The 144,179-nt window shown below is 41.4% G+C and overlaps 2 protein-coding genes across 3 annotated transcripts; both read right to left on the reverse strand.

Moving 5' to 3' along the window:
- Positions 1–29,916: 29,916 nt before the first annotated feature.
- On the reverse strand, positions 29,917–105,118 carry syngr3a (synaptogyrin 3a). Of its 2 annotated transcripts, none has more exons than XM_072268631.1 (4): positions 104,986–105,118; positions 63,104–63,338; positions 39,011–39,156; positions 29,917–37,235 (listed from the first exon to the last, which is right to left on the reverse strand). In XM_072268631.1, the coding sequence occupies exons 1-4, from the start codon at positions 105,082–105,084 to the stop codon at positions 37,044–37,046; spliced, it is 672 nt and encodes a 223-aa protein (XP_072124732.1). In that variant the 5' UTR covers positions 105,085–105,118; the 3' UTR covers positions 29,917–37,043. The 2 variants fall into 2 exon arrangements, with proteins under 2 accessions (XP_072124732.1, XP_072124733.1); XM_072268632.1 differs by having other exon boundaries at positions 37,142–38,623.
- Positions 105,119–130,253: 25,135 nt separating this feature from the next.
- gfer (growth factor, augmenter of liver regeneration (ERV1 homolog, S. cerevisiae)) lies at positions 130,254–138,288 on the reverse strand. The gene is made up of 3 exons (XM_072268633.1): positions 138,070–138,288; positions 132,879–133,090; positions 130,254–131,014 (listed from the first exon to the last, which is right to left on the reverse strand). Exons 1-3 carry the CDS (start codon positions 138,274–138,276, stop codon positions 130,852–130,854), a joined length of 582 nt encoding a protein of 193 aa, XP_072124734.1. The 5' UTR covers positions 138,277–138,288; the 3' UTR covers positions 130,254–130,851.
- Positions 138,289–144,179: the final 5,891 nt, after the last annotated feature.

Genomic DNA, 144,179 nt, shown 5'->3' on the forward strand with positions numbered 1-144,179 from the left:
ACCTGCTGAACCGTGTCTACGCCCACCTGGACAAGCCAGCGAGCACTGTGAGGGTCATGTTTTTTGACTTCTCCAGTGCGTTCAACACCATCCGCCCTGCTCTGCTGGGGGAGAAGCTGACAGCGATGCAGGTGGATGCTTTCCTGGTGTCATGGATTCTTGATTACCTGACTGGCAGACTACAGTACGTGTGCTTGCAACACTGTGTGTCTGACAGAGTGATCAGCAGCACTGGGGCTTCACAGGGGACTGTCTTGTCTCCCTTTCTCTTCACCATTTACACCTTGGACTTCAACTACTGCACAGAGTCTTGTCATCTTCAGAAGTTTTCTGATGACTCTGCCATAGTTGGATGCATCAGCAAGGGAGATGAAGCTGAGCACAGGGCTACGGTAGGAAACTTTGTCACATGGTGTGAGCAGAATTATCTGCAGCCTAATTTGAAAAAGACTAAGGAGCTGGTGTTAGACCTGAGGAGGGCTAAGGCACCGGTGACCCCTGTTTCCATCCAGGGGGTCAGTGTGGACATGGTGGAGGATTACAAATACCTGGGGATACGAATTGACAATAAACTGGACTGGTCAAAGAACACTGAGGCTGTCTACAAGAAGGGTCAGAGCCGTCTCTATTTCCTGAGGAGACTGAGGTTCTTTAACATCTGCCGGATGATGCTGAGGATGTTCTATGAATCTGTGGTGGCCAGCGTGATCATGTTTGCTGTTGTGTGCTGGGGCAGCAGGCTGAGGGTAGCAGACACCAACAGAATCAACAAACTCATTCGTAAGGCCAGTGATGTTGTGGGGATGGAACTGGACTCTCTCACGGTGGTGTCTGAAAAGAGGATGCTGTCCAAGTTGCATGCCATCTTGGACAATGTCTCCCATCCACTACATAGTGTACTGGGTGGGCACAGGAGTACATTCAGCCACAGACTCATTCCACCGAGATACAACACAGAGTGTCATAGGAGGTCATTCCTGCCTGTGGCCATCAAACTTTACAACTCCTCCCTTGGAGGGTCAGGCACCCTGAGCCAATAGGCTGGTCCTGGACTTATTTCCTGGCGTAATTTACATATTACTATTTAACTATTTATGGTGCAACTGTAACGAAAACCAATTTCTCCCGGGATCAATAAAGTATGACTATGACTATTTCTTCCCCATTCTGATGTTTGGTCTAACAACAACTGAAACTTTTGAACATGTCTGCATGCTTTAATGCTTTGAGGTGCTGCCATATGATTGGCTGTTGGGATATTTGCATTAATGAGCAGGTGTACAGGTATATCTAATAGAGTGGCCTCTGAGTGTTCTTCACAGAAGTAGGTCATTCTACCCTGCATTTTTATGCTAGTGTTTATGCACCATTTGAATCTTCTTCCATCCTTCCCCTCAGACCCAGTGGCAAATAACACCTTTGCAGAGGGGACCAGACTGACAATCCAAAACTAGGACATTCATATGATACATTTTATTTTAATCATACTGATATTTTAATTATGTTTATGAAAACAGAAATACAATCATTATTAATGGATTGGTTTTTGTTCCACTTATAATGAAACAACAAGAAAGGGATAATGTTTATCTTCTTTTAAAATGCGGGCTGTTATGACTACATGCAAAAATTATTTTGGATTATTTTTACAGGGTCTATCAGTCATGATGACTCAATAGTATAACATGTTTTTGATTCCAAAAGTAACTCATGATTTTGAAATGAACACTGCTTTATACATTTTCTTAAATGTTAATTATTAAAGCAATATAAACTTACCCATAGATGTTATGTCAAGATTAATATGAAGTGTTGCTTTAGTTCAATGTGCTATTTATGGAATGTCTGGCTTAATTTTCATCATGTAAAGCAGCGAGTGTTCAGCAGGGTACTATAGAAATGCACCAGAGAAAAGGGTGCTCATAAATGAAGGCATTGCCAAATCAACAAGCAATGCAATGTTACAAGTGGAATGGTTGACTCGTGTTTTCTAAATTAGGGATTTTCGAATTAAGTAAATTAAGTTCCAGATAAACCGTAACTGTTTTTGACTGCTGAGACAATTTTCACAAAATTGGCATGAATTGCCTGAGACTGCTGACTCAAAGTGAACCAGACACTTCTGTAATTGGATACTGGACTGTACCAGGTCAGTGTGCGTGGGCAGCTACATCTCTCATCCTGTTATGCTGAGCACTGACGCTGCCCAGGGCTGTGTGCTCAGCCCACTGCTGACGCATGACTGTGTCGCAGCATCCAGCTCAAACTGTGTCATCAAGTTTGCAGATGACACAACAGTGGCTGGCCTTATGAAGAACGACGATGAGATGGAGTATAGAGAGGAAGTGGAGCGGCTGGTGGATTGGTGTGAGAAGAACAACCTAAGCCTGAACATGGAGAAGACAATGGAAATCATTGTGGACTTCAGAAAGGTGCAGACATGCCATCCCCCTCTGCGAATATATGGCTCCTCCGTAGAGAGAGTTAAGTGCACCAAGTTCCTGGGAGTTCACATCACGGATGACCTCAACTGGTTCCTTAATATCACTTCTCCGAACAAGAAGGCACAGCAGTGGCTCCACTTCCTAAGAAGACTGAGGCAAGAAAGGCTCTCACCAACCCCCCCCCCACCCCCCAATCTTAACTGTGTTTTACAGGAGCACCATTGAGAACATCTTGACAATCTGGTTTGGGAGCAGTCAAATATCGGACCTGAAGTCCCTACAAAGGACTGTGAAAACAGCTGATAGGATCATAGAGGTCTCCCTACCATCCATCAGGGACACTTATCAGGAGCGCTGCATAGGCAGGGTTCTTAGTATTACTAAGGATCCTACCCATTCATCCACCATCCTCTTTCACTTTCTACCAACAGGCAGGAGACTACGATGTATAAAAACAAGAACCACCAGGATGAGAAACAGTTTCTTCCACCAGGCCATTGGGCTTCTGAATCCCAGCCGCATCAGATTCGAAGTGTCACTGGTTAATCTGTTCCGCACCTTACAATATTTAATATTAATGCACTTCAGTTTGTTATTTATGTATGATTCATCTGTGGATTTTATCCTTAACTTCATAAGTTATCATGTGTCATGTGTACTTCTGTGCTTTAGACCCTGGTTAAAAGAAATGTTGTCTCATTTCCATATACATTATATGGTTATATACGTTATATACATGTATGTAGTTAAATGACAATAAACTTCACTTGACATTTGATACTTGACCTTGTAACCATAGCATCTTGTTCAACCGTGATGTTTCAGACACTTCATAACAAAGATTGCCCTGTTGTCGGATGGACACAATCACCATAGAGACGCAGCTGTAGATATGAAGTCGTCTCTTTATTCGACAAAATGAGACATGGTCAGCATAATATAGAGACCTTTTCAGAGAAAGAGGCCTGCTCGACCCAACATTACATGACATTTTATATGCTAAAGATCATGGACAATGCTATATTTACAATGTATCTATAATGCTTCCTTTGAACTACATAGTGTTGATAAAAAGTATTTACCCCCCTCCCCCACCCATTGGAAGTTTTCATGTTTTATTGTTTTACAAAATTGAATCACATGGATTTAATTTGGCTTTTTTTGACACTGATCACCAGAAAAAGACTCTTTTGTGTCAAGGTGAAAACAGATCTCTACAAAGTGATGTAAATTAATTACAAATATAAAACACAAAATAACCAATTGCAAAAGTATTCACTCCCTTCAAGTCAGCATTTAGTAGATGCACCTTTGGCAGCAATTACAGCTTTTGAGTCTGTGTGGATAGGTCTCTATCACCTTTGCACACTGCAATTTTCCCCCATCCTTCTTTACAAAACTGCTCAAACGCTGTCAGATTGCATGGGGATCATGAGCGAACAGCCTTTTTCAAGTCCAGACACAAATTCTCAACTGAATTGAGGTCTGGACTCTGACTTGGCCACTCCAGGACATTGACTTTGTTGTTTTAAGCCATTCCTGTGTAGCTTTGGCTTTATGCTTGGTTTCATTTTCTCGCTGGAAAACAAATCTTCTCTGAAGTTGCAGTTCTCTTGCAGATTGCATCAGGTTTTCCTCCAAGGTTTCCCTGTATTTTGCTGCATTCATTTTACCCTCTACCTTCACAACCTTCCAGAGCCTACTGCAGGGAAGCATCCCAAAGCATGATGCAGCCACCACCTTGTGTTTTTGATGATGTGTGGCGTTTGGCTTATGCCAGATATAGCATTTAGTCTAATAGCCAAAAAGCTCAATTTTGGTTTCTTCAGACCATAGAACCTTCTTCCAGCTGACTTCAGAGTCTCCTACATGCCTTCAGCAAACTCTTGCCAAGATTTCATGAGAAGTTTTTTTCAACAGTGACTTTCTCTTTGCCACTCTCCCATAAAGCTGCAACTGGTGATGCGCCCAGGCAACAGATGCTGTATGTCCATCTCAGCCACTGAAGCTTGTAACTCCTCCAGAGTTGTCATAGGTCTCTTGGTGGCCTCCTTCATTAGTCTCCTTCTTGTATGGTCACTCAGCTTTTGAGGACTGTGTGCTTTAGGCAGATTTACAGCTATGCCATATTCTTTCCACTTCTTGATGATTGAATTAACTGTACTCCAAAGGATATTCACTGACTAGTATCCATCTCCTGACTTGTGCTTTTCAATAACCTTTTCGCAGAGTTGGTTGGAGTGTTCTTTTGTCTTCTTGGTGTAGTTTTTGCCAGGATACTACCTCATCTGAAGTTGGACCTTCCAGATACAGGTGTATTTTTACTGCAATCAATTAAAACAACTTGACTGTGCACAGGTCTCCAAAATCAGATCTCCATTTAACTAATGGTGTCATATTAAAGGGCAAGGGGGTGAATATTTATGCAATTAATTATTTTGTGTTTTACATTTGTAATTAATTCAGATCACTTTGAAGAGATCTGTTTTCACTTCTGATACGAAAGAGTCTTTTTCTGTTGAACAGTGTCAAAAAAGCCAAATTAAGTCCACTGTGGTTCAATGGAGGTGAATACTTTTTATAGGCACTATTTACAAGTCTATCATCAGACTGGCTCTTGACTAAAAACCCACCCACTGTCAGCGGCCCCAAATTAATCTAATTTCCTAAGATTAACAATCACAGGGAAAAATAAGAAGCAGTAAATTTCACTGTGGCTCACATATGTAAGTCAATCACTTGTGGTTGATTTAGTATTCCTTCTGAACCCCATTCTCCTGCCTTCACCCCATAACCTTTGACATCCTTACTAATCAAGAACCTGTCACTTTCTGCTTTAAATTTACCCAATAACTTGGCTTCCACGGCCTTCTGCTGCAATGAATTCCACAGATTCACCACCCACTGGCTAAAGAAATTCATCATCATTTCTGTTTGAAAAGGATGTCCATTTATTCTGAGGCTGTGCCCTCTGGTCCCAGGCTGTCCCACTACTGCAAACATCTTCTCCACTTTCACTCTATCCTGGCCGTTCAATATTTGGTAGATTTTAATGAAATTCCACCACCCCACCCCATGCTTCTAAATATCAGCAAGTACAGGCCAAGAGCCATCAAACTCTCCTCATTAACTCTTTTATTCTTGGGATCATTTTCATAAACCTCCTTTGCATCCCCTCCAATGCTCTTTCTTTAGATATAAGGACCCAAACTGCTTACAATATTCCAAAGTTAGTCTGATCAATGCATTATAAAGCTTCAGCATCATATCCTTGCTTTTACATAAGAACATAAGAAACAGGAGCAGGAGTAGGCCATCGGGCCTGTCGAGCCTGCTCCACCATCCAATAAGGTCATGGCTGATCTGGCCATGGACTCAGCTCCACCTACCTGCCTTTTTTCCATAACCCTTAATTCCCCTACTATGTAAAAATCTATCCAACCTTGTCTTAAATATATTTACTGAGGTAGCCTCCACTGCTTCATTGGGCAGAAAATTCCAGATTCACCACTCTCTGGGAAAAGCAGTTCCTCCTCATCTCCATCCTAAATCTACTCCCCCGAATCTTGGGGCTATGTCCCTTAGCTCTAGTCTTACCTACCAGTGGAAACAACTTCCTTGCCTCTATCTTATCTATCCTTTTCATAATTTTATACGTTTCTATAAGACTTCTTCTCATTCTTCTGAATTCCAGTGAGTATAGTCCCTGGCAACTCACTCTCTCCTCATAGTCTAACCCCCTCATCTCTGGAATCAACCTGGTGAACCTCCTCTGCACCACCTCCAAAGCCAGTATATCCTTCCTCAAGTAAGGAGACCAGAACTGCATGCAGTGCTTTTCATCTGTATCAGTATCTTTTATCAATATCTTTCATCTGTAGAGAATAGAAAGTATACTTCTGATATTCTTCTTAGTGATCTTATTGAGGTATTTTCATAATAATTTGAATTCTGAAGCTAAAGAACAACATGGGCTACAATTCTCTTGCAGACTCTGTTATGTACCATAGATGTAATCTAACGAAATTCCATCAGGAACAACAGCACATCTCTTCTGATGAGCAGAATGCATTCTACGGACGTTTTGAACAGAAGGAAGTTGGTATGTCACAACCAATGTGATAGCCTCCAGCACACCTGAAACCACAGTCACTATTGCAAACCTAAGATCAGTTTTCCGGTGAGTGAACCCACAGAAAACATCTGGCCTGGGTGGTGATCCTGGCTGTTCCTTAGATTCTGTGTAGATCAGATTGTGGAGATATTTGTAGACATCTTTAACCTCTCTGCTTCAATCTGTGGTTCCCAACTGCTTTAAGGGCCACTATCATCCAGATCCCTAGGAAAACATGATAGTGTACCTTAATAACTACCGCCCAGTGGCTCTGACATCTACCATCATGAAGTATTTTGGCATACTCCAGCTTTCCAGACAACCTCAACCACTGCAATTCTCCTTCTGCCAAAACAGATGTATGATGGACAACACCTCCCTGCCTCCTTGGCTCTATACTCATCTCTGGAGCATCTGGGGAGTAAAGACCCTACATCAGGATTTTTATAACACACACAAAATGCTGGAGGTCAGGCAGCAATAATGGAGGGGACTAAACGGTCACTGTTTCAGGCCGAGAGTCTTCGTCAGGACTCATCAGACTTTCATTTATTGTCTAAGATGGACCGTTGATCTCACAATCTACCTCATTATGAGCTTGAATGTTATTGTCTACCTGCACTTCTGTAGCTGTTGCAATTTATTAAGCATTATTATTGTTGTACTTTGTTCTCCTTCTATGCTCCTTCTATGATTTGTCTGTGTGAATATTATGCAGCACAAACTTTTCACTGTACTCCAGTGCATGTGACAATAATTATGACTGAATTGAAACCAATTCTGATTCATCAATTTACCCTGGGGTTTTTCCCCCTAGGACATTCATTTATCTTTCCCTCATGTACATATACTCGAACTAATTCATGCTGTAATGAATACTGAATTCTAATATTTCAGCTGAATTCCATACAGGGCCCTTTAGTGACTTACATTGCTTAGGTTTCCCGTGCAATTGAAAATATCTTAATGTCTTATAAAATCTTTTCACTATCTTAAGACCTTTAACAGGGTCACTAATTCCTTTTCTGGGAAATTACCCCCAGAAGGTTATATTTTCCAAATAAGAGTATAACTATTCCGTTCTGGAATAATGTTTGAAGCTTCTGCAATTTATCCTTTTATCTAAAGAAGGAAGAAATATTCAGGGTACTCAGATATGGTCTAAGTAATATTCCATGCACATTCTGACCTAACTTCTGTATTTTCAGTTCCGTGCCTTTGATTCTTTTGTATAAATGTATTACCTTAACCCCTACAGCGACTTACATGCCTGTTTTCCATTATCTTGCTGGCATATTTAAATCCTTAATTTGCAATAAGTATTTGCAACCTGTGTAGCCACAGGTTTATGGGGTGGTAAAGAAGGCATTTAGCATATTTTATTAGTCAAGGAATTGAGATCAAAAGTTAGGAAGTTATGTTCCAGCTTTATAAAACTCTAGTTAGACCCCACCAGAAGTATTGTATTCAATTCTGCAAGGAAGCAGATTATCAAAGAAGAACTGAATTGACTTTATTTCTTAAATCCTTCACATACATGAGGAGTAAAAATCTTTACGTTACATCACCGTCTTAAGGTGCAATGTGCAAATTATAGTAGTTTGTAATAAATAGTATGTACAGTAAGATGTATAACAGAACAGTCAATATAGCTTAGAAATACGATTGTGTCAGCATGAATTAATCAGTCTGATGGCCTGGTGGAAGAAGCTGTCCTGAAGCCTGTTGGTCCTGGCTTTTATGCTGCAATACCACTTCCCAGATGGTAGCAGCTGGAACAGTTTGTTGTTGAGGTGACCCGGGTCCCCAATGATCCTCTGGGCCCTTTTTATGGACCTGGGTTCCTAAGGTTGTCATAGTCAGGAGTGGTAGTGGGGATAAGCTCCCACTACCTATAAAGTGCTCCAAATGGTGTGCATCACTAACAGCCTCTGACTCAAGTCCAACTCTTGGCCTTCACGTGTGGCTTAGCTATTAGGCCTGTGGAGCTGTTTTTACTGTCAAGAGGGGGCAAAGGCAGACCACTGGCACCTCAAAACCAGAGGCTTCGGGCAGGTCAGCCTTGGACAGCAGCCCACCTAGGAGAAGGAAAACTCTGATTTTAAACCTCCGCTGACTTGCAGCCATACCCACCCATGGGAAATGCTTCAGGAGTAAGCTCCAAGGAAGAAATCCGGAGCTGGGTCCCTAAGGCAGTTTGATGTTGTTTACGACTTCACTTTGACAACCTCTGCGACGACACTGGTGCCAAGCTGCATTCGCGCTTGCCCTTCACCTGGACTACATCAGTGACGTGGAGAGGGGGAACCTGCTGCATGGACAACAGCCGGTTCTTCAAATCTTTCCGCACAGGCTTGCGTCCTGGAGAGGACACAGTCCACCAGAGGCACAAACCTATGATCACCTGAGATTGACAGCTGCCTAACTACCCCTGTAAGTGTCCTGAATAGTGGGAAATTCACATCCACAGATGAGCTGGGCTGTCCGCACCACTCTCTGCAGAGTCCTGTGATTGAGTGAAGTACAGTTCCCATACCAGGCAGTGATGCAGTCAGTCAGGATGCTCTCAATTGTGCCCCTGTAGAAAGTCCTTAGGATTTGGGGACTCATGCTGAACTTCTTCACCTGTCTGAGGTGAAAGAGGCACTGTTGTGTTTTTTTCACCACACAGCACGTACAGACCAAGTGAGATCCTCAGTGACGTGTATTCCAAGGAACTTTAAAGCTTAATGTAAGAAACAAGGTGAAAGCTGATTTAGAATGGACTGGATTATAGAAAAAGTGATACATTATATGGAATGGAATGGATTGATAAGTAAATTATTAAACTAGAGAGTGATCAATAAATACTTAGAGAAAAATAATGATAGAAGAATTGTTAGTTCATTGTTATTGCAACCAGCCAGGTGGATGCAGATTCTTTAGAGAACACATGAAAGAGAGGGAAAAATGGTAACTAAGCATTAATTACAAACAAAATCTTGAATGTCAATGCCTTTTTGCTAAAATAATGGTTTGTAATTGCCTTGGAATAAAGCGGCAGTTAACCAGAAAAAGTCATGACTCTGTGACAATGGCCATTCATTAACTTCTTATGAATTGAAGCCAGTTTGTTAATGTAGGTAAAGCCATTGTTCCAAGAGCTGAAGTGGTCTCCCTGATACAATCAAAATGACTTCAGATTGCACAGGCCACATTATCTTACTATTTAGTTGGTAAAGCAGGTAAATGATTTGTCCTCACTGAACAGTGACTTGTTTTATAAATCTGTGTATTAACAGTGGAGTTATATTGCATGTCATTAATATATCCTTCCACCACTGTTCTGCAGTGATACAGTATATGTGCTAAATTTAAATCTTCACACTCTGCCCTGCTCTTGCATTGCCAGGCTGCTTCACCTGGAGGTGCAAAGTAGAGTTGAGCCAGGTGAGGAAGGGAGTTCTGAAGCTGGCTTTGGTAGCAGACAGTTTTTTCATGTCAACACCATCAAAAATTACATCCTAAAATATGGATCCCAAAGATTAGATCCATTCCTGCTGGAGCGTGTACCTGTAATTTGAGTGTGAACCTGTAATTTCCACATACACCTAATGACCTCCGGCCACACTGACAAAGTCAAGTCGTTCAACAGAGCTTTACACATCAAGGTGCTTCAAAGGAGTGTTATCAAATTCTGTTTGTTTCAGGAATCCACTAACGGAACATAGGATGCAGCTTAGATTTAGATTAGATTATGAGAACACTCAGTCCTCTTTTATTGTCATTTAGAAATGCATACATGCATTAAGAAATGATACAATGTTTCTCCGGAGCGATATCACAGAAAACAAGACAGACCAAAGACTAACACTGACAGAACCACATAATTATAACATATAGTTACAGCAGTGCAAAGCAATACCATAATTTGATAAAGAACAGACCATGGGCACAGTAAAAAAAATCTCAAAGTCCCAAGTCGATCGACTCCTGAGTCCGCAATAGCAGGCGGCAAAAGGGAGAAACTCCCTGCCATAAAACTTCAGGCACCGTCAACTTGCCGATACCTTGGAAACAGCCGACCCCAACCGACTCCGAGTCCATCTGTCCGAAAACTCCAAGCTTCTGACCAGCCTCTCCGATACAGCCTCCCGAGCGCCATCCTCTGCCGAGCACCTTCGACCTCTCCCCGGCCGCTGAAACACGCAAAGCCGAGGATTTCTGGGCCTCCAGCTCCGGAGATTCCGGTTACCACACAGTAGCAGTGGCAGCGAAGCGGGCATTTCAGAAGTTTTCCAGATGTTCCGCTGTGCTCTCACATCTGTCTCCATCAAATCAGAATTGTGCACAGTCCCCTACTTGACAGATAACAGATATTTATCACCGAAGTGGCTGCATGCGCTGTCATCGCGCCGCCATCTTCTCCCCCTTCCTGGCAGCTTGATCAAAGAGATACGTGGCACGGAACATTCCAAGGGACGAGAGACAAAAAGGAACTGTGAAGGTTTGGCTTTATTTAACCAAGATCCTCGGCAGATCAGTGAGCAAGGAAGTGGTGCATGGTCTGGATAGGGTGAGAATTCGGACATAGACTAATTTTGGAAGACCTTAAGTTTATGGAGGGTGGAATATGGGGAAATGGCTCAGGATTTCTTGGAATAATTGTAGCAAAGGCATGAATGAGGGTCTCAGCAGCAGATGAGCTGAATCAAGGGCACAGAAAACAAGTTGTGGAAATAAGTGGTCTTTATAGTAATGCAGTTATGACATATGGAGCTTACCTAAAGGTCAGACGTGGCAGCAAAGTTACATCAGCAACTTGCAGAGGAGGATGAAATTCTTAACTTGGAAGTAGACTTGTTCACAGGATTTGAAGGCAATAGCTTTTTGTAATTTCCATTCATTTCTGCAGGGCACCTCTGTTCATCTTGTAGTGTTCAGTAGATAAGCGATTTGACAATTTAGGTATCTAGAATTCCTAATGTACCTTGATGTTTATGCTCGATGGTCAAAACAGCAGCATGCCAGTGAACCTTTTGGTAGCTAGCTCTTGACTGTTAATGTCAGAATTGAAAATACGTCACGAGGTACTCCATTGGAGGATGAGTTCAGGATGGGCAGTGAATTTAGGACTGGTAGTCATTACAGATCTGATCCACTGTGTGCTATACTTGGTGGGGGGGAGGAAATCAAGAACTGGAAGCTAACAGTTTAGACAGGAGACTGAGGATAGTGTGGAGAAATAGGTACTCTAGTAACTTGGGCAAAAATAGTTGGGCTCCAGCTGAATATGTCAAGGAGATTAAACTCCGCACTGAAAAAGTGTTATTTTCCTCTTACCAGGAAATGGTTATCACAGGAGGGCCCAACTTTAAATGCATGGTTGGAAATTACAATGGAAGTTTACAAAATGGAGAAGATAACAGTATCTGTCAATCATAAATTGGAACAATTTGATTCATACTGGGAAAAATGGTTTAACTACATAACGGCCCACAGGCCTGATTTTATTCTCACAAATCAATGATTATGTTTTTAAAAAAAAGATCACTCCCTACTTGCACATAGTTTTCCTTTGGTTTGTTTTTTCTTTTCTTTCTTTTCTATTAGTGATAACCTCAGATAAATATTATGTGGAGATTTGTGACAAACATGAATATATGATATATAATACAGTATCTGAAATATATCTTATGTAAATGTATGATGCTGAATTTCAATAAAAAATAAATTACAAAAAATAAGTGTTATTTTCTGAAAATTCTATTATTTCTGGCAACTAGTAGTCGGTGGCTGTACATGGCTTTTCTCTCGTCTGCCATATTTACTTTATTGTCTTCATCTAATCAAGGCTTTCTGTCAAAATTTATAGTATTTATGAAGTACACGTGATGTATGTGTTTGAAATTATATTTGACAGTAACAGCAGGTTGTCAAATACAATGTAATAGCAAACAAAATATATTCTGAACTACTCAAGTGGCTTCTATAGTTAAGTCACAGACAATAACCAGTGAACGGTGCACAATTATTCCCTAGGAGCAAGCCCATGAGAAGTAGGCAGTAATCTTTAACAATAAGCTTCCATCTTCTTACTTAATAACTTTCTGAGCTTTCTTAGAGAGGTGGAACTATTGACAGCCAGATTGCTCTGAACTGGTCTGCTGCTCTGACTCACTACCCAGGGTCACACAATATTATGGGATGCAGAATCCATCCAAGCTGGCCCCATGCCTGAGACAAGCAGGCTCTTGGCAGCAGGTATTCTGTGGCAACTCTTCAGCTGTCAAATGAATGCATTCATCTTCTATATCAGTCTTCCCTGCACAAATCTGTGGGCAGGATATGGAATTCATCAGGGAGTCTCTCTGCCTCCAGCTCCTTTTAGGTATCTGTTTATGAACAGGCATGTGCAGAGTTCAAAGGTGGGCTGAAGTCCAAACTGTTTTTTTAAAAAAATTCATTTATGGGATGTGGGCATTGCCAGCTAAGCCAGCATTTATTACCCATCCCTAGTTGCCCTTGAGAAGGTGGTGATGAGCTGCCTTCTTGAACCGCTGCAGTCCCTGAGGTGTAGGTACACCCACAGTGCTGTTAGGGAAGGAATTCCATGATTTTGACACAGCAACAATGAAGGAATGGCGATATGTTTCCAAGTCAGGATGGTGAGTGACTTGGAGGGGGATTTCCAAGTGGTGGTATTCCCAGGTATCTGTTGTTCTTGTCCTTCTAGATGGTAGTGGTTGTGGGTCTGGAAGGTGCAGCCTTAGGAACTTTGGTGTGTTGTTGCAGTGCATCTTGTAGATAGTACACACTGTCGCTACTGTTCATCGTTGGTGGAGGGATTGGATGCTTGTGGAAGGGGTACCAATCAAGTAGGGCTACCTTGGACTGAATGGTGTCAAGCTCCTTGAGTGTTATGGAGCTGCACTCATCCAGGTGAGTGACGTGTATTCCATTACACTCCTGACCTGAGCCTTGTAGATGGTGGACAGGCTTCGGGGAGTCAGGAGGTCAGTTACATGCCACAGGATTCCTAGCCTTTGACCAGCTGTGGTTGTGACGGTGTTTATATGGCTAGACCAGTTCAGTTTCCTGTCAATGGTAACCCCCAGGATGTTGATGGTAGGGGATTCAGTGATAGTGATGCCACTGAATGTCAAGGGATAATGGTTAGAGCCTCTCTTGTTGGAGATGGTCATTGCCTGGCACTTGCGTGGTTCATAGAAACATAGAAACATAGAAAATAGGTGCAGGAGTAGGCCATTCGGCCCTTCGAGCCTGCACCGCCATTTATTATGATCCTGGCTGATCATCCAACTCAGAACCCCGACCCAGCCTTCCCTCCATACCCCCGATCCCCGTAGCCACAAGGGCCATATCTAACTCCCTCTTAAATATAGCCAATGAACTGGCCTCAACTGTTTCCTGTGGCAGAGAATTCCACAGATTCACCACTCTCTGTGTGAAGTTTTTCCTCATCTCGGTCCTAAAAGGCTTCCCCTTTATCCTCAAACTGTGACCCCTTGTTCTGGACTTCCCCAACATCGGGAACAATCTTCCTGCATCTAGCCTGTACAATCCCTTTAGGATTTTATATGTTTCAATCAGATCCCCCCTCAATCTTCTAAATTCCAATGAGTACAAGCCCAGTTCATCCAGTCTTTCTTCATATGAAAGTCCTGCCATTGCCAGGAATCTGGTGAACCTTCTTTGTACTCCCTCTATGGCAAGGATGTCTTTCCTCAGATTAGGGGACCAAAACTGCACACAATACTCCAGGTGTGGTCTCATCAAGGCCTTGTACAACTGCAGTAGTACCTCCCTGCTCCTGTACTCGAATCCTCTTGCTATGAATGCCAGCATACCATTCGCCTTTTTCACCGCCTGCTGTACCTGCATGCCCACTTTCAATGACTGGTGTATAATGACACCCAGGTCTCGTTGCACTTCCCCTTTTCCTAATCGGCCACCATTCAGATAATAATCTGTTTTCCTATTTTTGCCACCAAAGTGGATAACTTAACATTTATCCACATTAAATTGCATCTGCCATGAATTTGCCCAACCTATCCAAGTCACTCTGCATCCTCTTAGCATCCTCCTCACAGCTAACACTGCCACCCAGCTTTGTGTCATCCGCAAACTTGGAGATGCTGCAGTTAATTCCCTCATCCAAGTCATTGATATATATTGTAAACAACTGGGGTCCCAGCACTGAGCCTTGCGGTACCCCACTAATCACCGCCTGCCATTCTGAAAAGGTCCCGTTTATTCCCACTCTTTGCTTCCTGTCTGCTAACCAATTCTCCATCCACATCAATACCTTACCCCCAATACCGTGTGCTTTAAGTTTGCACACTAATCTCCTGTGTGGGACCTTGTCAAAAGCCTTTTGAAAATCCAAATATACCACATCCACTGGTTCTCCCCTATCTACTCTACTAGTTACATCCTCAAAGAATTCTATGAGATTCGTCAGACATGATTTTCCTTTCACAAATCCATGCTGACTTTGTCCGATCATTTCACCGCTTTCCAAATGTGCTGTTATCACATCTTTGAGAACTGACTCCAGCAGTTTCCCCACCACCGACATTAGGCTAACTGGTCTATAATTCCCCGGTTTCTCTCTCCCTCCTTTTTTAAAAAGTGGGGTTACATTAGCCACCCTCCAATCCTCAGGAACTAGTCCAGAATCTAACGAGTTTTGAAAAATTATCACTAGTGCATCCACTATTTCTTGGGCTACTTCCTTAAGCACTCTAGGATGCAGACCATCTGGCTCTGGGGATTTATCTGCCTTCAATCCCTTCAATTTACCTAACACCACTTCCCTACTAACATGTATTTCGCTCAGTCCCTCCATCTCACTGGACCCTCTGTCCCCTACTATTTCTGGAAGATTATTTATGTCCTCCTTAGTGAAGACAGAACCAAAGTAATTATTCAATTGGTCTGCCATGTCCTTGCTCCCCATAATCAATTCACCTGTTTCTGTCTGCAGGGGACCTACATTTGTCTTTACCAGTCTTTTCCTTTTTACATATTTATAAAAGCTTTTATAGTCCGTTTTTATGTTCCCTGCCAGTTTTCTCTCATAATCTTTTTTCCCCTTCCTAATTAAGCCCTTTGTCCTCCTCTGCTGAACTCTGAATTTCTCCCAGTCCTCAGGTGAGCCACTTTCTCTGGCTAATTTGTGGTTCGAATGTTACTTGCCACTTCTCAGCCCAAGTCTGGATATTGTCCAGGTCCTGATGCATTTGGGCATGAACTGCTTCACTATCTGAGGAGTCACGAATGGTGCAGAACATTGTGCAGTCATCTGTGAACATCCCCACTTCTGATCTTATGACGGAAGGAGGATCATTGATGAAGCAGCTGAAAATGGTTGGTCCTAGGACACTTCCCTGAGGATCTCCTACAGTGATGTCCTGAGGATGAGATGATTGACCTCCAACCACTACAAGCATCTTCCTTTGTGTCAGGTACGATTCCAACCAATGAAGGGTTTCCTCCCTAATTCCCATTGACTCCATTTTAGCTAGGGCACCTTGATGCCATACTCGGTCAAATTCTGCCTTGATGTCGAGGGCTATCATTCTCACCTCACCTTTGGTACTTAGCTCTTTGGTCCATATTTGGACCAAGGAGGTGATGAGGTCAGGAGCTGGCCTTGACGGAACCCAAACTGGGATCCGTAAGCAGATTATTGCCGAGTAGGTGTTGCATGATCACACTGTTGTTGACCCCTTCCATTACTTTGCTGATAAAAGATTGAGAGTAGGCTGACAGGGCGGTGATTGGCTGGGTTGGACTTGTCCTGTTTCTTGTGTACAAGACATACATGGACAATTTTCCACGTCGCTGAGTAGATGCCAGTGTGGTAGCTATATTGGAACAGCTTGTCTAGAGGCACGGCAAGTTCTGGAGCACAAGTCTCAGGACTATTGTTGATCACCAGGTTATTCCTTTAGACACCACCTGCCATGATTCAGACCAATGCCTAACACAGGTGCAAATAAAGATAGGGGTAGTGACAGGGATATTACACTGTATTTAAAAATATTTTTGTAGCAGCTCATTCCCCTTCATGTCAGGGCAAAGCTTAACTAGCTGTCAAAATATTTTGTGGACTGGATTTGTTGCGAGAAGACCTTGCACTTTTTGTTTTATCAGGAAGGATTTCTCCTCATGAACTGCAGAAGTCCCCATTGGTATGGTTGTTGAAGATAAAGAGCCAATTGGATATTGCAGCAGTTGTGTAGTGTGACTTCATTCAGTTTAAATACGCCTGCATGAAAGATTAGGTGCGAGAGGCTTTTTGAGAATCAAAGCACCTTATGCTTCATACATTTTGGATACAATGAAAAGCTGTAGTAATTTCTAATTGTTCATCAGATATGACTGAGTATGTTTGATGATGCTGGAAATTTCCCAAGGTTTTGAGCACAGGTTTGAGAATTTTGGTGTATCTATGTTTACTAAAGGGCCAGATACCCTAATTCTAAAGCATATTGTCTGCTAAAGCCTGATCCATTCAGACTGCATTCTTTAATAGCTGTTCTAATTTCATATCTGTTTACAGTAATCCATCCATTATTCCCTGATCCTCACAGTATTTCCTGCCTTAGAATTCTGAAGTATCTTTCCAGATGTAGATGTGGATTACTGTAATAAGTAATAAAGATCTGCGCTGATCATCTGGCTGGAGCATTCACTGAGATCTTTAACCTCTCGCATCAGCATTCTGCGGTACCCACCTGTTTCAAGTGGCTTCACTTATACCAGTGTTTAAGAAGAACATGGTAAACTACCTCAATGACTATTGTCCAGTAGCACTTACATCCACAGTGATGAAGTGTTTTGAGAGGTTGGTGATGAAACATACCAACTCCTACCCGAGAAGCAACTTGGATCTGCTCCAATTTGCCTACCACAACAGGTCCACAGCAGCTGCCATCTCATTGACTCTTCACTCAATCCTGCAACCTCTGGACAGCAAAGATGCATATATCAGGATGCTCTTTATCGACTACAGCTCAGCATTCAATACCATCATCCCCTCAGAACTAATCAATAGGCTCCAAGACCTGGGCCTCAATACTACCTTGTGCAATTTGATCCTCATTTCCTCCATCAGTTCAGATTAGTAGCAACATCTTCTCCACAATCTTCATCAGCACAGGTGCACCACAAGGCTGTGTGCTTAGTCCTTGCTCTACTCACTTTGCACTTATGACTCTGTGGCTAAGCACAGTTCAAATGCCATATTCAAGTTTGTTGACAACACCACTGTTGTGGGCCAAATCAAAGTTGGTAACAAATGAACATATAGAAAGGAGATTGAAAATCTGGCTGAGTGGTGCCATAACAACAACCTCTTATTTAAGACCAAGTATTATTGACTTCAGGCGGAGGAAATCAGAAGTCAATGTTGAAGGATCAGAGGTGGAGAGGGATAGCAACTTTAAATTCCTTGGTGTTATTATTTCAGAGGACCTGTCCTGGACTCAGCACGCAAATGCAATTGTGAAGGAAGCACGGCAGTGCCTCTACTTCCTTAGGAGTCTGCAAAGATTCGGCATGACAACTAAAACTCTGACAAGCTTCTAGAGATGTGTTGTTCTTTTTCCTCTCCGTACTTCGTAGTGCATCGGGCAGCAACCTTGCCTTTTCTTTGGCATTTTGTCTGTTTTTTACGAGGCCGAGTTGCTAGATCAATGCTCAGCCCTGCATGGATGGAAAGAGTGCAAGGAGCCGGCAGGATTCAAACCCGGGACCATTTGCCTCAAAACCTGATGCAGATGCCACTACACCACTGGCTGGCTTCTGTAGATGTGTGGTCGAGAGTACATCACAGCCTGGTATGGAAACGCCAATGCCCTTGAATGGAAAATCCTACAAACAGTACATGGAGCATCGTCATAGGAAAGCTGTATCCATCACCAGGGACCCCCACCACCCAGGTCATGCTCTCTTCTCACTGCTGCCATCAAGAAGTTACAAGAACCTCAAGACTCACACAGCTGAGTTCAGGAACAGTTATTACCCCTCAACTATCAGGTTCTTGAGCCAAAGGGGTAACTTCACACACCCGTCACTGAAATGTTCTGCAACCCATGGACTAATTTTCAAGAACTCTTCATCTCATGTTCTCGATATTTATCGTTTGTTTATTTATTTATTTATTATTTCTTCCTTTCTTTTTATATTTGTAGTTTGTTGTCTTTTGCACACTGGTTGAATGCTTGAGTTAGTGTGTTCCTACATTGATTCTGTTATGGATTTGTTGAGTATGCCTGCAAGAAAATGAATCTCAGGGCTGTACTGGTATACGATGACAAATATGTACTTGGATAATAAATTTGCTTTGAACTTTTGAACCATTAACTCTGTCTCATCAGCCTCAAAGTAACCTTCTATATTTGGTAGTATCTGGCCATATATCCCAGAATGCCTTGTGGTACACGTCACTTTCACTGTCTGCTCCTGTATTGCTCTATATATATATATATATATAGATATACACACACACACACACACACATATATACATACATACACACACACATATATACATACATACACACACACACACACACACATATATACATATACACACACACATATACATACATACACACACACACATACATACATACACACACACACACACACACACACACACACACACACACACACACTGAAGATCAGAATTTCTTTCTCTGTGATTTCAGTCATGGTCTATAAAAATACTGTGGTTAGTTTCAAAAAATAATTACATCAAGCTATGAAAGCAAAGTTGTAAAAACATCATACAGCCCATTGTATCCAGGGCAACCATCTAGTACCAATATATACTGTACTTAAGCAACACACATCAAAGTTGCTGGTGAACGCAGCAGGTCAGGCAGCATCTCTAGGAAGAGGTACAGTATTCCACATCCCATTCCCATTCTGTCATATCTATCCTCCTCTACTGTAAAGATGAAGCCACACTCAGGTTGGAGGAACAACACCTTATATTCCGTCTGGGTAGCCTCCAACCTGATGGCATGAACATTGACTTCTCTAACTTCCACTAATGCCCCATCTCCCCCTTGTACCCCATCCATTATTTATTTAGATACACACATTCTTTCTCTCTCTCTCCTTTTTCTCCCTCTGTCCCTCTGACTATACCCCTTGCCCATCCTCTGGGTTTCCCCCCCTCCCCCTTTTCCTTCCCCCTGGGCCTCCTGTCCCATGATCCTTTCATATCCCTTTTGCCTATCACCTGTCCAGCTCTTGGCTCTATCCCTCCTCCTCCTGTCTTCTATCATTTTGGATCTCCCCCTCCCCCTCCCACTTTCAAATCTCTTACTAGCTCTTCCTTCAGTTAGTCTTGATGAAGGGTCTCGGCCCGAAACGTCGACTGTACCTCTTCCTAGAGATGCTGCCTGGCCTGCTGCGTTCACCAGCAACTTTGATGTGTGTTGCTTGAATTTCCAGCATCTGCAGAATTCCTCGTACTTATCCCATTTACCCAACGACGCAGGCACACATTGCTCCTATTCCTATCCTTATTGGTATATGGCACTAAAAGCAGTTTGAGGATTACTGCCATTGAGTTCTTGCTTTTTCTCAATTCAAACTCCAGCTGCAGGTCCTCAGTGCATTTTCTAGCTATGACTCCTGTCTGCTCACCTTACTGCATATTGTCTGCAACCAGTCACTGATATCAGTGACCCTTACGGGGGGCATTATATAATCCTGCAATTAGATCAGCTCCCCTAATTATTGCTCACTTGATCTTTCACAATCATCACTGCACAGCTGATGATTTTAATTGATGATCCTCTTGCCATAACAGTAATTCTAAAAGACCCAGTTTTTTTCATAATTCTGTTCTGGTGGATAGTTTTTGTGGAGATTTTCTCTTTCCCATTGATATCCATCATACCAGTACTCTCCCGGGCAGGTTTACTAAAGCTGTCGGGAGTGGTTTAAATTAATATGGCAGGGGGATGGGAGCCAGTGTGACAGAGCTGAGGATAAACCAACAGGCTTACAAGCAGATGATAGATGTAGCATGAATGTAAGGAAGGACAAGCCAACAACTGGGTACAAATGCAGACATTGTAAAAAGTTACATTGCACCACAGAGGCAAAATTCAAAAGGGCGAAGAATACAGGACTGAAGGTGCTGTATTTTCATGCATGTAGCAATCGGAATAAGGTGAACGAACTCGTGGCACAATTACTTTACTTTAGATATTGATCGGTATGATGTTGTGGGCATCACTGAGTTGTGGCTGAAAGAAGGCCATAGTTGGGAGCTTGACATCAAAGGATATACTTTGTATCAAAACGACAGGCAAGAAGGCATAGGCGATGGTGTGGCTCTGTTGGTAAGAGATGGAATTACATCTTTAGAAAGAGGTGACATACGGTCAGAGAATGTTGAATTTAGTGAGTGGAGTTAAAAAACAGCAAGGGCAAAAAAAGCCATAATGGTAATCATAAATAGGCCTCCAAATAGTTGCCAAGATGTGGGTTTGAGTTCGCAAAGGGAGCGGGAAAGGCATGTAATAAGATAATGACACAATTGTAATGGGGGGACTTCAATAAGCAAGGGGATTGGGAAAATCAGGTTGGTGTTGCAAGAGGGGGAATTTGTTGAATGTCTATGAGATGGATTTTTAGAGCAGCTTGTGGTTGAGCCTACTCAGGGAAAGACTATCTTAGATTGAGTGTTGTGTAATAACCCAGATCTTGTTAGGGAGCTTAATGTAAAGGAACCCTTTGGAGGCAGTGATCACAATATTATTGAATTCATACTGCAATTTGAATAAAGGGAATTACAGAGGCATGAGGGGCTTGAAATAGCTAACACGAGGGGGCATAGTTTTAAGGTGCATGGAAATAGGTACTGAAAGGATGTCAGGGGTAGGTTTTCCCCACACAGAGTGATGGATGTGTGGAATGCACTGCTAGTGGTGCTGGTGGAAGCAGATACAATAGGGTCTTTTCAGAGCCTCTTAGATAAGTACATGGAGCTTAGAAAAATGGAGGGCTAAGCTGTAGGGAAATTCTAGGCAGAGTCTAGGTTACATGGTCGGCACAACATTGTGGGCCGAAGGGCCTGTAATGTTCTGTAAATTTCTATTTTCTATGAGAGAGGAGTTTGCACAGGTGGATTGGAGGTGGATACTGGCAGGGATAATGGCAGAGCAGAGATGGCTGAAATTTTTGGGAATAGTTCACAAGGTTGGATATGTCCCACAGAAGTAATTCTCATATGGTAGGTGTAGGCAACCGTGGCTGACAAGGGAAGTTAAGGACTGCATAAAAGCCAAGGAAAGGACATACAAGATAGTAAAAGTGAGTGGGAAGTTGGATGATTGGGAAGCTTTTAAAATTCAACAAAAGGCAACTAAAAAGCTATGAGAAGGGAAAAGATGAAATACAAGGGCAAACTCGCTAATAATATAAAGCAGGATCCCAAAAACTTTTTCATTACCTAAATAATAAAAGGGAGGCAAGAGATAATATCGGACCAATGGAAAATGATGCTGGTGAGGTAGTAATGGGTGAACAAAGAAATAGCAGATGAACTTAATGGGTACTTTGCACCAGTCTTCACTGTGGAAGACACTAGCGGTGTGCCAGAGGTTCATGAATGTCAGGGAGCAGAAGTGTGTGCCATTAATATTACAAAGGAGAAAAACACCAGGCAAACTGAAAGGTATTAAGGTGAATAAGTCACTTGGACTATATCCCAGAGTCATGAGAGGGGTTGCTGAAGAGATAACGGATGCATTGGTCATGATCTTTCAAGAATCACTTGATTCTGGCATGGTCCTGGAAGACTGGAAGATTGAAAGTGTCACTCCACTCTTTAGAAAGGGAGGAAGGGAAAAGAAAGGAAATTATAGGCCAACACGAGGAAATCTGTAGATGCTGGAATTTCAAGCAACACACATAAGAGTTGCTGGTGAACGCAGCAGGCCAGGCAGCATCCCTAGGAAGAAGTACAGTCAACGTTTCAGGCCGAGACCCTTCGTCAGGACTAACTGAAAGAAGAGCTAGTAAGAGATTTGAAAGTGGGGCAGGGGGAGATCCGAAATGATAGGAGAAAACAGGAGGGGAGGGATGGAGCCAAGAACTGGACAGGTGATTGGCAAAAGAGGTATAAGAGGATCATGGGACAGGAAGCCTAGGGAAAAAGAAAGGGGGAGGGGGGGAAATCAGAGGATGGGCACGGGGTATAGTGAGGGGGACAGAGGGAGAAAAAGGAGAGAGCAGAACCTTCCCCCTCATACCCCATCTGTTATTTATTCTCCAACCTGATGGTGCGGTAAACCATATATATATGTTGTAACTGGGTTACCTGTCTGGACATGCCCCTCTGCTAACTGCTCCTGTGGCTCCTCCCACAGTGCCCTGAATAAAGGCGATTGGGCCATTGCTCCTCCTCTCAGTCCAGCGGAAGACACTCAGCGTGCTGGAGGTCACATTTTGCTGCTAATAAAAGCCTTTCAGTATTTACTCTACTTCTAGTCTTTTGGAGTTATTGATAGTGCATCAGATGGCATGAACATTGACTTCTCAAACTTCCGCTAATGCCCCACCTCCCCCTTGTACCCCATCTGTTATTTATTTATATTCACACATTCTTTTTCTCTCCCTCCTTTTTCTCCCTCTGTCCCCCTGTCCAGCTTTTGGCTCCATCCCTCCCCCTCCTGTTTTCTCCTATCATTTCAGATCTCCCCCTCCCCCTCCCACTTTCAAATCTCTTACTAACTCTTCTTTTAGTTAGTCCTGACGAAGGGTCTCGGCCCAAAACGTCGACTGTACCTCTTCCTAGAGATGCTGCCTGGCCCGCTGCATTCAACAGCAACTTTTACATGTGAAATTATAGGCCAGTTAGCCTAATCTCAGTGGTTGGGAAAGTGTCAGTCTATTATTAAGGATGAGGTTACGGGGTACTTGGAGACTAATGATAAAATTACTCAAAGTTAGCATGGTTTCTGTAAAGGGAAAGCTTGCCAGACTAGTCTGTTGTTAAAAGCAGACTGAACAAAGGAGAGGCAGTGGATGTCATTTTACTTGGATTTTCAGAAGGCATTTAATAAGGTAGCACACATGAGGCTGCTTAACAAGAGAATATCCTACGGTGTTACAGGAGAGATACTGGCATGGATAGAGGAATGGCTGACAGGCAGGAGGCAGCGTGTGGGAATAAAAGGGGCCTTTTCTGGTAGGCTGGCGGTGACTAGTGGTGTTCCTCAGGGGTCAGTATTGGGACTGCTACTTTTCACATCGTCAATGATTTGGATAATGGAATGATGGCTTTGTGGCAAAATTTGTGGATGATACAAAGATAGGTGGAGGGGTAAGTAGTGCTGAGGAATTAATGTGATTGCAGCAGGACTTGGACAAATTGGAAGAATAGGCAAAACAGTGGCAGATGGAATAGAGTGTCGGAAAATATACGATAATGCATTTTGATAAAAGGAACAATAGTGCAGACTATTTTCTAAATGGGAAGAAAATTCAAACATTGGAGGTGCAGAGGGACTTGAAGGTTAATTTACGGTTTTAGTGTGGTAACAGCAACAAATGCAATGTTGGCATTTATTTCAAGGGGAATATAACATAAAAGCAAGGAGATAACGCTCAGCCTTTATAAGACACCTGTCAGGCCGCACTTGGAGTATTGTCAACAGTTTTCGGCCTGTAATCTCAGAAAGGATGTGTTGTCATGAGAGAGAGTCCAGAGGAGGTTCACGAGGATGATTCCAGGAATGATGTGGTTAACATACGAGAAGCATTTGGCAGCTTTGGGCCTGTACTCAGTGGAATTAAAAAGAATGCTGGGGTGATCTCTTTGAAACCTACCGAATGTTGAAAGGACGAGATAGGGTGGATGTGGAGAGGATGTTTCCTATGGTAGGGGTATCCAGGACTAGAGGGCCCAACCTCAAAATTGAGGGGTGAACTTTTAGAACAGATGGAAGGAGGAATTTCTTTAGCCAGAGGGTAATGAATCTGTGGAATGCTCTGGTGGAGACCAAGTCCATGCGTATATTTAAGGCAGAAGTTGGTAGTTTCCTGATCGGTCAGAGCATCAAAGGATATGGCGAGAAGGCAGGTGTATGAAGTTGAGTGGGATCCAGGATGAGCCATGATGGAATGGCGGAGCAGATTCGATGGGCTGAGTGGCCTAATTCTGCTCCTATGTCTTATGGTCTTTTACAGATTTCCTACTCAGTCCTTACAGTTGTACCCATGTTCTGCCCCCCCCACCTTCCAGACACAATGCTTTAAATACTGGGGATTGGGTGGGGTGTTATTAAATACAGGAATATCTTGTAAATGGTCCCGATTCAGTGCGTTTTGTACATTGAGGTGATGATATCCACACTGCAGTCTGGTTATACCATGGCGACCATCCAGCAAAGGGTTGAGTCACAGGGAAGATGACCTCCCGTAATGTTCCCTGTTGCACAAGTTGACACTGTAGATTATTAAACCGATTGTGAGTACTTGCTAAGTAAGTATTTAATTGCCCACCCCTAGTTATCCTCAAGAAGGTGGTTGCCATCTTGAACAGCAGTAATCTAAGGTGTGAATAAAGCCTGGTTAGAGCCTGATAAAACTCTGGTTAGGCCACACTTGGAGTACTGTGTCCAGTTCTGGTCGCCTTACTATAGGAAGGATGTGGAAGCATTGGAAAGGGTACAGAGGAGATTTACCAGGATGCTGCCTGGTTTAGAAAGTATGCATTATGATCAGAGATTAAGGGAGCTAGGGCTTTACTCTTTGGAGAGAAGGAGGATGAGAGGAGACATGAAAGATGTGTACAAGATATTAAGAGGAATAGATAGAGTGGATAGCCAGTGCCTCTTCCCCAGGGCACCACTGCTCAATACAAGAGGACATGGCTTTAAGGTAAGGGTGGGAAGTTCAAGGGGGATATTAGAGGAAGGTTTTTTACCCAGAGCGTGGTTGGTGCGTGGAATGCACTGCCTGGGTCAGTGGTGGAGACAGATACACTAGTGAAGCTTAAGAGACTGCAAGAGAGGTATATGGAGGAATTTAAGGTGGGGGGGTTATATGGGAGGCAGGGTTTGAGGGTCGGCACAACATTGTGGGCCGAAGGGCCTGTACTGTTCTATGTTCTAAGGTGTGGATAGAGCCACAATGCTGTTTGGGAGAGAGCTGTAAATTTCTACTGCCTCAGTCAAATAATAAAATTATTTCAAACATGAAAGTTATTACATAGAGAAAGAAGTCCTTTCCATCTGTGCTCTGTGGATATTTTGTACAAAATCTTATTACATCATTTTGAGAACCTGAATACAGCTGTGTTTTTCTAAAACCTGTAATCTTTCAAAATGGACTCAGAGCTATTGGCTTTCCATTAAATCCTGCTAGTTCACAGATATACAGAAGGGAAACAATAACTGTCAGCTTCTATGGCCTGTCAGAAAGACAGATAAAACACACTACGTTAGAATGAGATTGAAGTGAGGCCTGGATTATTTGCATGATTCGGTTATTTCTCAGAAATGCACAGCATTCACAATTGACAGCAGTTTGCCTGGAGGTGGACAATGCACTGTAACCAATCAGAAGAAATTAATTCACCAGCATCTTCATTGTTGGTCTGTTTCTGACCATGAATATAATATCAATAAAGCAATTTTATTGTCTTCCAAATATTGCGTGCCTCTGAAATGATTCATAATAGTTGTATTGCGTTATTCACCAGTGCTATTTTTAGATGTTGGATCACACTTAATGAAAACAGCAGCAGAGTGTAATATTTTTGACAAGGTTGTCATGTCAGCTAGAAACTGGATCTGTATTTTGTAGGCATGTTGTGTGAAAATCTCATTGGTCTGGCATGCAACCTTACCTAAAAAAAAGCTCTAATATTAAAAATATAGATATTAAATAATGCTGGCACTGAAGTACAGTATATCTCACAATTTATTATTTTGTTCATCTTTGCTGTATTGTTTAGAAAACATTCCAACAGCATCATACTAATTTTAAAATTACTCATTCCCAATGAGTACACAGGACAATGTTGAATGATCCAGCATTAATGCAGATTAAATCATAGTACTATATAAATCTATATTCATTGTACCTCCATTGTTTTACTAGAGAAAATTAGAAATGACTGTGGTTCTTTTAATTTAAACAAAAGGATGATTATTTAAAGCATATTTTTACATCCCAAAGGCAATATGTTGTTAAGACATAATTAATTTTTACTTTGCCCAGATGTTTGGAGTAAAACAGTGCGGTCATCTTCAAACCTTTGTTCTTTGAGCCTCCTGTTTTGAGATTAGAGCAGAAGACCGAAGGGTCAAGATTGTTGCTGGTACTTGTGTCCTCAGTATTCCAGTGCATGGAAGCTGCAAAGTCTAATGTTAGATGTCTAAAGATGTTAAATGATGTATTCAGTATCATAAGTGCAATATTCTATGCATATACAACACCAATGACAACTTAGAAACAAGTCTTAACGTAGTGAAAATCCACTTCTGTGTTATTTAAAGGCTCTATTCCTACTCAGGCCACAGCTGAGAGGTCCAAAGCATCCATTATCCTCTAAGGCAGGGATCCCCTACCTTTTTATACGCCAAGGGCTCCTGCCATTAACTGAGGGGTCCGTAGACCCCAGGTTGGGAACCCTTGCTCTAAGGAAGTGTCTCCTTTAACTTTCCTTTGTTACTGATTGGTCATCACCTCCAGTCCCATCCTTTACTATAAATATCCTTAGAAACCCATTTCATCATCTTCCAGCTCCTTAAACCTCATCCCTACTTAACATGTGCCTGATCCCACCTAGTTCTACACCCCACCATCTGCATGATGCCACCTGTACTGATCTCTCAAAATATTCCTTTGCTCCCTACCCCCATTTGTCAAGATTCTTTCCCCAATTCACATTTTCCATAATCTGTAGAAGATTGCCAAGAAAAGGCCTAAAAGCACATGAAGCTTTGGACTGGCAAGTGGCAAGAACTGCTGCTCGAGCTGTAGTTTAGGAATCTCTGATGTAGCTTGTACAAACACATTTGAAATGCATTAGCTGTAATCCCACCCAAATTCTATGAACAGCATAATAATCCTATCGGACAGTGATCTGGACCAACATTTCCCAAACTGTGGCATATAATGATGAGGTGTGTTTGACATATATTTAGTAAGTATTTGAGAGAACTGCTATATTAATCAAATTGATTTGCATTCTGCTATTAGCTCCAACAGCTAAAATGTTAGGTTTGCTACTTAATCTATAAAATAAGTTCACCTTTTAACATCCATCGTTAAAGAAACTGAGAATAATAAACTATGCTTTGATTTGGAACATACAGAATAAAACTTGTACCAGAGAACAAGCTACAAGCCTTTAATCTTCTCACTCATTTCTTCTTCGTATGGACACAAAGGTTTTTTTTTTAAAAAAGTGTGTAATTAGCGAAGCAAAGTCCAGATTATATTGTGAAAGAATATAACTATTGTACTGTTCTGGTCAGCCAACAGGTTGATCAAACAAAATTGTGGATTAAAACTTAAGATAAATTATATGTATATATATTCTATTTGTTTAGGAGTACAAAACGGTAGCCGCCCTTCTGGCCCAATGAGTCCGTGCTGCCCAATTACACCCATGTGACCAATTAACCCACTAACCTGTAGTCTTTGGAATGTGGGAGGAAACCCACATGGTCTAAGGGATAACATACAAACTTCTTAAGACAGTGGCAGAATTGAACCTGGCTTGCTAGCGCTGTAATAGCATTGTGCTACCATGCCACCTGTTATTTATTGATAACTATTTTTGATGCTTTTATGATTTCACAACTCTTAACTTTATTAAAATGTTAATTATGAAATTAGTAACAGAATCTTATTATGGCATGTTCTCCAAAACACAATAAATGTGATTGGGTGACTGCTGTAGAGTTTGCCTGGCTTAACTTGCTGTTACGTTTCTCTCTTACCACCACTCACTTTCTCCAAATCAAAGGTGTAGCAATGGGCACATGCTTGGGCCCCACCAATGTCCATCTTTTTGTGGGGTATGCAGAACAGCCCTCATTTCAATGGACCATTTCATTAATTCTTCTTCTGGTACATCAATGACTACGTTGGTGCTCCTCCTGTATTTATGCAGACCACAACGACTTCACTGGTCTTGCTACCAGTTTCCAGCCCTGCCCTTGCTTTCACATAGTTAATCTCTGACTCTTCGTTTTCTCAATCTCTGCCTCCATCTCAGGAGATAGGTTTGTAATGGATGTTAGTAGCTAGCCTACTGACTTTCACAGCTATCTCAACTACTCTTCATCCTACCTGTTGTACTTGCTCCAAAGATGAGACTTCCTGTACAAGTGTCTTTGAAATGTCTGCCTTCTTCCTGAACTATAGCCTCACCTCTTCCATTGTTAGCAAAACCCTTGAACACTTCCCAGGCCTCTGTTCTCTCTCCTTCCTCCAGGATAGAGTTCTTTGGTCCTCAACATTCACTCCACCAGACCATTCTTTTTATAATTTGTCACCCTCAGAGACGTCACACCACGAAACTTATCTTCTCTTATCTTCCTCTTTCAGTATTTCCCAAAAACCGTTCCCTTCACGACTTCCTGGACCATTCTTACAGATGACTTGTGGACGCCAAATGCAGTGCGTGAGATTGGAAGCAGCACAACTGAGTCAATACTTCACCTAGAAAGTCTAAGTCCCTACATGGTGGGAAGGAAGGAGGACAAGTTTTACATCGGCCGCTTCTTACAACAGTTTCCCACACACACTTGGCGTCCACAAGGTTGTCTTCTCTGCTTCAGAGGTTGTGTAAGTGCTTTATGGACACCTGTTTTTCAGTCACCAGTGCTTTCCCATTCCACACCAAATTTGAACTGTTGGTCTATAGTGATCATCTCAAAAGGAAGTGTTATTCATTGAAGAGATAATAGGCAAAAGAGAATGAGCAGATTTAAGGAATACTTAAAATTTAAACAAAATAGTCACCATTTAAAGAACTAAAAAGCAAATGATATGCTGTAGATATTAGATAGATAGCAAATGTGGAAGATGGTACATACTAAAGAAGAGTTTATGGATTTTAATCTTAAGTTCTAAATTTTATAGCATCAATGCCCTGTGAAGAATCCCATTATGGTATAAATAGTTAAAACCACAGAAATCAGGTTATTTCGAACTAACCTGAAGAAATCTGCTTATTTTGAACTACCCTGATGAAATGCAACATAATTATAACTGTATTTCAAACCAGAGATTACACGAGAAAAATCAGAAAATAGTTATTTGTACAATAAATGACGTGCTCCATCTACAGGTTATGTGCATTGACACATCTTTATTGAGAATTTATTGTACACAGGCACAAGATTACTGATTACAACAACAGAGCATTGTTCTTTAAGAACAAATAAACCAAGATGTAAATACAGTAGTTCACTTATTTATATTTTCCATACATCACTGATTGTGGACACTATTTTAACACAACATAAGCACCACAGTAACTGTACTGTACTTTATAACCATGAACCTTGGTGAAGAGGGAGCATTACAACGTGCACCATTTTGCCACACTGGAACCTTTTGGTTTATCTTTCTTGAATATGCTTTTCTCTTGAATGAAATGACTATTTTATTGTGTTTGTAAATGAAAAGATCCCAATTCGATAGCTTTTAAAATTAACATTCTATGTTAGAAGACAGGTTGTAATCTTTCAAAGATTGTGCTACTAGATCTTTGCTAGGTTATAACTTCAGTTTAATTCATTAAACATAACTCACTAAATTTAGGCAAAGCATAAAATTTGAGATTTATCTAATGTAAATAAAGATTCACAGTGCAAAGTTATTTTATGATTAAAGGACCGTTATAAACACGAAAAAGTCTGCAGATGCTGGAAATCCAAAGCAAACACGCATAAAGTGCTGGGGAAACTCCACAAGTCAGGCAGCATCTGTGGAAATGAACAGTGGACATTTCAGGCCAAGGCCTGAAGAAGGGTCTCAGCCTGAAACATTTACTGTTTATTCATTTCCATAGGTGTTGCCTGTCCTGCAGAGTTCCTCCAGTGTTTTGTACATTTGTTCGTAAAGGAATTGTATGGGATATAACAAAAGTTAATGCAGTGTCCACTTATCCACATATGGACAGTAATGTATTGATATGTTTGCTAACGTTTAGTTAATGGCCTGTAATACCTGAGAAATAATAAAAGATAATTCTGACATCATCACACAAACACATTTCAAGTCTCCAAGAAAAACAATTATAATATACAATTGAGAATATATGAAGGAAAACAAATTGCTGTGTTATGATAAAGCAGTGGGTTATCACATATCTTAATGACTTTTTACTTGGTATGTTTAACTCAGTACCTTAAAGAATTTGTTTGAATTCATTTACAATCATTTCCATGAACTGTTCATTTAGAAATGCCTATGGCGCATTGGCATTTTTCTTTGGCACTTCAGTAAACCACAGAAAGAAATTTTAAAACAGGGTACAGAACCTTCATCAGTTACAGCCCTTTCAAGACAGGGAACATCCCAAGGAGTTCTGTGGAGCAGATCATTGTGATGCATTCAGAATCATGCGGGAGAAAGTTGCAGAAATAGAGTGATGCTATTGGTGGGATTTAAAAACAAGGACCTGAAATTTAATAAATGAGAGGATGGAGATTTATTTGAGATAGAGCAGCCAAATCAAACTTTGTGATTCACTTTAAGTGTGAGCCACTAGTTGTCCTCTATCACATCCAGATCCAAGAAAACAACTTCTTGTTGCTTTTTAATGCAATATCTGGAGCAAAGCAAGTTACACCATACCAAATGATCAGAATTTTGCAAAGAGTTTATTTTAAAATGCAAAAGTTCCAGGCAATTACAGCTTGAGAGCTACACTTTTATTTACATGTGCCATCACGTCCTTCAGCTTCTGTGCTGAGCTATCAGTAGCTTTGCCAAGACTATGCAGAGATGATTGTAATTCTACCCAGTTAACTTAATGCCATTTGCAAATTTTCTGTCACTGTAATCACTTGCACTAAAACATTATCATGCAGCAGGAGTGATAATACATGTCTCATGCAAGAAAGGAGCATATCTGGTCTGGCATTGGATTCAGTTTCTTGGCATCAACTTAGCCAATATGGCAACATAGATATTTTAGGTACCTTTGATGTAGGGAGCATAAACCACTAAATTGGGCCATATGCACACTTATTTCATATCACACTTGTTTAATCTGAGACCTTTTTTTCAGGGTAGTTTGAAATCACTAGTCTAATCTTCAGATTGAATGTTTTTTTAAAATTTGTAATTTACCGTTATCTCAAAAAGTTCATGTTTCAGTTGGAGTGTGTCCATAGCAGCTTACTGCAAGAGATCAAGTTTAATCCAGGAAAATAATGTTATCACTCGGTCAGGCTAATCTGTTTGATCTGTATTTTTGATAAAAGGTTGGGTAGTCGTTGTCTGGCTACTTCTAATTTCTCTGAACTCTCATTAAAGTTGTCAGGTACTGTAAATCTGTGTTATGTTTTTAAGTTCACAAGATGATTAGAAAACCAAATGCCACAGTTTCAGCACGTCCATGGACATTGACAGTGCCAATCTGCTACTTCTAAATAAAACAGTACCTATAGCAGATATTTACCTGAGGTGATAAAATTAAGCAATGTAAACTAGCACAATTATGACCATTAATCTTCTCAATAAGAATAAAACCTTACTAAAATTGGTAGTTCTCTGCTTTGCTTAAAACAAAACCTAGCAAATTATTACTAACACTTTTAAAACAGTTAATATCGTAGTTGATCTGTTAACTATCAGTTCCCCCCCTCTTACTTCACCTCAATTATCACAGTTTGAGTAATCTCTTCTAATATCATTGGAGACTACTTTCTCGAGGTTTTGAACACAAAATTCAAATGCACTTTAGTGAATGCTCATTTCACATAAAGCTTGATTATCCCAATTAATTTCATACAAGTTGTTCATCAATAAATGGTATAAATGCTGGAGTGTTACATGTTTTTTAAAATTTGGCAGTATTAGCAATGAAAACTGCTATTGTTTACATGTGGAAACAGCTCATGAAAATACATTGTGGCTTGGTAATTTCCTCAAATTCAATTTGTAACATCAAAATCTGTAACGGTTTTCCTCCCTGCAGGAAAACACGTCATAAGGAGGCACGATTTCAATGTTAAAATTGAATATTACGATGTTCCAAAGCACTTTAGAGCCAATAAGTAGCTTTTAAATATAGTCACTATTACGATGTAGATAGTGGCATCCACATAGCATGCTCCCACAATAGGTTTAAGGCATATGTTCCTCAAAGCAAGCCAAAGGAAGCTTGTAAATTCACAGGAGAGCAGATTAAGTCTTAGTTTAAGATCTCACAGAATATACAATGCCACCAACAGTGGAGCACTCCCTCAATCTGCACTGGAAGACTCATCTACATTGTGAGCTGGGACTTGAATCCACAACCTCATGACTTGGACATATAATACTGGATTTGAGAAAGTACACAGTTAAGGGGATAAACAACACTAAAACATAGCTGCGTGGAGAACAATAAACGTGTGAAATTGCATAACTAGACTGAGGTTTGAAGCAAAGGTATCATTAAGTAAAAGCGTATAGCATAAGAAACTATTACTGAAGATCAAGTGGAGGCAAGTCTCCTGTTTCCTTTAGGAAGATTGCTAATCTATCTTGATTGGCTCTTATCCTCAAGTTCAGGAATAAATTGGGTAACATGGGAAAGGCTTCTACTTATTTAAAACTGTTACCAATGTGTTTGTAAACACAGTTATTCAAGCTCACTTAATGCCTGATAGAAATTGCATCAATGGTACAAAGTACTAGATGTTTTCCTGACCAAGCATCTTGAAATTAAAATTCCTATCAAAATGCTTTAATTCCTGACTATGCCACATATATCGTGACAGAAATGAGAAATACATTGACAAGCCTCAACATTTAATCCCACGCTCTAAAGAAAAATCTCCATCTTTGCTCCACATCACCAGTCTTGGGGCCTGATTAAATGATATTGCCAGCTTAAGGCCAAATAAAAAGCCATACCTGGTACTGGTAAAGGATTTGTTTGAACTTCTCTAAGTATAACTACTTTTTACATTGGATTAAAGATCCTCAGTCAATGAGGGGGCCCTAACTGTTCAGGATAGCTCAAAATGGAAGGACCAGCATCAAAAAATACATTTGACAAATTACATGACATGTCAACAAAATCAAAGCCCATGTGATTGAGGGGGTAAATTAAAAAAATTGGCCAAGTGGCAGAAAGAATACAGCTTTTCAAGAAAGGAATTAATGATATACATTTTGGATATTTTTCCTCAATATATTTCAGTGACCTGGACATAAATATAGGGAAGATAATTTCAAAGTTTTCAAAAAAAAACTATGAAATTGAGTAAATAGTGAGTAGTATCCCATTCCAGGAATACAGAATGGGTTAAGTGAGCAAATACTTGGAAATTGAACTGTACCATATAGAATATGAGTGATTTTCATTAGAAGAATAAGAGTCAATATGAATTAAATGCTGCAATTTTAAAGGAGCTGCAGAAACATTGATGAGATTGGATGGGATGATTATCGAGTGGGAATAAGTGTATACAAGTTTTATTTAAAAAAGTTGCAGGACATGGGTTGAGTGAGATCTTGGCTAAATTAAGTCCTACAGTAAAAAATGTGCAAGCCTCCCAAAAGGTTGTGTGAATCCTACTAGAAATATTGTTTTGAGTTGCAGCCATCGCACTGTAGAACGATTATGAATGTTTTTGATAGAGTGTAGAGGATATTCACCAGAATAGCACCAACAATGAGTAACTTTATATAAGTGAAGAGAGACACGCAAGATTTTTCCCTTTCAGAGAGGCCAGAGACGATATTTGAAAGACGTGTTTAAAATTGTGTAATTAAATGTGGAAAAATTGTTTTAAGTGGCGTACGAATTGTTAAGAGAGGAGGCAGAGGTAAATCAGTATGCAAAGAGAGAGAAGTGACACAAGGTGAAAAAGCATATGCAACTAGTAATGTTAATTTCGATTGCAGTCGTTCAAATTCAATACTAGCTCCTAAAAAGGGAAGAGGATAAATATTTGTAGGTTGTTGGGGAAAGATAAGTAGATGGACTAATTGGATAGTTCTTGAGAAACCTGACACAAATACTTTGGGCTGAATAACATTCTTCTGGGTGGCTATGAATTTAATTGGCACCTTTTTATATTTCTGCATTTTATTGCCTTTAAGGTCATTGAAGAGGATGTTGCTTAGGTCGTCTCCCTTACAAACAAGGGTTTTTAAACTGCTATTTACAAGCATTAACAGTTACTACGGCAAACTTATGCAAGCCACATTTGCAATACTCTATCGTTAATATGATTTATCTTAACCTACAGATTCAGCACCCCTTACTCCCCCTACTCCCCATATATCATTCACATAGTCAAAAGGATTATTGTGATGTTTGGTTTCGTTAAACTTTAAAAAAAAGGCACTGTTTGTTTCTCTACAAAACAAAATACCAGCAGTATGTGTCAGTATGGAGTTAATATCAGCTAATTTAGCCCTGTTAAATTAATTTTACGAGGAAGAAAATAATTGTAAGCACTTGCAGGGAGGTCATTTAATTTTCCTCTTATTTAGAATCTGTATTAAATCTTGTAATGTTAACATTACGTTGTGTTCAAATGGAGGAATTACTTAAATATAAAGCAGGAAATCGCAGAACTGGTTTACTAACAAGACACTTTCTCTGGATATGTGGTCAGTTTAAATAAACACACTGTCAGATACAATCCTAAGAAATGGTGAATTCAAATGCAAGTGAATTATTAGTTATGTCTGATTAGTAGATCCCATTTCCCTTTCCAGGCCATTTCCCTTCAACATAAATTCCCAAATGATCAAACTGGAAAATATTTCCACTTCACCAGCCCACATATTTATTTAGTCTTTATAAAATGCTTGGCACATCTGTGATTAGAAAATTAAATTCAAAACTTGCACCATTGCTGATATTTTAAGTAACTTTGTTTGAATCTTGCATTTGTGACATTTAATTGATTCCCTACAAAATAAAAATACAAAATTGCACTTTGTTGTCCTGGCATCATTTCGTTAAATTGTTACAAAGGTTGTATGCTGGTGAAAAAGGTTGAAGTTCAAATATTAAGGATACACTTACCCAACTGGCAGTATGTACATACATCACAAAAGGATATAGGATGTTTCAGACTGTTTTAACATATTTAATTACATTCTCTTATCCATAGTCAAAAGAGTTCCAGCATACTTTGATGGCATGGACCTGAAGGCTCAAAGAACAGATTAGGTGTTCCTGGTTTACAGAGGTTTAAAAGACTCCCTTCTGTTATGTGTGGTGACTTTCCCCTTTGGGTTACTTATGATCTATTTCATGTACAATTCCATTCACAGACCTGCTATAAGAATGAGATTACCATAGAAAAAAAAACACACACACACAAAACCTTAGGTTATATAGAAACAGTCAGGCTGTACTAAAGTCACAATCAATACTATTTGAGTAATATTCTATTCAATCATATACATCTGCAATCACATGTATAAAACAGTATTTTAAAATATTTGCATGGTACCTATTCAAAAGTTCAGCTGACTTATTTCTAAGTTGCTCTATGATTTTTTATATTTTGCAACTATACAGTTAATTCAGACAGCAGGAATACAGACAAAATTCACATCCCCACTTAGCTCTGAGCATTGACAAGTTAAAGCTTTATACACTAACTAGAAAACCTAGCACATCATGTGGAATAGTGAATGATGAGTTCACAGATAGCCTAAACAAGGAGAGAGTTCCTAAAACACTAAATAGGTGCTTTATTGTTGGAAGAGGCTGTTTCCAAAGTATATTCTACAGATTAATACAAGAATGACAATACCTCTAATATAGTGAGTACACTGCACTATTAGCCAAAGAAAGGTTACCCAACATCAGTTTAGCACATGAAAAGCCTAGTGATCTTAGACAGCACTTTAGTACTCTTGCAGCTAACCAACCAGTGAACCACATTGCACCACAGCTAAGATCTGTATTACAATATCCCTTTTCCATTGGCCCACATAGGTTTCAGTTTAACTAGTTAAATATCAAGTCCCCAATGCAGCTTTAAAAAATCCTTCAACAATTTGGCTTGATCGTTTGTGAAAAATGGTTGCAAACTGCAAACTGTTCGCAAGTTCATGCAGTAGGTCAGGACTCTTGGTGGGAATTGACAAGTCATAGTTCAAACAGTGTAGGGGGTTAAGAGGATAGACAAAAGACAATAAATAGATCTGATCTTTGATAGGCTGGATTAGAAATCTATCTAGGCCAACAAAAGGGAAACTGTATTTCTAAGTGACAAGTAGGACCTTTGGTCTCTAATATGATGGTATTTGGTATCCCTTGGAGGCTGTACCCAGGTTTTCAGCAAACGGTGGGCTCTGGAAGGTTTCTGCATTCTCAATTCCAGTACTGTATGGTGGATGGCCAGCGTCCAAGTGATCGTGGGAGAAGAGTGATGAGTCAGCTCCCAAATGGTACCTCTGCCATGCCTTAAAGGCTAGACCAGCCTTTAATGAGATTCATTAAAGGAAAAATATTATTATGCTTGTTAGTATATGATAATTCGGCACAAACAGGAAAAATATAACAGAAATGCAGTTAATTTAGTGGAGATTAGTCAAGTGTCTTTACAATACAGTATTCCATGTTCTCAGATTAAGCACACAGGTGTTCAGAAAACTCCAGTAAGACTTGTTTACGTTAGGTATTCAACCATATGTTGGGCAATGATTTCTGAAACTGATGTTCAAATGCATCTCTCTCACTGTAATCCAAATGAGATTTGTATAATTTCATAGCAAATATTATAACCTGTCTATTTACTTTCACCATCCACTTCCCAAGATTTAATATTAATTAAATTCACTTTAAAATTATGTTACCAATGTTTTACACATTTGTGAGAACAACTACTTCAAAGTTCTTCATTTATTATTCTGTCAGCGCACTAGATTCCACATTGATTTCACATAATGGAACTAAAGATGTGTTGAGTATACAGCTTGGAATTTGTTGCATGTAAAGAGTCAGGATTTTTGTATGGCAGAAAAATGTGTTCTATATTAAGGACAGGTTATTACATACAGTGACTAAATTCATAAAAAGGTATATACTGCTAATAAAATACAGGTGAATTTTTTTTTTGTCACATGAGGAAGTTTTTGCATCTCATTCCTTACTAAACTACACTATACTTTCAAATACAGGGGTACATATAGTGAAAACAATAGTGCTAATATTGTTTAATACTGAGTCCCAAAGAAAGGTCTCAGCCCGAAACATTGAATATACATTCATTTCCATAGATGCTGCCTCACCTGCTGAGTTCTCCTCCAGAATTTTGTGCATTGTGGCAATATTTCGTGTTTTAGTACTTAGCATTGGAATCTGGATTTTGTATGATTTATTTGTATTCAAGATTGTTGGCAATTATTCCTGCTATGATTTCAGTTTTGTGAGAATTATATTAATTATGAAATTGAGCTAAAAAGAATCTATTAGCTATGATCATCTCAGAAATAATGCCCAAATTCCAAACTATTTTGTGAAAGACTAACATGGTTAACTTTGTGCTTGTGAACACAAGAGGTTATTGCAAAACAGCTTTCAATAACGTGCTTCATCTCAGTCTATCTTGGTTAGGTAAACTACTATGCAATGAGATGTTAATTATTTAGTCTCAGAGCACAGAATGAAATAAAATCTTATCAATAATTAAATGTATTCTGTTAATGATATTAAAAAGATATTGTGATAGGGATACAGTCAGTTTGTTAACAGGCACAAGGGCGGTTTATATTGGTGAAGATGGTGAAGACTGAAGGACCAGTCTTTGGACATCTTCAACAAATCCTATACTTTTAAATTTGTTGAAGGCCAAGAGAGTCAAGAACCCCTGAAAAAAAAAATGACAGAATTTATCACAATTTATTAGAGTACAGGGAACGTTTGTACTCTACTACAGAACTTTAGATCTGATACAGATTTTTAATTAGATTATATCCTTCAAATGGCTCTTTCACTAACAGTGTCAGCCAGGCCACAGTTCGATCTTGCATCATTCTCACTTCTACATCAGAAGCACAAAGCTTAGGCCAAAATCATATTCTCACAACTTTCTAGTTGGAGAGCTTGAATGACAGCTGAAAGAAATGGGACAATAAGAAATTTGATTTTTCACTGGGGTGGCATTTATCCTCTTTCACACTGACTGGATTATTGGACGCAAGGGCCTCAATAACAGCTTGTGATCAAGTTCGCTCATAGTGTCCGAAATACTCACCCACGACAGAATGGAAAAGAAAGAAAAGGCAATGGCAGCCCGCGCGGCATCAGCACCTTGGTTGAGAGGAAGGTTTTCTGATGGGGTGTGTTGCCACTGATTTGCCAAAAAGCAGAAGCTTACGAACCACAAGAATGTCCACAGCCCTGAAACAAATTCAAAATGCGTCAAGTTAGTCGGTGAAAAGCAGAAACTGTGAATGTAGGAAATCTAAACAAGAACAGAAATTCCTAGAGATATTCAACGGGTTACGACACCATCTGTGGTGACAGGAAAAACGTTAATATTTCAGGTTAATATGACCGGAACTAGAAAAGTGGAAGTGTTTTAAATTGCCTAGAGGGGAAGGAATGCCTTTGATAGAATGGAGTATGTGCACATTATTATTGTCAACAATGGATTACCGTTGAATAATTACGAATGAAGCTGGGAACATAAAAATTGATAAAAATGTAAAGCAAAAGCCCCTAGAACAAAGTTAATCCTATCTGCAGCAAATTATAGAATGATACAAAGTTACAGCACAGAAATAAAAACACCACTGATCATACGCAACACATGCAAAATGCTGGAGGAACTCAGCAGGCCAGGCAGCACCTAGGAAAACAGTACAGTTGCTGTTTCTGGCTGAAACCCTTCAGCAGGAACATGCTGCACTCATTTCCTAGATGCTGCCTGGCCTGCTGAGTTCCTCCAGCATTTCGTGTGTGTGTTGCTTGAATGTCCAGCATCTGCAGATTGCCTCGCTTACCACTGATCAAATTACATTCACAAAGGGTACTCTGTCTATAAAGCACACATTTCTTAGCTCCTGGCACTTTGCCTTGCAAGTTACAGAATATCATCCAAAAAACCTTTTAAGAGTGCTGAGGATTTGTGCCCCAACTCCCTTTAGATTAGATTCAACTTTATTGTCATTGTGCCAAGTACAGATACAAAGCCAATGAAATGCAATTAGCATCTGACCAGAAGTGCAAAAGAATAGTGTTATTTACAAAATAACTGCGAATAAAAAGTGCTACAGCACACAAATATAAAAGTACTGAGACAGTACAATATGGGTGCAATACTGCTTAGCGCTGTGATGTGAGTTTCAGCAGGGTCACAGCCTCAGGGAAGAAGCTCTTCCTGTGCCTGCTGGTGTGGGAGCAGCGCCTACCGGATGGGAGGAGAGTAAAAAGTCCATGATTAGGGTGAGATGCATCCTTGATAATGCTTTACGCCCTGCCCAGTCAGTGTTTATGGTAGATGTTCTCAATGGTGGGCAATTGGGCGCTGATAATCCGCTGGGCAGTTTTCACCACCCGCTGGAGTGCTTTGTGGTCCGATACGGGACAATTGCCATACCACACTGAGATGCAGTTGGTGAGGATGCTCCTAATGGTACAGTGGTAAAAGTCCGTCAGTATCCTGGGACGGGGGTAAGTTGTCTTGATGCTGCGCAGGAAATAAAGGCGCTGTTGCATCTTTTTGATCAGGATGGAGGAGTTCAGGGACCAGGTGAGCTCATCGGAAATGTGGACATCAAGGAATTTGAAGCTTGATACACACTCCATTACAGCTCTATTGATGTAGATGGGGATATGAGTATGGCTCTTAGCATGCCTGAGGTCCACAATGACCTCCTTGGTCATCTGGGTGTTAAGGGCCAGGTTGTTGTCGGCACACCACGTGGCCAGGTGCTGGACCTTGTCCCTGTAGGGTAGGCTGTCTTGTCATCCCCTCTGCTCAGGCCAACCACCGTGGTGTCGTCTGCGAACTTGAGGTAACCATTTCCAAACCCATACAATATGGCTGTTTGGATAGATTATTTCCTTTTTCCCTCAGCTCCACTGTAATCTTTCAAACTATTATTTTTAATTATATGCGTCTAGATACTGACTTCTTCTACTACAGGAAGATGTTCCACTCGCCACCCAGACCTCTTAAATATGTGCACGATGATTGACTCTTCTTTCTGCTCTGAACTACCCCACTGATCGAATCTTTGAAATTTTTGAAATCTCTGTAGTGCTATCACATCCTCCCCTTAATGCAGTAACCAGAACTACACTTGTACCTAACTTAGGGTTTCATACAGTTCTAATATAATTTCCCAGATTTAATTTACGATGTCTCATCCAATAAAGACAATGATCCCATATACCACTTTGGCTGCTATCCACCTTTCCTGCTCTTTGCTATCACACAACCAGTATCTCATCATTTATCACACAACCCTATTTCCCCTTCACCTCGTACTGCTCCAGATTGAATTGGATGTTATTTTCCCGCCCTCCTGGCCAGTCCACAGACCTCACTCTGCAGTCCACAGCTTTCTTCCTCACTATTAGCTATTCAGTGAGTCCAACCCCTTTTCAGCAATCCAGCCACACAGAACAGAGGCCTATATAAGGCTCATGTAAAACTTTAAACTTTCCACGATATTGGTGCTGTTTTGTCTTAATGAGCAATTCTAGAAGGAATAAAATCTTAGTTACTGACTGTTTGGTAGTGAGAACCTTTTAGCATTGACTCTTCCCTACCAAATGCCATTGGTGTAAACAGATTCATAACAAAACAAAAAGCAAAGAGAGTAGCTTGGGAGAGCTTATCAAGCATCCTTCTACTGTTAATAACAATGAACATCTATCCATTACTTGCTTTGAATTGTTTTATAACATCAACATTGTCATGTTTGTCATTAACCATAATTAGCAATGTTCACTCCATCTAAATCAGCTTGTTCCCCAATTTAAACTGTTGATTAGATTAGATTATGAAGATACGCAGTCCTCTTTTATTGTCATTTAGTAATGCATGCATTAAGAAATGATACAATATTTCCTCCGGCGTGATATCACAAAACACAGGACAGACCAAGACTGAGAAAACTAACAAAACCACATAATTATAACATACAGTTACAACAGTGCATCAATACCATAACTCAGCGGTCCCCAACCACCGGGCCGCAAGGCATGTGCTACCAGGCCGCGAGGAAACGATATGATTTGGCCATATGAGTCAGCTGCACCTTTCCTCATTCCCTGTCACGCCCACTGTTGAGCTTGAACGCACGCGAGGTCATTACCCGCGCGTCATCCATGTCAGCACGGGAAGGAGATCAACTCCTCGAGCTTGCAAATGACGGCGGGCTGAAAAGTATGTTTCACATAACATCTCTGCCAGCATTCTGGATCAAGTCAAGGCTAAATATCCTGAGATAGTCACGAAAACACTGAAAACGTTGCTTCCATTTCCAACATATCTCTGCAATGAATGCAACGAAAACCAAATTGCGGAATAGACTGGACATAAGGAACCCCCTTCGAGTATCGCTGTCTCCCATCACGCCTTGATAGGACCGTCTTGTTGCAGGAAAACAAGTATCATTTTAGGCTCCCACTGATTCAGCGATATTGGTGCATTGCAATGATTTTGTATGTTCATATGAGGAAAATATGCGCTGCGTGTTTGATATCCAACTTTACTTAAAATGTTATGACGCTATTATAAGTGACTTATATAACCATGTAACAATTACGGCATGGAAACAGGCGATCTCGCCCCTTCTAGTCCGTGCCGAACGCTACTCTCACCTCATGCCACCGACCTGCACTCAGCCCATAACTCTCCATTCCTTTCCTGTCTGTATACCTATCCACTTTAAATGATAATATCGAACCTGCCTCTACCACTTCTACTGGAAGTTCGTTCAACACTAACTTCAAGCTCCACTGTCCTCCCCTGATAATTGTCTTATCGCTATATTCATGCGAGGAAAATATGCGCTGTGTGTTTAATATTAAATTCGTTAGATAAACCCTTTTAGAAACGAAATTGAGTGTATTAGCCACTTATCACCTATATTACAGTCGTGATTAACACACCCCCGCTCCCTCGTCATCGTCCCCGCCGCCAATAGAATCAGCAAAAACGATTTTTAAGAAATCGGCACGTACACACAGCATGCGCACTGGTGCCCGCGCAAGGCTTCATGGTCATTGTAGTCTTTCTCGGGGTAAACACAACGTATTTGACTGCTACTCTTGTACGTTGGCAACCTTACCCACCCACCCCCCCCACCCCGGTCAGCTGGTTCGCAAGAATATTATCAATATGAAACCGATCCACAGTGCGATAAAGGTTGGGGACCCCTGCCATAACTTGATGAAGAACAGTCCATGGCACAGTAAAAAGTTCAAAGTTTCTCAAATGTCCCACATCTCACGCAGACGGGAGAAGGAAGAAAACTCTCCCTGCCATGCCCGACCACAGTCTGACTGATTTCTTCATCAGTACTTCTTTCAATTAATCAACATTATCAATGTCTAGTTATATTCTGTCTATAATAAGGTGGGAAATACTCAGCGGATCAGGCACCATCTGTGCAGAGCATCATGGTTAACATTTCAAAATTAGAAAAAGATAAGAAAAAGGATGGAAAACATACTGTGTGTTTTAAGTGGACAAAAGAGTATGCGAGCAAATAGAGTCAGACTAACTAAAATGATAAGTAAAATTAAAGGCTTTTTCATCAAAATGTGAGCAGCATTCAGAACAAGATCGATCAATTGATTGCAACACAAAATGCTGGAGGAACTCAACAAGTCAGGCAGCATCTAAGGAAATGAATGAACAGTCGACGTTTTGGGCCAAGACTCTTCTTCAGGACTGACAGATTAAGTGATTGCACAACTAAAAGTAAATAGGTCTGTCAACGATAGCAATTCAGAGGTGCGGTTGCAATGTGGGCAATGCTGGGAAGTGAATATTTCGGAGTATTTCATACTCGAGAAGAAAAAAAAAGGAAAAGTTAGGAGTTCTAATAAATGATACTAGTTCAGTGATCAGGATGTAGAATTAATTTGGCTGGAGGTAAGAAATAATAAAAGTATATCACTGGCTCTGTCCTTTAGTACACCTAATATTGTAGAGTATAAAGGATTTTAGGTAACTGCATTAATTATGGGAGACATTCAGGATGATTTCTCAGAAGCCACTGGGAACCAATCAGGGAGCAGGCTCTTTGACATCTGATATAGTGCAATAAGGTAGAATTAATGAATGAAGCCATTGTGAAGGATTACCCAAGAGGTAGAATTTCAAATCTACTTTGATGGCAAGAAATTTGGTTCTGAAACTAGTAGCCTAATTTTGAATAAAGTCTATTACAATGGTATGAGGACAGATTTATCTCAAGTGGACTGGGAGAATAGATTCCAGGGCACGGCAGCACATTAGCAAAGACAGATATTTACCTCAGTGCCATTTTCATGCACTATCCCCTTAACTCCATATCCCATTTACTACCTGATATCTATCAGTCCCTGTCTGAATGAATCCAATGACTAGTTCTCCAAAATATTAAATATTCACCGGCTGAAGGAAATATCCTAAATGCAAAGAAGGTTCAAGTTTATTCCTACGATGAAGGCTATTATTCACTGTAGAATAGTGCATGAACTTATTGAAACAAAGATTTTAAGAGGGGTTAACAGAATGGATGCTGAGAGGATGTTTAACCCAGAGGGAGTATCTTCATCTGGGAGGAGGTGGGGGTACAAGCTCAAATAAGGGATCACCCATTTAGGATGGAGCTAAAGAGAAAGCTTTACTTTCAGAGGATTGTGATTTTTTAGAATTAGCTAACCAAAGATCTGTGAAAGCAAAGTGATTAAACATATTCAAGGCAGAGACTGAAGACATTTAAACTGTACAAGAGTCCAGTGATGTAGGGAGAGAGTGTGAAATTGGTGTTGGGGTTGGATCAGCCAGTTGATCAGACGACAGAACCTGCTTCTACATGTGAGCAAAGGGAATGCCTGTGTTAATGGTAAAAGCCAGGAGAAACCGATTGTCACAGATGGCATTGGTGACAGCTAAGAGCATGTGTCCACCTTGTTAATTGCAACTGATGTATCTTGAGGTGGTGTAAACAGAGGGACATGAATGAGAACAGAAGGAAAAACAGTAATGATGGAACTGCAGGATGCAATACACAGCCACTGCTGGAAATACAGAGCATGGGACATAGAACAATACAGTACAGATGATGTGCCAGCCTTTTAACCTACTTCAAGATCAATCTAACTCTTCCCCTCCCACATAGCCCTCCATATTTCTTTCATTGTGTGCCTATCCAATCTCTTAAACATCCCTAATGTATCTACCTCTACCAGTGCCCCTGGCAGAGCATTACCCCATCCCAGCAGGCAGCACCTGCAGAAAGGGAAAATCTAAGTTTAGACCCTTTAGGAAAACTGCCAGCTCTGACACAAATTGGAAAGACTGATAACCCGACTGGGCCTAGTCATTCACTGGGCCATCCTGGCCTGAAGAGGGGAAAATTATCCTGAGGTGACTTCTTAGTGAAGGTGGTGAAAGGCATGGAGACAGTACTTGGAAGGTCAAAACATAGTATATCCTATTAATATTCTGGTGGGAGAAAATGGGCTGAGAGCAGAAGAGAGGAAGTGGAGTCTCTTCTAGTCTCAGATGTTTCACTCAGTAACCTACAGTCAGTAGCTTTTGATCATTATGATTTTTCCATCAGGAAATAACGTCTAGATTCCTCTTGCTCTTTATCAGCACTCAGGATCCATGTACAATATATTCATATGAATTTCCATTATAATCAAATTCAATAATATTAGGATTCTTTACACAATTATGTTCTATACTCATATCCATGAATTTACATTTTATTAAAAGAATCGTTAGAGGTATACAAGCACAGAAACAGGACATTTGGCCCAATTTGTCCATACTGATCAAGGTACCTATTTGAAATTTGTACTTATACCTATTTGTGTGTGTTTCTAGGGTATCTATTTCAGCTAGTCCCATTCACCTGCATTTGGGCATTTTCCTCTAAGCGTTTTCTCTCCTTGTACCTGCCCAAATGTTTTTTTTAAAACATATCCACTTCCACCATTTCCTCTGAGACTTCCTCGCACCACATGCCCCGACTGTCTGAAAAACTTGCATCTCGGTTCCGCTTTATATCTTTTCTCTCTCATTTTAAAGAATGAAAAGTATCTTTGTGCAAGTTCTTTTGAAGTCAACACAGTGGAATATCAGAAATACATGCGCAACCTATATTATATAGTGTGTAGCAAAAAAGGCAAAGGGCTGGATGAGAGGGAATCTGACTGGAGAGGAAGTGGACCATGGGAGAAAGGGAAGGAGGAGGGGCACCAAAGTTCAAAATTCTAAGTAAATTTATTATCAAAGTACAACATATACAGCTCTGAGATTCATTTCCTTGTGGAAGTGCTCAATAAATCCATAAGAAAATAATAACCATACTAGAATAAATGAAAGGCCTCACCAACTTGGGTGTTCAAACAGTGTGCAAAAACAACAAACTGTGCAAATATAAAAATAAATAATAATTAATAAATATCGACAACATGAGATGAATTGTCCTTGAAAGTAAGTCCATAGGGTGTGGGATCATTTCAATGATGGGGCAAGTGAAGTTATCACCTTCGGTTCAAGAGCTTGAAAGTTGTGGAGAGGTGATAGGCAGGTGAGGGGCCAGACTGGGGACTTGAAGAGGAAGGAAGGGGAAAGAGGACGATGGAAAATTACCAGAAGTTGGAGAAATTGATGTTCCTGCCATCAGGTTGGATGGCAATGAGACCATAAGACATAGGAGCAGAATTAGGCCATTTGGCCCATTGAGTCTACTCTACCATTTCATCATGGCTAATCCAGTTCCTTCTCAACACCATTCTCCTGCCTTCTCCCCATGTCCTTTCACACACTAACTAACCAAAAACCTATCAACCTCTGGCTTAAATACACCCAGTGGCCTGGCCTCCACAGACAGTTGTGGCAATGAATTCCACCAATTCTCCACCCTCTGTCTAAAGAAATTAATCCTCATCTCCACTCTAAGTTGATGTCACTCTGTTCTGAGGTTGTACCCTTTGGTCTTAGACTCGCCCACTTGAGGAAACTTCCTCTCCACATCCACTCTATCTAGGCCTTTTAATATTCAATAGGTTTCAATGAGATTCCCCCTCATTCTTCTAAATTCCAGCAAGTACAGGCCCAGAGCCATCAACCACTCCTCACACGATAAGTCTTTCATTCTTGAATCATTTTCATGAGACAGCTTTGAATCTTCTCCACTTTCAACACATCCTTTCCTAGATAAGGGACCCAAAACTGCTCATAATACTTCAAGTGAGGCCTCACCAGTGCCCTATAAAGCCTCAGCACAATATCCTTATTTTTTATGTTCTAGTCCTCTCAAAATTAATGCTAACATCGCATTTGCCTTCCTCAACACTGACTCAACCTGCAAGTTAACCTTTGGGGAACTCTGCACAAGGAAGGACCTCCAAGTCCCTTTGCACCTCAGATTTTTAAATTTTCTGCCATTTAGAAAATAGTTCATCTTTTTATTCCTTCTACCAAAGTGCATGATCGTATACATCCCGACACAGTATTCCATCTGGCATTTCTTTGCCCATTCTCCTAATCTGCCTAAATCCTTCTGCAACCTTCCTGCTTCCTCAACGCTTCCTGCCCCTCCAACCATCTTCGTATCATCCAGAAACTTGGCCACAAAGCTGCCTATTCTATCATCCAAATCATTGACATACAACGTAAAAATGGTCCCAACACCCACCCCTGCAGAACACCACTAGTCCAGCAGCCAAACAGAAAAGGCTCCCTTTTTTCCCCACTCTCTGCCTCCTACCGATCAGCCAGTGCTCCATCCATGGTAGTATTTTTCCTGTAATGCTACAGGCTCTTGCTGAGTAGCCTCATGTGTGGCACCTTGTCAAAGGCATTCTGAAAATCCAAGTACACAACATCCACCAATTCTCCTTTGTAATATCCTGCTTGTTGATTCCTCAAAGAATTCCAACGGATTTGTCAGGCAAGATTTTTCCTTAAGGACACCATGCTGAATTTGGCCTGTTTTATCATGTGCCTCCAAGTACCCCAAAACCTCATCCTTAACAATTGATTCCAACACCTTCCCAACCACTGAAGTCAGGGCAACTGGCCTATAATTTCCTTTCTTTTGACTCGCACCCTTTTTGAAGAGTGGAGTTACATTTGCAATTGTCCAGTCCTCCAGAATCACGCTACAATTTACTGATTCTTGAAAGATCATTATTAATGTCTCTACAATCTTTGCAGCTACATCTTTCAAAACCCTGGGGTATTATCCATCTGGACGAGGCGACATCTACATTCACACCCTTCAGCTTCCCAAGCACCTTCACCCCCAGAAATAGCAACTGCATTCACTTCTGCCCCCAACATTTCTGAATTTCCAGCACACTGTTAGTTTCTTTTACAGTGAAATACTTGTTCAGTTCATTTGCCATTTCCCTGTCACCCATTACTACCTCTCCAGTACCATTTTTCAGTTTTCCTATATCTACTGACACCTCTTTTACTCCTTATATATCTGAAAAATACTTTTGGTATCCTCTTTGATATTACCTTACCTTCACACTTCATCTTTTCCCTCCTCATGGCTTTTTCCAGTTGCCTCCTGTGGTTTTTAAAAGCTTTCCAATCCTCTAACTTCCCACTAATTTCTGCTGTATTATATGCCCTCTTTTGCTTTTATGCTGTCTTTGAGTTTATTTGTCAGTCAAGGTTGCGTCATCTTGCCTTTAGAATACTTCTTCATCTCTGGGGTGCATCTATCCTGTGCCTTCCGAATTGTCCACGGAAACTACAGCCATTGCTTTTGTGCTGTCATCCATGCTAGTGCCCTCCTCCAATCATCTTTGGCTAGCTGCTCTTTCAAGAGCAATTCCCTTTCCTCTAGTGATACATTTGACTTTAGCTTCTCCCTTTCAAAATGCAGGTTGAATTCGATCATACGATGATCACTGGCTCCTAAGGACTCCTTTATCTCAAGCTCCCTAATCAAATCCAGTTCATTACACAACACCCAATCCAGAATAGCTGATCTCCTAATGGACTCAACAACAAGCTGCTCTAAAAAGCCATCTTATAGGCTTTCTATAAATTCTCTTGGGATCTAAAATCAATACCAACCTGATTTTCCCCATCTAGCTGCATATTGAAATCCTCCTTGACTATCACAACATTGCCCTTTTGGCATGCATTTTCCATCTCCCTTTGTAATTTGTAGCCCACATCCTGGCTGCTGTTTAGAGGCCTGTATACAACTCCCATCAGGGTTCGACCCCCCCCCATCCCCTTGCAGTAACTTAACTCTACCAACAATTATTCTATATCTTCAGATCTAATGGCATCTCTTTCTAAGGATTTTTTATTTGATTTGATTTTTTAACCAGCAGAGCCACAACACTCCCGTCTACCTGCTTGTTCTTTCAATGTGTATCCATGGATGTTAAGTTCCAATCTATAATTTTCTTTCAGCCACAACTCACTAATGCCAATATCCTCATACCTGCCCATCTCCAACTGTGCTACAAGATCATCTGTCTTACGCTGCATTCATTCAAATACAACATCTTCAGCCCTGTATTCACCACCCTTTTCGATTTTGTCCCCGTTATAATGCAACTCACCCATGACTCCAATTTTTTCCTGTCATCTGCCTGTACTTGCCGACAGTCTCACTACACACCACCTCTGCTTGTATACTAACTGCCTCTTCCTCAGCCCTATTACTCAGTTTCTTATCCCATTACTGAATTAGTTTAAACCCTCCCCAACAGTTCCAGCAAACCTGCCTGCAAGAATCTTGAACCCCTCGCATTCAGGTGTACCCTGTCTATCCCTTCTGTACAGGTCATACCTTTCCCAGAAGAAATCCCAATGATCCAGACATCTGAAATCCTGTCCCCGTATACCAGTTCCTCAGCCATGTATTCACCTGCCAAATCATCCTATTCTTACCCTCAGAGTGTATGGCATAGACAGCAATCCAGAGATTACTACCCTGGAGGTCCTGCTTTTCAGCTTTCTACCTAGCTCCCTAAGTTCTCTCTTCAGGACCACCTCCCTTTTCCTATCCATGTTGTTGGTGCCAATGTGTACCAAGACTTCTGGCTGCTCACCCTCTCCCTTTAGAGTGCTGTGGACCTGATCCAAGATATCTCTGACCCTGACACCTGGGAGGCGACACACCATCCGGGTGCCTCTATCACACCCACAGCATCTCATGTCTACTTCTCTAAGTAAGGAATCCTCTATCACTAGTGCAGTCCTCTTCTCCCCTCTTCCCATCTAAGCTACAAGTGCCAGACTCCATACCAGAGCTTCCCCTCCCCGGTAGATCATTCCCCCCACCCCACTCAACAGTATCTAAAACAGTATACTTACTATTGAGGGGAACAGCCACAGGTGCACTCTGTACTAGCTGACCATTTCCTTTTCCTCTCCTGACAGTCCTTTCCTCCTCCCGCCCCCAGTAGATCATTCCCCCCCCACCCCACCCAACAGTATCTAAAACAGTATACTTATTATTGAGGGGAACAGCCACAGGTGCACTCTGTACTAGCTGACCATTTCCTTTTCCTCTCCTGACCGTCACCTAGATACCTGCCTTCTGCATCTTAGGGGTGACGACCTCTATCATTTCCTCTGTTTCCCGTGGGAGCCAAAGGTCATCGAGCTGCAGCTCCAGTTCCTTAACGTGTTCTCAGAGAAGCTGCAGCTCGGTTATCCGGGAGACCGGATTACCAGAATTCCCACATCTCACACAAAGAACACAACACAGCCCCTGAAGCCATTCTCACTGCTCTACGTACAAACAGATCAAGAATGAAGAATAACCTTAGTAGATACATCTGTTCTCGCCAAAGCCTCTCCAGTCTAACACTGGTCTACTCCAACAATGGCTGCTCCACTTGCCCCTGCCTTATTTTTTTATTTGCCCTTGCTAATGAATCATTATTTGATTGGTCCACTGGAAAGGCTGAGAATGCTCCCTTTTAAATCTCATTCAAGGACCTGTGAGTAACCTCCTCTCTCGCTCCAGAGGTGTTGTTCCTTCAGCTTGAGAGTGACCTCATGGTGGCAGAGGAGGAGGCCACAGACCAACATGCCAGATTGGAATCAGGGATAGGGATTAAAATGGCTGGTCACCAGGAAATCCTGCTTTTTGCAGACAGAACAGAGGTGCCTGACAAAGTGGGCCCCAATCCACATTGGGTCTCACTAATGTAACGGCAGCTGCATCAGGAGCACCGGATACAGTAGAAGACCCCAGCAGATACACATGTGAAGTATTGCCTCACCTCTAAGGAATGTTTGGGGCCCTGAGTGGAGGTGAGTGGGGCAAGTATAGCAGTTTGCCTACTTGCAGGGATAACTGCCTCTTTCAGCAATGTAGCTCTTTCAGTAATCCATTGATGACTAAATTGGTGAAACTTCATGCACCCATGGAGAGCTCGTCAATTTCACCAACTTTGAATCAACTTCCACCCTGCCCTGAAATTCACTTGTTCCATTTCTGACAACTCTCTCCACTTTCCCAATATCTCTCTCTCCCCCCCACCACCTCTCTGGACAGAAAATGTCCATGAGATCTTTTATAAACCTACCAATTTGCATGGTTACCTTGACTGTACCTCTTCACACCCTCTCTCCTGTAAAAAAGCCATTCCCTTTTCCCCATTCCTTTGGCTCCACCGCACCTGTTCTGGAATGAAGTTCTCCTTTCCAGGACATCAGATGTCCTCCTCCTTCAAAGAGCTGGTTTTCCTTTCCTCCATCTTTGATGGTGTCCTCACCCACAACTCCTCCATTTCCTGGACATCCTCACTCAACCCATCTTCCCACTGCCTTAACAGGGATGGAGTTCCACTTGTCCTCCCGTGAGCCTCCACATCCAACACATCAGTCTCTGCAATTTCTGTTCTCTTCAACAGGACTCCACCACCAAACGCATCCTTACACCCCCCCCCAACCCCACTTTCTACAGAGATCACTCCCTCCGTGATTCCTTTGTCTATTTCTTCCTCCCCACTAATCTCCCTCCTGACACTTAACCCTGCAAGGGGCAGAAATGCCACACCTGCCCATTCACCTCCTTTCAAGGCCCTAAATAGTCCTTCAAGGTGAGGAAACACTTCATCTGTGAATCTGTTGGGGATCACCTCCCAGATCCAGTGCTCCCAATGTGGCCTCCTCTACAATGGTGAGACCCAACGTAGGTTAAGGTCCACTTTGTCGAGCACCTCCGTTCCAAACACAAAAAGTGGCCAACCATTTTAGTTCCTATTCCCTTTCCCGTCCTGACATGTCGGCCTATGGCTTCCTCTTCTGACATGATGAAGTCACTCTCAGTGTGGAGGAACAACACCTCATACTCCATCTAGGTAGTCTCCAAACTGATGGCATGAACATAGATATCACCAAAAAAAAAAAAAAAAAATCCCCTCCTCTTCTCTTCAATTCCCCACTCCAGCCTCTTACCTCTTCTCTTCACCTGCCCGTCACCATCCATTGCCCCTGTCCCTTCCACCCAAAGTCTACTGTCCTTTCCTATCAGATTCCTTCTTTTCCATACTTTTGTCTTTTCCACCCATCACCTCCAAGCTTCTTACTTCATCTCCCTTCCCCCATACACCTTGCTTCACCAATCACCTTCTAGCTTGTCCTCCTTCCCCTCCCCCCCACCTTATTCCAGCATCTTCCCCCTTCCTTTCCTGTCCTGAAGAAGGGTCTTGGCCCGAAACGTCGACTGTTTATTCACTTCCATAGATGCTGTCTGACCTGAAGAGTTCCTATGGGGGGTGTGGGGGGTCTCAGCGGGTCTCTGCATTTTCAGCACCTCCAGAATCTCGTGTTTATGAAACTAATTTATTGTCTTCTCTATCTCCTTCCTACTGCTAATAGCCAAATAAACCTCTCTTTTTGATGCCAAGGGACACATTTTTGCAGCACTTACCAAATATAATCAACCTTACTGACATTGTGAATAAAGCTGCTGTTAATTGTACTGGCTCTTCTGATACCTAGTTAAACCAGTTTTGATTTTTAAATGATAGTGATCATTATACAGAGATACTAGAATGGGAACTTTTCACTTCATGCTTGTTTGGTTCCAAATTAAGGAAGCACATTAAATGACAGTTTGCATAGAAGGAAGTGAAAATCTTAGAACTACAAGGTAGAACAGTTAACATGAACAAATCATAGCTATGTGCAAGGTACAGGTCTTTGTTATAGTCCCACTATAGAACGTTTGGCCTCCACTCTTTTCAAACCCTACTTTAGAGTTCGTGGTATTCTTCTTGGCTCATTCGGTGGCACAGCACTCAGCCGTTAGCATAACATTTTACAACACCAGTGATACAAATTCCCGCCGCTGCCTGTAAGGAGTTTGTCTGTTCTCCCTGTGACTGCGTGCATTTCCTCTAGGGTGCTCCAATTCCCTCCCACATCACAGATCTACAGATTAAGTTTAGCGAGTTGGGGGCATGCCATGCTGGTGCCGGAGACGAGGCAATGCTTGCGGGCTGCCTCAGCACATCCTCTGCACAGGTTATTCATGAAAACAATGCATTTCATTGTAAATTCTGACTTTTATATATCTGACCAATAAAGCTCATCATGTCTTTTATCATTTGTGTATTTGCCAACTGCATTCAGCTCCTTCCTGCTCTGCTCACTGCGTCCACTCTACCCCATAGTACATGCTTGAGCAACCATTTGTAGCAAGATCTACACAAATGAACATTAAATACTAATTATAGAAATCCCCGTTTATTAGTTCAAAAATACACCTGCCAAATCTGTAGTCTTAAGCACAGCAACTTGGTTTTATTTTCAGGTTACAGAAGCATATTGTAGAATGTGACAGGATTTGTATTCTATAATATGGAAACAGTAAGAATTGATTTCCTTTGTTGGAACATATTTTCTTTCAAAGTACTCCATTTATATTGAAGATACATCATTACAAATTGTGCACAGCACAGAAAAAAGCCTCTCGGCATTAGTCCACATTGACATTAATGTTGTACATTGTCCTCATCCAACTCTGCTCCATCAAACCTCAAAAACATTTCCTTATTTTCTCACTTCAGTTTCACACCCTAGCAACACATGGGAACATTGGAAAAAATGGCCAAGAAGCAAATTCTTGCTCCCTGCAATAAATGTGTGGTATCCACATCAAACAAGAACCTGACAGGACAGACTATTACTTCACAAAATAGCTTTCTAAAAATATAGCTGTTGATTCTGTAAATCCTGTGCAAATGAAGACTGAATCATTTGCAAGTTTATTTTCAGTACACGTTGAGTATGATTGTATAATATTTGAAATTCAAATCCAGACAGAATTTTTTAAAAATCACATTTTAAAGCATAACGCAATGCTAATAATTCGAGTTCATTTTTAATAGCTTAGAAGTTTTAAACAAATAATGTTTTAATGTTTAACTGATTTAAATAATTGTTATATTTCTGAAAAATGAGGAGACAAAAAATGATTTCAGACAGTTTACTGCCTAATTCAAGGGGCATTTCTTAGTTGCCAGTATTACGTGGAAGGAACTTTTTCCTGTATGGCCCTGCTACGTGTTAGCAGTGACAGCAGCAGAGTTCTGCTGAAGAGGCTTCAGGAAGGAAATTCTTAAGTAGAGGGACGCACAGAAGCCACGTGCAGACAATATAAAGGTCAGTGGCAAGTACAGATGGTATACTAGTAATTGGGAAATTCCACACCAAATTTTTTTTTTAAAACATACATGATCATCATTTTAAGATTAATTTGCATTTCCATTAAAAGACATTATTTGTAATTAATTTATAGCACTATTCCTTATAAAACAACTAAACATTACAAAAGCTATTTTGAAGTATTATCAACACACAGAAAAATGCTGGACGGGATTTTGTTTTTGTTGTTCAAGATTTCCAGCATCAGCAGAATCTCCTGTTTTTTGAAATATTATTCAGTTAACACTTAATAAAAATCATACACTATTTCACATTTCTCCTCTAATATTCAAATGATTTATGAACTGCTTTTGGTTTAGTTTATCGATGTTCTAAATAACATCCTTCAAATACATGCATTTGTCATGGTTTATAGTAAATGTCCATTCCACATCTCAAAATGAATTTGTTATTTCTGTGTCAAAGCTAATTAACACGAAATTTCCCTTTAAATAAATGGAAGAGATTCTGCAGATGCTAGAAATCCAGAATAACACTCGCAAAACACTGGAGGAACTCAATAGGTCAGGCAGAATCTATGGAAAGGAATAGAGAGTCAACATTTTGGGCCAAAACCATTCAAATATTAGCCATAATTATTAAACAACCTAACTTAAAAGACAACGAAATAAAATAAGACTGCGTGACCCTGAATAGTTGGTGGTTGTAAATATATGCCAAAGCCTTTAGGACATTAAAATTACTGACAGATAAATTGGATTTGAGCATGCAAGAAATGACTATAGACCACAGCCCATCCAGCCTCTTTCAGAATTGCATCTCTTCCAGAAATTTCTTTCACTTCCTTTGTGCATTGATACCTGCCTTGTATATATTTCTGTGCATTATGACAATCGTTCAGTACCTTTCACACAAGCCCTTTCTCAGCATATCAGCACTCAGTCTGGTCTTGGGGGCCACTCCTAATTGCAAGTACAGCCATACTTCCAACTGTACATGGAATTCTGGCTGAAATGCAGAAGGTTGAGCCACTTGTACTGACAAATAGTTGTAATGAGCTAGTGCACTCGCAATTAAAATCAAATGTACATCCTTTCTGAACCACATGGTCAGACTCTGACCCTACGGCAGACATCTGATCACCTATACCTTCAATCTTGAGCTGTAAGAAAGAATACTGTACCCCAACTAATCCAAGTAGCAACTTCTGTAATATCACCAGCATTGCCTCCTTATCTGGAGAAATTAAATGAATGCATAATGTTTTGCTAATAATTTAATTGCAAATACAATATGGAAAAGGGTATCCTACTGAATTATTATTCCCATTAAGTGGGAAATTAAAAACTATGACTGTAATATCAATTCCAGCTCGAACCAAAGCTAGAATTAAAGGAATCTGGACCCACAATTTCTTTATGATGCTTAACACTAACTTACCATAGAATGTGGAATTCTCTAGAAAATAGCAAATGAGACCAGAAAAAGCTAAAAAAAGATGCTGGGTGTATTGCTAAGTACAGTCTAGACTGTCCAAGGTTGGATAAAAGGGACTACAGGCAGCAGCAGGTCAAAGTAAATGGTCTGAGCTTGAACATGCCTGACTGGCAGCATGATATTTTTGCATGTTAGTGTAGTTTTTTTAAATTTGGAATTTATGCAAGAAAGCTTTTCATCTTTTAAGCTTGATCACGCTCTCTAAATTTGAGATTGTGCAAGCAATATTTTTTTTAAATATATGTGTAAAAGCAAATGTGTATGATATCATACTTAATCATGATTCTATTGGCGTCAGAGTTATTCCACCCCCCCCTCACCACACCATGTAGCCATTGACTCACTGTGATACAGATCCGGCCCACATCTATAATCAGTTGGAAACCTTGTGCCAACTCACCAAGACTTGGAGCAGAACTTTTGAGACAATAAAAATATTCCTTTTTATTTACTGCAATAAATTCTGTAGAATCTGTAGTTCCTTGGGTACCTTGATTGTTATTTAGTAGTGTTGTGGATCATAAAAATTAAACTGCAAGATAATTATACATTCATTGGTCTCATATTAAAATGAAAGAAAATGAGAATTAGTAACACTTAAACAGTTAGATATTTCTGTCCTGAATACTTCTACCTGCTCAGTTATGAAATTATACGATACTTTCAAAATGTATGTTCATATAGAAAGAACAGTATTGAAAAATGCTGATGTTTACAGAAGCCTAGTTGTGTAAACTTTTGGCTGAAGTGGATAGACAACAATGATACAGGAGGAAGTGTGAGATATTAAAATCATGAATGTAAGAATGACAAGCAGGAGATCATTTCATCTCATGGGCCTGCTCTTGCATTCAGTAAGATCATTGCTCATCTCTCTTGCCATTGCGACACTTGGCTACAGTAATCCCCTCACCAAGGGAAGGGAATCCGCTGTGATCTCATTGAATGAGGGTTTGACCCAAAGAGTCTAAAGGCTTACTTATGTGGTCGTGATAAGAATGCTGTAAACTTCCTTTGTAACAATTTACCTATTAGATACAGCACAGAATAGGCCCTTCGAGCCACACCGACCAGTAATCCTCCCAATTTGATCCATGCTTAATCACAAAACAATGACCAGTTAACCTACCAAACAGTACATTTTTGGACTGTGGGAAGAAACTGGAGCACCAGGAGGAAACCCAGGCCGTTTTCTCAGGGAGAACGTACAAACTCCTTACAGGCAGTGGTGGGAACTGAACCTGGGTCGCCTGTAGTGTAAAACGTGTTGCTAACCACTACGCTACCATGACTGCTTGCTACAACAGAAAGCTTCTATTCATTGTTAATTCTCAGCACCCTACATAGTGGACACCCCAACATTCAGGCTGCCATCATGCCCTGGACACAAGTATTAGTCAGGTTTTAAGATGACTTTTCGATATATATAGTCTACTTCCAAATTTCCCTCATTGTCCAGATGGTTAATTTAAATTTGATTGTTGAAATGCCTACCCTCCACTACCAGAGGCCTTCAACTAACAAAACGAATATTGGGAGGGTGCACTTTAACATTAAATTTGTAGAATAATAGCTGCAATATATTATACAACTACTAAAGTGGAAGTGAAGGGTTTAAGCAGCAATCAGAAGAATCGAAGAGGTCAGGTGCCTATCAGATTGATTGTGGCTCAATCAGCTTAGTCATAGCTCAAGTCAAATACAAAATCTTTTATTTTTAATTTCAGCACAACGCGTTACTTGGCCACAGCCCAGGTCAAAGATTGCGAGTCCACTGGAGAAGTCGGGGCCCAGTGTCAGGGAATCCATCAGCCCACTGGAGCAAAACAGGACTGCCTGCCCTGGGGTTAGAGGACTGTATGTGCGTGTGGGGGGGGGGGGGGGGAGGGAGGGAAGAAGGAAGGGATGGGGCTCACTGTGCTGTTGGTGTTTGGTATGTTCTATCCTGTTGAGCATTGCGGGCATGCTTTGTTGGTGCCAGAATGTGCAGCACACTTGCAGGCTGCTCCAGCAGATGTTGGTTATTAATGCAAATGACACATTTCACTGTATGTTTCAGTGTACATCTGATAAATCTAAATCTGAAATCCAAAATATGTAGTACTACTAAATTTTACTGTCAATATCTTCGGCTTAGATTTACCATTCAATGTGTTCTGCTTGCATCTTGCTAAATGTTTGGTTTAGTCTGATTGTGGCCTGGTTGAGAGGGGAACAGGAATGGGTGCTTAATATTCCAGGATTTCAATGTTTTAGAGGAGGTAAAAGAGGTGGTGGGTGGAAGGGGGAAGTTCAACTATTAATCAGGATCATACTTGTACTCAGAGGGCCAAAATGGAGGACACATCCACCAAGTCTATATGGGTAGAACTCAAAATTACAAAAGATACAATCATTCAATAGGATTATATTATAGAACCTCCAATAGCCACTGGGACAGTGAGCAACAAAAATTCAGGCAAGTTAGGGAAAGGTCTAAAATCAAGGCTTTTGTTGGGGGTGACTTCAACTTCCCTAATATAAACTGGGATCTCCTTAGTGCAAGAGGTATAGATGTGGCAGAGTTTGTTAGGTGCATCCAAGAGGGTTTCTTAAATCAATATGTATATGCCCAGCAAGAGCAGGGCTAAACTAGAGCTGGCGTTGGGTAATGAGCCTAGCCAGGTGACTGACTTTTCATGGGAGAACAGTAAGGGAACATTGATCAGAAATCTGTTTTAAAATAGCCATAGAAAAGGATAAGTACAATTTGGGGCAAGTCCACATCTGTCATGTTGAGGGTGGTTAAATATCAACTGTACAGAGTACAATTTGTGTTCCAGTAAGAGAGGACAAGGATGGCAAGGTAAGAGAACTTTGGATGTCAAGAGGTGGTGAATTTAGTCAAGTAGTAAAGGAAGGTTTAGGAAGCCAAGATCAAACAGAGCTCTTCAGAATTATAAAACAGCAAAAAAAAATTCAAGAAAGGAATTAGGTGAGCCAGGAGGAGCCATGAGAAGTCCTTACCAAGGTGGATTTTAAAAATTCCAAGGTATGCTCTAGTATATCAAGACCAGGAGAATAACTAGGTCCAGGTAGGACAAGGATAAAGCAGGGAACATATGCTTGGAAGCAAAAAAAAATATGGGTGAGGTTATAAATGAGTACTTTGCATCAGTATTTACCAAGAAGAAAGATGAAAAGGATAGGGTGATTAGTGTGAAGCATTTTAATTTGCTAGGGCATTTCAAGATAAAGTAGTGGTGTTGTGTGTATCAAAATAGTAAGTCCCCCAGGTTTGACGTGATATATTCCAGCTCACTGAGAGAGACAAGAGAAAGATTGCTGGCATTTGACCAACATCTTTATGTCATATCTAGCATGGAGCACTGGCAAGCAGCTAATTCTGTTCCAATATCCAAGAAAAATAAGGATAATGCGAGAAACTATAGACCAATGTCACATCTGAGGTAGGAATGTTACTACAAAAGATTCTTAGGGATATGATTTACAAATATTTGGAAAACCATGGCCTCTTGGGGACAAGCAGCATGGCTGTGCATGGAGCAAGTCTTATCTTAATAATGATGGAGTGTTTTTGGGAGATGATGAAGATGATTGATGGAAGTAGAGCTGTGGATGTTGTCTACATGGATTTTAGTAAGGTACTTACTAAGCTCACTTATGGGAGATACATCCAGAAGATTAAGATGCATGGGGTGCACAGTGAATTGGCAATTTGGATTTAGAATTGGCTTGTTCATTGAAGGCGAAGGATAGTAGTTGATGGCATTTATTCTGGCTGGAAGTCTGTGACTGGTGCTGTTGTGCAGGGATTTGTACCAAGACCTCTGCTGGTTGTAACTTAAGTAGGTTAGTAGATTTGCACACAATACAAATATTGGCATCGTGGTTAGCATAGAAGACCGACAAAAGAGGCAGCGAGATATAGATCAGCTGGAGATACGGGCAGAGAAACGACATAACAAGTTTAACCCGGCCAAATGTGAAGTATTGCATTTTGAAAGATCGAATGTAAAGGGACAGTACACTGATAATGACAAGACTCAATAATGTTGATGTGCTCACAGATCTTGGGGCCCCAAGTCCATCAAGTGGCTACGAAGGCTGATGGGGTGGTAAGGAAGGCATGTGGCATGTTTGCCTTGATTAGTCAAGGAAATGAGCTCGAGAGTACAGGAGTTACGTAGCACTCTAGTAAAACTCTAGTTATACTACATCTGGATAACTGCTTTAATCTCTGGTTGCCCCGTTATACGAAGGACGTCGAGGCTTTGGAGAAGGTGCAAAAGAGGTTTCCCAAGATGCTGCCTGGATTAGAGGGCTTGTGCTACAAGGAGAGATGGGCCAAACCTGGGTTGTTTTCTCTGCAGCAGAAGTTGAGGGAAGATCTGATGAAGGTTCATAAGATTGAGAGGCATTGATAGAGTAGGCAGCCGGGATCTTTCTCCCAGGCTTGAAATGTCTAATACCAGAGGAGACGCGTTTAATCTGAGAAGAGGCAAGTTCAAAGGAGAAGTGTGGGCAAGATTTTTTCCTGCACTGCGTGTGGTAGGTACCTGGAATGTGTTGCATGGAGTGGTGGAGGCAAATACAATAGAGGGGTTCAAGAGGCTCTTAGAATGGCACACAGAGACGCAAGAGAATGGAAGGAAGTAAACATTGTGAAAGCTGAAGGGATTGATTAAGTTGGGCACTTAATTACTGATTTGGACCAACACTGTGGGCTAACAGGCCTGTTCCTGTGCTGTACTCTATGTTCATGTTAAGAATGTCTACATCAGTCTCCACCACCATTACCATGGCAGCCCATCCTAGATAACAAGAACTCTTCAGAATCCTCCTCTAGTTTGTAGGTGGCTATCTTACATTGACAGTTTCTTTAACTTTGCTCTTTCAAACAGGAAAGATTCTGTGTCTGCTCCGTTGAAACCTATAGACCTTTATTAGGTTCTACATTAACCTTTAAACCTCCATTTTATCTTCAAATTCACGTAAAAGATACCTTGGTTGTATTTTGAAACAAACTAGGGAAATATCCCAGGTACCTTGGCCAATGTTTGTCTCTGAATTAACATCAAGGGAGATCTAGTAATATCCATTAATGTATCTGTATTATTAATATACACAAGCTGGCTGCTGTGTTTCCCTATGAATAGTAATCTCAATTCAAAATTACTTCGTTGGTTCAACATTGATTGGAATAAATGAGAATAACTGAAACATAAATTTTATAGCCACTTCTAAAACGCGCTGGACTTTGAAGAGAACATTCATGACTTTTGAACTGATACAGAGAGCAGATCTAAAAAGAAATGCGGTGGACGTTGGTATACTTGAAAAAACATTTTTTTTTAAAAATGAAAATATGAGGCTGGTGGCACAATGACATTGGCGCCGAACCCAGGAACGGAGGTTCCCAGGTTCGAAACTAGTCGGGTCCGCTCCCGAGTACGCTTTCCATCTGTGCCAAGTTGAGTGTCGCAATCGCAACTTGACCTTGTAAAAATAAAGGAAAAATACTGCAAAAATGTCTGTGTGAGGAGTGGCGTGCCACACAGTCTCTCTCTCGCTCCGCGCCTTGTCTTTTTCATGGCTTTTACATCATCACGGACACGCAAACGCACAAGCACAGACTCACATGCACACGTCAAAAAAGAAAATGAGGATCAACAGAAGTGGTAGAGCGAAAAGGAGCAATCACACGAGTGATTTTGCAACAACGACCCACACAAAAATTCAGAAGGTGGCAGAAGTGTAAATATACAATATGCAAATCTGTCCAAATGCAAAAGCCAAAATCCAGTAGATTTTGGATACCCTATTATTCATGAATAGAAGTACTGTGAAAAGTATAGACAAAATTCTTAAAATATCTCCAGGAATTCTTTCATTTTAAAAAAATCATAATAGTGAATTCAGTAACACGGAATATGTGGATTCTGAAATTCAGCATGGGGTACCAGTCCAGAGTAATTTTATAATGGTGATCATAGTTCCATTAGATTTAGTATAATTCATGGAAAGGATTAAAACAAATCGAGGTGAACTTTGTAGGGTCCTAGTGAGAATACATCTGAACTACTGTGAACACATGTGGCCTCCTCACCCAAGGAAAAACAGAGGGACTGCAGTGGGGATTCATCAAACTTAGTCCAAATGGGAAATATCTCACTTAAAGAGAAATCGATTAGAATGGGACTCAAGTTCTTTTGCATTTAGGAAAATGATAGGGAGTCTTACCGGCACAAATTCTTCCAGGGTTTGACAAGGTAAAGATAAGGGAATGGTGTTTCCACTGGCAAGTGTGCCCAGGATTTGGTCTGAAGTAAGACCATTCATGACAAAAATGAGAAGATATTTCTTCAAGTGGATGGTGAATCTTTGCAATTCTCCACCCAAAGGGGCTGCAGAAACTATCCCTGAGTATATTCATCACAGTTACTAGGTCACTTTAGTACATATTAAATGTCATTCATTGCTACCAGATTTGTGCTAAATATATTCCATACCAAATGACAATGATGTACATCTTTTGCCCAAGAATCCCAGTGAATGAGTAGGATTGTTGTGACAATTTGGAAATGAGTTTTGATGACAACCTACAAGATATTAAATTTATTGAATTCCATTTCACAACTTGACATGATGAGATTCGAACTCAAAGCTGTTGAAATTAACCATTCCCTGTGTTACATGTCATAAAAACAAAAACTGGTCAGCTTCTTTTTGCTCAGAACATCCACGTGGCACAAGGGGAAACTCTACATCTCCAAACCCGAAATCCAGTACATCTTTATCAGATGAGATTTTTATGAACAAGTTCAAGGTTTGTAATCAATTGTGAATATTTTAAATCTTAGTTATTTTGGTGAAAGTTTTCCACTTTGTGGACAATCAATAACAGCAAAATAACAAAACTTTGTTTAAGAAATGTAGGAATTGCTTATAACTTTACATTTAGAAGTAGAAGTCCGTCTCCTTTGCGACACTAAGTATATCTACCTGAAATTCCCAGATCTCCCATTACAATGTGTTTCCTGTCCTTTACACTGCTGAACTGCGGGAAGTAGAAATCCAGGGTGAGGTACAGGATGCATATGAAGAAGGCCATGATCCCAATTGCAATGCCATAGTTGCAGGCGCTGTCATTTTTATTGTAGACACAGTGAAGTTGATTGTCACCTTTATTGACGTAGCCTTCATTCACAATAGAAGCAAATACAACAATGGAGAAAACCTGCAGGGAAAAAAAATGAAGACGTGAGAATGTGAAGAGTTAAAGCTTTGCACATCAACAACACTAACAGTTCTAATCAAAAAAGGTCACCAGGAAGGAAGTCCTAGAAACCCAGATACTTCATGGTACAAATTTTGAGAATAAGGATCAATAAAATGCACTTATGCCACTTCAATTTATCTGTAGCCAAGCTGAATATTCAATGAAGTGTGTTTAGAGGAGCAAGGAACTCGGAAGGACCTTCTCCCAGGCTACAGTGAATATCATTTTATGACCCCCCCCCCTGCCTTTATTGAGTCTGACACAGGCAATGTTGGTTCTGAGCAGAAATCAGCAGAGTATGCTGCGAGTTGCTTCCAAAGCACTGAGCTTTCTCATCTTATCCTCTTCAAATCTCTTCAGCTCTCTAGCTTTGCGTTGTTCCCCCAAAACAGATTTCAAAGTAGAGTTAAAGGAAGTGATGTAATAAAATTGGCACATATCCTGTGGTCAGATGAGACGCATCTAGAATACCTCATGACCAAACTTCCAGGAATTCTTCCTAATGACCCTAACAAGCCTAGACCCTTGTAGATCCACATTGACTGAACCCTGGGAAATTTACAAACTACAATGTCTTTGTTCACCATCTAAATCCTAGGTGACAGCCCGCAGATTCTGAAGTGAGTTACTGATTAAAGGCATCTGATCCAGGCCTCATTATTGTCGCAGAAGTTCAAAATAAACACCAAAACTGCATCAAAGCACTCTTTGAAACCTTGAGATTAAGCAGGGCTTGGGTTGCTTATTTTAGACCTGAGTATACTGGGTTAGCCAGTGTCACATTTTCTAATAAACGCTAGATCAATTTTTCAATCTATAACCATAAAACCATTACAGCACAGGAACAGGCCATCTCGGCCCTTCTAGTCCGTGCTTAACTTTTACTGTCACACAACATGATGCAGTTAGTGGAGAGAGAAAAAGATGTTTGATTTTATTTGGAGACCAATTCCCAACTAGAACACAAATATTTCATGTTGAAGCACTAGTGCCCAAGTTGCTTTAGAACAATGCCTGCTTATTCCAAACGTTGAGGAGTTAACAGTGTAAACCACTACCTCTCACAAGGTTTTAAAGGACAGATCACATTAGTAGGATGGGGGGTGGTGGGGGGAAAATAAGTTTTATTTTGAAACTCAACTATAAATTAGGTTTGAGAATCACAAGGTTGCAGAATCAGGCATGACTCATGCCAATAATGAAACACGAAGCCTTGCCTATGGTCCTCCACACGCTGATTTAGTTATTTTTCTGCTGTCTGAGCGCTTCAGACAGAGGAAGCACAAAACAGATATTAAGCAATTTGTTTTCCTTCCATGATTCCTCAGAAAGCAGTGCCCTCTTGTAAATTAGAATATGCTCTGTTTTCCAAATAAACCTATTCTGTAGTTCACTGTTCAGGAACATTTTCAAAAATCACTCGTGAACTGCATCAAATCTAACTCAAAAATATGAAAATATCTGAAATTTATCATCTCAATAGTTAATACAACTTTGTTTTATATGGTAAACAGGAGAATTAAAAGAAAATTTCTCAAAGACTAGATCTATGTTGATTTACCTGTACATCTGACAAAACACCCTTTGTTCATAAGCAGAAAACGTCATAAAGAGTCAAGGGGCACAGTGAAATGGGTCCTGTTTCTATGCTGATTCATTCAAATTTACAGGATATTCCCAACACATGACAGATTTTTCACCTTTTACTGTAATGTGTCACATACAAGTTCAGTCCTTGGTCAAAGCTTCTGCTAAAGGCAAGTTTCATGTGACTGATGACAGATAAATGTGGTAACAGGGTTTGGGGATGAAATTACTAAAATGCCTGCTGTCTGGAATGCATTCAAACAACAAAGTACATGTGTTGACAGATTAAATTACCAACCATTTCCTATATTTTAGAGCAACAGCTCCCAGCCTTTATGCCATAGACCAATACCATTAAGGAATCTGTGAACCTCTGGTTGGGAACCCCTTTTTCAGAGGTTAGAGGGGCAACTATGTTCTGCGACTGTATTAACTCTGAAAACAAAAAAGTGTATAAATTTATGTTAAAAAATAAACTGATCTCCCTCCCGGCACTTATCCTTGTAAGTGGAACAAGTGCTACACATGCCCTTACGCTTCCTCCCTCACCACTATTCAGGGCCCCAGACAGTCCTTCCAGGTGAGGCAACACTTCATCTGTGAGTCGGCTGGTGTGATATACTGTGTCCGGTGCTCCCGGTGTGGCCTTCTATGCACTGGTGAGACCCGACGCAGACTGGGAGACCATTTCACTGAACACCCACGCTCTGCCCGCCAGAGAAAGCAGGATCTCCCAGTAGCCACACATTTTAATTCCACGTCCCATTCCCATTCTGATATGTCTATCCATGGCCTCCTCTACTGTAAAGATGAAGCCACACTCAGGTTGGAGGAACAACACCTTATATTCCGTCTGGGTAGCCTCCAACCTGATGGCATGAATATTTATTTTTCTAACTTCCATTAATGCTCCTCCTCCCATTCTCACCCCATCCCTTATTTATTAAATTTATTCCCCCCCCCCCCCCACCCGTCCCTCTCAATTACTCCTTGCCTGCTCTCCATCTTCCTCTGGTGCTCCCCTCTCCCTTTCTTTCTCCCTAGGCCTCCTGTCCCATGATCCTCTCCCTTCTCCAGCCTCATATCCCTTTTGCCAATCAACTTTCCAGCTCTTAGCTCTATCCCTCCCACTCCTGTCATTTCGGATCTCCCCCTCCCCTTCTCAAATCTCTGACTATCTCTTCTTTCAGTTAGTCCTGGCAAAGGGTCTTGGCCTGAAACATCGACTGTGCTTCTTCCTATGGATGCTGCCTGGCCTGCTGCGTTCCACCATCATTTTGTGTGTGTTGCTTAAATGTATGCATTACTGACTAGAAAATCTGTATGGACTTCAAATAGATGCATGTCTAGTGAACTGCAAGAGAGTGGTCACAAAGCACTGACAAGATGGAAGATTATTGCAGATGTGTTGGACAGCAAGACAAATGGCTGTAAATAAAACACCACATTTATAGAAAAATAAGTGTGTGACTTGGACTGTGGTATGTGATGAAGTGCGGTATGTGACAAAGTGCAAGTCAATGGATGAATGGCACGAACTGGCCAGGGCCAGATTCACATAGACAGTTGAGAACATTCTACCTGTTGTCCAAAAAAAGAGCAACTACTAAATATTCCTACACCAAGATATTGGTTTAAAAGCAACCAGAGATATTTCAACTTGACTCTGGAGAAAAATGTAATGTCCTTACAAAGCAAACCATTTATTTCAACACAGTGGAGGCAAAACCAAAAAGTACTGCATTATCAATATATATCATGGCTACACTGAAGCATACCAACAGATGCTCTTGGAAGATAATGAATATCGGGTAACCAGACAGGCATATGTTTCAATGTGACAAAATAATCTACTCTTGGAATTGGCAAAGCAGTGTGGCTGACTGCTTCAACACAGTGGATCCCTTCAACTGCACAACTTCTAGTTGAACATGCAGATGTTTGTTTTATTTATAAAAGGAATTAGAATCCAAATAGCATTTAGCCCTTGATGAAAGGAAGCAAGCAGATGTACACTCTCCAAGGTTATGTTCCAGCAACTCTCAATATTTTTAAAATTGAGTTGGAGGGACAGACACAGTAAAAGTGATACTAGGGATCACGGAGAATCCCAAATGTCAATTAGGTTAGGTATGAGTTGAGAAATCTATTGACAACCACAAGTAAACCTACTTGTCTAGATTTGAGAAGTTTTAACGAAGCTATCAAGAGCAGTCTCTATAACCTGTAAATGACCACGTTCAGCCAAATCTCAGTACAGTGAAAAAAAACTGTGTCCAGAATGAGCTTTGTTATGAAAACAAAAATGTGTTGCCTACTATCTGTTCCTAGTAGGCATATGGTCATACCCATTCAGAAATATTCCTTTTGTTCAACCCATTCTTCCCTCACTTTCTCCTCTTCTGAAAACTAGCCTGATTTTCTCTTTTCCTGTACTGATGAATGGTCCCAGATCTGTAATAGTAATCATTTCACTTTCCACAGATACTGCATGCCCAATGCTCAGTAGTTCTAGCATTTTCTGTTTTTGTGTGTATCTTGGCATATAGTACTTCATAAGCAGAGCTTCATTCTGAAATTAATTCAACCTGCCATACAATTCAAGGCTTCTTTAATCAGAACATCATGTTCTTGTTTGGTTGAAACCCAAATCATACTGACACTAGACGTATATTGTTTATGAAAGGTGGCTGACTTACCACTGAGTCACACAACTCTTAGCAGGGTTAGCCAACCAGCCAAGTCTGTATACCAGCCCCAGTGAGAAGGTCACATTTGTGGGGGTCTTCGTCCGGGATTTTGGATGCTGTGTGTGAATGCTGCTTTAGGATTGATTAAGCAGTTTGTGTGTTTAAGCCAGTGGTTAAACTAGTATTGAGGAAAGGCACTTTATTACGGATGCCTCAGGGATTAAAGTTTGGTGTTATTCGAAAAGGATATCCATTAGTAATGCTCGTGTTCTGAGCGGGGTGGATATCCGAATTGTAAACAAACTGCAACCGAGAGTGCCGAGATCTGTAAAAATATTGTGGAAAGTTACACTGATGGAATGGTGTTTTGACCAATCAGCTGGGAAGGATGTCGGCCCAGTCCAGGCTACCATTGATGTAACAGTAGGCTATGGGCACTATTGGAGAGAATGCCTGTAAGGATGTAGGCAGATAATGTAAGGATTTGGACTGTCCCAACAAAAACATGCAGAGAGCTGATATTAGGATACAATTAATGCCATGGTGATAAAGCCAACTTGACAAGGGATATTCCAGGTACTGCTCTACTCGTTTTACGCTACCACTGTGTGGCCAAGTACAGCTCCAACACCATATACAATTTTGCTGACGACACCACTGTTGTGGGCTGTATCCAAAAGGAGTGATGAATTAGCATACAGAGAGATTGAAAACTTGGCTGAGTGGTGTACTAACAACCACCTCTCACTCAATATGGTGGATCATTTTGGTAGGTCAAATATGATGGCAGAATATAGTATTAATGGTAAGACTCTTGGCAATGTGGAGGATCAGAGGGATCTTGGGGTCCGAGTCCATAGGACGCTCAAAGCTGCTGCGCAAGTTGACTCTGGTTAAGAAAGCATACGGTGCATTGGACTTCATCAATTGTGGGATTGAGGTTAAGAGCCAAGAGGTAATGTTGCAGCTATATGGGACCCTGGTCAGACCCCACTTGGAGAACTGTGCTCAGTTTTGGTCACCTCACTACAGGAAGGATGTGGAAACCATAGAAAGGGTGCAGAGGAGATTTACAAGGATGTTGCATGGATTGGGAAGCATGCCTTATGAAAATAGGTTGAGTGAACTCGGCCTTTTCTCCTTAGAGTGACGGAGGATGAGAGGTGAGCTGATAGAGGTGTATAAGATGATGAGAGGCATTGATCGTGTGGATAGGCAGAGGCTTTTTCCCAGGGCTGAAATGGCTGCCATAAGAGGGCACAGTTTTAAGGTGCTTGGAAGTAGGTACAGAGGAGATGTCAGGGGTAAGCTTTTTTTTTTTAAATGCAGAGAGTGGTGAGTGTGTGGAATGGGCTGCCAGCGACGGTGGTGGAGGCGGATACAATAGGGTCTTTTAAGAGACTCTTGGACAGATATATGTAGCTCAGAAAAATAAAGGGCTCTGGGTAACCCTAGGTAATTTCTAAGGTAAGGACATGTTTGGCACAGCTTTGTGGGCTGAAGGGCCTGTATTGTGCTGTAGGTTTTCTATGTTTCAATGTCATTAAGACCAAGGAACTGATTGTAGACTTCAAGACAGGGAAACCAGAGGTGCATGAGCCAGTAATCATCGGGGGATCAGAGGTGGAGAGGGTCAGTAACTTTAAATTCCTGGGTGTCACTATCTCAGAGGACCTGTCATGACCTATCATATAAATATAATTGTGAAGAAAGCATGACAGCGCCTCTACTTCCTGAGGAATCTGCGGAGATTCAACATCTGATCAAAAACCTTGGCAAACTTCTGTACACGTGTGGTGGAAAGTGTGCTGTCTGGCTGCATTACAGCCTGGTATAGGAACGCCGTGGCTTTTGAGCAGAAAATCCTACAAAAGGTAGTGGATTCGGCCCAGTACATCACAGGTAAATCCCCCCCAACACCCCCACCCATTGCCATAGAAAAGTAGCATCCAAAGATCTCCCACCACCCAGGCCACGCCCTTTTCTCACTGCTGCCACCAAGTAGAAGGTACAAATGCCTCAGGACTCGCACCAGAACAGTTACTACCCCTCAACCATCAGGCTCTTGAACAAAAGGGGATAACTTCACTCATTTAGAGGCTCATTTACGGATATTGTTATTTCATGTTTGTTATTTATATCTGTATTTGCACAGTTTGTTTACAGTTTCTAGTTCCTGATGTTCATAGTTACTGTTCTATAGATTTGCTAAGTATCCCCACTGAGAAAAGAATCTCAGGGTTGTATGTGGTGATATGTATGCGCTCTGATAAAGGATTTTACTTTGTACTTTGAAGTAGGAGTTTGAGGCAGCCAAATAGAATTATGCACTTCCTGAAGTAACTGATTCTGGCAGAGTGGAAAGTAGCACAGCAGAAGGTTGAACCTGTTCTGGAACATCATCTCACATGAGAGAGGAACCAGACACTTGCGGTAACCTGTGAATTACCATCTTTAGAGTCAAAGGATAATTTTTAAACCAAGCTACAAAAGAAAAAACTCCGCTCTTCTGGGAGTTTTGCGTTTGCAGCATGAGACACAACATCCACCAGCCAGGGATAAGCAAGATCAGAATCTATACACAAAAAACACAAGAGCTACTGATCTCTCAAAAGGTACCAAAGAAAAAAATGCATCCTCTCAGACTGCCCTGGGAAAGATCTGTTAGACCTGGATGAGAAATTGTATTTGGTGATAGACTGACCAACCTTCTGGGAGACAGACTTTTGGGGGTGGGGGAGGGGGAAAATCAGCCATAGCTTTGAGTAACAAACGACTCAGTTTGTCAGATGAGGCATCCCTGAGATATTGATCACCAATGAAGTGTCATTATTCACAATAAACAGCTTAATGACCTTCTCAAACTTGATCATCCATATAATGTCACTTTCCACAGTGTTGGAAGGGAAGAGAACATTGTTGAAATGGTCAAGGAACTGCTGAGGGTAACTAAATCATCACATTTGAGTCCTGCCGAAGGGTTTCAGCGCAAAATGTCGACTGTACTTTTCCCCCCCCCGTAGATGCTGCCTGGCCTGCTGAGTTCCTTCAGCATTTTGTGTGTGTTGCTCAGATTTACAGCATCTGCAGAGTTTCTCGTTTGTGATTTGATTACTACTCTGGGGATGCCTACCCTGAAGAAGTTTAAATCAGTCCTGCCGAAGGGTTTCGGCCCGAAACGGCAACTGTACAGATGCTGCCTGGCCTGCTGAGTTCCTCCAGCATTTTGTCGGTGTTCCTCATCACTTTCAAACTCTTGTTACAGCATCTTAAGCCTTTCACAGTGCCCCAACTCAACAGCAATCTATTGTTTGCAGAGGTTTGCGTGAGGAACAGAAGCTACTACTAACAATAAGACTGCTGGATCAGAAACGTAGAGAAAGATAAATGGACAACTGGAAGTAGCTAAAAGTAGAAATGCAAATTCCATGGCTGAGGTGTCATGGTTAAGAAATGAGGCAAAATACAGATCAAGTTCACATTGGCCAACTCCAAACATGATGGTAGACAATGATAACTTGACGCTCACCACATGCTGGACTATACAGGGCACAATGGATGAGGGCATCTCATATCAGAGGAACAAGTACCATTTCAGAATGACCACTGACGAGTTTGTTTATCCAATGTGCAAATGTATTTACCAGTTACCTGCAGAGCACAAATACTACTATTCAGCAGTCCCCTGGAAGATCATAACCAGTTAGGGCCAAATTAGGAATGACATTAGTCAATTTAAGCTTCTCAAATATTCTGAGCCAAATGGGGAATGTACCATTTATTCCATGTTAATTTCAATTTGTGGACAATGAATTGTCTAGTTAACAATTTAAGGATTGCTTTATGTGAATATTTGCTGTCACAGGACTTGGAATCAAACTTCTACACAGTCTTTGAAGAGGAAGCAACTGCAAGGATGCCCTCTCACTTTGGAAGTGCTTTTTTTTAGATTATGAGAACATTCAGTCCTCTTTTATTGTCATTCAGAAATGCATACATGCATTAAGAAATGATACAATGTTTCTCCGGAGTGATATCACAGAAAACAGGACAAACCAAAGACTAACACTGACAGAACCACATAATTATAACATATAGTTACAGCAGTGCAAAGCAATACCATAATTTGATGAAGAACAGACCATGGGCACAGTCAAAAAAAGTCTCAAAGTTCCAAGTCGATCGACTCCAGAGTCCCCGATAGCAGGCGGCAAAAGGGAGAAACTCCCTGCCATAAACCTCCAGGCACCATCAACTTGGAAGCAGCCGACCACAGCCGACACTGAGTCCATCCTTCCGAAACCTTCGAGCTTCCGACCAGCCTCTCCGATACAGCCTCCCGAGCGCCTTTGACCTCTCCCCGGCTGCTGAAACACGCAAAGCCGAGGATTTTGGGGCCCTCAGCTCCGAAGATTCCGGTTACCACACAGTTGCAGTGGCAGCAAACAGGCATTTCAGAAGTTTTCCAGATGTTCTTCCATGCTCTCACGTCTGTCTCCATCAAATCAGAATTGTGCACGGTCCCCTACTTGACAGATAACAGATATCATCACCGAAGTGGCCACGTGCGCTGCCGTCATGCCGCCATCTTCTCCCCCCCTCCCGGGAGGAAGTTGCTTGTCTTGTCTATGCTGCACCAACTGCCGCCGCTGGGCTATAAGCGTACAGGAGCAATGTGTGGTTAAGTGCCTTGCTCAAGGACACAACACACTGCCTCAGCTGAGGCTCGAACTCACGACCTTCAGATCACTAGACCGATGCCTTAACCACTTGGCCACATGCCAACACTTCATGAATAAAATACATTTAAGGGAGTGTCTGAGACCTATTGCCATGCACAAACAATACAAGGGTGATGCTGACAAACTTTCAACATGGTTTTCCAAACCCCCAACACCAAAATGGGGACTTGGAGTTTCACACACTAAATGTAGGAGGGGCTCAGCAGGTCACCTATGGAGAGAAATAAACAGCTGATATTTCAGGCCAAGATCCAGCCTGACACAACTTTTCATTTCCCTCCATAGATGCTGCCTGATTTGCTGAGTTCCTCCAGCATTTTGTGTGTTGCTCAAGATTTCCAGCATCTGCAGAATTTGTGTCTCTGACTCGGAGTTTCAAGTCTCTGCCTTGTGAGTTTCTTGTAGACTGCTAAATAACAAAGCAGTAGATCATAGGCACCAAAATCCTCAAATAAATGAGGAAGATTTGGTTGAATACAAGTGCACAGGAAATGTTTGTACTTTGTTTTTCCTACCATAAATCCACAGTCCTTCCTTCTAGCCCCACCATCATTTATACACTGCTAAAAGGCCATGAAAAGACAAGGCACATAACAAATGAACAAACAGGCCATATATAGCCTTCTCTTGTGACTGAATTCTTACCATTTGGGTATCTGTACAATACTATGTGCAACATTACTGTAACATGGGCACAGCTAGAAGTAATGATTGAGAGTAATTACAGCCCTAAGTGTCAGCTCCAGTGTCATTATTCCCCTTCACAAGAGAACTCCCTCTAATCAACACTATTATAACGTTGGAAACACCACTGATCAGTTAATTCTAAGATCTACAGACCTACTTCCAGCACAAAACAATAATTACTTTTTATCTTCCCAAAGTTACTGCATTACTTGCACCTCGAATTCTGCAAAGATGCACTGTTCAGTAAATGGTTGTTATGCATGATGAGAAAAGTGTTTGTGCATTGTATTAACAAAAAAAAATTACGACACTAACAATGACACTAATTTACGACACTAATATACAACTGTACAAATAAGCAGGCAGTTTTAACATTATGTGGCAGCATTTCCCAAATGTCACTAATCGATGGCTTAGAAGTCCTATTGATTTGGTATCCAGGATATTGAGACACTGTCCCATGCTCCTTTGGGCCCCAGTGAGTATAAAAGGATCATGGGAATTGGGGCCCAAGTGAGTTAATGTTTCCATTTAAAGTCACCTGATTCAATAAAAATATTTCTTACCGAGGTGCCACATCTTTTTAAAAAAAAAAGGAATTATAAAGGTAGGCTAGGGTCAGAGAGTTACGCACTGCAGAAAGAGGCCCTGTGGTCTATCGTATCTATACTACGCTTTCTGCCACAATAATCCCATTTGTCCAGTGTCCTTCAATGTCCGTTTAAACAAAAATAATAATCCTGATTTGGAAAAAAAATCAGAATCTTATTATGTTGCTGGGGGTTTTGAAACATCGGCTCTGAAATTAGGTTAACAGCACAAGATTGTTGAGGGGTTGGCCAAGGCTTTGAACTCAAAAGGTAGAGAAGTGATCGTGAAACTACTTAGAATATTAGCTCAGCTACTGAATTCTGGTTATTGGGAAGATGTGAAAGCATCATTAGACTGTGTGGAGAAAATCTGAGGACATTCCTGAGGCGGAGAGCTTGGTATAACTAGGATTGGATGGAGACGTGGCGGATGAGGGAGAGGATGGAGATGCAAAAAATTATGAGGGGCTGAGACAGGAAGAACCCATGTCCATAAATGCAGGGGTTCCCAACTTTTTTTCTTTTTGAATGCCATGGACCCCTACCATTGACAAAGGGGTCCATGAACCCCAGACTGGGAGCACCACCTTAAGTGGAGGGACTACTAACTAATGGATATAGATTTTGCGAAAAGGACTACTTTCCCTTGCCCGAAGAGTGGAACCGGCTGAGTGAGAAGGTTGTGCAGGCAGAAACCTTCGCCACAATTTCAGTCAAATACTGGTCCCCTGCTTAGAGCTGCCCCACAGAGCCCTGATTCATTATTCTGTTCTTCGTCCTCCAGCTCGAACACTCACAGGAAACTACCCACTGATACTTAAGAGAAAAAGATATTCAGTCAGGCAGCACACTGGGAGCCCTCGTCTCCCTGCAGCAATCTCAGAGCAACACATCACTCACAGCTCGGAGTGGAGCGGCTGCCCGTGGCCTTCACTGACGGGTGCAGAGATAGTCAGAGCCACACAGCATGGGAACTCATTAACACCCATTCAGGCCAGCACTATCCCCATGTTTGGCAGGATGTGGGGCTCAGGGGTGCACCTTGGCCATTGCTGTGGACTGGCAGCACTTAGTACTCCAAGCGTGGAGAGATGGTAGATCCTGCAACCTCCCTCCACCATCTTTTGAGTGTGATGGAAGATGGCAGATAGCGCCTCTTTATTTAGCTGCACAAGGGCAATGACCAGTGACCACTGTTGAACTGGTTACCCAGGAGAAGTCTCTGGGCTGGGGAAGAGAAGCACCCATTAGCTTTGTGCCAGGCGATGACAGAGTGCATGGAGCAGGAGCTGCCAGTCTGCAGCAGCAAGCTACTAGTCTCACTGTGGGGCGAGGGTGCCACTCTGAACCCCACATCTTAGCGCCGAATGGCAGCCACCGCCCGCCCAGCCCTCACCGGCAACTCTCCACACCGAGCCATGGCCAATTCATTGCTGGATTTGTAGCTACAGTAGTCGCCAGCACAGCTGCACTGCGGCAGTGAGTTCATACCAGCAGGTTCCCCTTGGTGTAACAGGGAACTCACACCAGGGGGTTCCCATCACAAAATCACTGTCAAATACGCAAGAATCACCCCTTTTGGCACTGGTTCTGAGAATGCTCTCAATCCTGAGAACACATCCCTTGCAGAATGTGTACTCAGAACAGCATCTTATGGACCACAAGTAGAATTGCAATGTGAATTTAACCTAAATAACCTAATTTTTCCAGCAGTCCGTGATGGTCTCCTTCTGCATCCAAGCTTACTATTTTAGATGTTACTATTCAGTAAACAGAACTGGGAGATAGCATGATATTATTTAGAATCTAGACTTTTGAAACTGTAAAGAAACTCTCCTGTGGCTCTTCTAAAAAGTGATTCTGCATGATGTGGTACTGAACACTCCTCCATCCTTAACACATCCTACAATTATTTATTGGAACTTTGTCAATTTTAGCCCAGTCACTTAAGACACGGTCAAAAATGAAGAGTTCCAGCACACAAATCCCAGCCTCAGACATCCCAAAGCTCTTTCACACCAACACTTGCGTGGACGCTTCCTAATGCACCGAGCGACAATGGTTAATTTATGCATAACTAAGTCAGAATTTTTTTTTTTTAAAAATGGAGAAAGAACACCTAAAGTGGTTTATAAATGGGAGATAAATACTGGCCAGGACTATTCTTCAAGGACAGCTATGGGAAATTCAAGTATCTATACCATGGATGCCACAGTAGTATAATGCTATTACAGCTCAAGGGGTCAGAGTTCAAATCTGGAATTCGGACTTCAAGTCTGGTGTCCTCTGTAAGAAGTCTGTACATTCTTATTTGTACGTGGTTTTCCTCCAGATGCTTCAGTTTCCTCCCACAGTTCAAAGACATACCAGTGAGTAAGCTAATTGGTGATTGTAAATTGTCCTGTGATTGGGTTGGGGTTAAATAGGTAGGCTGCTGGCCGGTGTGGCTCATTGGGCCAGAAGGGCCTGTTCTGTATCTGTAAATAAATTATAGATATATCAAAATGGGGAGAAAGGGCCTCCAGCCCAAATGTCATGATAACAACACTGCCAATACATTACGTGCTTCTTTATCAAGATCTAAAACTATTTCTCATATCCTTACTTGCACCCATTCCTCTTGTTTCTCTGCTACGGGCACAATACAGTACCACGTGGATGTTCGATTCAATTTCTCCTGCTCACTGATCACATTACCTCGTGCTCCAGGTTAAAGTCATCTCCTTGTTTCCAAACCCCTCACTCCTCCTCACCCTCCTGCCCTATATCTGCAGTGCTTCACTTCCAGCTTCTACATCACCCTATGATTTAATCGCTTAAAACTTGAATGCTGTCCCTTCTGATGCCGATACCACCTCCCCACCGGTCCCAAACTGTACCAACTATTCTATATTTTTGGTCACCTGCCTAAATAATACTCTTTCAGTTTGGTGTCTAAAGTTGTGTTTGAAAAGACTGACATGTATTATTTTAATATACACTTCGTACACTCAATTGGCTGTGTCTGTGAGACACCCACAGCCATCTCAGTGAGTGGCAAGAATGCTATAGTCTGAGCTTCTCCTGGCATGTCTCAAGCATGGAGACATATCACAGAACCAGGCCCTTGGTCCACTGAATCCATGCCAACTATCAGCCCCTACACTATGTTATTCCTACATTGAACCCACTTGGCTTCACAAAACCAGAAGAGTTATTATGGGATGGACTGAACCCACCTCAAAATGACCCTTTCACCAAAAAAAAAAAAAAAAACACGATTCCACTGCCCACTACAAAAGGCAAATAAATTCTACGGTAGAAATTTGTCCATGATACAGGTGCTGGATACATGACATAGTACTAAAAGATGCTGCTTGGATTAGCGAGCACATCTTATGAGGATAGGTTGAGCAAGCTAGGGCTTCTCTTTGGGGTGAAGGAGAAAGGGTTGACTTGATAGAAGTGTACAAGATGATAAGAGCCACAGATTGAGTGGATAGCCAGAGTTTTTCCCCAAAGCAGAAACGACTAGTACCAAGGAGCAAACTTTTAAGGTGATTGAAGGAAAGTATAGGAAAGTGGAATGACAAAGTTACTTCCTCGCGCCCCCCCCCCCCCCACACACACACACACAGTGGTGGGTGCATGAAACATCCTACTGGGGTGGTGGAAAAGGCAGATACATTTGGGACATTTAAGAAACTCTGAGATAGGCACATGGACGACAGAAAAATGGAGGGCGATGCAAGAGGTAAGCACAACACCATGAGCCAAAGAGACTATACTGCGCTGAAGGTTCTACGTATAATATATTCTGTTCCTGAAACTTGGTTCCTACAGTCATTTCATGGAATGTGTTGAACTACTGTATTGAACATTTAGTGTCTTAAAATTGTATGAAACTTTTGTTATTGCTAAAATGAATTAAGTATGGCAAGATTTACAAAGTTAAATCACTGGAGACTATAGGAACTGTTGAATCATAAACTTGTGTGCATAAAAGAAATGGCATTTGAAATTGTAACTGTTGTGAGTCACAGTATCAGTGGCGTTTAAAATAACTTGTTTAAAGATGGCCAAAAGAGAACTAGCATGTTCTCAAGTGTGTTAAATACCACTCAGTTAATCAATCGACTCCTATTTAGAATTGTATTAGTCACAAGACACTTCTAGCAAATTTCTTCACTTCCTAATGTAGCTAAATTGATGAGCACAAGAGAAGTTCACATGCATTAGATTTATTGAGAGAGAAGTTAACTCATGGGGCCTCATTTCTTTTTAAGATACCACAAAAGCCAAGTGTGGTCCAATAAGGTGTATGGGAATGCAGCTTCCCTTCCCTCCCTTCCCAACAGTGCTATTTGAAGGGAAAGTTAACTACTTGCACGCAGTGGTTGATATTTTTTCACCATTGTTGCAGTTCTATAAAAGATAGGCACTTTGCAGAGCTGGTGTGTCATATGCTCAAGTGTTTCAAGGCTTCTGCTAAAACCAGTTGATACCAAACGCAGGTGCACAAGGTGGCTTTCTCCTTGCAGCAGAACAGAAGATAACAGGGACGTAGGGAGGGCATGGAGAGGGAAGAAGATCATTAGCAGGAGGCCGCCACACTCCAGTGTGTTCAATAAATAAACCCCTTATCTGAACCTCAGCAAGGAATATTTTATGAGATGTCTACAAGTCAGTGAAGAGATCCTCTAATCTTGCATTTTAATGTTGCTTAAGGAACATTGTAGCCACACTACAATTAAGGAGGCTGCAATTTATACACTTCCCAAAGACCAACAATTTTGACAGAGACCGGGCAGCTTTGCAAGGAATACTAACTGCTTCACAGTTCAGGTTGTTTTTGACTACAGAAATATCACTGTGAAGCTGCCACATGTCAACTGTGAGAGGTACTAAAGTGATTCTACTCCCAGAGCCTCAGTCTGGCATGTGATAATAAACAGTGAACTGTGAGAATCAACGTTCAACATCCTGGCACAAAGTTCTTAATTCTGTGGCTCTGCCAGTTGCATACGTCTTTCGTATATGTCTCTCCACTGTAGCTTGCTTCATGCTGCTGCTAAGCCGTGACCATTTTCAATTGGTCTACAACAGAACCAAATCAAAACTAGCGGCACAAAAATCTCCCTTGATGCAACAGTGACCTCAACTCCGACAATCTTCACGGGAGGGGTGGGGCAATCTTTAAACTAATAGGAACCTGTGCAGCCTATTATACTCTTATAAGCCATCCTCAGCACTACGTACACAAAACCACACACATTCAGATACAGAGCTTCACACTGTTGTCTACTTGTTCAATGAAGAATACAAGAGGATCGAGATGGGGGAGGTGGGGAAGAGGAGTTGGTGATTGTAGGGTAGGGATGCTCAAAGCCTCAGACCTCGGAAAACTAGAGTGCAAGCAAACCATCCCCTATCCTGGGGACTGCCCAACAGAACATGGCTGCTCCAATAGGGGTTTGTACCTCTATAAAAGTGCGTTGTTGGATATTTTTACATTAGTAACACTGAACTAGTTGCTGCTACTGGAGCAGGCACATGGGAAAATAAGTGCTCTGTCTCCCCAAGTTCTATGTTTTTATAAAGAAGAGTTAAATACACTTGCCATCTTCAATCATCTTCTAAGGATGGAAGAATACAAATATACTCTCCATCACCACAGCATCTGCTTCACCACAGATTAGAAATAACCACTGCAATCTAACTTCCCAAACACCAACCTTTAAATAACAAAAGTCAATTTCCATACAAAAGTCAGCTAATCGCTCTAGGTACCCTTGCTTGTCTTACTATTTTTAAGCAGTGGCTGCACTGTGACTGATGGAGGATTGCTGTAGTGATGCTCAGCAACTGAAGATGGCCCTGGACTGTGACCAAAAGCAGGACTGTCCCACCTCTGCCTGAGAGGCAGCTGAGCTGACTGACTGGCTGACAAATTATGAAGGCCCAGTGGAGTGGCGGTGGTGGGGAATGAACGATAAAGGAGATCACCTTTGTGCACCATGTGACCACTGCCCATTTCCCCCAGGACTGCATCCTCGCCAGCCTGATATTCTGTGAAAGGTAAAACCAGACATCCCACCCTGTAAAAACTCATTTCAGGGAGGTAGCACCATCAATTTGCGGGAGACTTCCGGGAGATGTGGGATGTCTGCAACAGAGTAACTCCTTAGCAGCTGGCCAGCTAGTTCAAATAACATTAGCAATGCTAATGAATGAATGACACCTGTTAAACTCACCTCAACACATCTTTCACAGTTTTAACCCAGCATGGGCGATAGAAAAGTCACTGTTGCAAACAGTGCAGCGAGCAACACTGTCATTATTTTTGACCCCTATTAGGCAGAGATACACTTTAGTGTAGTCTGGGGTGACGTACGTTTTATATTTTCTTTTTTTGGAACACTCTGCCATGGCACTCTCTCTCACGGGGGGGGGGGGGGGAGATTTCCGGGATATTGTATATAACTTGTGGGCATTAGGGAGCCACTATCAATATGTGGGACACTCCCAGAACTTCCGGGAGAGGTGGGATGTCTGTAAAACTGCTGGACTGCTCTGAGCAGTACAAGCCACAACCACATTAGGGCCAGTCTAAACTGCGTTCCAGAAACTGAGCTTCCACTGAAGCACTCAGGCACTGGGCTCCTACTGCTTGCACTGCAACATCACCCATCTAATGCTGCATCGGAGTTGAACCCACCAGTGTGCACTTCCATGCTGGAGAGTGAGGCCTCTGTGCTGATCCTGACAGGACAATCTTGAGGCTGGTTATAGGCTCCATGTTCCTTGACAATGAACATATGCTTCCCAATTCAAAGGGCCTACCCTTCAGTAAACTTCCATAATGGAGTCTTCATCCAAGTTCTCTGGCACAGAACTTAAAGACATGTCCACCCGTGTTATCTTTTTCCCTACTCTGGACACAGACCCCTTGTACTCCCATCAGGTGCAGATGGCATCTCAGTGCAAGCCCATAAGTGTTCACATCACTGGCATCCAAACTGATGGATACAAGTGTAAAAATCAGATATTGCCTACATGATCTATCGTCCAAATTTCTTGCTCAGGCTGCCATTTTTGGATAGATTCTGCAGTATATCATTTCTTTCACCTAAAGATCTAGAGAACCATAACAGTAGCTAACAACCTTGATGTCTAGAGGAAGCCAAATGCTAACCACTTTTGCTTGGGCAATCATCTTTAGCAATGGCATGCATGGTTTGTGAATGGAATATCTTAAAAAGTACAAAAGATGGTAAATTTGTTAAGAATATTATTTTGTTCCCCTTTAAGAATGGATTGGAGGCATTTCAGGAGAGATTGACGGGTAATCCCTGGGGTGAGAAGATGATCCTATCAGGATTGGCTCAAAATATTTAGACCTTCTCAGTTTAACAGAAGCAAAGGTGATCTCATTGGCATTTATAAGACTCTAATGTTTCCCCCAATGAAAGAATCTCAAATAGTAGAATACATTTACAAGATGCATGGGCAGACCTTTTAAACCATGGTGTGCAGGAATTTCTTCTCTTATGGTGAATCTTTGGCATTCTCTACCCAGAGGGTTGTGGAAGCGAGTTCCCCAGGGGTAATTTAATAAGATGCAGATAATTTTTTGAAAGAGTGGAAATTGAAGGCTATTGAAAGATTGGGAATTGAAGATATCTTGTCACTACTTGCAAAACATCAAATCAGTTGCAGCACATATTAGGGCATTTATGAATAGTTCCCCAAATGAACTGTATCTATAAAAGACTATCTACAATTTAGAAAACACAAGAACAATTATCTCAAATGAAACAATGTAGAACAACCTGTTAAGTCTTAAAGGCCAAAGATTTGATTTGCCCATATGTTGAATTCCTTTTACTTTCCTCAGAATTCTATTAATCTTTTAGAGTAACATGTTGTTAAAGCTAAAAGATAATGTATTCCATTTCAAATATCCCCATTGCACTGAGCAGTGGTGCTCCCCAGGGTTATGGGATCAGCCCCCTGCTGGCGCATGACTGTGTCACAGGATTCAGCTCAAACCGTGTCATCGAGTTTGCAGATGACACAACAGTGGCCTGCCTCATCAACAACGACGACATGTCGGAGTAGAGAGGAAATGGAATGGCTGGTGGTGAGAAAGAACAAACCAAAGTTTGACGTGGAGAAGACCAAGGAAATCATTGTGAACTTCAGGAAGGGGCAGACAAACCATCCCTCTCTGCAAGTACATGGCTCCTCCATAGAGAGAGTTAAGTGCACCAAGTTCCTGGGAGTTCACATCACGGATGACCTCACCTGGTCCCTTAATACCATCTCCCTGAACAAGGCCACACAGCAGCACCTCCACTTCCTGATGAGATTGAGGTAAGAAATGCTCAGCCCACCCCAGCATCTTAACTGAATTTTATAGAAGCACCACTGAGAGCGAACTGACAAGCTGCATCTCCATCCGGTATGGGAGCAACTGTACATTGGACCGGACATCACTACAAAGGACGGTGAGAAAGGCCGAGAGGATAATAGGGGTCTTCCTACCGCCATCAGGGTCATTTATCAGGAGCACTGCTTACACAGGGACCCCGTACATCCAGTATCCTCTGACTTTCTACCATCAGGCAGGAGATCTTGATGCATTAAAGCAAGAATGATCAGGATGGGAAACACTTTCTTCCTTTAGACCATGAGGCTTCTGAACTCCCTGCTGCATCGCATACAAAGTGTCACTAACTAATCTGTTTTGTACCTGATATGATTTAGTTTATGCACTTTGTTTAATAGTGTGTAACCCACCTGTAGATTTTATCATTAATTTCCTAAGCTATTGTGTGTTGTATGTAATAGTATGCTCTGCCCCTGGTTCGGAGAAATATTGTCACATTTGACGACATACATGTATATAGTTAAATAGCAATAAACTTGACTTGAAGAATAAAAAATTTGAATAAAGTTGCAACAGGACTCCACTTTTATCATGACCTGAACAGTGGCTGTGGACACTATCTCATCACCTGCTTCAGGACTAGGCTGGTAATAAACGTAAATAGTTTTTACATGAAGGTGTCCAATAAGTTTTAGTGCTCAAAACAATTCAGTGGATCACTTCAGGACATTTAAATTTTCCTGGGATCATTTTCATGTGTGCTATAATTACTTTTACCTACACCAAGTTGTCCATCTCCTGAATATTAATTAAGCAGATGATAATTAAAATTTAAAATTACTTCTTTCTCTATTTGCCTGAACAGCCAAATATCTCATTCTCATCTATACTGGATTGATAATTTACTAATACTACTAAAAATCATAAAGATTATGCACTTTACAACGGTGACCTTGCTTCAAAGATACATCATTGACAATGAAGAGCTTTGAGATGTCCTCAAACCACAAGAGCACTGTATGATTTGTGTAGTCTTTCTTTAAAATGTTGTTGTTTTCACAAAATAGGAGTTTGGCACCTTAAAAAATACCGAAGATTCCTGGCTTTGCCAGCTTGTTTACTGGTTCAATTGCTTTCCCTGTAATGACTAACTATTGCATCTAGAAACAAAGGTCATGTATTATAAATGATTAGATTAGATTATGAGGACACGCAGTTCTCTTTTATTGTTATTAAGAAATGATACAATATTCCTCCGGTGTGATATCACAGAAACACAGGACAGACCAAGACTGAAAAACTGATAAAAACCACATAATTATAACATATAGTTACAACAGAGCAAGCAATACCATAACTTGATGAAGAACAGGCTGTGAGCACGGTAAAAAAGTTCAAAGTCTCTCCAAAGTCCCACATCTCACACAGATGGGAGAGGGAAGAAAGCCCTCACTGCCATACCCGACCACAGTCCGACTCTGAGTTGTCTGAAAACTTCGAGCTCCAACACCAAGCACCATCTCTGCCGAATGCTTCGGTCCCAACCCTGGTCACCAGCAGCAGGCAAAGCCGGGGATTTTGGGGCCTTCTCTCCGAAGATTCTCGATCGAACAGTAGCAGCGGCAGCAAACCGGGCATTTCAGAAGTTACTCCAGATGTTCCTCCGTGCTCTCATGGCTGTCTCCATCAAATCAGAATTGTGCATGGCCCCTATTTATCAAATACGATATCATTTCACTGGGGAGGTTACGCGCGCTGCATCGCACCACCATCTTCTCCTCCCTCATAATGAATGATAAATTCAGAAATGGGGAAGGCAGTGAAGAGTTTTATGCTTTGCAAAATGACACTGATTTGACTAACACTTTAATTCTCTGCCAGGTTTCGAAAGGATAAAAATCCACTCTCCTCTGCTATCAATTTCCTCCTTCATCCTTTACCTTTTTCACCAATCACTGCCCAGCTTCTCACCTCATCCTCCCTCCCTCACCTGACATTGCCAATTACCCGCTGGGTTCAAAGTTCCAGGAAAAAATTATCAGAGTACATGTCACCCCATACAACCCCAAGATCCTTTTTCCTGCATGCATACTCAGCAAATCTAAGGAACAGTACCGTAAACAGGATCAGTGAACAAACGGTGCAAATGCCAATACAAATAAATAACAAGAGAGTCCTTAAAAGTGAGATTATTGGTTGTGGAAATACCAAAAATAGAATGTGTAGTTATCCTCTTTTGATCAAGAGCCTGATGATTGGGGGTAGTAACTGTTCTTGAACCTGGTGGTGTGAGGCCCAAGGCTCCCATTCCTTCTACCTGATGGCAGCAGCGAGAAAAGAGCATGGCCTGGGTGGTGAGGATCTTTGAATGTGGATGCTGCTTTTCTACAGCAACGTTTCATGTAGATATGCTTAACGGTTGAGAGGGTTTTACCTGTGATGTACTGGGCTAAATCCACCACCTTTTGTAGGATTTTCAACTCAAAGGTACTGATGTTCCCATACCAGGCTGCAATGCAGTGAGTACACTTTCCATCGCACATCTATAGAAGTTTGTCAAGTTTTTTTTGATGACATGCCAAATCTCCACCACCTCCTAAGGAAATAGAGACACTGACGTGCTTTCCTTGCAATTTATACAATGGGTCCAGGACAGGCCCTCTGAGATGGTGACACCCAGGAATTTAAAGTTACTGACCTTCTCTCCCTCTGATCCTCCAATTAATCAGGGCTCATGCACCTCTGCTTTCCCTCTCCTGAAGTCTACAATCCTTCCCCTCCTCCTACCATCTTATTCTGGCTTCTCTCCCCACCAGTCCTGATGACGCATCTCGGCCTAAAGCATCAACTGTTTATTCCCATCCATAAACGTTGCCTGACATGCTGAGTTCCTCCAGCATTTTGTGTGTTGCTCTGGATTTCCAGCATCTGCACAATCTTGTGTTTAGTATCTTTTTACTGAGAGCCCAACAGATTAAAATGGAATAAAAACTTTTCAGATTGCTTAAAATAAGGACTACACACTTAATTCTACCTCATTTATTTAGAGATACAGCATGATAACAGGTCTTTCCAGCCCAGCAAGCCCAATTACACCCATATGACTAATTAACCTACTAGCTGGTACTATGAAGTATTGCACTAACCGCTATGCTATCGTGCTGCCAATTATCAAAATCTATAGACTGTAAGATGCATTCAGATCTCATATCATTCAACTCTAAATCTCACGCAACAAAGGAGCTCATAATTATAATAATACAATTCACCTTCAAACTTTCATTCCTACTTGCTAGAGTAATCAATTTCTAATATGCATTCAATACATTCTTTACTGTTGAATTAGAAGTTTCCAAAAGAAAAATTTGAGCCCCAGGACAAGGAACGACAGAGGACAAATGTGTCCAAGAGTAATATGGCAGATGGTCAAAAACGTCTGGATGTAATCAGAGTGCAGATGGATGGATTCACTGGGTGCTGTGTTGGTGTGATCAGCCAGTCCATAGACTCCTCACACACAACAGTCATTCACAATGAGGATACAAGTCCCGTCCTAAAGTGATCAAATTTAAGTTCTTGTGAACGTTTCTGCTTACGGATCAATGCAAAGGCAATGTGAGAATATGAAAGTATGCAGCAAAAACAAACCACTGCAGCCACAAAGATGCAGGAACAGCAATGCCACATGTTCAAAGACCAGACATTCACAGCTACAGCAATGGGGTTCGTTAATAGAAAAGCACACAGTGATCATTCTCAACAAATCTCCAAATTTGAAGAAGGACATTTTTGCTATTGAGGGAGTGCAGCGTAGGTTCACAAGGTTAATTCCCAGGATGGCAGGACTGTCATATGTGGAAAGCTTGGAGTGACTGGGCTTGTATACTCTGGAATTTAGAAGGCTGAGAGGGAATCTTATTGAAACATGTAAGATTATTAGGGGATTGGACACGCTGGAGGCAGGAAGCATGTTCCCGCTGATGGGTGAGTCCAGAACCAGAGGCCACAGTTTAAGAATAAGGGGTAGGCCATTTAGAATGGAGTTGAGGAAAAACTTTTTCACCCAGAGAGTGGTGGATATATGGAATGCTCTGCCCCAGAAGGCTGTGGAGGCCAAGTCTCTGGATGCTTTCAAGAAAGAGATGGATAGAGCTCTTAAAGATAGCGGAATCAAAGGTTATGGGGATAAGGCAGGAACTGGATACTGACTGTGGATGATCGGCCATGATCACAGTGAATGGCGGTGCTGGCTTGAAGGGCCGAATGGCCTACTCCTGCACCTATTGTCTATAACACTCAGACAGTAAAACATTTTTAAAAAATAGCTTCATAAACAAGAAAAAAATCTGCAGATGCTGGAAATCCGAGCAACACACACAAAATGCTGGAGGAACTCAGCCGGCCAGGTCCTGCTGAAGGGTTTCGGCCTGAAACACTGACTGTACTCTTTTCCTAGATGCTGCCTGGCCTGCTGAGTTCCTCCAGCAGAGAGTGTGTGTGTGTGTGTGTGTGTGTGTGTGTGTGTGTGTGTGTGAGTGAGTGAGTGAGTGAGTGAGTGAGAGTCTATAAAAATAAAGAATTGGTATACGTACATCTAAATAGACAATGAAAAGTGTAGTTTGTGTCAACGATAACAACAGTCCAAGATGTGCTGGTAGCAGCCCACACATGTTGCCATGCTCCCAGCACCAACATAGTATGCCCACAATTTACTAACTTTTACTGCTGCCTTCAGGATGAAGGTACAAGTGTCTCAGGACTTATATCACCAGGTTCAAGAACAGTTACGAACTACCCCTCAGACATAAGGCTCTGGAACAAAGGGGATAATTTCACCAGCCCCATCACTGAAATGTTCACACAACCAGTGGACTCACTTTCAAGGACTCATCATCTCATTCTGGTTATTTATTGCTATTTACTTTTATTTACATTTGCACAGATGGTTGTCCTTTGCACGTTGGTTGAATGCCCTAGTTGGGAGGTCTTTTGTTAATTCTGTTATAGTTACTGTTCTATAGATTTGCTGAGTATGCCCACAAGAAAATGAATCTCAATGTCATATATGGTGACATGTATGTACTTCGATAGAAAAGATTACTTTGAACTAATCCATACATTCTTTGGAATGTAGGAGGAAACCAGAGCACCTGGAGTAGAGAGAAATCAAATTAATGGTCCCAAAAATTGTTACAGTTCTATTCTATTGAATGGTAACACAGCCTCATGTGTTTGACCTCATGACCCAAGACTTCTCATCAGTCAACATGTGTTCACATCATTGCCAAGCTCTATCCCCTCCAAACTGTGAGGGTGTGTGGCCATGCAGTAACTGAAATACTCCCGCGCACATAGCCTTCCTTGCCACACAGCTAGAATTCTCTTTTATACAATGTTAATAAAACTTTGAAATTATGCTAATATTAAATCTATGTTAATATTTGTTAAATACACTGTAATTTGCTAATAAATATAATCCATACATTATCTACCACATCTACTTTGAAATATTTTACAGCTTTAATGTATTCATATTGTCAGTGTTTCAAATTACAACACTGTTACAAATTGTAACAATAAAACATAGACTGAAAGTCGGTAGCTCATTGTTAATAAACCACTGGCTTACTGAACGCCAACACCCAAGTTAAAAGTTTACAAAACAAAAGATTAACCTTTTTAAAAACCATATTTTATTTATTAATTTGGTATAATGAAATCAAAAGTTTGTGATTTTTTAATTTTCAGTCAAAATATTCATAGTATGCACATTATATAAAAAAGTGCTGTGTAGTTTTCAGGCCGTGTAAAAATTTCTTGCTCTGTCCAATGGTTGGACTGCATAGATGTTAAAAAAAAACTAGAGGGAATATTGTTGCCAAAGGACCATTCCCTAAACACAACATGTATTTTTATTTAAAAAAAAAAATCAGCCTGTGTGTTTCACTAAATAAAATTCAGGCGTTTTATTTTTCCTTACCTACTTGAAATTTTACCCCTATTACATTTGAGCATTACAGATCAAGTTAATCACTGATTTATATGAAACAAGCATCAAAATCATATTTGCAATTCAAGTTCAAGGTGTGTATGTTTACATGGAAATAGAATGATTGCAAGGTACTTGATCAGATATCATTTACTCTATCATTCAATTTTGAAAAATAATATCCACCGAGCAAGATTCAGTAGAAGTTCCCAGAATGTCTCCAGGGAATAACATCAGATTTTGGTTTCCATGGTTATCTTTAGGGAGATAGGGATGCAATATCAACTGCATGGGAAAAATATGGATGAAATAACATGAAAGATGTGATTTACAAGCCCAGAAATTATAATTAATCCAAATCAAGAGCATGCTCTAGAGTAAAATAAGTAGAACAGGACATTTTTCCTTATTCACTGCCCTGACCTTCTACCCCAATCCCCCTCCACCAAACTTCTGGAAGCAAGTGGCAACTGTCCAGCTGAATGAGTTGAAGCTGCACAATAATGATAGGGGAAAACCATTACAGAACTTTAAACAAAACAGGCAGCGTGGTAGAGTAGCATTTAGAGCAATCAAATTACTGCACCGGTGATCACTAATTGGGGTTCGGTTCGGGGATTGCTTTTGCATTCTCCCTGTCATTGTGTGGATGCTCCTGCTTCCTCCTACGCCCCAAGGCCACACATTTAGTGCTGGTGGTGAGTGATGGGTATGTCACATCAGCACCAGAAGCGTGGCAAAACTTGCAGGCGGCCCCCAGCACAATCCTTGTACTCTGTCGGATGTTGATACAAAAAAGAAATAAAGTTAGGTTGCCACAGGAGCCAAGTGGTTAGCACGATGCTATTACAACTCAGTGTGTTTCGGAGTAAAGAGTTCAATGCTGGCGTTGTCTGTACGGAGTTTGTATATTGTCCCTGTGAGTATGGCAGTTTCCTCTGGGTGCTCTGGTTTCCTCCTACAGTCTAAAGACGTACCGGTTAGTAGGTTAATTGGTCACCGTAAATCGTCCTGTTATTAGGCTGGGCAGTTCAGCTCGTTGGACCAGAAGGGCCTACTACACGCTGCATCTCTAAATAAATAATTTCCCGCCACTGTTTATATAGACTTTGTACGTTCTCCCTAGGACCATACTGGGTTTCCTTCGGGTGCTCCATTCCAATGGCGTGCTGGTTAGGGTTAGTGAGCTGTGGTCATGCCATGCTGGTGCCAGGAGCAGGTCAACACTTGCAGGCTGCCCCCAGCGCCACCTCAGACTGCGTTAGTCATTGATGCAAGCAACATATTCAACTAGGTTTCAATATACAGGCGACAAATAAAACTAATCTTCATCTTTAAAACCGTTAAATAAAAGATCGTGTGTTTCGCCAGGCATTGTGCAGAACAGAGTCAATAAGCTTGTGCTGCCTTAAGGCTGATTTATATTTGTACGTCAAATCGACGCCGTAGCCATGAACCCTATGCAGTGCCTACGCGGATCCCTACGCTGTAGCCTGATGCGCACTTCTCCCAACACGTAACTACATGTCGCGGCAAAGCAGACCAAACAACTGATTGGTCCGCTTGGTAGCATTGCATTTCCTCCTATGCTGCAATAGCTTCCCATTGGGCAACTGAAGGGCAGGGAAGGAACTCTGGCTGCAATGCTTTCCATAAAGCTTTACAGAACTCCGAAATTATGGAGGACACTTTTCGCTTTTACGAAAAAAAATGCTCGCTTTAAACTTGTTTACCCCGAGAAAGACTACCATGACCATGAAGCCTTGCACGGGCAGGTGTGTGCGCATGTGTGATGTGCGCGAATTGCAGAGCGACGCAGACACACCAACGCACAAGTATAAATGCTCACAATAGCGTAGCCCACTTGTGTAGGCTACGGCGTAAGCTGGTACGCACAAGTATAAATCAGCCTCTAGTTTCAAACAGGTATTCTAAAAATGACTGGCAATTTTCCAGTGGGCCCAAGCCAAATATTCCTGGCTTTTGGGATTTTTCTTAAACTGAATATCCAACGTGAAAGCACAAGGTTGCATCCTGAAAACACAGCTGTTCAATAGAGCAAAAGTTCAGGAGCAATGTTTAAAATATCTCTGGGCTTTAGGATGCATGAAAACAAAATACAGCTGAATATCTGTGTGAATGCTTCTAGAATAGGACTACAATCTGGGTGGAATGCTGATTTTAGCACTGGTGTTGGTGCCAATATCAACTGTAATCAGGGTTGATGCATTACTCTGTTAAAGCTAATATGTGGCTTCTGCACCCATTCATAATTTTTATGTCATGTAAGTTCAGCAGACTCTGTCCTAACTTACAACATCCTTATCCTGGCGAAACGCCATTTCATTGCACCTGGACATAAAGTTGCCTTCTACACTGTCGTAATGTTTCCTGGAGGAAAAATTGCTTTAAATACACTAGGTTTGTTTAAACTAAGCAAGATTTTGTGGCTCCATTAAGCAGCAAAAACCATGGCTGCTGGTGCAAATCTGAATCAGATGCAGAAAATGGTGGAACTGTGTTGGAAACACAGAAAATGTTGCAGGAAAAAATATGATTATGAATGATTATGAAGACACGTAGTCCGCTTTTATTGTCATTTAGTAATGCATGCATTAAAAAATGATACATTATTTCCTCCGGTGTGATATCACAAAACACAGGACAGACCAAGACTGAAAAAAACTGACAAAACCACATAATTATAACATATAGTTACAACAGTACACAATACCATAACTTGATGAAGAAGTCCATGAGCACAGTAAAGTTCAAAGTTTCTCAAATGTTGCACATCTCTAACAGACGGGAGAAGGAAGAAAGACTCTCCCTGCCGTACCGACCACAATCCAACTCTGAGTCATCCAAAAACTTCGAGCTCTGATCAGCTCTCCGACACCGAGTACTGAGTGTCATCTCTGTCCGAACGATTCGACCTCCTTCGCAGTTGCCAAAAGCAGGCAAGGCCGGGGATTTTGAGGCCTACCCTCTGAAAGATTCCCAACTACACAGTAACCACAGCAGCGAATGGGTATTTCAGAAATTTCTCCAGATGTTCCTCTGTGCTTTCACGTCCATTCTCCATCAAATCAGAATTGTCCACGGCCCCCATTTAACAGATACGATATCACTTTTCACCAGAGGGCTGCACACACATGAGCGTGTTGCCATCTTCTCCTCCCGTTACATAAAACATTGGGCAGTAACTCGAGAGAGAAAATCAGAGTAAAACTTTCAGAGTGCCAATCAAAATGATGAAAGATCCTCCTGACAAGTTAATTCTGCTCCTCTCTATAGCTGTTGCCTGACCTGCTGGTGATCAATTCTTGTGGTAACACAAGAAAGTTTGCCTTTTGGCAACAGAGAGAGTGCCTCATTGGCCTACCTTCATCAAATCCCTGAAAACCAAAAGTACAGATACAGGAAATCAGAAATACTTTACTTTTAAATCTTTTTATTGAATAAGTATACAAAAAGGTAAGCCATATAGGCACTAATACACTGTTAGAATATAATAAAATTACAGGAGATATTAATACAAAAAAAATGATACAATGTAATTTAAACATAACGTACCAAGGTAACATAATAGTATACTAATTTTTATATCAATAGAGAAAAGGAAAAAAAAACCAAAAAAAAAACCCACCGTGCAACTAACTAAAAGCAAAGCAAAGCAAAGCAAAGCAATGGGCTAACCTGAAACCAAACAGAGTTAAAAAACTTAAAATCACATCCTCAATCCCAACCTCCCTAAAAAACAGTTAAAAAAAACAAGAAGGGTATATATTACATTAAATGAAAATATTGAATAAAAGATCTCCAGGTCTGTTCAAATTTAAATGAGGAGTCATAAAGATTGCTTCTAATTTTCCCCAAATTCAAGCATAATATCGTCTGAGAAAACCAAAAAAAGGTAGTTGGAGCATTAAGCTCTTTCCAATGTTGTAAGATACATCTTTTCGCCATTAAAGTAAGAAATGCAATCATTCTACGGGCTGAAGGAGAAAGATTACTGGAAATTTTAGGTAGTCCTAAGATAGCAGTAATAGGGTGAGGAGAGATATCTATATTCAATACCTTGGAGATAATATTAAAAATGTCTCTCCAAAAAGTTTCCAGAGTAGGACAAGACCAAAACACATGAGTTAAAGAGGCTATCTGCCCCGGACATCTATCACAAAAAGGATTAATATGAGAATAAAAGCGAGCTAATTTATCTTTGGACATATGTGCTCTATGAACAACTTTAAACTGAATTAGGGAATGTTTAGCACAGATAGAGGAGGTACTGACTAATTGTAAAATCTGCCCCCAGTCATCCACGGAAGTAATAGATCCCAATTCTTGTTCCTAATCTGACCTAATCTTATCAAATGGAGCTTTCCTAAGTTTCATAATAATATTATAAATAATAGCCGATGCACCTTTCTGACATGGATTAAGGTTAATTATAGTATCTAAAATGTATGTAGGAGGAAGCATTGGAAAGGAAGAAAGTATAGTACTTAGGAAATTTCTAACTTGTAAATATCTAAAAAAATGTATTCTTGATAAATGATATTTATTAGATAATTGTTCAAAAGACATAAGGGAACCATCTAAAAATAAATCTAAAAACCGTGAAATACCCTTAGTCTTCCAAATTTGAAAAGCACGATCCGTAAAAGAGGGAGGAAAAAATATGTTACCTAAAATAGGAATCGCTAACCCAAATTGGTTAAGATCAAAAAATTTTCTGAATTGAAACCAAATACGTAAGGTATATTTAACTATCGGGTTAGACACCTGTTTAAGGCGTTTCAAATCAAAAGGAAGGGAGGAACCTAAAATAGAGCCAAGTGTATAGCCCTGAACAGATTGTAATTCCAATGCTACCCATTTAGGAATGGATAGTATATCCTGGTCAAGTAACCAAAATTTCATATGTCGAATATTAATTGCCCAATAATAAAATCTAAAGTTAGGTAATGCTAAGCCTCCATCTCTTAGCTTTCTGTAAATGTATTTTACCCAGTCTCGGGTTTTTATTTTGCCAAATAAATGAAGAAATTTTGGAGTCAACTTTATCAAAAAAAGATTTTGGAACAAAAATTGGTAATGCCTGAAATATATATAAAAATTTTGGCAAAAAGGACATCTTAACTGCATTAATACGACCAATCAAAGTTAAATATAAAGGAAACCATTTAGATGAAAGTTGAATAATATGGTCCATTAAGGGTAAAAAGTTAATCTTAAATAAATCTTTGTATTTACAAGTAATTTTAATCCCAAGATATGAAAAATAATTATTAATCAATTTAAATAGAAAGTTATGATATAAAGGAAGTTGTTTATTAATCGGGAGAAGTTCACTCTTACTAAGATTTAATTTATAACCTGAAAAAAGACCAAATTGTGCTAATAGCTCTAAAACAGCAGGGATGGATTTTTGGGGATTAGAAATATCTAAGAGTAAGTCATCAGCATAGAGTGATATTTTATGGGACTTTAAGCCCAGAGTTATCCCAGTAATATTTGGAGATTCTCGAATGGCAATTGCAAGAGGTTCTAATGCAATATCAAATAATAAAGGACTAAGAGGACACCCTTGTCAAGTACCTCGAAAAAGAGGGAAAAAAGGTGAGCTTAGAGAGTTAGTACGGACTGAGGCCAAGGAAATCAGAAATAAAAACATAAAATACTGTTAATACTCAGCAGGTCTGGTTGCTTCTGTGGGAAGAGAAACAGAACTAACATTGCCTTTATTTCTCTTACCACATATGAAATATTTCCAGCAATTTTTGTTGAACGGATCCTTGATACATTTTGAGATGTTCAAGATAAAAAAAAGATTGATATTTAAGGTGCTAAAAGGAAATTAAATGTAATATTCATTGTGGTACATTTTTATCCTTTTAACTTAAAAAGCCTCAATGTATTGAACTTGTGGGACTGGCTTTATAAACTGCCATACTTATTGTTAAATCATTTTTTCACTGAATTCAAATGCCTACACACTTAGAAGCATGAAACCAGTTCCGCTGGTTAACCTGGCTTATCTCTGTAAAATGAACCTTACTGCTTATTTGCAACCACTCAGCTGAGACCCAAGGAAAATAATGAAATGCAAATTTACACTTCAGTGCGACAGCTCTACATTAGCTTTACTTTTCCATTTAATTTGTTCTTTGCTTCTTCACAAATACCAGTGCAATTCTCATCCTTCATTGGAATTGCTATGAAGCCTGCAGTAGGTGTCCTCAACAAAGTTGTGTTAACATTCTCCAGGGAAAAGAGTGAGACATATTTTCCCTTTGAGTACTTTCCATTTAAGGTGTGATTGCAACATGGGCATATTAGTCCTTTCAGCAGGGAACATCATGAAACTGGCAAAGCTCTTGTAGCTCTTTAAATCCAGAGATTATCAAACTTCCTTCTGCTCTTGCATCCGTTACTGCCCACGAAAATGCTGCCTTACAAAATGTTCTTCCACATGCAAGCAGCAACAATGTGCTGGAGGAACTCCACGGGTCAAGAAGCAACAGTGTGCTGGAGGAAAGGAACTGTCGAAATTTCAGGTCAAAACCCTGCATCAGCACTGCCCAACCTGAGCAGTTCTGGCATGTTCTGTGTCAGCTTCTGTTCTTCCATCTCACGTTCTACAAATTATTTGATTTTGTTTTCAATTTAGCAATTAAAAGGGAGGGAGGAGAAGACACGCGCGGCCACTCCGAATGATATCGTATTTGTGAAGTAGGATGCCGTGCACAATCCTGATTTGATGGAGACAGACATGAAGAAGCACGGAGGAACATCTGGAGAAACTTCTGAAATGCCTGCTTCGCTGCCGCTACTACTGTGCGATCGAGAATCTCCGGAGGGGAAGGCCCCAAATCCTTGGCTTTGCCTATTGCCGGGGCCGAAGCACTCGGCAGAGATGGTGCTCGGTGTCGGAGGCTCAAAGTTTTCGGACGGACTCAGAGTCAGACTGTGGTCAGGGTGCTGCACCAGCAAGTTTGCAGCACTGGAAGCTCGTGGAAGGGAGTTTCTCCCTTCAACCATCTGCCTGAGATGATGGGACTTTTGAGAGACTTAGACTCCTGTTTTAAAAATGTGCCCATAGTCTGTTCTTCATCAAATTATGGTATTGCTTTGCACTGTTGTAACTATATGTTATAATTATGTGGTTTTTGTCAGTTTTTTCAGTCTTGGTTTGTCTTCTGTTTCTGTGATATCATTCTGGAGGAACAAATTGTATCATTTCTTAATGCATGCATTACTAACTGACAATAAAAGAGGACTGTGTGTCCTCATAATCTAATCTAAAATATTAGCTACTCTAAAACAGGACCTGGATAAATGGCAACAGAACAAAAACATTCAAATATTGGGTAGGATGCCAAGATGCATTTACTCTGCAAGCTAGAGCAAGGCATGAAACTTAACTGAATTAAAGACTTAACTAGCTTCAGTTAACCTAGTACATTGCTCTAGTTCTGGCTGCTTGCTATCCTTAATTTTCAGTTTACCCCAACTTCGGTGCAAAAGGTTCCAAGCCTCAGAACTTTGCCCTAGACTTCAGGATGGAGATCCCCCTCCCTCTCCTCATTTAAGCAGCTCCTTAAAGTCTAACTTCTGTTCATTTGGCATGAATTGTCAGTTTACTTTTGTCTGGTAACCTTTCTGTGAGGAAGTTTGAGACATTTGAATACTTTTAAATGTGTTACAATTGTTCAAGTTGTATTGTTCATAGTTCTATGAATATTTGACAGTTTTGCTGAATTACTTAAGAGACTTTTCCTCAGATGTCTAAACAAAGTCAGAGATTTAGGGGCAGGTCTTCTTGATGGTGTTCATACTGAATCATTCGGGAAAAGCAGAAAATTCAGTTATGGGGGAGTTGGGCCCAAAATGAACCAGGATAGACAGAGTTTACATTTGTTACAATTTAATTGTATAAAAAATAACATCCTTTCTAAAAGTATGTTTCCAATCCTTTTTTATTTTCTTTTATACCCTATACCCAGCTTATCAGAATGACCTTACATAGATGGCATTTCATGTGTTAGGCATTCTTTGTTGAAAATAAACAAAAAGTGCAGATGCTGAAAATCTGTAAAAAAAACATAGAATGCTGGAAACACTCAGCAGATCAGGCAGCATCTGCAGAAACAGAAACAGAGCTGATACTTCAGGTGCTTTCTTTAGACCACAAGATCATGCAAAATAGGAGCAGAATTCCGCCATTCTGCCATTTCATCATGGCTGATCCATTTTTCCCCTCAGCCTCACTCTCCTGCCTTCTCCCCACATCCCTTCATGCCCCAACTAATCAAGGATCTATCACCCTCTGCTTTAAATACAGGTGTCCCCCTGCTTTTCAAACGTCCGCTTTACGAAACATCACTGTTACGAAAGACCTACATTAGTACCCTGTTTTCGCTAACAGAAGGTATTTTCACTGTTACAAAAAAAGCAGCGCGCGATAAAAAGGCAGCGCGCGCCCCGAACAGCCGCTCTCCCCCGGATTCGGAACGGCATTCTCGCCGGCATTGCTTTAACACATGCCTGTGAGTAGCCGTTTGCAAGATGAGTTCTATGGTATCGGAAAAGCCCGAAAGAGCTCGTGAGGGTGTTACACTTAGCGTAAAACTAGACATAATTAAGCATTTCGATCGTGGTGAACAAAGTAAGGACTAAGTGAGTTTGGCTTGTGGAAGTTGACGAAGATGATGTTGAACAGGTTTTGGCATCCCATGACCAAGAACTGATAGATGAAGAGCTGATGCAATTGGAAGAGGAAAGGATAACAATCGAAACCGAGTGAGTAATGGTAAACTACGACTTTAATTTTGAAAGAGTACGTCGGCTTAGGGCATATTTGCAAGATAGTTTGACTCCTTACAAAGAACTGTATGATAGAAAAACGCGCGAGGCTCAGCAGTCAAGCAAGCCTTCCACATCAGACGACGAACCTCAACCTTCGCCATCGAGGGGGGCAGTCATAGGAGAAGGTGAGCTGCCTGCTCTAATGGAAACAGACGACGATGAGATGACACCCCAGTGTCCCACCACCCCAACACCCAGGCCGCGGACAGATACCGATTCGTGGAGAATACAGCGGTAGCCGGGAGACACACAGCACATCTTTAAGAAAAAAGCCAAAATAAACATGCTAATTAATTAGGTACCGCCCGGCACGTAATTGCCAGCCCAGATCGGAGGCGATGCAATCGGCAATCGCTTGCCGATGGCGCTTGCGTGAGATTTTCGCTACGGAGAACAGGTCAGGCAATGATTGTGGAAAAGCATTTCTACTTTATATAAGCTGTGTATTTATCATATCATTCCTGCTTTTACTATATGTTACTGTTATTTTAGGTTTTATGTGTTATTTGGCAGGATTTGGTATGTTATTTTTTGGGTCTGCAAACGCTCACAGATTTTTCCCATATAAATAAACGGTAACTGCTTCTTCGCTTTATACTGTTCCAGTTTACAAATGCTCTACCTTCGGATGGGGGGGGGGAAACCTGTATACCCAATGACTTGGCCTCCATAGCTGCCTGTGGCAAAGAATTCCATGGATTCACCACTCTCTGAATAAAGAAATTTCTCCACATTTCCATTCTTTATTTGTCTCTTCTATCTTTATCCATGTTGGGCTTTCTATACAGGCTACTTCCAATAAAACAACGAAAAAGTGCACATTTCTCTTAACTCAAGCCATTAAACAATAAAGAGCTCCTACTTAATAATTATTGAATCAGGTTTGATAAATTTTATCAAGAACCAAGGAATTTGCCATGAACTGTACAGGTACTCCGGTACGGCATTGCAGGAAAGCTGCACCGTTGGGTGTTTATTATTTTAGGCATGATGTTAATTTGAAGCCTACATGGATGTAAGTGATCCCAAGAAATTAAAAGCAGGCACATCATCTCCATTATCCCAGCCATAATTATTAATATCAAAAACAGATTAGTCATGTTCACAGTACCATGGCAAAATTGGCTACCATGCCTCTTTTATTAAAATAGTCATTACTTTCAAGTTTTTCCTACTTTGTGACAACATAGAGGCCATTTCAGCCTATCAAAGCTGTTCTATTTAATTAGCTGTACAATGCATTTGTATGTCTGAGGTATTAAAAAACCATCTTATCAAGAATGGATTTCAATTATCATGTAACAATTAATTTATATAGAAGCACAAATAAGTGAAAAGAGCACAAGAAAATCAATTCCAATTCTATCAGGTCCACCATATCCGCTCCATAATCCACTTAAGCACAGACTCTCCATCTAATCACATAATCTCCTGTAAAAAAAACACACAAAAAAACTTCTGTGAATTCCCCTGCAACTCCTATCCACAATCAACATTTTCTGAGACTACAGTTAAATGGTTTCCCAGAATCACAGTTAAACCACGATAACTAGAACTGGTCTGTTAAATTCCCCTTTAAGAGACCAAAATAAATAGCTGAAGCACACTTAAGTGACGAGGTGATGACAATCACAGATTTTTCCCTTCAGGGACTTTCCGTGGAAGTGATTTTAATCCAAACAACTCCTGACATATCCATTTTATATGGAAGTCCTCCAACTTCAAGATTTCAATCTCAAAAGATACACAATGAGAGAAGGGAGCTCTTCATTACTTTAAAGGCCCTACATTTTTCTCAAAAGTCCAGTAAAATAAATGATTAATTTAGTTTAATTTAGCATTGAGGTCGACACAGATGTTGTGGGTGAGGGGCTTGTTTCTTTGTTGTACAGCTCCATGTTCTGCATCTATAACATTCCCATATGATCCCCTACCCAATGTCCTAACTCTACAATAAATAAGCTATAGGGAAGAGGATGACCTGATAATGGCCAATCTTCTTTAGAACATTCACACCAACTAGTACCGAAACTGCAAAGTAATGTGTACTATTAAGTAAAGCAGACGATGGTATTAACGGGACAAAAGTAATGCAATCTATTATAATATTCGTGTCTCAATGAATGCATTGGTTTCCAGGATACAGATGTGATTGGATCTTCAAAGTGGAGGCAGCCTTCTGTCTCATAGATGGTTTACAATTTGGGGTCAGCTACGTGTGGATCAACTGCAGTTATCCCAGTCTTACAGTGTGCTCAGACTCACTGAAGGCAACAGGCTGTGGCAAGACAATATACCAACTTCTTGTTTGCTCTGGACACTCTCAGCCAGCTCAGCTTTCCATTTCTTTTCATTCCCAATGCTCTTCTGAGATGTCAGGCTCCAGTGGTGGTGGCTATCACACCTCTCTATGTCAATGCCTTGCTTAACTGTCCGTGGAACAGAAGTATGAACATTCAGCAGGTAGTGATGCAGTAGGACAGCTGATTGAAGATAATGTCCTTAGGAATGGGGCCACCATCCATCCAACAGACCATTACCTTGGTAATGAATGTGTCACTGACAGAATCAGATCACACTGAACACTAATGTATTTGTCTTATAGAAAGATCTGGTGTTGCTAGAGTGCAAGCTGTGAAGCCTTCTCTCCATGTACATACAGCCCAGGTCTTGCTGCTCTAGAGGGGTTAGTTAGGTTACAGATTTGGTAGATCTACATCATGGTGTGCTCCATTGTTTACACTCTCTTAGCTTCTACACAAGCAGTTTTTGCACTGGGTATGTTGAAAGATGTCATCATCTGCCAAAAGCACATCACCAATAATGGTTGGTCAGCATCCTGCACCCAGCGATAATGTCCAGCTTCATGATGGTCAGTATGGACTCTCTAAAGGCACAAAGGGTATCTGCCCATATAACTTGGGGCCTGTTCTCTGGTACAGGAACCTGGTGCAGCATCAGTAACATGAAGCAGCTACGGATAAAGACAGTCACCCTTAAACAGATAAAGTTGAACAACTTTCCATCATTTATGGTGATTGGCTGAAAGTCCATGACAGCCCAAGACAAAGCAAATCTATTTGACCCCACTGTGGATCTTAAAGTGTTCCTATGAAGGCCCTTCACAGTGACCTCACCAGTCATGAGGAAAAGAAAGGAACAGGTCACTGTACAGTTTCAGTAAGCAGCCAGTTTTCTTCAGCAGCTTTAAAATAAAACCTATTCACACAATCAAAAGACCCGAGGCTGCTGAAGGCAACACCTCTCAAATACCAACATCAAAGCTGCTAATGGAAAACATGAAGCAGTTCCCTCTTGTTTTGATCTGGTAACTATCACTTTAAATCAGACAGAATACATAATGTCAATAAGATATATCTGAAAGCTTCACAAAATAACAGTGCGATTGTTCCACAGTACATCATCATTGACTACCTGGGAAATGGTTTGAGTGGAAGGTAAATATTAATTGGCTCAGTCACAAATAATGCCAGATTGTTACTTTATGAATGACAATGTTGCCTATCATCTCTAATAAGAAACCTGCAGAGTTAATAAAAAGGGAAATTCAGCACCTTCTACCAAGTAGATTCAGTTTTTTTAAAAAAAAAACAGGAAATTTCTGCCAACCCCAGTTAGTGAGGAGGAAGAGAACTGTGAAAATGAGAATTTCTGGACCTTTTATGATCTGTTTCAAAGGAAATGCATATGAGAATTTCCACAAAAATATTTCACCATTATATTTATTCTTTGCTTCAGTCTTGGCACGTGGCCAAGTGGTTAAGGTGTTCGTCTAGTGATTTGAAGGCCATTAGTTCGAGCTTCAGCTGTGGCAGCGTGTTTGTGTCCTTGAGCAAGGCACTTAATCACACATTGCTCTAGTCTGTGCAAGGAGTGGCGCCCCACACAGACTTCCAATCTGCGCCTTGTAAGGCATGAAAATGTCCGACGCAGGCCCCTCATGGTCTGAGTCGACGTTCCCCCCTTTATTAAAACTAAAAGACAACTTCAAGAAATATTAAAAATTAATGTTCAAACACAAATTCTACTTCCAAACTACATATAATTTACGCAACACACATCAAAGTTGCTGGTGAATGCAGCAGGCCAGGCAGCATCTGTAGGAAGAGGTGCAGTCGACGTTTCAGGCCAAGACCCCTCATCAGGACTAACTGAAGAACTCTTCCTGAAACGTCGACTGCACCTCTTCCTACAGATGCTGCCTGGCCTGTTGCGTTCACCAGCAACTTTGATGTGTGTTGCTTGAATTTCCAGCATCTGCAGAATTCCTGTTGTTTACATATAATTTACTTTGTTACTGTGTCCAGCATTAGTAACCGTTTGATTCCAAGGCCAATAGTTCACAGAAGTTTTCCGCAAGAGATCATTGTTAAAAAATTAAACAACATTTTTTGAACTTTGCAGTGGTGGGCAGTGAGCAGTCTCATTAGCAGTCTCTCAGCTCAGTATGGCAGTGCGCAGTAGGGCCGTGTTTATTTGATTGAGTCCATTCTCTGTTTTTGATGCAAGGTAGAGGAGACCGTTGATAATTGGTGAGCGCCGCATTGCACGGAGGGGAGGATGGTCGGCTGATGAGGAGCGCAAAATGTGTTTTCTGAGTATTGAGTGGACTCGCTCAACTTGGGCTATGACATCAACCTCTCCCTCCTGAATTACCTTGAGAGTGAAGAAGGACACCAGAAAGTCTCAAGTCTTATTGAAAACCAGCTGGAAGAACTGCTGAACAAAATTGAACAATATTTATCCTTCCTTTCAACACAAGTGTATGACTGGTTAAAGGACCCTTTCTCTGAATATTCTGCTCAGCCTGAGAACCTGACTTTGAGAGAAGAGGAAGAACTTCGTGAGCTGCACTCTGATCATGCACTCAAGATGAGATTTATTGACCTGCCCCTGGGCAAGTTCGGGATTTCTGTGAAAGAAGTGTATCCTGCCATTCATAGGAGAACAATGAACATTTTGCTGCAGTTTTCAACTTCTTACATGTGTGAGCAAGCTTTTTTCTTGTTTAACAAGCATCAAGAACAAGGATAGAAATTGCCATATTTCAGTTGAAGGTGAAGTCCATGTGTGCTTATTTCAAGTTCAACCCAGAATTGAGTATTTGTGCAGCAAAAGAAAAAGCACAGATTTCACATGCTACATCTATATTTGAACCTGATCATGTCATTGAGTAAGAAAATCTTTTATCAAAGTCTTGTATAAAATTGTGTCTTAAACTTTAGTTACAATATTGTCAATAAATTTTCATGTTTAAATAGCATTAAAAATCAATTTACAACCTGCATTTAAATTAAATCTACTGAGTCTATCTTTAGAAAAATTAACCCCTATTTTGGCTTAAGTCAGTTATTTAACCGAAAATTATGTTTGCCTTACGAGGTTTTAAAATTTATGAAAGGGAAAAGAGATTAATTCCAAGGTAAGCTAAGTTTATCTACTCCCCCATCCCCCTCCCCACAAGGTTAGCTAAAAATTCATTTTCTACTCAAAACAGCATTAATTATTTTTGGATTATAATATCTACAACATACTGATCACGCTAAATTACCATGAGCTGTTGATATAATCATTTTTAATCAGGGGTTCCCTGAGATGTGAAACTTATTTCAAGGGTTCCTCCAGGGCAAGATGGTTGAGAAAGGCTGGTTTACAGGTTAAAGTAAAGCGCCGGATTGGTCTTTCTGTTACTTTGTACAAGTCCACATGTGATTCATTGTCCAGTCTGTGACGAAGTACACTTAGTGTACCAAATTATGGGCTTTACGCTCATAATTCGAAAAATTATGAATATTAAAAATCACACTAAACTGTGTAGTGGGCAAGGGAGCCGTTTTAAGTGCTTCGTCCGCGCATCTCCTTTATCCCCATAGCTGGATATTATAGCAGAAGGCCGCTAGAGGACCAAATTTAGCAAATACGCTCTGATGACATCATCTTCCAGATCTTGCCCATAAAGTGCGCTCGCTGAACAACACAGTAAATGGCATTATTTCCTATTCTGGATCCCATTCAAAAGCAGGCAGCATTAGTCAGCAAGTGCATTTTTAATGGATTCACATTGACTCCCAGATTGTCCTGCAAACCAGTCTCCTGGTGTGACTGATGGACACTGTCAAGCAAATCCATCAATTGTTACACAACGTTCACACGGCTGCAAAGCCACGTTTCACAACAAGACCTATGCTCCTGTGAAAAATTTAATTCATGCATACAAACTGGGGGGAAACAAACAGCGAGCGGGCAGCCAACGAAAATAATTTCAGTTTCGCCACCCCTCGCACTTAATCCCCAACACTATGCAGAATGTAAAATGCAACCGAATTGTCAATGAAATTCATTCGAACCAGGACCATTAAGTCACTAAGTGTGGTAATACTTGTTCTATTGGTAGAGTTGACTAACAGAACAGAATCCTGGAGCAATATATTCAGTGAATTACTATTTCTTTATCATTCAGTTCACAACACACAATCCTTTTGACTCGAACCCAATCTACAATCAAGTGCATAACTTTCACTAATACACAAGCACGTTTATTTTTAGATAAGACTCGCAAATTAATGCCAGTCATAAAAGGGAATGACAAAGTGAACTGTATCTACGTTGCTGGGGGGGGGGGGGAGAGAGACTATTAAGCGATTTCTACCACCCCACCCCCTTTTTATTTTACCTAGGCGAGACAGAGCGCATACATGACGTGCTAGCTATTGTTTCGTTAACAATCTAGTTCATGCACAAGGCACGCATTAGATGAGCCCAAATGGAATCCAATTAGTATTGAAATCAGGCATTATAACCCCACGTCACGTAATAAGAGCACATCGGATACAGGACGCCTGGAGTGCAGCCGAGAAGCATGTGTGCTGAGCTTAGCGTGAAACCCCGAATCAATGCTACAAATTATAACAATAAAATTAAAACGTCCTGTCCATTCCTCTTTGCGACAAAATCGCATTTGTACGTTTCAAATACAATTGTGTACAAAGTACTTTCCATTAACGCATCCAAACCTTGACAAAACGCAATAAATTACCATTAAGTAAATTTTAAAAAATATATCACATCTTTAACTACTATTAAATGAATCTCGATGAAAGCTTGTTATATTGTTATCAAGGCTCGGAAAGTAATTTAACTGACGTTAATGTTTCCTACAAACATTGTAGAATCCACGCAAGCATCCAATTGTAAAATAAAGGCGCCAGTGACTGGAGGCTACTTAACCTCTGATTAGTTACATTGAAACTTTTTACAAAGCCTTAACTTGATTTGAGAGGTAAGCTTATAACCCATTCCAAGGAATCTCATTTATTTGAAGCAACTTTCTACAGCGCTAACAAGGAAATTTGCACGTTTCCAAGATCACTCTAATTTGAAGAATAAACTGGCGGGGGGCGGGGGTGGCTGAGGAGACGAATTCAGGTTTTGCTAGTAAAAGTCCTCGGAATGACAGCATTTAGCATCTGATCACCCTGGCATAAACGACATACAAAAGCGATCCTGCTCAGATGACACAACCGATACTGGTCTTGGTTTTGTAGAAAGACAAGTGAAAATGGGTTTCCCCACCATTTCACAGGGGAGGGATGGGAAGGAAAAAGCCATTTCTGTACCATAAGGAAGATTAAAAATAATACAAGTTCCGTGCTACCTGCACTCGGACACCTTGGCCCATAAATGCTGTTTACGAACACAACGCCAAAAATAAGGATCCCAGATGCTGAACAATTAATAAACGTCGGCGCAACGATGGTCGTACTACTCCCATCTTTTATATAAAAATATCAGTTATGATGAAAATAACCTCCGCTTTCAGATAATTTGTTATTTGAACACCACAGGTATTTACAGAAAATGGGAGAAGAGAAATGCATCCCAGGGTTCTGTCTATCTTCTTTGCATCAGTAACACGACAGCACCTGGATTCTCAGAAATTTTCCAGGTAGGATATGTCTCCAAACATCATTTCACAATTTATAAAGATCGCATATTGAACTTAGAGCATTTTATTTCCAATTTAAAAGTAAATAAATGCTGTACTGCTGCCTTACCCAGCTGGCGATGCGGAGAATGGTTTGAGGCTGTTTGAGGAAAGCGATGGGATCAACACCGGACCCAGCCTTTCCAGCGCCGTACGCACCTCCTTCCATCTTGAGCCTTCCTCTGTCTGTCTGTCTGTCTGTCTCTCGCTCAGCCTCAAGTACAAGAGACGTGCGGCGAGAGCAGCCACTTCCCTGCGGTTGCGCAGGAGCGCGCCCCCGTGCGGCGAGAGCGGCCACTTCCCTGCGGTTGCGCAGGAGCGCGCCCCCGTGCGGCGTCTCCCTCTATATGCGGAAATAAAACGAGCGGCTCCAGAAGGAAGAGCGCAGAGCTGTCAATCACACTGGAGCAAGGGGTGGCGTTACCGGGCGGCAAGAACAAAGTCGCAAGGTGGCAGGACACGACGTACTCTTTATAAAGGGGAGCTGCAATGATTGCCAGATGAGTTCCACTTATCAGGCTTGCTGTCACTGGTTGACAGGGAGTGAATGCCAAACCTCCAGGATAATCAAAGTACATAGATATTAGGATGAGACAAAACAACAAAGGTTTATACCAATATTTTGGTTAAGAGGAACTAGTTGAATATCGAAAGTACAGAGTTATTTTTAAAAGGGGAAATTAAGAGCAGCAACGAGAGAGACGATGGAAGTAGATCAGTGGTTGAAAAGCAAGTTGTTTTTTTTATTATTGATGGGGGCGGGGGGGGGGGAGATAGTTAAACTCACAAAACTGCAGTGCCTGTGTGGATTTTCCACAATCTCCATCTGACCAGCAGGATTTCCCCTGAGTTCTCCAATTTTCTCCCACATCCTCTGTGGGTCGATAGGTTAACTGACCACTGTAAATTGCCTGGTGTGTGTAGGTGTAGAATTAAGGTGGTGGGGAGTTGCTGAGAACATGGTGAGATTAAAACAGGATTAGTGTAATTGGGTGATTGATGGCCACAGTAGACACAGTGGCCTGTTCTGACTGAAAGGCAGGACTGACTAAAGATTGAAAAAATACACCTTGATCATGAACTAAAAGAGCACCTGGACAAGGGGAGAAACCTGCCAGGGAGGAGTGGGAAACAATAATGAATCAAGTGAAAAATAGAGAAAGCAGATCTGCTCAGTAATTCAGTGGGGGAGGCTCAGTTTCCAAGTATCTTCAAGACAAATATTGGTAAATGTTTCAGTATTAACGAATAGGATATAGTTCAGGAAAAAGGTTCTGCAGTAAAAGTTTAACCATGATATTGAACAGCAGTGCAGCCATAGAGGGTTGAATGCCTACTGCGGGTTATATTTCTGACAGATTGGTGTGGAGACGATGGTGGGAGAGTCTAAGACCTGAGTATACAGTGTCAGAATAGAGGGGAGTCCTTTCATAGAACCATAGAACAATAGAACACTACAGCACAGAAAACAGGCCATTCGGCCCTTCTAGTCTGTGCTGAAACTTTATTCCGCTAGTCCCATTGACCTGCATCCAGTCCATAACCCTCCAGACCTCTCCCATCCATGTATCTAAATTTGTTCTTAAAACTTAAGAGTGAGCCCGCATTTACCACGTCAGATGGCAGCTCGTTCCACACTCCCACCACTCTCTGAGTGAAGTTCCCCATAATGTTCCCCCTAAATCTTTCCCCTTTCACCCTAAAGCCATGTCCTCTCGTGTTTATCTCTCCTAATCTAAGTGGAAAGAGCCTATTCACATTTACTCTGTCTTTTCCTCTCATTATTTTGTAAACTATCAAATCTCCCCTCATTCTTCTACTCTCCAAGGAATAAAGTCCTAACCTGTTCAATCTTTCCCTGTAACTCAACTCCTGAAGACCCAGCAACATCCTAGTAAATCTTCTCCGTACTCTTTCAATCTTACTGATATCCTTCCTATAGTTAGATGACCAGAACTGCACACAATATTCCAAACTTGGCCTCACCAATGTCTTATACAACCTCACCATAACATCCCATCTCCTATACTTAAATACTTTGATTTATGAATGCCAGGATACACCCTGTCCACCTGTGACGCCACTCTCAGGGAATTGTGTATCAGAACTCCCAGATCCCTTTGTTTCTGAACGGAGATGAGGAGGTATTTCTTTAGCCAGAGAGAGGTGAATCTATGGAATTCGTTGCCTCGGGCAGCTGTGGAGGCCAAGTCTTTATGCATGTTTAAGGCAGAGGTTGATAGATTCTTGATTGGTCAGGACATGAAGGGATACGGAGAGAAGGCAGGGAATTGGGGCTGAGAGGAAAATTGGATCAGGCATGATGAAATGGTGGAGCAAACTCAGTGGGCCTAATGCCCTAATTCTGCTCCTATATCTTGTGATCTTATAGTCTTGTTTTGAATCAATCCTGGGCATGTTGAGGGAACAAGGATGAAAGGGGAATGAGTCTGGCCTCAAGTTTTAGGCCCTTCTTGTGGTGTTTGGGACAGACACATCAGAGTCTTTGTCAAGATGTGTGTGGAGGGACATTGGGCACTGCTCTTTGTCACGTTGGTGAAGGAGATGGAAATCAGGGAGCTAGGGCTCAAAATATGTTCCTGGGAAATGTTAGGAGCCTTGGTAATAGCAGTGTCAGGGTTCATTAATCAGTTTTTCTTTGGTCTGATCCTTTGGGGGTGTGGCTTAGACATAGCAATAAAAGTAGCGAAAGTAAAAGCCCATAGGAATAAAGAGAAAGTGGCAAGCTGGATTTAAAAATAGCTCAGTGACAGCAAGCAAAGGGTGACTGTTCACCACTTTGCCTGATTAAAGAACTGGAAGCTATGGCGTTTTGTAAAGCTCAATTCTGGCTCCTTGCTTTTTATGGTTCAGAGTCCCAATTAATGAATTTGCTGATGATTTCAAAATGGGCAGCGTGGTTGATTTTTACCACAGACTTGGTTCTCAAGCCTCCCACTTCTTTCATTTGGTTAGCAACTAATTCAGACCATTCAGTTTCATTTGTTCACGAGATGATAGCAAGGAGAAATATCTAGGCGACAGAAAGGTACCAGTCAAGTGGTACAAAATTTACAAATGAAATTTGGTTCCATGAAGGAGGACAACAAAACATGGAAGTACACATAAGAGGTATGGAGGAACCAATAGATTTTTGAGTGCATGCCCGTAGATCTCTAAAGAAGCCAGGCGGGCAGATAAAAGTTAATAAGCATGCAGAATGGTTTTCTTTACTAGCTGAGGACTGAATATGACAGCCAGGAGAAAATGCTTCAATTGTATAAAACATTAGTTTTGACCAAAACTGTAGTTGTATCATTTCCACAGAGAAACGACAGAGAGTTCCCTCTGCTGTCACCTACAAGGAAAGTCATTGCCAGAGTTTTTCTAAGTCATCAACTCACAGTGACCGAAGAACTGCTCCCTGGGACACGATGTATGAAGCACATGGTCTTCAATTTCAAAAGAAATACAAGGAGTAGCACCAATGACTGTTCATTGTCCTTTCTGATGTCACTTAAGGCCTTGGCATCATCAATCAGAGAGACTGCAGAAGACTGTTCTCAAATTTGGCTGCCCACAGAGATTCATTGCTATCTTACATTTGCTTCATGATGCCATGCCAGCTATGGACTTAACCAAGTTTAGAACATGGCCAACCTCAGAACAGGGTGGTGCCAAGCAAGGCAACAGTTTTATCCAGCGTGTGCATATTTTCTCCAGTTTGTAATCAGCTTCATCAATCTTTCTTGCTGCAATGTTGCCCCTCACCTCTAACAAACTGCTTACTTGAAGTGGGATGATTATAGAGCACTAATGGGAAATTATTTAAACTCCTGAACCTCAGTAGGTAAGCTGCTTGTTACTTACACATGCTTGGAGGCTAGTTCATAGTTAACTTTGCTAACGACACCACAGTTGTTGGCCAAATCAAAGGTGATGACAAATCAGTATATAGGAGGGGGATTGAAAATCTGGCTGAATAGTGCCATATAACAACAACCTCTCACTCAGTATCATCAAAACCAAAGTATTGATTATTGACTACAGGAGCAGGAAACAAAGTCGATGAGCCAGTCTTCGTCAGGGGATCAAAGGTGGAGAGGGTCAGCAACTTTAAATCCCTTTACTTTATCATTTCAGAGGACCTGTCCTGGGTCCAGCAGTAAGTACCATTACAAAGAAGGCGAGGCATGCCTCTACTTTCTTAAAAGTTTGCAAAGATTTGGCATGTCATTGAAAACTTTGACAAACATCTACAGATGCATGGTGGAGAGTGTACTGATTGGTCACATTATAGACTGGTATGGGAACACCAATGCCCTTGAACGGAAAAGCCTACGAAAGTAATGGATACAGACCCAACCCATCATGAGCGAAGCCCTCCCCACCATTGAGCACATTTACTAGAAGTGCTGTCACAGGAAATCAGCATCCATCATCAAGGCTGTCTTCTCGCTGCTGTCATCAGGAAAGAGGTACAGGAGTCTCAAGTCCCACACCACCAGGATCAGGATCAGTTGATCAAGATTAACCTACAGGTTCTTGTATCACAGGGAATAACCACACTCACCCCAACACTGAACTTATTTCAAAACCTATGGACTCACCTTAAAGGACTCTACAACTCCTGTTCTCAATATTTATTGCTTTATTTGTTATTATTATTTTATTTCCTTTTTTTTATAATTACACAGTTTGTTGTCTTTTACTTGTTTGTCTTTTATTTGTTTGTCCGTACTTGTTGTATGCATCTTCGTGGATTCTTTGTATTTACTGTGAATGCCAGCAAGAAAATGAATCTCAGTGGTGACACATATGAACTTTGAGACTTTGAACTTTACAGGCATCAGTGACACATTAACCGAAGTGGCGGAAAGGATGGGTCATTCACTCTCAAGTCGCATTCCCACTCTGTCCCTGCTTTACAACACTGCCTTCCAACAATAAAGGCTCACAGTGAGACCATGGAAAACATGGAGTATTTTTGATAAAGCAGATTTCCCAGTGGCCACCCATTTTAATTCCATTGCCCATTCTCATTGCATGGCCTTCTTTACCATCACAATGAGGCCAGTCTCAGGTTGAAGGAGCAACACCTCAAATTCTGTCTGTCATATTCTCCAACCTGATGGCATGAACACTGAATTCTCTAGCTTCTGGTAATTTCTCTTCTCCCCCCCTCCCACCCCATTCCCTCTTTTTCCATTTCTGGCTTACCTTTTGCCCCTTCTCTTCTCCTCATCTCCCTCCAGTGCCCATCCTCCTTCACCTTCTCCCATAGCCCATTCTCCTCTCCAAACAGATTCCTTCTTCTTCTTCAACCCTTTACCATTCTCCCAGTCACTTTCCAGCTCCTCACTTCATTCCCCCCACCTTTCCCTTCACCTGGTATCAACCAATCATATTTCAGCTTGTACTCTTTCCCCTTCCCCCACCTTCTTATTCTAGCTTCTTTCTCCTTCATTTCTAGTCCAGATGAAGAGTCTCATCCTGAAGCATCAGCTCTTCATTCCTTTCCATTGTTGCTGCCTGAACTACTGAGTTCCTCCAGCATTTTGTGTGTATTACTACAGACCATTTTCAATATTCTGGGAGCCAGCCTTAAAGAGCAACATCAAAGCAATTTACTGTGTCCCTCAATGCACCAGCACAGCCCTTGGCTGACTGAGGAAAATTAGTGTTTAAACATAAGGCCTCAAATCCAGCACAACATTCTTGGTGTAACAGGAAACAGTGATCTAAGCCTTCCTGGGTGCCTCTACGACTTGGATCATAACTGCAGGCATCTCAAATCAACACCATCTCCAACAAATCCTCCACATCCAGTCGAAAGGAAGCAAATCACCCAGGTCAACATCCCCAGCACTAATACCCTAATTTCATACCCAGTTCGCTCCACTGGGAACACCACTTCGTCCTCATGCCCAAGGCTAGACTTTTGAAACAAGCACACTGTCAGGCAAGAGACTACCAGGTGGACAGAGCGAAAGGTTCACGGACGTGCTCAATGCCTCCTTGAAAACAATTGAACATTCTGGCTGATAACCATTCAGCGATACAATTGAGACCCTGGAGTCCATGTGTTGGGAGAAGACACTTGCTTAGCGTAAACCGCAGAAGAGGGTCACCACTTCACAAACTCCAGGAATCTCCTGTCCTATAAGCAGAAGCTGGGTCCAGCAGTATCTGTAGAGGGAAATGCACTGTTAGCATTTCAGGTTGTAAGATAGAGGGAAAGGTATAGTGTGTATCACTGATCTCAGAAAGTAGCACCAATGGCAATTAAAATGTTATTTTAAATGCTAATTCAACTTTTGTTTTGTATATATTACTTTCAATGAACTTCCCTTCTACAACTGCCTATCATCTCTCCTCACCTGGATCCACCTATCGTTTGCTATCTCTTGCTCCACCCCTACCTAGCACTTTTTTTCCTTTTACACTGGCTACCTCCCCTCTATCTTTCAGTCCATCTGAAGGATCTTTACACAAGATGCCAAATGTCCATTTCCCTCCATTGATGACAAATGACCCGCTGAGTTCCTCCAGCATCTTGCTTATTGCTCCACACAGCAGTATCTGCATCTCTTGTATCTTCACCCTCAGTCTTCTCTGTGGCAGGTGACCTTAGAACTTTCAGAATAATAATGAGGCAGTCTACAGAGAGGAAGTCATCACCTTGTCACAGTGGTGTCAAGAAAACAACCTTTCCCTCAACGTTGCAAAAACAAAGGAACTGGTTGTGGACTACAGAAGGAATGGAGACAGGCTAGTCCCTATTGACATCAATGGATCTGGAGTTGAGAGCTTCAAGTTCCTTGGCATAAACATCACTGAGGATCTCGCGTAGTCTGTATATACCAGCACAACAGTGCCTCTTTCACCTTAGATGGTTAAGGAAGTTTGGTATGGCTCCCCAAATTCTAAGAACTTTCTACAGGGGCAAGATTGAGAGCATCTGGACTGGCTACATCACTGCCTGGTATGGGAACTGTGCCTCCCTTAATCACAGGACTCTGCAGAGAGTGGTGTGGACAGCCCAGCGCATCTGTAGATGTGAACTTCCCATGATTCAGGACATTTGCAAAGACAGGTGTGTAAAAAAGTCCTGAAGGATCATTGGGGACCTGAGCCACCCCAACCACAAACTGTTCCAGCTGCTAACATCCAGGAAATGTTACCGCAACATAAAAGCCAGAACCAACAGTCTCTGGGACAGCTTCTTCCACCAGGCCATCAGGCTGGTTAATTCATGCTGATGCAACTGTATTTCTATGTTATATTGACTATCCTGTTGTACATAACAATTATTATAAATTACTATAATTGCACATTGCACATTTGAAGGAGACATAACATAAAGATTTTTACTCCTCATGTATATGAAGGATGTAAGTAATAAGGTCAATTCAATTCAATTCAAACGGAGTGGGAGCAAATCATTCTAGATCACAAGGAAACACAGAAAAAAGAAAAAGTTAAATGTGCATTTCTGGTGTCCTAATGCAGGATAGAAGCAGAGAGAATAGCAAGGTGGTATATCTTGTTGCCAAATTCAAGAATGCCAGTTCAGGGATCAGAATTCATAGAGTGGGGTTGTTTTTTTTGCATAAAGGAGATGAAGAGAAGATTAAACTAATGTCCATAAAATTATAGGGATAAGCAGAAAGAGTTGGTATAGTAATTACAAGAAAACATTTAAGTTAATTTGTTGAAGGATTACAAGGAAGCCAAGAAAAAAAATCGTTCAGTAAATGCTAAGTACCTGAAACTCTAACTGACATGATGGTGGAAATCCTCTTCATTTCTGACGATTACTTGGATGAGCATTTGAAGAGCCAGAGAAGGATCAGGGAAGTAAGATTAAACTAAAATTCACCGTTGACCCACTATAATCCATGTTTCAGTGTTCTAAATTCCTAAGAATTTGAGCAGTACTACTTAAGTGCAAGTTTTATTGTCCATGCTGCACTGATCTCAGAAAGCAGCACCAAAGGCAATTAAAATCCTGTATTCTGAAAGCTGATTGAACTTTCAGGTTTTGTATATTTTACCCTCCGTGAAGTTAAATACTCTGGCCAGAGCAATATGCCTAGAGAGTGGAGATCATCTTTTATTTCCCAGAAATTGCAACAGCATTATGAAGTTTCCATTTCACAAATTGTGTTGAATCACAACCCATGCCTGCCCCAACTTGAGCAATGGCATTGTGTTGCAGTTTGCACCACTTTGCGTTATCAGCCCTCCACAGTGTAATGGCCATCGTAGGCAGATGTCAGTAGGCTGCCACAGGGAACAGAAGTCATCTTTGCATTGTGTTTTTCGATGCTTCCTCCTCCAATGTAAATCAGCACCTGAAATCACCTGGTACACCCAGCTTCCTGCTCGTGACACCAGACCTCCCACTATAATCGTGGCAGAAGCCCTGGAGAAATGGTGTAAGGAGAAATACATGATGCTGTTCTAGGATTTTCATTGACTGTCAGCTCCCTTACTTGAACTCCAGCAGTCAAAAAATGTTTGCCTCAAAAGAAGGAAGTCTATTATTATCCAGATGGAGCCCGTGATCAAGCAAGCACTTTAATGAGCTGAAAAGGCAGGCGCGGGAAGGGAACCCAGGAGAATGTAACTGGCAGGAGTCAAAATGACAGCTCATCCTGATATTCATCTGCTTTACACAGGATCATGTTCCTGATCATAGAATGCACAGACGTTTGTGGGAGACAGTTGTCCTTTGTCAGCATAATTAAGACTTGAACTTAGAGTTATGATAACTATGCTTTGAAGATTACACTTCATTAACTCTACCTCATGAATTTAATTATAAGAAATTATTAAATATGGAAAATTGTTTTTTTTAATGTTCGACACCATTACACAGAGAACTTGTTACAAATGAACTGCAGCTAAAGTTGTGTGACAGTTTCCTTTCTTGATTGTAGGATCAGTAAGTGTTTGGTTTCACAGTAAGAGTTGCTGTACCCAAGATTTGAGCAAACAAGCACAGAAAGTTTCACAAGATTGAAACAATTTAAAAACATTTTCCATTGAAGAACTGAAAAATAACGCACCCTGAAGTTGTTAACATCAAGTAAAAGCCTACTAGCTCTTAATGCCTTACCATATTTAAAACTATGTCTTCTGGTTCTTTTGACTATCACTTACTATTAAACGTCCTTATGGTATCACAGTGCACTTTGAATCTTTTTGATGAGTCAATTTAGCTAAGTTCACTCTTTGCTCTTTCCCCATAAAAAATAATCTTTTTTTTCAAATTCATTCCTAAGTCTGCTTTCAATAAGTGCATGTGACCCTGTAAGAACATTATAAGATGACATTTCTCATTCTCTCCCTGTGATATAGTGGAGATCAAAGTTGCCCATGGGACATAATTGCTTTTATAGACATGTAAGGAGGGGAATTTGATAGATCAGTCGTAAAGAAGGGTCTCGGCCCGAAACATCGACTGTTATTGATCTGCTGAGTTCCTCCAGTACTTTGTGTGTGTTGCATGCACCCACTTCATTGTCTTAATTATCTGCCCTCTCCATTCAGAGATTTGATAGAATGCACTACAAGATCCTCTCTTCCTCTGCACTTCCTGCTGTTTATTGTCTAGCACCAAAAGCAACTGTAGTATCTAAACAACCTTGGTCTTCACACAATCACAGATATTCCTTCTATTCTCATTACTTCCCCACTTTCTGTGCAGAAAGCATACTTGCTTTCTCATTGTTATAGTCCTGAAAAGTCATTGATCTGAAATATTAACTCCATTTCTCTCTCTTGCATTGTTTTTTTTAAATCAGCAACTGTGCTTGTACATCTGGAAAATAACACAAACCTTGCTTACATGTGGATGATAAAATCCAAACATTTTGGTTTATTTCTGTCTACCTTAATGATCAATTGCTTTATCCCATGCTCAGAAAATACAGCTTGATTCAGATTACTGCACTCTGTTTTGTTCCCTGAATAAAACTCTCATGGTGTGCTGAAGAACATAATTGTTTGTATCTTCACTGTTGGAGGCAACTCATTAATGTCTGATGGAAAAACAAACAAAATCTTTGACTTGATTTTCTTACAATAGTTGATCTGTCGAAGAAGATATATATTTACAAATTACCAATTCATGTAGATTTCCAAAAAGGCTTTTCATTGTGTATTGATAACAGAGCATCATCTTTAGCTGGCCAACAAAAGGACAACAATTATTTAAATGTTATTGCCATAACATAAGAATTAGACACCACTTTCACACTTTTGCAATAATGAAAACAACTTGCTAAAGAAAAGAAAAAAAGCACACATCAAATTCCTCCTACAATGAAGTAGGCAGCACAAAGATCCATGTGAAAAGTTAAGACCCCCAATCCAATGTCTCCAGGATCCACTCTCAAAATATAGACGCACATTACGAACAGTAAATGGAATTCACAAAAAATTTGAAGAGACCCATTCAGACTGCGAGCAATCCAGCTCAATCCCCTGCTGGATGGAGCAGATCACATGTTCAACTACTTTTAAAAACATGAACGTATGTGCCTCTTGCACTCTTTTAGACAAACAGTATCAGGTACGTACTACAGTTTTACATATTTCAGTGAAATTTCCCTTTAGTTTCCTCTGCTTCACAGAAAGTAACCTCAGCCTAGCCAATCTTGCATCTTAGCTATTTTTTACAATGTTGACAGCAGTTTTGTAAATCTTTCCTGCACCTGCTTAGTGGCACCACATCCTTCCTGTGATGAGTAAGCCAGTATGGTACAATATGCTCCAGTTGTGGTCTATACCCAGCTCTTGTTTGATATTTCAGACAATTACAACAAACATCTCCCATACCTACTCAGTTGTCATAAGTATCTATTGTCACAACTGTGGACACTGCCGCAGAGTATGGCGCTCTTGCAGGTAGCCAGCTGAAAGAAGAACACGGGAGAATGTTTATATTCCAGCCAATTAGGGATTCTTCGTAATTTTATTTAACTCTCTTCCTTTTGTTTCAGTCTTGCCAATTCTCCATGATTGGCTTAGTCCCTGTTCCGGGAATGAAGATCAGCGATTTAGATAGACACTGCTAAAGGAGCGGTAATAATTTAGTTCTTGGTTACTGCTTTCAAGTTGCAGTGATGGTGTTAGTTTTTGGTTAGTTTGTGTTAGTTAGTGGCCCTGTTGGCCTTGTAGTTCTTATTGTCCTTTGTTTTGATAGTTCTAATCAAAGCTCAGTGAACTGTTCATTTATTGTCTGTGACTCTCCCTCTGCACTTTGGACATCACTGAACTCCTGTTGGCAAGACCTGACTGGAAAATGGACCCAGCGGAGAGAGGATAGCTGAAATCAGCCCTGAATTTCATTGGCCGGGCCGGGCGGGGGGAAGTGAATGTCAGTGGAGCCTGGGTGCAACAATTACCCTCAGAGCGACAAGATTATTTCAAGCTGGAACAGGTGTTTCGTTCGCAACGACCGCTCAGCAATGCACAACAGACAGCCAGAGTCATACGGCAGCCATCGCTCGCACTGCCGCCGTTCAGCAGCTCTCTGCCAGGACAGCCCCACTCCCAGCACCAGTACCTACCCACCCAACCTCACCGCCTCCAGCCCTTCTCTACTGCTGTCTTATCAGCCTCAGCCAACCCTTGGCTGCTTCTGGACCCGAACTGAGCCTCCCTCTGTCTGGCATATACTCCGGTGACCTCGATGGCTGTAGAAACTTTGTTAACCAGTGTAAGTTCACTTTCCAAGTCCTGCCTGGTCGCTTCAGTGAAGATGCACATAGACTGGCTTACATAGACTCCCACCCAACCCATTTAACGGGCTAGAGGAACAAGGTTCTGTTGCAGCCCAGTCTTTCCAGCAATTAGAAGGTGAGCTCAAGATGGTGTCTGATTTTCCAGTACAGGGTCAGGAGACTACCCATTGACTCCTGGACCTGCACCAAGGGAGAGGGTCAGTGAGGAACTATGCAGTAAAATTCCGCACTCTTGCAGTTGAGACAGGATGGAACGATAGGTCTTTCATCACTGCTTTCCAGTGTGGGCTGAGCATAGAGATCCGGAGCGAGATCGCAGTGCAAGATGAACAGGACAACCTGGATGATCTGACAAATCTGGCCATTTGAATTGACAACCAAATTCAAGGCTCTTGGATGGTTCTTAGGGAGCAAGATTTACGTCAAGCCAAGGAAGTGTGAGTTCCTCAAAGAATAGGTAGTGTCCTTGGGCCGCATCCTCACCCCTTCCAGTATTCAAATGAACCCATGTAAACTACAGGCAGTCACAGAGTGGCCCAGGCTATCTACGATCAAACTGGTGAGGTGCTTCATGGGATCTGCAAACTTTTGTCGCTGCTCTATCGAAACTTCAGTTCCATCGCAGTCTCCGTAAATGCACTCACCAAGAAGACCCCTGAAGGATTCCAATGGACAAGAGAAACAGACCAAGGATTCTCAGACCTAAGGTAGTGCTCCCTGCTGCCAATTTGACATCTCTGAGGACAATGCCAATCCAGAGCCTATCCTTACGCAGACATGCATATCTGTTCCAGTGATCTTGGGAATAGGAGCAGTGGGGAAAGCTGCCCAACAGTTGGATCTAGGCCCACGTGGGGGACGTCCTAACCAACTGTTTGTTCCTGCACCTATGTGCTCCAGAGTGTTCAGTGGGTCACTCTTGTCTCGTTGGGTTTCCATGAATTCAACAGACCCTATAATTTATAAAGAGATTATTTTGGTGACCATCTATGTCCCAAGATGTCCTTGACTTTGCCTCTGCCTGTCCGGCTTGCGCCCAGCACAAGACATCACATTAGCACCCTGCTGGTCTGCCTGTACCTCACCATCGCTGGTCCCACCTCCCAATGATTTTCATCACTGGTCTGCCTCTGTCAGATGGGAACACTACCATTCTGGTGGTTGTGGACCAGTTCTCTAAAGCTGCCCACTTCATTGCTCTTCCCAAACTTCCATCAGCTCATAAAACTGCCACCCTCATGGTTCAGCATGTGTTCACCTGCACAGCTTCTCTCAAGACATAGTGTGTGATCGAGGAGCACAATTCATGTACCGTTTTTGGAAGACTTTCTGTTCTCTTTTGGGAGCCACAACCAGCCTGTCATCAGGTTTCCACCTCCCAATCTAAAGTCCAGGCGGAGAGAGTGAATCAGGAGTTAAAAACAACTCTGCACCTCCTTGTATCCTCTAACCCCACAACTGGACCTCCAACTGGTTTGGGCAGAGATTGCCCACAATAACCGCCAGTCATTGACCGCTGTCACGTGCCCCTGTGAATGCCAAAAGGGATTCCAGCCACCATTTTTCCCTGACCAAGAGAATGACATGGGAGTCTCTGCTGCTGAACAGTTGGTCCAGTGCTACAAGCACACGGGATGACGGCCAGGACTTCAATATGCCCAGCAGGCTGATCAGCCCTGCAGGCTGGTGAGGCCTCAGAAGCCGGGGGAAAAGGTCTGGCTGGTGAAACTGAGATCTTCCATTGTGAGTAGAGAGCTTCAAGTTGGGCCCATGCTATGTGGGACAATTTGTAGTGGAGAAAGCTGTTAACAAATCCCCCTACAGGCTGCCCCTACCATCATTCATGAAAATTCACTCAGTCTTCCAAGTTTCCCAGCTGAAACCGATGACTTCCACCAGCTGTTCTGGTGACTCCCCTCCCCCCTTCCCTACTTGATGGATGGGTCCCTGGTCTATCTGGTGCAGTGCATCCGGCAATCTCTCCGGGTGTGAGGTAGTGTCCAGTACTTTGTTGATTGGGTGGGGTACGGCCTAGCAGAATGATCGTGGTTCTGGCTTGACACATCCCGGACAAGTTTCTCATCCGAGATGTCCAGCGACTACAGACCTCTGGCACCATGAAAGCTGTGACTAGGAAAGTGGGCCCTGTCACAACTGCAGACACAGCCACAGAGTGCGGGCACATTTGCAAACAGGCATCTGTGAGAAGATGGCAATCATGTACATGAGAATGCACACATTCCAGCCAATTAGAATTCCTTTGTACTTGTATTCAACTCTATTCCTCTTGTTTCAGTCTTGTCAAGTCTTGATCGAAACACAGAAACAACAGCCCCCCCCCCCCCCCCCGTTTACCTTAGTTCACGTTCAGGAAAGTCGACCAGTAATTTGGATAAACGCTGTCAAAGGAATGGTATTAAATTAGATCTAGGTTACTACATATGAGTCGCAGTGATGGCGTTAGTTTTTAGTTAGCTTGAGAGTTTTTAGATAGTGGTCCTCTTGACCTAGAATTTATTCTTTGTCTTTGTTCTGTGCAGTTCTTATCAAAACTGAACTGTTCGTTCCATGTCTGTGTCTCTCCCTCTACACTTGGGTCATCGCTGAACTCCTGTTTCTATCCGGCACCGTTCAGGGATCTGAGGAAACCCCCCTTCATTTTCTTCTATTTATTGTCTATTCTCTTTCCATCCCTAACCATGCACCTGACTATTCCATTAACATCTTCCAACAATCTATGGTAACCTGTAAACTTTGAAATAAGAAATAAGATAGGTCTCTCTCATCATCCATATTAAAGGACTATTTTATAAATCACAATCATAAAGGAAAATTAAGAAACGTCACTGAACGTCAGTCTGCAAGCATCGTTCACTTTCCATTGCACAATCAGGAAACCCATGTGCTGCAGAGCAGAAATATCAATATTTTGCAGAATTAAACACCCTCAACCACCCCCAACAGGAATTATGACAAGCTACCCTTTCTTATTAAACTGAAATCCACAGGATGGAAATCAGTGGCGTCCAACACCTCGTCTCAATGAAAAGCCTCCTTCAGAAACCTGAACAGAAATGACAACAGCCCAACTTTTGTCTTAAATAGAGGTATCTGGGGCAGCGTGGTAGAGTAGTGGTTAGCACAACACTTTACAGTACAGGCGACCTGGGATCATATCCCGCCACTTCCTGCAAGGGGTTTGTGTGTTCCCCCCGTGACCGCGTGGGTTTCTCTGGGTGATCCAGCTTCCTCCCACAATCCAAAGACGTGCTGGTTGGTAGGTTAATTGGTCATTGTAAATCGTCCCATGATTATGCTAGGATTAAGTCAGGGGATTGCCGGGCAGCGGGGCTAAAAGGGCCTATTCTGTGCTGTATCTCAATAAGTACTAAATTAGTCCTTCGAAAGAGAAAGTCAACCAGATCTGCCATATCATACATCGTGGCTATCCCTCGAGGTCGAGAATGATGGTCTTCATTTTGAAGAAGTGGCCCACAGAGCGAAGACGACTGTGAGTGTACTTGTTCAACATGTACTTGATGTTGCACTCCAAAAAGCACATGATATTTCACAAATCAACCAACTGATTCCAATGGCATGGAAACCACGACGATTGGAGCTGATGGATTTGTTGCAGCCTTCATCTGCCTTCACAGCCGTTGAGTTCGAAGTAACTTTGTCCGCCTGTTCCATCGCTGAGGTCTTGGTTGGATTGTTCTTTGTCAGGGACCTCACCCTCGACCTTACCGCCATGGTTGACCCTACCAGGAGCATAGCTCCAGACGGCATTGCTCTTGGGATCACAGGACCACACAAGCTTCTCCACCATGACAAGGTGACAATCCATGGAGAAGCATATCATACATGTCCTGATGAAGAGTCTCGGCTCGAAACGTCAACTGTACCTCTTCCTATAGATGCTGCCTGGCCTGATGCGTTCACCAGCATTTTACATGTCCTTCCTTTGATATTGACTGTAGACAAAGAAGGTCTTTCACACATCTGGCCTCGAGAGGACAAAGTCATTGTGATCGACTTTCTCACCAGAGTGCCTCAGTTGTGTACTTTCGGAGAAATAATGTGTACACTCCAATTTCTTACACAGAGGCAGCCCTGGGAAATAATGATATGCCCTTGTTAAAGATTCCCTGTAGTGATAAAAAAAATATGGTATTTTCTTTCAGCAAGAGAACTTGGTCCTGATGAGGTGGTGCTCACCAGCAAGAAAATGGTCCCTCGAGCCCAGGCCCGCTCCCACAGGGGAAATGCCTCCCAAGCCAGGGCTGCTCCTATAGAAGGCAAAATGACCTCTGAGCTGAGACTAGTCCTACAGTGGGGGGAAATGGTCACTGACCTGCAGGCTACTGTGAGAGAACAGTCCTGGCCCACAGCACTCTAAGAGTTAGATGGCCTAAGCAAGTTCCTGAGGGGAAGATGGCTCCAGACAGAATGCCACTCACATTGAGAGTTGAGTGGGGCCTGATGTAGCCAAATCTGCAGGAACCGTGCATTTAACTCATGGTAAACCAACTTCAGTGATATTCAGAAAGCTGCAGGAAAGTGTGATTAGATAGATATTGAGATACAGTGTGGAATAGGCCCTTCCGGCCCTTTGAACTGTGAAATCATTGGACAATTTACAATGACCAATTAACCGTCTAACTGGTATGACTTGGGACCGTTGGAGGAAGCTGGAGCACTCGGAGAAAACTCACACATTCCATGGAGAGAATGTAAAGAGTCCTTACAGATGACATTGGAATTGAACTCTGAGCTCTGACGCCCCGAGCTGTAACAATGTTGCGCTAACAGCTAAACGACCATGGACCCCAGATGGGAAGAAGCTCCTTTGAATGAGTTGTTTTCAAAGTTAGAAAGGAAGGTGCAGGTTGAGGTTGCAGTTAAGAGCAAAAGCTAAATAACTCTTTGCAAAGAAAACATCCAGAGGACAGTTGTATTATTAGCCATAGAATCATTTTGTCATTTTTAATAATATTTTACTTACAGTGCTTGCATTTATGTAACTTTCTTGGTCTTACAAAGGTTTGGGATCTCTGGTCTGCATTCTGGTCTCTCAACCGGTTTTATCCTGCCCCACTATCCTTTTGCCAACCTCAGAACACGTATAAGGAACAACTCCCTACACCAACCCATGAAAAACACCTTGTTCTCATTGATGGAAACATGGAAGGGTGTTACTATGCAGGGAATTATAAAGGGTAATGAGAATTTTTAAATGGATATGGGTACAGAAAGCAGAGTTCTGGCTTAATAATTGATGGTGTTAGACCAAGAAAGGCAACCAGAGATTCACAAAATATCAAAGTTTGGAAAGTCTGGATCTATCACCTGAGAGGGGGAGGAAGCAAAATCAGACAACGCTGAATGAGCATAGATGACACAATTGTGTGGTCTAAAACTCAGCATGTGATCAAATATCACCACTTGTGGTTCAGACACTGCCAAGGAGATGGGTGGCTGGATAGTTCAAGAACTACAGGCTCAGAAGGTATCTGTGATCTGACGATGAGGAAATCTCCACTCACCTAGCACCAGAAGTGGGACCAGTAAAATTGGCAAGATAAAGCTGGATGCCTCAAGATACTTGGAAGTTATATTACTGAGGCATAGTATAATGTGGAATTGAGGAGGGCTTTATATAAACATATAAGTACTTTGAAAGCCAATAGAATATATATAAAGGTGGCACTCAGATGAGGAAAACATTGATGCATTCAAAATCTAAAACTTAATGGCTGATATCAAAGATCCAGTTTAAAGCATTTGGAGCTTCAGCAGTATAATTGCTTACGGAATATTTGTAATCTTGGAGCATATTTCCTCCTGGTTCTATAGGAAAAGAACTGCATTGGTCTTATTTCATGAATGAACAAAGCACTCAATGAAGATTGAACCTGTATAGATTCACCCCTGCTTCTTTATCATTGCTATGGTCCTTGCTGTGAATAACTTCCACTTCCTATACCAAAGAAACGGTTTCAGTAGCTAGAGTTAACATATGAAAGAAAAGGTTTTATCTATTACACACAAATAATGATTAGGTATTTCAAAGGAATGAGTTCTAATGTTGGCTGTGAAAGCTCTCTCTCATCTTTCTCAAAAGAAAGAATGGATGCCAAGTCCGTACATAGGAAATTCAAAGGCTTATGTATACTGCTGACTTCAGAATACACTTTTCCCCACTCTGCACCTTGTAGTGCATCGGGTGGCTTTTTTTTTGCAGTTTCTTTTGCATTTGTCTATTTTCTATGAGGCCAAGCTGCTAGCTCAATGTTCAAACCAGCATGAATAGAATCAGAATCAGAATTATCATCACTGAGATATGTCATGAAACTTGTTTTGTGGCAGCAGTACCGTGCAAGACAAAAAAAATTACAAATTACAATAATTAAATAGTGTCAAAGAGGAATAGTGAAGTACTGTTCATGGACCATTCAGAAATCTGATGATAGAGGGGAAGAACCTGTTTCTGAAACATTGAGTGTGGGTCTTCAGGCTCCTGTGCCTCCTCCACAATTGTAGTAACGAGAACAAGGTATGTCCCGGATGGTGAGGGTTCTTAAAGAGGCACCACCCCTTGAAGATGTCCTCACTGATGGGGAAGGTTGCCCCTGTGATGGAGCTGGCTGAGGCTATAATCCTCTTCAGCCTCTTACAATCCTGTACATTGGAGGCTCCATAGCTGGCTATGATGTAACCAGTCAGAAAGCTTTTCACCATACATCTGTAGAAATATGATAGGGTCTTTGATGATATACCAAGACTCTTAATGAAGTATAGCCACTGGTGTTCCTTCTTTGTGATTGCATCAATGTGTGGAACCCAGGATAGATTCTCTGAGATGTTGATACCCAGGAACTTGAAGCAACCTTTCCAGTGCTGACCCCTCAATGAGAATTGGCGTGAGTTCTCCTGACCTCCCCTTCCTGGTCCACAATCTATTCCTTGGATTTGCTGACTGTGGTGTATTTAATATTTCAGAAATATTTGAGTAATATCATAAATACATATATTGTTTGATTAAGCATTCTTTGGTGACATAATTCATTATGGGTTATATGTAAAAGTACATGAATCACAGACGTCATTACACCACCATGTCATATTAACTTCTGGAATTACAAAACACTGACATTGAATGCAAGGTTATTCCAATACCTTCAGACAAATCTAAAGCCTTATAAAAAGACAAAGCACATTCCAATATTAAATTTAATGGTTAGAGCCGCATGAATATCTCCTTGAAATACAATGCAGATAGAATATTTTAATAATTCAAGTGCAAAATGTATGAATGTGATATGTCTAATCCATTTCAAATACAGGTTTTATGTTATCTGATCCTTGCTTCCTTGGAGGCAGACCTCAGTTTTGATGCTCTTGCTTGTTTCATCAATGTTAAATGTCTTTGAGGCTTCATAGTTGATCCAAGGGAAGGGGTGAGAAAATAAAAATGAGAACATATAATGATTCAGAAAGTCAAAACAAAATCTGCTTTGTTACTCAAGCGTCTTTGTTTTGATCTCATTGCACCTACATCCCTCTCAATACTGTTTTATCAGCACTCTGTAGGAAACAGGAAGTAAAATTAAGATTGAGCTAATTCTGAAGATAACAACAAATGCTGTGCTGACCGGTTATTCTCTTTCAATGCTGAAAAGGCAGTCTTTTCTGAATAGTGAAGAGTTCTAAGAACCAAGGAATCCATTTAATACAGATGATTAGAAAGTTGTGGATAGATACAAGAAATAATGAAAAAACTTAATCTTCCCTCCATTCCTCCCAGTTTTAAAGAGGTGGGGTCCTAGCACAATATCTAGGGGTAAGCTAGTGAATGGCAGTGTGAACTGTCCGATGAAGTTATTTCTCGAGAAGTTGTCATTGTCCTGAACCAGTAGGCGAACAAAGGCCAGCTCAGACATGGACACGTTGAACTGGAAGGTTGTGTTCCACGTGGGTAGTCTCCATAGAAGGCAACAGTAGAAGGTAAGTAGAAAAGCGTGATTCTACCAAACCAATGTTACTGAGGACATCTCTAGATATCACTCACTAGAAAGCTATTTGGTCCTTCAGTGTGATCATGGCTGATTTATTCTAGGTTCCTCCTCTGTGCCCAATCCCCATTACCATCAAGAACTCAATCTTTAAATATTTCTAATGACCTGGCATCCGTATGTCTCGGGGCAGAGAATTCCAAAGCTCCTTATCATGGTACTGTTCCATTTTTTTCAGGTTCTTGCTCTGGTGAAAATATCACAACTACCCTGGCAGTGCCAGGGAAGATAGTGAGGTGGGTGCGGGGAAAGGTGATGTTAAGCCTACATGCAAAGACAGGAATCGAAAGGTTGATCATCGTGGGAATAATGTTCTGAGTTTTATTTATTTGAATGCATTGTGGAGATGAGTTTAGAGCATGGATCAGCACATGGGATTAAGACATTGTAGCCATTAGTGATACTTGTCTGCAGGGGGGGAAGGATTGGCAGCTCATTGTTCCAGGGTTCCATTATTGACATTATAGACAGGGAGGGATTAAAGATGGAGAGGTGCCACTAGTTGCAGAAAATGTCATGACAGTGCTGAGATGGGACAGAGTGGAGAGTTTGTCTACTGCGGCAATGAGGAATAAAAAAGGTATGACCAGATTAATGTGATTTATTATAGACCATCCAATAGTCTGCAGGATTTATAGGAGCAAATTTGCAGGGAATAGCAGACAGTTGCAAGAAAAATAAGGTTTTGATAGTAGGTGATTTTAACTTTCTACATATTGACTGGGACTCCCATACTGTTAAAGGGATGGATGGGATAGAATTTGCCTGATGTGTTCAGGAAAGTTTCCTTAATTAATATATAGAGGTCCCAACTAGAGAGAGTGTGATACTGGATCTCCCATTAGGGAACAAAACAAGGCAGGTGACAGAAATGTGTGTAAGGGTACACTTTAGATCTAGTGTTCATAATGTCATTAGTTTCAAAATAATAATGGAGAAGGATAGGTCTGGTCCTTGAGATGAGATTCTAAATTGGAGAAAGGTCATTTTGATGGCATTGGGAAGGATCTGGCAGGTGTGGATTGGGATAGGTTATTTCATGGCAAAGGGATGCTTGGTAAGTGGGAGGCTTTCAAAAGTGAAATATTGAGAGAACAGAGTTTGTATGTTCCTGTCAGAAAAATAGGCATGGCTAATAGGTTTAAGGTTGGTTTTCGAGAGATACTGAAGCCCTGGTTAAGAAGGAGGAAGAGCATAGTGGGTATTGGCAGAGAAGAACAAATGAAGTGCTTGAGAAATGTGAGAGAACACTTAAGAGGGAAACCAAGAGTGCTAAAAAAAGGCATAAGGGTGTTCTAGCATACAAGGTGAAGGAGGATCCAAAGGACTTCTACAAATATATTAAGAGGAAAAGGACAGCAAGCGACAAAATTGGAACTCTGGAAGATCAGTCTATGCATAGAGTCAAAAGAGATGAGGGAGATCTTAAATGGATATTTTTTTTTGTATCTGTATTTTTCTCAGGAGTCTCCTATATACTGAGTCTATAGAAGTGAAACAAAACAGCAAAGACAACATGGACCACATACGGGTTACAGAGGAGATGCTTGTTGTCCTGAGTCCAATTAGGGAGGATAAATTCTCAGGGCCTGACAGTTTCTCCTTGGACCTTGTGGGAGGCTAGTGCAGAAATTGCAGGGGCCCTCCCAGAGGTACATATTTAAAACATCCTTGTTTAAGGAAGACCCTAAGAAACTACAGGTCGGCAAGCCTGATGTCAGTTATGTATAAACTATTGCAAAGTATTCTATGGAACTGGATGTATAAGTATTTAGATAGACAGGGCCTAATTAGAGATAGTCAACATGGCTGTGTGGTAGGTCATGTCTCATTAACCTTTCAGAGTTTTTCGAGGTTAGCAGGAAAGGCAGTGGATGTTTTTAACATGGACTCTAGCAAGACCTTTGACAAAGTCTCACATGGGAGGCTGGTCCAGAAGGTTCAGTCACTTGGCGTTCAGGATGAGGTAGTAAATTAGCTTGGCGAGAAAAACTAGAGAGTGATAGTAGATGGTTGACTCTGACAGGTGGTGTGCCTTAGTGATCAGTGCTCTGTTCATTGTGATTCGTCGTCTATATCAACAGTCTGTATGATAATATGGTAACCTGAATCAGCAGATTTGCAGGTGACACCAAGAAGGGGTATAATGTATAGCAAGGAAGGCTATCAAAACTTGCAGTAGGCTCCTGCACCTTCTTCCTGATGGCAATAGTGAGAAGCAAGCATAAGCTGGTGGTGTGGACCCTTGATGATGACAGTGTTTTCCTGCGCTAGCACTCCGGTTAAATGTGCTCAATGGGGGAGAGGGATTTACCTGTGATGCACTGGGCCATATCCACTATTTTTTGTAGGATTTTCCATTCAAGGGCATTGGTGTTTCCATTACCAGGCTGTGATGCAACCAGTCAATATACTCTCCACCAGACATCTATAGAAGTTTGTCAAGGCATTAGGTGAAATGCCAAATCTTCACAGTAGAGGCGCTGCTATGCTTTCTTTGGAATTGAACTTGCGTGCTGCGTCCAGGATAGGTCCACTGAAACGATAATTTAAAGTTTAAACTTTGGGAGGCCAGACCAGGGTAGGACTTCACAATGAACATTGTAGGGCACTGAGGAGGTTGGTAGAACGGAGGCATCTGGGAATACAGACCCATAATTCCTTGAATTGGCATCACTGGTAGATAAAGTCATAAAGAGAGCTTTTGGCACATTGGCTTTAATGAATCAAAGTATTGAATACAGGAATTGGGATGTTGTGTTGAAGTTGTATAAGACATTGATGGGGCTTAATATGGAGCATTATGTACAATTCTAGTCAGTATCAATAAACCCGAAAGAGAACATAGAAAATTTACAAGGATGTGCTGGGACTTGAGGATCTCAGTTATAGGGAAAGGTTAAAAAGGTTAGGATTTTATTTCCTGGAGCGTAGGAAAATGATGAGTTTTGATAGAGACGTACACAATTATGAGGGCTGTAGATTGGGAAAATGCAAGCAGGGTTTTTCCATTGAGGTCTAAAAGTCCGAGGTAAAGTGTGAATGGTGAAATATTTAAGGGGAAGCTGAGGGGAAACTCGTTCACTCAGAGCATGGATCAAGGCGTCAACTGAAGTGGTGGATGTGAGTTTGATTTCAACGTTTATGAGAAATTTGGATAGTTTAGTAGTATTTATGAAATTTGGAAAGCCCTTGGGCTGGGGTGGTTGTACCAGGAATGAGTATTATGTAAAAGCTACAGCCAGCTCATTCAGAAACAAAGTGAAGAAACAAGCAGAGTAGAAATTTGGAACTTTGCACATGGAAATTGACACTGGCAATAATTAAGTTTAAATCTGTGAATGATGGATTTTTGTCAACTTGGGTATCAAGGGATAGGCAACAGAACATATACACAGTAAAGCCACAGATCATTACTTCCATAATATATTCAAAGAACTCATTTCCATTTTTACATCAACTTTATTATTGAGTGAAAATTGTTTATCAGATCTAATACAAAACAACATGATGGGGAATAAGATTCTCTCAGCCAAAAAAAGTTTTAATCCTAATTTTCAGAACACAATTAGAACAAAATGCTTTTGGAGCAGCACACAGAATGCTGGAGGAACTTGGACAGTCAAGCAGCATCTACTCAGGAGAATAAACAGTTGTCCCGTCATCAGGACTGGAAAGGGTCTCGATTGAAGGTCTTGATTCTGCACTACTGAAACATCAAATGTTTATTCCTTTCCGTAGATGCTGCCTGACCTGCTTTGAGTTCCTCCAGCACTTTGTGTGTTGCTGTGGATTTCTAGCATCTGCAGAAATTCATGTGAACGTGATTTCAGAATTTCATACCTAGCATGATTACAGGCATGAGTGTATGATATTGAATGGGATCCATCCAACCTATGAACTTGGATTGAGACTGCAAGTCCACAATGAAAATCTGAACTACCAAATGGCTTATTTACATTTCACCAATCTGGAGTGGCAAGAATTGTATGACAGCAGTTACAGCTGTATAATATTCCTTGTAGCTTAACCTTCTTATACTTGTTTGTATTTTTATAATAATTACCCATGTACGTGTAATGGTGCAGTGTTTTCTCTAGTGGTTGCAGTTGCTTTTGTAACAACTTAGTTTCCGTGGAGGATTTAGTATTACATGAATGGGCACTAGCTTATTGGCTAATTTGAGCAATGGTATTTGAATGGAATGTGTGTTATCAAGTAATCAGGTATAAGAGGATCAAACCACTCTTTTTCTTTACCAAACGTTCTTTTTCCCCTTTGTTATTTCCCCTGCCACCAGGGTCTCATTCCCTCTCCCACTTTCATTTTCCTTCTTCTCATTTCATTCCTGTAACACTGAATAAATGATCATAAGCAACAAGTTTTATGCCTCATTCCTGACTTCCTAAGAACCCTGGTTCAAAAATGTCAGGATCTAACACAGCCAAAAATTTGGTATAGTCCTGCACTTGGACTCAGGACAAGAGTTTACCGTAAACATATCATGGTAAAATTTTAACCATCCAAAGAATACATAAATAAATGTCTTAACAGCCAAAACTGAAAATATATTATTTAATGTGTTTTCAAGTATCAGCACGGCCTGATATTTCATTTTTTTTTAACCTTTCCCACTTCCATATCTTTCTCTGGTTGCCACTGACAGGCAAGACTGTGTCGACAGAATGACAATCCCTCCTTATTGCTTCCAGTAACTGATGGCTTGGAGCTGTAAGAGGCACCAGACAATAGCTTGGTGGAAAAATGCAAGAAGTGCCTATTTAAATAAGGTATACCTGCTGACATGGACACCATGGTTATTAACACCCTAACATAGAATATGAATTGATATGTAATCTACACAACAGTTTTATTTATACAAATTCAGTGCAAATAAAACTTTTATAATTTCAGTCTTTTTTTCTTAATTTCAGTAGTGTTGTTAATCTTTCGTTCCTGTGAAGGCTTAAATACTTATTTATCTGAAAGTTGATTAAATATGATAGACAAAAGCCTGCCACAGTTCCACAAGATGCATTTTAGACATGTATGCATCTATTGTCACAATTATTGATAAAGCCTTACAATTGATCTAAAACTCGACCTCTCAGTCCATGAGTATTCTAAATCACTGACCGGGGAGGGGGGCAGTGTGAGCTGCGACAAAGATGGTAAATAATTTGTAACGTGTATACTTTAAATCTGACAAAACTGCTTTGAAACAGTGACTTTTTCACTTGCCACGCCAACAATAATTCCAACAAGCTTCAAATTTGAAAACATTATCCAAATGCTAGAACATTCATCATTTATCACAAGGAGTGACTGCTATTGTATTAATGTATTGGTCAAAATGGCAGACATCATTAAAAACTCAGCTACATTAGTACAAGTCCAGCGGACAACTAGTACGATAGGATCAGAATCAATTTTCTTGCCCCAGCAGTTTCATGGATTCACTGATTCATCCCAAACCTTATATAATTCTTCTAAAATCGCAACAAACGTTAACCATTATAAAAACTGGTTTATTAGTTCACAAGCAAATGAAAATGTGATTCTCCAAATGCGAGTGTGGCTCAGTGGTCTTCATTTGCTATTGAAATAGCGCCAAATGTTTAAAGTTACCACTTGTTTCTGTGTGGCAACCAAATGAAAAAATAACTGAAATCCAGCAAAATGTTAAATTTTGTGCAAATCCAATGAAAAGAGAGATGGAAAACCTGAACATTCCACTTTCCAAAACAACTTATTCTTACAGATTGTAGAAAATAAGCTTTCTTCAATTGTCTGTTACAGCTAGATCCAGCCAGGAACAAGCGTTAAGTCTTCATACAAATTATCATCCTGACTCAACTGCACCCTCTAGAGGACAGAGGGAGTATGAATTTAGAACCGAACAATTAGAACTGGATGAACACCTTGAGACATCACCAACCTGAAATTGAGAATTGACAGTCAAGAAGGTACAAGTGGGAGGAGAAAATATAAAGGTACCATACATCGTGATTTCCATATTACCAAAACCAAGTAACATTTTGTCAAGAGTAAGAAAAAAAACACACACAATTCCAAGCCAAACTTGAGATTTTAAATAAAAATAATTCAATCACATGAACCATCCTTCCAACCATCTTTCCATCGCTCATCCACCTTGGAGCAATCAAACTCTGGTTTTCCTATCCGTTTGCTGATATCATTGTGGAGAAGGCACATCCACTGAGAAAGTTTATACCTGTTGCTAGTGTCAGGTGGAATTACCTTCAATCTGTAACAGTGGAACAAAGATAAAACGATTAGCATTTGGTGCAGTATAATCAAAGTTTTCCAAAGATTTCACTAGAAAGAAATATGTTTGTTATCTTATGCCTTGCCATTTCCCTTGGGATGTTAGTGCCTTGGTTTTTGAGGTGATGCTCATCCCATGTCCTGATTTTCTACTTTCCTTTACAGATCATGAGAAAATTCCACAATTCAGAGCCCCAAAGGCACCTTCCTGTTAAGACAGCCAATTCCTTGAATATTGCATTTTGCACTCACACTTCTCTTTCCACTACACATACACCAACGATTGGAGATCTGGTCTTGGATACCCCTCACTCAGGTCTACAGACATAACACAAGCATGCATTAATGGACACTTCAATTCTCCATTTTGCTCTCATTCTGATCTTGGCTTTCCATACCAGTCCCATGAAACTGGTTGAGGGAGAGCACGTTGTCTTTCTACAACAGCATTCAATCACACTACAACCACTCCTCAGCTACTGTAGATAGCAGCTGAAGATACAGATCCAACTGTTCAATAAAACATAACTGCATCCTATCCTCTCAGACCCTCCTTTGTTGTTTATCTTTCCCTTTTCTTTGCATAGCTGCAATCTCTAAATTTTCCATTTTTGATGTAAAATGCAAACATTGTCTTCCTTCCATAGATTCAGCCTGGGCTGCTGAGTACTTCCAGCATCTTGTTTCTACTTAGTTATATACAACAAACTCTTCATACATTTAGCAATATTATACAGTGAACAACTAAGTCATTGGACCAGAAAGGTTGTGGGCCAAAATGGAGTAGCAGCCAGTCTATCTCTGCATCTCTGAGAGGAGGAAGTACAAGTAGCCAGGATTCCTACTTTTAATTGTTAGCTAGAAACGCTACTGTGACACCATTAGGAAAGGTCAGGAACTGGTTCAGCCACTATTACCTCTATTGGAAGAACTTGTTGCACCTGTACAAATAATCATGCAATTATTGTGTAAGACAGCAGCAAAACAAGTACATTTGAACAAGGAGCCCATGGTCTTCAGGAAGAGAGAGAAGGGGGTGTGCAAAATTTTCTTTTCAATTAATCAGTTGAAAGCCTGAATCACGATTTACTCAATTGAACTTCATCTTAAAATGGTTCAGGATATCATATACATACAGTACATTAATTGGGCCACTGGTTAATCATGGCAGCCTTTTACTTGGGACACTCTGCTGCTTAGTTAAGACAGAAGACTCTTGCCGAACAGTTTCTAACCAGCATCAGTACACCATGCTTGGAACTAACAGTTTTTAAAATAGTGTCAGTTGCACGTGTTTATGTTATGTTATCCACTTGGTCTGACGAACACCGATTCAAAAAGCAGTGATTTTTGATAATTGTGTTTTTTTTATTAAAAAAAGGTGTAAAGTGATGAAGATGATACATCTGAACTTGAGCTGGTGACTACACAGGATGCCAGCAAATTTATTGTTGGATTACAACACTACTTCATGCGGGAAGGCTATGAAGGCAGCCCATTATCTGTGCTAGGTGCTGGTGCTGATTTTGTTCATTTACATCAATCAAAAAAAACTGGATTACATCTTCCATTGATAAATATTTGGAACTAATATACAGTTTTATAATACTGTAGTATTATTGATAGCATTCTAATTTGTTCTGTATTACATTCAAATACATAATTTGTTACCCAGTTAAATGGTAGTTTCTGTTTTTTAAAATATCTCTTTAACTATTCCCATGAAACCGGCTAATTGGGGTAGCCACTTAATATGTTGTTAGCAGATGTAGCATTTTTTTTCAACTCTATGATGGTAGTCTAAAACAAACAGGTGCTGAAAAAAGAAACTACATCACACTGACCTGTCTCTCAAATCTTTTGCACAGTCCTCACAGGGAAAGAACTTCGAAAACAAAGAAATAAACTGTTTCATGTCCTCCTGTTGATTGGTGGTGGGCTTGTCTGGATAATAAGCAGCCATTGTATGAAGAAAAGACCAAGTGTTCCTCCCTAGCTCTTCACGATCTAAAGGACATTCAACAGGACGCTCTTTATCCAGATCCTCTGCAACATCCTGCAGATGGAAAACAAAAATATAAAGTATACAAGATCAATTCTAAAGCAGTGCTCAACAAAGAATTCTGCAGTAACTGACTGAAGAGAAATCCTACCATACTAGAGCTAAAACTTTATTTTAAAAGTAGAATATGTTACTTTATTCACATTTTCCAGGATTACATGTAAATCAGGTCGAATTAAAAGAGCAAAAGCAATTTCTCAAGTGATGCAAATGGAGCAGACTAGAGGGCAATTCAGTTTAAGTCCCATTTAGAAAACACGAAGAGTATATGGAACGAGCAGCCAGAAGTGGTTGAGGCAGGTACAACAGCATCATTTAAAAAGCACTTGGATAGGCAGATGCAGGGGCAGGATTTGAGGGACATGGGTTGAACACTAGAAACTGGGACCAGCTGAGTGGCAGGGACTCAAGGGGCTGGAGGGACTGTATCTGTGTTGCATTGCTCTATGACAATGTCAGAACAGATCTAAGGTGTACAACCTTTTAAGCCCATTTTACCATCCAATAGAGTTAGTGATGGCCATACCTAACCCTATACTGAACGGCAAAAGCAGTTCAAAATATGAGGTATTTGCTTTAATGGCATTTGTTAATCAAATTTGAATCATATATACCCCCCCCCCCCCACATAGAACAGTCTGCACACAGCCCAAGTGTACAACCACCAACACAAAGGAATCAGCTCCAAAGTCATTAATTGGATTTCGGATGAGGAATAAATCAGAGTTGTACAGCAGAGAAACAGGACCTTCAGCCCACACAGGTCCATACTTACCACTGTTTTATCTAAACTATATCTTTTTCTATATGCTTCTGGTCCATTGCTTGGTGACTCAAGTGCTTGTCTAAATGCTTTCTTAAGTATTGTGCTCCTCAATCTCCTCAGTGAATTCCAACTTCTAACAATGCTATGCATGAAGAAACTCCCCCACCCTCCAGATACCCTCTCACCTATACCTATACCCTCTTTAGAGATCCTCACCATGTGGGGAAAGATTATCAATCCCTTTCATAATTTTGTACATCTCTACCAGGTCACCCTTCAGCTCCTCTGTTCTAGGACCCAGCCAATCAATCTCTTCCCGTAACTGATAAACTCTAATCCTGGTAACATTCTGGTGAATTACAGCATTCCTAGAGAACGGCATCCAATATTCCAGGGGTGGTATAAATGACAATTTACAGATTTGTAACATGATGTCTCTGCTCTTGCATTCTGTACCTTGATTAGTGAAGGTAAGCATCTCATATAGTCTTCACCACCCTATCTACCTGTGCTGCCACTTTCAGGTTTTCACTGGACCTATACTCCAAGATCCTTCTGTTCATCAACACTCCTTCAGGCCCTACTTTTATCTGACCTGCCAAAATGCATCACTTTTCATTTATCAGGATCATTTAGCTTTAAGTCTGTTCTACTTATCAAAAGCATGACTGCTGATCTATATATAGGTTAAATTTCCCCACATCATCCAATGTCTTAATAAAAATTCTCATTTTGATATGGAGTATTCAATTAACCCTACATCACATCTTGACAAAATAGCAATCTTGCAAGCTACATCATGCAGTTACTTATTGAATCAGGAAGGGAAGGTATAATGTCCTGTTGATAAAAAAAGATCAAGCTGCTCTGTTTCCAATACAAGTAGGATTTCATGTAGACATCTCCAACTCACTAACTAAACTGCACTGAACTACTCTTTTTGCACTGGAAGAAAGATGACAATTGCGTTGGTTCCTCGGTGCAACATTTTGAATCTTCTAGGGCTTCCAGGCTGTTATTAGTCTAATGGGGAATGTGGTGCTACAGAAACAGTGCAGTAACAACATCATAATACAAAAATAATCAGTACCCTAGACACGTACCAAAACAAAGTCATCACAGCCAGCAGTGGATGTGTGCATATCGCTGAGCACCCATAATGCAGGTGGCACTTCCCCTTACAAACCTTATTCAATATCCCCTTATTCAATCTTTCCTTTAATGCATCTCTGCTATTTGCTTCAACCACTTTGTAAGATGTTGCTTTCTACATCCCAACCCAAGGTGAGAAAACACTGTCAAATTCCACATTGGATACATCATTAGTTTGTATACAAACCTAGTTTTGATGTCACATTTCGGCTGAGGTCTTAACATTAAGTTAGATTTCAACCAGATTTTCAAATATTGTCCAAGAATCTGCTGTCAATCTACTGAACTCCATAAATCAAAACACATCCATACATAAAATGATACACGTAAGAACCAGGTTTAATATCATTAGCCTACATCATGAAATTTGTTGTTTTGCAACAGTAGTACAATGCAATACATAATAATTTGTAAAACTATAATTATAATATATTAAAAATTAAATGAAATAAGTAGTGCAAAAAGAGAAAAAAAAGTGATGTCGTGCTCATGGGGTTATTGGCCATTCAAAAATCTGACAGCGGTCGAAAAAAGGCTGTTCTTGGTCTTCAAGCTCCTGTATTCCTTCCTTGATGGTATCAATGAGAAGCGGGTATGTTCTGGGTGATGAGGGACAACATTTTCTGAGCTATTGTCTTTTGAAGGTGACCTTGATGCCTCAGAGGCTAGCACACGTGATGGAGTTGGCTGAGTTTACAGCTTTCTGCAGGTTTTCTGATCCTGTGCAGTGGAAATCCAGCCCCACCCATCAGACGTTGATACAACCAGTTAGAGTGCTCTCCACGGTACATCTGTAGAAATTTGCAAGTATTTGGTGACTTACCTAGTCTCCTCAAATTCCTAATGAAAAATAGCCGCGGTCTTGCCTTTGTAATTGCGTCATAATGTTGGGCGCAGGATAAACCTTCAGAGATGTTGAGAACCAAGAACATGAAACTGCTCACCCTTTCCACTCCTGATTCCTCGATGAGGACTGGCGTGTGCCCCATCAACTTCCCCTTCCTGAAGTCCACAATCAATTCCTTGGTCTTACGGATGCTCAGTGCCATTTTGTTGTTGCAATACCAATGAACCATCTGACCTATCTCATTCCTGTACACCTCGTCACCATCTGAATTTCTGCCAACAACAGCTGTGTCATTGGCAAATTCATAGAGGGCATTTGAGCTGTGCCTAGCCACGCAGTCTTAGGTGTAGAGAGAGTAAAGCAGTATGCTAAGCACACATCCTTGAGATGTGCCAGTGTTGATCGTCAGCGAGGAGACTTTACTTTCAATCTGCACTGACTGTGGTCTTGTGGTGAGGATGTCAACGATCCAATTGTAGAGGGAAGCACAGAGGCCCAGGTTCTGAAGCTTGTTGATTAGAACTGAGGGTATGATTGTGTTGAATCAAAAAGCTGCAATCAATAAACAGCAGCCTGATGTAGGTATTACTATTGTCCAGGAGATCCAAGGCCGAGTGGAGAGACGTGAGATTGTATTTGCTGCAGACCTATTGTGGCGATAGGCAAATTGCAGGTCTTTGCTCAGGCAGAAGTTGATTCTGGCCATGATCAACCTCTCAAAGCACTTCAGCAAAGTAGACACAAGTGCACTGGGCTGCAGGAATTCCTCAGCAATGCAGTGAAGTGATACTTTGAACTGTTGGAGAGGTGTTTGAGCTCACAACTCAAAACAAAACAAGATTGCACCAAGATTCACTACACTTTGACCACCCAACACAAAGAGGAGAAGAAAAGAATTTCCTTCTGGATCTGTCTTTGTATCCAGTCACTGACAGAGCGACTCTGACACAGAATAGAACTCCAGCAAAAGGTTCAAACCTGACCACTGGCACTGCCCATGCGAAGTCTGCGTATTCCTTCCGTGACTGGGCTGTTCTCCCACATGCTTAGATTGGCAAGTTAGTGGCCCACTGCAAATTTTCAGGGGGGGAGGGGAAGAACTGAGAGGAAAAAGAGGGGGAATAAAATTGGGCTAATGTCAATGGGTGAAGGGCCTGTTTCTGAACTATATGATTATTCTACCTGGCCCCTGAAGAATTCCTGCAACTACAAGATGCTTTCCACAGACACTAGGTCCTCCACTACTATACACACACTGGCTGTTGCTGGATGAGGTGACAGCCAGTGGTGTCTGCCAAAAAAAAACTATTTAGAGCATTAGAAAGGCTAAAGTGCAGGAAACAAAATTATAAACCAGGTATCTTCTCCTTCATGACATTTTCAAAAAGGTACAAACATCACTGATGTGACACTTCAAGTAGACAGGATGGTGAAGAAGAATTTTGAAACACTGGCCTTCATCAGTCAGGGCATTGGGTATAGATTCTGGGATGTTGTGCTGCATTTGGAATAGTGAGTCCTGACAAAGGGTCTCGACCTGAAACATTGACTGTGCTTCTTCCTATGGATGCTGTCAGGCCTGCTGTGTTCCACCAGCACTTTGTGTGTGTTGTTTTGGCCACCCTGCTAAGGAAAGTGCCACTAAGCTGGAAAGAGCACAAAGATTTGAGGATGTTGACTTGGAGTCAACCAACTGCACATGGAGAGAGGTTCAGACTCGTTGGAACATAGGAGCATGATGAGAATTCTTAGGGAAGTATGCACCTTCATGAAAGGCACAGATAGGGTGAATGCGCACAGTCTTCCCAGGGCAGGGGAATCAAGAACTAGAAGGCCAAAGGTCAGCAGACAGAGACTTAACAGGAATCTGACAGGCAACTTTTTCCTCCCAGAGGGTGGTCCAGACAGGTACATTAACAGCATTTAAAAGGCAACTAGGCAGATGGATAGGAGGGATTAAGAGGTTAACCATATGTGGGAAAATGGAAATAGGTTAGACTTCTTGGTCAGCATGGACCACTTTGGCCAAATGGCCCGTTTGCGTGCTCTGTAATCAATGACATTGAAAGTATAAGTGTCAATTAACGTCAGACTGCTTTCCTCAATAGGCCCTCCCGGGTGGACATGACCCTTCTCCACCGTACAGGTGCTGCGCTCGGAGCCTCCCTCACCCCTCGACGACCGCTCTGTCCACCCATCGTTCCTCACCACTTCCTTCCCCGCGGACACCGCCAGCTTCTTCTGCTCCCGAATCCACGTCTTGAAGTCCACGCAAGCCCGGCACGGTTTTTTGGGCCGATCTGCGCCGCCTTGGACCCCGCTTCTCCCGATGTCATCGCTGCCGCTCCCGGCCCCGGTCGGGAAAGGGAACCCGGCCAGCGGATCAACGCCACTGGGTCGCGAAGCGGCCGCCATCAGCACCCGCGCGGCATGCCGGGAGTGGCGGGAGCCTCGCGATTTATCAATGGGAGCGCCGCCCCTAGGGGGCGCTCACTCACTCACCCACCCAGCCATTCATCATCGCCCCTGCCCTCTGCAGGCAGATTCCCTTCCTTCAGCTCCTCCGGTGAATACAGTGTATGCAAATTCAGGAAGAGAAAAAATCGCATCTTATGCTATATTTCAATTTTACTTTCAATAACGACTTCAAACAGAGAATATAAAGTAATCCTGGAGAATACTTCTGAAACACAGCCAAAATTATTACGTACAGAGCACAATAACCTATTTGCACACATTGTGCATGTGACAAACTTGTGTATGTGTATACACAAACGCATGCACGTGCACAAACACACACACACACACACACACACACACACACACCCAGTCACGCACATACACACCATACACACACACACACACACACACAAGCACATGCATGTGTGCAGAGGTGCATTGAAAAACTTATTTGTAGCATCACAGACACATAGCATCCTATAAGCAATATTCACAATAACAAACATAAATTAACCAAACATTATACTTCATTTTTACAAAAAAACATAATTAGAACAAAAACAAAACAAAGTCCACGTTAGTACGGAGTGACTGAGGTGGTCATTATGTCACTATACTGTAATGATTGGGATTGTGCATGTGGGTTCAGAGCCAAATGGTAGCTTTTTGCTACAGTCGAACTTGGTGTTGTGTGACCTCAGGTTTCTGTAGCACTGCCGGATGGTCACTGTGAGAAGATGGCATGGACATGGGCAGGATGGTGGGGATGTTTGATGATGGATGTTGCCCTCTTGAAGCAGCACATCAAGAACATTCCTCCACTGGAGGGAAGGTCCTGGAGGACTGGCGAATCACTAACCTCGTACCTCTATTTAAGAAGGGAACAAAGGAAAATCCTGGGAACTATAGACCAATGACTCTCGCGTCCGTTGTAGATAGATTGCTGGAGGAAATTCTTAGGTAGAGGGCTCATGGCATTTGGAAATCCACGGATGAAGTAGGGAGAGCCAGCATGGCTTACAGCAGGGCAGTTTGCTTCTTATCAACTGGATAGGGTTTCTTGAAAAGGTGGTGAGAGAGGTTGATGAGGCTACGGCAGTGGATGCTGTCTACATGGATTTTAGTAAGACGTTTGACATGCGAAAACTTCTACAGATGTATCATTGAAGGCATTCTGACAGGCTGCATCACTGTCTGGTACGGGGGCGAGTGTGGCTACTGCACAGGATCGAAAGGAGCTACAGAAAGCTGTAAAATCAGTCAGCTCCATCACGGGCACTAGCCTCCATAGTATCCAAGACACCTTCAAGGAGCGATACCTCAAGGCGGTGTCCATCATTAAGCACCCCCATCACCCAGGACATGTCCTCTTCCCATTGCTACCACCAGGAAGGAGGTACAGAAGCCTGAAGGCACACACTCAGCAATTCAGGAGCAGCTTCTTCCCCTTTGCCATCCGATTCCTAAATGGACATTGAACCTCACTTTCTATTATTTCTGTTTTTGCACTATTTTAATTTAACTATTTAATATACATATGTTGTTCGTCCATCATTGACGTCGTTGAGGACCTCGACATGGTGTCGAGACTAGCGCGTCATATGATGGTGTCGAGACTAGCGCGTCATTTGGATTTAAGTGAGGGAGAGTTGTGCGGTGTCAGCCTCACTCTCTCTTCCCAATTCCCATCTGGATCCAGTGGCAAGACACAGTCTAGACGGCTGGAGATGGGACTAGGCGCAGTGGATGACCAGGACGTCTTCTGTGTCTTGTCCTGCTCTACACGTTCCACGACGCTTGCAGAGACCGCCTTCTTGACCGTTGGACCTTCCATTGGTCTCGTCCGCTCAATCCGCCGGAGTCTGTCTTCACATGCTGGGATAGACAACTCCCTATCACACCGAGGGTTTGAGACCCGTCGGCTACCCTCACCTGGTTTAGCCGGCTTGTCGAAGCCGTTGCCCGGGATGTGGCCGCTGTCGCATGCAAACAGCTACGGGGAGCCACAGGTGAGAGCTGAGTGCCAGGTGGGGACCAAAGGTGGACTAACCGCCCTGAAAAGGACACGACATGTTCCCCCACCAGAGGTGCTACCCCTCCCTGACACCCCATACACCCCATACATACATATATGTTACTGTAATTGCTTTACTTATTTTTCTATATTATTATGTATTGTATTGTACTGCTGCTGCAAAGTTAACTGCTGCCTCCTCCTGCTTCAAAACATCCACCATTGTTCCAGTACCTAAAAAGACCAAGGTAACATACCTGAATGACTGGCGTCCTGTCGCACTCACCTCAATAATAAGCAAATGCTTTGAGAGGCTGGTCAAGGACTACATCTGCAGCTGCCACCCATACTGGACCCCCTACAATTCACCTACCCACATAACCGACTGACAGATGATGCAATAGCCACAGCTCTACACACCGTCCTTACACATCAGGAGAAGAGGGATGCTTCTGTGAGAATGCTGTTCTTGGACTACAGTTCAGCATTCAACACCATAATTCCTTGCAGGCTCGACAAGAAGCTCAGAGACCTCGGCCTTCACCCAGCCTTGTGTAGCTGGATCCTGGACTTCCTGTCAGATCGCTGGCAGGTGGTAAGAGTGGGCTCCTTCACTTCTGCCCCTCTGACCCGCAACACAGGTGCCCCTCAGGGCTGTGTACTAAGCCCCCTCCTTTACTCCCTGTGTTACCATCCACAGCTCCAATCCGCTAATTAAATTTGCTGACGACACTACACTGATTGGCCTTATCTCAAACGATAATGAGGCAGCCTACAGAGAAGAAGTCATCACCCTGACACAGTGGTGTCAAGAAAACAGCCTCTCCCTCAATGTCACAAAAACAAAGGAGCTGGTTGTGGATTAGAGGAGGAATGGAGACGGGCTAACCCCTATTAACATCAATGGATCTGGGGTTGAGAGGGTGAACAGCTTTAAGTTCCTCGGCATAAACATCATCGAGGATTTCACGTGGCCTGTACATACTGGCTGTGTGGTAAGAAAGGCAAAACTGCGCCTCTTTCACCTCAGATGGTTGAAGAAGTTTGGTGTGGGCCCCCGAATCCCAAGAACTTTCTATAGCACAATTGAGAGCATCCTGACTGGCTGCATCACTGCCTGGTATGGGAACTGTACCTCCCTCAATCGCAGGGCTCTGCAGAGAGTGGTGCGGACAGCCCACTAATCAGGGCATTTACAAAGATAGGTGTGTAAAAAGGGCCCGAAGGATCACTGGGGACCTGAATCACCCCAAACACAAACTGTTCCAGCTGCTACCATCTGGGAAACTGTACCACAGCATAAAAGCCAGGACCAGCAGGCTCCGGGACAGCAAAATTGATTAACTTATGCTGACACAACTGTATTTCTAAGTTATATTGTCCATCCTGTTGTACATACTATTTATTATAAATTACTATAAATTGCACATTGTACATTTAGATGGAGATGTAACATAAAGATTTTTATTCCTAACATATATGAAGGATGTAAGTAATAAAGTCAATTCAATTCAAATCTCATGACATATGCTGGTGATAATAAACCTGATTTGGATTCTGACTAAGTCCCTCATGGGAGGCTAATCCAGAAAGTTAAGATGCATGGCGTCTGCCGCGAATTGGCTGTTTGAATTCAGAACTGGCTTGTGCATAGAAGACTGAGGGTAGTGGTTGAAAGGACTTATTCGAGTTGGAGGCCTGTCTCGGCAGGGATCTCTGCCGTTTTGTGATGTATATAAACGACCTGGTTGAAAATGTAGATCGGTGGGTTCGTAAGTCTGTGAGTGATACCAAGTTTGGTGGAGTTGTAGATAGTGTAGAAGACTGGCAAAGAATACAGCACGATATAGATCAGTTACAGATATGGGCTGAGAAACGGCAGGTAGAGTTAACACAGATAAACGTGAGGATGTTGCACCTTGGTAGGGCAAATACAAGGAGACAGTCCACTGCAAAGGACAAGATCCTTAACACTGTTGCTGAGCAGAGAGATCTTGGGATCCAAGTTCATAACTCCCTGAAAGTGGCTACACAGGCTGATATGGTGGTTAAGAAGGCTTATGGAATGTCTGCTTTTATTATATGAGGCATTGAGTTCAAAGGTCAAGAGGTTGTGTTGTAACTTTATAAAGCTATGGTTAGGCCACATCTGGAGTATGGCATACAATTCTGGTTGCTGCACTATTGGAAAGATGTCGGGGCTTTGGAGAGGATGCAGAAGAGGTTTACCAGGATGCTGCCTGGTTTAGAGGGCATGTGCTACCATGAGAGGCTGAATCAACTTAAGTTATTTTCTCTGGTGTAGTGGAGGCTGAAGGGAGATCGGATAGAGGTTTACAAGATTATGAGATGCATAGATAGAGTAGAGAGGGAGTACCTGTTTTCCAGGGTAGAAATGCCTAACACCAGACGGTATGCATTGAAGGTGAGAAGGGGTAGGTTCAAAGGGGATATCAGGAGTAAGTTTTTTACTCAGAGTGTGGTGGATGTCAGGAATGCACCGCCTGGTATAGTGGTAGAGGGAAATATACTAAAGGCTTTTAAGAGATGCTTAGATGAGATGTGAGGAAGATGGAGGGATATGGACGTGGTGTAGGGAGGAGCGATTAGTGTTTGGGTGTTTTTGATTTGCTTTTTAGCTGGTTTGCCAGAATATTGTGGGCCGAATGGCCTGTTCCTGTGCTGTACTGTTCTATGTTCTAGGTTCTGTTGTGACTCTGACAGTAAAGCCAGTTTTACTCTGGCATGTTAACTGAGACATCTGTACTCTGAAGAGATGTTGACATGCAATTACTGCAATAAAAGCTCTTTCTCAATACTGTACCTTATATTGAGAAAACTAATGCAGCTGCAGAACTGATTGAATATCTTTTATTTTGAGACAAAATATGAAAATTAAAACCAAGCATTATAGCAAATGAGAACAGCTCACAAGCTATAAAATAATATTGGCATTAAGATTGGAAGAGCAACAAGACGGAAGGAAGAATGACAGGAATTTTATGAATGCTCATCCCAAGAATCAATTGCAGGTCCATCAATGTTTTTAATGTACATAAATGATTAGGAAATGGGAATATAAAATTTAGTAATTTTTTTTGTTGCCAAACTTGAAGTGACTGAAAACGGCAAGGTCTGAGTTGATCAGATGTAGACAGGTCGATTAGATTAGATTATGAGAACACTCAGTCCTCTTTTATTGTCATTTAGAAATGCATACATGCATTAAGAAATGATACAATGTTTCTCCAGAGTGATATCACAGAAAACAGGACAGACCAAAGACTAACACTGACAGAACCACATAATTATAACATATAGTTACAGCAGTGCAAAGCAATACCATAATTTGATAAAGAACAGACCATGGGCACAGTAAAAAAAAGTCTCAAATTCCCCGAGTCCATCGACTCCTGAGTCCCCGATAGCAGTCGGCAAAAGGGAGAAACTCCCTGCCATAAACCTCCAGGCACCGTCAACTTGCCGATACCTTGGAAGCAGCTGACCACAGCCGACACTGAGTCCATCGCTCCGTCTGAAAACTTCGAGCCTCTGACCAGCCCCTCTGATACAGCCTCCCGAGTGCCTTAGACCTAGCCCAGGCCACTGAAACAAACAAAGCTGAGGATTTCGGGGCCCTCTGCTCCAGAGATTCCGGTTACCACACAGTAGCAGCAGCAGCAAAGTGGGCATTTCAGAAGTTTTCCGGATGTTCCTCCGTACTCTCACGTCTGTCTCCATCAAATCAGAATCGTGCACGGTCCACTACTTGACAGATTACAGATATCATTCGCCGGAGAGGCCGTGCACGCTGGCATGTTAAGGGACAGAGTTCATAGAGGTC

The sequence above is a fragment of the Mobula birostris genome, chromosome 9 (assembly GCF_030028105.1).
Source record: "Mobula birostris isolate sMobBir1 chromosome 9, sMobBir1.hap1, whole genome shotgun sequence".
NCBI classification, from domain to species: Eukaryota; Metazoa; Chordata; class Chondrichthyes; order Myliobatiformes; family Myliobatidae; genus Mobula; species Mobula birostris.

Excerpts from the sequence above, each read along its gene's own strand:
- syngr3a (XM_072268631.1), bottom strand. The coding sequence starts at position 105,084 with ATGGAAGGAGGTGCGTACGGCGCTGGAAAGGCTGGGTCCGGTGTTGAT. Across the intron at positions 63,339-104,985 it reads TTCTCCGCATCGCCAGCTGG|GTTTTCTCCATTGTTGTATT; the intron begins GTAAGGCAGCAG and ends TTTTCCCTGCAG. Across the intron at positions 39,157-63,103 it reads GGGAGATCTGGGAATTTCAG|GGCTGTGGACATTCTTGTGG; the intron begins GTAGATATACTT and ends AATTTGTTTCAG.
- gfer (XM_072268633.1), bottom strand. The coding sequence starts at position 138,276 with ATGGCGGCCGCTTCGCGACCCAGTGGCGTTGATCCGCTGGCCGGGTTC. Across the intron at positions 133,091-138,069 it reads TGTCCGCGGGGAAGGAAGTG|GATGTTGCAGAGGATCTGGA; the intron begins GTGAGGAACGAT and ends TTCCATCTGCAG. Across the intron at positions 131,015-132,878 it reads GCAAAAGATTTGAGAGACAG|ATTGAAGGTAATTCCACCTG; the intron begins GTCAGTGTGATG and ends CCACTGTTACAG.